The following is a 118953-nucleotide window of genomic DNA, read 5'->3' as shown; positions in this document are numbered from 1 at the left end:
CCAGTAGCTTTGCCTGACAACAGGCTTTGTCGCAGTGCTGGTGTTAGAGGAATTAACCTTCATGGATTTTGCTTATGACAGCGAAGAATAAACACCTCTTGCAGCACAGCGTTCCAGGTGGAGCTTCAGCCAAAGCAGACAGCAAGTGTAGGACAGGCAAGTGGCCATCACTGTGTTACAGCTGCCAGTTTCTTCCAAGAGACGGTTCTTTTTAGGAGGTGAAAGGACTACAAAGGACACCAACCTAAGGCCTGAACTTCTCCAGCTCCACAGCTGGACTGAAATGAAAGAGTTCACACCTTAACCAAAGAGGCATCTTTGATTAGATTAAGAACAAGAAGACAAAATTAGCAAAATAACAGACTCACTTGGCAGCTCATGGAATTAATGCACACTGGTCTCAATACTATTTGCTTTCTACATGCTGTTTGACTTTAAAGGAGTGAAACTGAACTAATGAGCCTGAGCATGCTGAGCAGTAGCAGAGAAAGCTGTGCCAAGACACCCTTGCTGAAGCGCCCGAGGTACTGACCCCTTCTCTTCAGGCTGCTCCAGCCATCGCCTCCTGCTGGGTCTTTTTCTTCGATCACAAAAAGGAGCACGCAGAGCTTACAGTTATCATGTTAACTGTTTTCATGGCTTCTCATGCAAACTTTAGGAGCTAGAGAGCTTTATACAGTGTTAATTTTATTACAGCAATACCTGGATATTCTGTGTGAAATTCGTAACTACTTGAGGTCTGTCAACTCTGTTTTTCCTGTCCCAAACATTGATTTTTTTAAAAAAATATATATAGAGAGAAAGATAAATGTCCCTATAATTAGCATTTTATGAAGTGGCCTGGGAATATGCCCAGTCCAGCTATTTTTATTGCCAGTATCATTTAGACAGATATACAGGGAATACGAGTTGCTTTGATGGCATATAGCTGGGGATATTACTACTCTGTGTATTAAGGAAAGTCATAATTTATTCTGTGAGTATGTATTTTAGTATTGGTTACAATATATAGTTCAGTTAGGAGGCTTTTTGTATTTTACATTGCTTTGCCTTTCAGAACACCTTTGTACAATTTATTTTAAAATAACAAACACAACATTGACCTGAGTTTTACCCATAATTCGGAAACAGAGTTTTTTCCACAGTGCAGGTTGCATGCTGCTTAGTTTTGCAGGGGATCTTAGCCTGAACATCACCCCGCTGTAGTCTTTCCATAGCACTGCAGGGCTATGGCCGCAGCAGTTCCAAAAATGCATTTGCAAAACAAAAAGGCTGAAATAGGTCAGTGTGATGCTCCATTTGCTTTTTTAAATCCTAGATAAAGCAAAAAGGTTTCAATCCAAAACTCGGTAGCGTGAGTCAGAGGCACGAACCAATAGCAACATAAACACGCCACCCCAACAAAGAGGAAGCCTTTCGAATAAGCCTCAGCAGAATTTACAGTCATGCGTCACAAAAGTCTTGCTGCTCTGCCAGCAGCAGGAACTGGGACTTTTAGGCATCTAGAGGCAAAAGCTAAAAGAGTAAAAGCGAAGGGGGGGGGGGGGAGAAAAAAAAAAAGAATCAAGAATCAAAGGGAGCTGACGGACCTAAGGACCAGACAGAGGCAATAAACACATGATGATCAGTATGAAAAAAAAGAGCCCATGAAGAATCAGCTTGACCAGAGTGAGAAAAGGGAAATGTGCTGTAAACAGGGAATGTTTAGGGAAAAATGTGTTGAAGTCCTTTTGCTGTTTTTTTTTTCAACTAGTATTACTTAAAACAGGTCAGAAAGTGAGAAAATAAGGCTACAAATACAGCATTGGTAATGCAACAGAAACATTTGTTGAACAGCTACACTGAAATTCAGTGTGAAACAAATGAAAAGTCTAGAAGAACTGAATCACCACAAAAAGTCCGTTCAGAGAATTTTTTTTTAAGATATCTGTTAGAATTCTAGTTTTGCATCTGTAAGGCTCATAGCTGACAGCTATAAATCACTCACAAGTCAATGAAAGAGTATTTTGAACAGGCTGAAAAACTGAATAAGTAAGGCAGGCTCAGTACTATGAAAAATTGTGCATCAGAGTGTGTAAGGATGTCATCAGCTTCTAAGCCAACAGGAATTTATAATCCTGTTTTGATCAGGACAAAGCAAGACAGTTTAATACAATTTCTTCACAACTACCAGTTCCTGATGCATGGAAGAGACACATTTAAGATGTTTAACTTTAAATCAGATGACTGAACAACATAAAGGGAGCAGAAATCTTGAATGAGTGCAGGACTGCAAAGAACTTGAAAGAAGGCAGAACAACAGGAAGCAGGGACTATAGAGAAAGTATATCCGAAGGCTAATTTTATGCACAAGAGAGTACTTTCCTTAGGCTGCCTCTACAGCCAGAGGAGACAGGCTTCCCCAGAGCAATAGCCTAAACAGATGCTCTGAATCACTGGTCTCCACAACCAGAGGCCTTTAAGGGTGGCCTCTTAGACCACAAGACATCTGAAACAGAATTTATTGATTAACCTCAAGTGCTATTTCTCCATTAGAGCAAAAAAAAGAATGTGGCAGAACATGGTAAACAACACATTTCACATGTTCATAGTAAAGAAACAGAAGATGCAAACGTATGCCTAATCGTGGCTGAAAATAGGACTTCAGCTTCTCCGTAACTCCAGGGAGCATTTCAAGAACATGTAACAGGTCAGTTCCTCAGAAGCACATGGTGAAAATGGTGGGACTACAAAGAAATGATCAAAGTAAGATCACAAAGAAACTTTTATCAGTCTTTACACATCTAATAAGTTTCTGCTAAAGCAGAGGTTTTTGGTAAAAAGGCAGAGGGCTAAATCATTCAAGTTTTCATTTTGGTGTAATAAGACATAGCATTTCTCTTTATTTTTTCCGTCCTGAAGTTTTCAAACAGTTTTTAATAGGCAGCTTAAGCTCCACCATACGTGTCTCAGCAGTAACTATCTCCAGTGTCCCTCTGCACACTTCCTGCCTCTCAGCAACACTTCCTCTCCTTCCATGTCTTCTTTCCATCCCTTTTTTGTTCTGCAGTATATGCTTCTGTGGCCTCACTGTATCTTTTTTTTCTGAGCCAGGACTCCTCCTACTCACTCCACCAGACTGCCTCTTCCACATCATTTGGGATGAAGAAAAAGGATTGTGCAAAGGTAAGTATTATGAACCTTATTGCATTATAATGTGTTCTGCCTCAAAAATGAGCTAAACTCAACCAGACAAATGCATATATACAAATCTTTAGCTTACTCTCTCATCCTTTGCATCATGTCAAAATAAAGTGGGAACTGCAATCGCATCCTCTTTCTGTGAATCATGATTAAATCAAATGCAGCAGAAGACTCTCCTAGGGCACATTAATGAGTAAAAAGGAATGAAACACCACTCTGCTGTAACAACGGGTTACCACCCTCCTTTGTAGCAGGAATGACAGAATCAGTTCAGAGTTTTCCTCAGGACATCCTAATTTGCCTCTTTGTGCCAATGGTTAATTCCACAGCAACTCCACACTCTAAAACCCTGGAACTTGTCAGCCTGTCGTGAAAACTGCACACGCTGCCAGAACCGCTGCCAGCTGGACGCTCTGGCGCCTGTTGTTCAGAGCCCCCCCAGTGTTATCATCCATTTCAAACTTGCTGACTTTAAAGAAATTGCAGGAATCATCCAGGTGACCGTAGTCACCTCCCTGTGCATTAGTTTCCCTTCAAATAAATCACGTAATGGTCTCTACTCCCTTCCATTTGAGTGGAAGCAGCAACCAAACAGGAAATTCCCAATACCTAAACAAACAGCAAACATCCATACACTACACCAAATCGCTCTTCTCTGCCCAGCACTCAGGACTGTGGATTTCAAGACACACACGTGTGCTGTTGGCTCTTCTGCTCAAACTCTGGAGGCTTTCTACTGTGTGATCCCTGGAAGCAACTAGATGTTGTCTAGCAAGTTCTCCCAAGTTGTTTTGCCTTAGAGATGATCATTAAAATCTAATCAAACACCATGGCACCTCCTATAAAGACAGAAACTTTAAACCACAGCAACTGGCAGACCAAACACTCTTAGCTAGCTATAATCAACAATTTACAGTAGGAATACACTGCATCCCAATTAGGGAACACAGCCCGTTCCCTAAACACATTGGTGTGACTTAAAAGAAACTCCAAATAGTTACATAAAACCTCACTCATACTCCACATGGTATTACTAGGTTCAGTATCTGCTGCAATACAATCAACTAAAAATGGAAACCCATTTCAGATCATTTAGTAAAGTAATATTTTTATAAATGTTTGCTTTCTTCTGGGACATGAGAAGTTACATGAAGGCAAAACAAAACAAAACAAAGCAGTCAGACACATAAATACAGCTTCCTCTCAATTTGTTTTATTTGGCAAAGTAGCAATCCAGACAGTTCATACAGCATTTATTCAAGCTCTTCAAATCTGCATTTCAACTTGTCCTTCTCTCCAAGAAGCTTTTACCTCAGAACCATTGATCCATTATGAAGGGGTCTTCATTTTCCAGTTCCTAAATGCTATTCCTGGATACTCTTTTCTGTCTCAGTAACTTGATCATCATCAACCCCTTCTACACAATGGGCACACTAAGCCCAATAGCCTTGGTCCCTGAAGTCTTACACCTCCTGAAGTGGTTCTCTCTAAAAAAGTTGTTGCCAGGTCTCAGCTTTATCACCTCTTTGAGTTAGGCTAGTTTGTTACACTGTGTCCAAAGACAAGAATTTGGATACAGTTAGCTCTTGCCTTTCATTTAACTGATTAAATTAGTGAGAAGATGTAAATAAAGATGAACTCAAATTGAATGGTAACAGTGACCAAAAGGTTGAACGTCAGCATGCATCATTTAAGATATTTCACTTCAACACCACGAACTAGATTCACAGTTGATTGTGGGTTAGTAAAAATTTGCCAGACGCAAGTGGGTTTTTCTGAACTGTGTTTTCTAGAACACGTGATATATTACTTCCTTTATAAGACTGATCCTTGTGTATGTGCTCCCAGGCTGCAGTCAAATTAGGAGGTGGTGTATTATCTTCCAAAACATCTAAATAAAGTGATAAATAGCTTTTACACAAGAATAAGACAGGACTGACCTTCAAAAGGAAGGTTATTTAAAATGTTCCTCTTCCGTGTTCAGAGGCCTTTGACTTTACGCTTTCAGTGATTAATCCTATCACAAAGATATTGCTGTTCTGCCATAAGCAGTCAGATTCATTTTGCAGTGATCACTATGGGTTGTTTTTATGCAGGTTATTTTACGCTATAATCCTTTTTAATGTTAAAAAAGAAAGGAGTATTGTAACATGCAGTTTAATTTCTTGTTACTCAAAACTGAGCAAGAACACACTTCCTCCCTTTCCCAAAGTAGCTCAATTTACTTTCTTTGTTTTCCTGTTGTCATTTTACAGCAGCAAAACACAACTTGAGGCAAAAAAAAGGGTTATACCATTACAGCTTCAAAAATTGAACAATTACATCTCTATTTAAGTGTTCAGGATTTGTTATTGTTCAGTACCTATCAAGTTTTCCTTGTTATACAAGTTGAATTCATCCTCTAAATTAAACTACACCAGAACTTTTCCTTGTTGAAAAATGAGAAAGTTAATACAGCAGATAGTTTTGTCAAAAGCACCTTGCATTTAGAATTAATCTAGAAAGTCATTTTATTGGAATACAGAGATCTGTCTCTGTAGCCTACCACACAGTGATCCTAATACTCCACACAACAAACACACAACCCCCTTTTTGCTTTTAACTTTATTTGGCAAAGCAACACTGCATAAACTGTTCAGTGATTGGGACATAGCTTGTATCATGTTTATGGAGTTAAATCCATGTGTACTGTATCAGCAGTGAGCTATAAAACAATAGAGTTTCAAGACTCTTAATTATTTTAGAAGGGAAAAACATGTTCATTATGTCCAACTTGAACAGCAGAGTTTAATAAGAGCAGCCACACTTCTGATGTCTGTAATATATACAAATGCCTGGTTTTAAGGTAATAAAGCAGCTGATTGTATCTACTACATGCTAGTCTATGACACCATGTCAAAAGCTTTAAAAAGGAAGTTCATCTCCTTTTAGTAGCATCTAGCAGACATTGGAACACAGAAAATCTGATATTACTTACATAGTGTCATAAGGTGCACAGAAGCAGTTTTACCAAGGGACACAGGAGTTGAGAGAAGTGAGTGTTCAAGTACCCTCATCAAAATTAGCGTTCACAAGCTATAGGTCTTTATCTGCTGTTTTGCAGAAATTCATTTCTTTGAACAGATTAAAGTAAAATAAAGGCATGTTAAATGAAATAGTGCCCACATAAAACTTTCCACCATTTCTTTATCAGATTTGCCTTGAGCATCAAAAAAAAAAAAAAAAAAAAAAAAAAAAAAAAACCCAAAAAATCAAAAAAAAAAAAAAAAAAAAAAAAAAACACAAACAAACACCACGCTTTTCCATGCTGATAACAACAGTATAACAAAGTCCAAAACAAGCTGCAATGCTGTTGGTTTTCAAAAAGCTTTTAGAACTGGAGATGAGCAGTCCACTGTAACACTATGTCTGGGTCAAGATGATGTAGCTTTTACAATTCATCCCTGCAGAAAGAAAACACATGCAATTATGATTCTTCTTCCCTGGGAATTTACATTATTTTTTTTTATATATATACTGAATCAGAATACATGTAATGCTCAAACACAGCAGCAAGATTTCAGAAATCTCTCCAAGCATTTTAGCAAAAAGGCAACAGCAATCCCATAACATCTCATACTATTATGTGACATACCGCGAAATATGGGCCCCCTCCTCTGTCTTACACTGACTGGATCATTTGCTTCAATGAACATCCCCTACATCCCAAAACACAGTAGCTTAAAATAGTTACACGGCTACCTGCCATCCAAACACTGCTGCATGGGTGCTGGCAAGAAACCAGGCCAATTTACTAGACAGAGTATTGGCAAAAAGCATTCCCAGGACCTGCCAAAATGGCAGGTTTAACTTCAGCTGCAGTTTCTCAGGAAAGCTAGGAACATAATGCACCAACAGTTTAGAACTTGTAGCACCTATTTTATTTCCCAGAGTAACTATTAGCTCACGAAGGAACTGTATGCAAAGTCAGAACTATGTTAAGGCAAGGAGAGCAGAGGGTTATTTAAAACAAAGGAGACTGATGTAGGAGGAAAAAAGGTACTTCAGAAAGTACCTCTAAATCACTATGAGGACTCTGGAAAATGCAGGCTTTTATTCCTACAGGGCATTTAAAACACCCCGAAACAGAGAACCCATATTCCAACAGTGAAGTTATGATGCATTAGTGATTTATTTAAATATTTCTAAAAACATTAACTTTAGTGCAGTATCCATCAAATATGAAAGCTGTGCACCATTCCATTACTATGACTGCTGGAAAATTCAAATAGAAGTGTTTGCTTTCTTTCCAAGACACAAGCATTCCATAAACTGACAATGACTTTGCTGCAATTTTTCTTTTAGTAGATCATCATCATATTAGTGAAAGCAAATACTGTTTTCATCAAAAAAACTTCACTAATGTGATTGCTGGCCTAATATACAACAGTATTTCCAGCTATCATACAAATTAAGTGCTACATGCACACGAGCAAAAGCTTTAAAATTACAAAGACGTTATCTTTTAGGAGTCATATAGCATGGAATGACAGCATGCAAAGCATTTAAAACAAAAACTGAAAGGCTGTTGAAACTAGTGTTTAAATTACTAGTTTTCTGTCTAGTGCAGCTGAGATGTGAACCTTAAGATTTGTGTTAAATATTTGCATTCTTTGCACTTTGCACTGCCTTCTAATAGTGAGAAATTAAAACTAATTAAAGCTTCAGAGTGTCGCAGTAATTTGAGAAAGTAGAAAACAGCAAAAGGGAGAGAAATGTATCTTGGCAAGGGTAAAGAAAAATCTGTTTATAGCCAAATGTTTGGAAGTTCTCCATATTTACCTGTTTCACAGAGGAGTTATTTACTTCAAATAGGTGAAAATAAAGTAGCATTTGATACTGAGTTTGATATGTGCAGGTAAACTTGGGACAAATACTTCATTCATCCTTAATGCCTCCAGGAGCTGCATCATGTTAATTTTTGCAGCATGAAAAAGCATACGTAAATAATGACTACTGTTATTGTTGTTGAGCCTCATACGCCTACTTGCTGATGTGATCTTCATCCTGAATCTTATCATATCATTTTTAAAAAATTCTCACAGCTTTATAAGAGACTGGCCTTTTACTGTGACAAAGAGTTCTCAATTCTTTAAACCCAGCTACATCCGCAAAAATTTCTAAGCATATGAAAAACTCACACTTGCTCTGAAACGGACAAACATAATTTTACCAGTCCACAAAATCTGGCAAGGTTTTTGCATAATGTGGCTATTGCAATTAACATATTTGAAACATTTCTTTTGCAAAGTAATTTTTGTTCTTAGAATTCAAATGAATATTATTACATCAACATTTTAATTGTTGATGTTGTTTTAAGCAAGCTATTCCTGACAAAATGAATGATATTCCCTGTAAATTCAAGCATATCTTAGTTCAGAAGTCCCTGTCAACATAATGATTTTCATATTCTGCTTATCCAAACATTTACTGTATTAAGGGGATCAGCTTCCATCAAGAGATTTTTCCCTCAGTCTTCCTTAGCTGTTGAATCTAACAGCAGCATGCCAGCCTGTAACAATCCATGATACATGCCTCAAAATTATAAAATTATGCAATATTTATTTCTACCATAATGAGAAACTGATCATGAGATGATCATGTGCTCTATAGCAATACATATATTTGAAAGTTAAAGAAAAGTACTAGATAACCAGAGAGATAACAGTACTCTGCCTGCTACCTAATGTAAACAATTTGCAGACAGTATAGAATCAGTTGGTCTTAACTGAAGTCACATGGATCAGAAGCTGCCAAGCTATGAAATCTATCAGGTTCAAGACTAATCCCAGCGTTACAACAGTACACTAACCTATCCTGCCAGCATTAAAAGGACTTACGCTGCTACAAAACTAACAAGCAGACTCAAAAAAAGCCTGCCTTGTTAGAATATGCTTTTGTCTTCTAGAACCACTGGAAAGATCTACTAACTTGTGTTTTTCTGCCCTTTTCTGGCCAGGACTATTGGCTACGATTCTTGGGCAACACAGGTAATTTCCCTCCACCTTCATATATGTACTCTTTCCAGTTTGCTTACTAGCTCCTACTTGTATATATTTAGGTTTAAGTCATTACAATAGTTCTTCTCAGTACCCTGGAATTCCAGCAAGAGAATCATTCATCTCATATTGTCAATTCAGCCATCAAGACAGCTTTATTTCTATATTTCTAAAGTCACTAGCTCAAATTTGCTATTTTAAAATAACAATAAGCTTGGCTTAATAGTAGGTAACATATATACCAAGAGCATCCCACATTTTTTACAGACAGCATCCAAAAGAAAATTGGGAAAGAGAGTCTCAGAAAATCTGACAAGTAGTATTTCAGGAATACGTCACTGTTAGCTATCTAAAAAGAATGCAAATAACAATAAGAAATAAGAAGTTTGCAACAGAGGTCAGCTGTGAAATTTCTTTTATACAAATCTTCTTGGTAGAAAGTATACAAATTAAATATTTCAACACTATATAAAAATTCATATGTAATTTGCACTTTTGATCCACTCCAGTTTCCTTGTCATTAGGCAACATCTGACTTTCCCTTTTTGATATATTATTTATGAAAATATGCTATCATTACTGATACTATATTTCTAACTCCTAGGATTCAGCCACTCTTTGAATTTGCAGCATTTTCTCAAACAGTGTTTCAGTAGCCAGTTATTTCTCCCTTCAAAATTTTTAAAGGTAAATAAAAATAGATCCATTATTTATACCCAAAATTAAAATCAGAGAGATACTGATTTACACAAGAACTGCCGATAAGGCAGCCAACAAGCTGTGTTCTCAACTGTGAGGCATGGAAGGTCTCACTTCCTCTCTGCCACCAAGAAAAATACTTCATTGGGATGTTTTATGTGAAAGAATAAACATCCTTACCTGCATAATTGTGCAAATGCATAAATGTGTAAACTATTACTGTATCAGAACACAAATACATGTCTTTACTTTGCACCACACCCCAGAGATAAGGTCCCTGTGTACAATCTGCTTCCACATGTCCTACAGAACTGTATTTGAGAAGACTCCCATTCCTATTTGGAGTCTAATCGTACTACTGCAGCTGGATCAAATGCAGAAAAATTCACTAAATTTAAAGAAATGCAAACATATTCACAATATAAGACTCTATATATCACTGCAAAACCCCATTTGAGATCCTTTCATCCAGTTCAAGTTTTCTTTTGCTCTAAGTTCCACTTCTACAAATACAAGAATGATGCAAAGCGTCTGAAGGTAAGTTTAACCTCAGGTACCACTGAAGATTAAATCTCATTTAATAAACCCAATTTTAGAAATAAAGCAAGAGAAAAAGAATTGTTTTAACACTATCTTAAAGTTATAATTCTGTATCTTATTACACTTACTGTGCCAGATTGTGTTTTCATATTGCTTGTGAATAATTAATTTGAAAGTAGTTCTTTTCATCTGGTTGTTTGGAAGATTTTAGGAGAAAGAGTCTGGGAAATATGTAACCTGTCTTAGGCAGGAAAAAAGCCTCAAGAGGATGACTAACAATTTTTCTAACTCCTAGTACTTACTGGCTGGTAACAGTCTCATACATACATGCTGTGCTTATTTATAAAGAGCACCTTGTAGTCCTAATACAGGATACTCCAACATATGCATGGCCAGCAGAAATTCAAGCAGCTTCCTTCTTGCAAACTGGAAAGTCTGCTAGCCTAGGAAAATGCTGGCCTAACAATTTTAAACTGCTTCATGAAGGAAAACCAATTCTTAACATGATGAAACAGTTATCTACATCAGGAATAAGTCATACAACATTATGTTAACTACAAAGAAGACAAGCTAAGCACACAGAATTCTTGAGCTACTCTAAAAAATAATGCTCACATCCAGCTACTGAAATCTAATTATTTTTGCATTTACAGCAACTAGAGAGTCTCATATACTGTAGCCCTTTATTATAGAAAGAAAATAAAACTGAAGATGCTCTTTCAGAGGAGTCACTAAATGATCTTCACTCATAGATCTTCAACAATTCTGAAACTGAAACCAAGAAGCACAGAAGATGCATCCCTTTTACTTCTCACTCTAGCATGGACAGCAAATGCTCATTCATAATTAGCAATTTCCTCATCGTCAGCTCGCTGCCTATACACTTTGGGCTCATCAATAAACAAAAGTGACAAAAGAGACGGAGGTGACTCCTTCTTGTAAGGTACAGAACATATTGGCAGTTATCCTTGAAAACAGATGAAACCCACAGAGGATAATTAAAACACAAAAAAATGTTATAAGAACTATAACGTTTCAGAGCTGTCCTTAAGAGAGAATCCCAACTCTGAAGCAAAATTAAATGTACATAGGAAGAAAAAACATCTATAGCACTGTACCGATTAAAGTATCCCTTCTTGCTATTTATATTTTTCACTCACATTCTCTGGTAGCACCAATATAATTTCTTACTATTAAATAAATAAATAATTCAAGAACTATTTCAAAGAAGAGTAGAAACTCAATCTATGAGAATTGATGGAGGAATAAGAATCTATGGAGGAACGACAATCACAGAATCAGAGAACGTTAAGGTTGGAAGGGACCTCGAGATTATTTAGTCCAACCCCTCTGCTCTAGCAGGGTCATCTAGAGCACATTGAACAGGATCACACCCAGGCGGGGTTTGAGCATCTCCAGAGAAGGAGACTCCACAACCTCTCTGGGCAACCTGTTCCAGGGCTCTGCCACCCTCACAGTGAAGAAGCTCTTCCTCCTAATCGGGTGGAGCTTCCTGTGTTATGGTTTGTGCCTGTTGTCTCTTGCCCTGTTGCTGGGCACCACTGAAAAGAGTCTGGCCCCATTCTCTTGACACCCTCCCTTCAGATATTTCTATGCATTGGTAAGATCTCCTCTCAGCGTTCTCTTCTCCAGGCTAAACAGGCCCAGCTCTCGCAACCTTTCCTCGTAGGAGAGATGCTCCAGTCCCCTAATCATCTCCACAGGCCTACACTGGGGTGTCTCTGGTAGCTCCATGTCTCTCTTGTACTGGGAAGCCCAGAACTGGTCACAGGACTCCAGATGTGGCCTCAGCAGGGCTGAGTAGAGGGGCAGGATCACCTCCCTCGACCTGCTGGCAACACTCTTCCTAATGCACCCCAGGAGACCATTGGCCTTCCTGGCCACAAGAGCGCATTGCTGGCTCACAGTGAGCTTGTTGTCCAGCAGCACTCCCAGCACTCTTCTCCGCAGAGCTGCTTCCCAGCAGGGCAACCCCCAGCCTGTAGCGGCACATGGGGTTATTTCTCCCAAAGTGCAGGACCCTGCACTTGCCCTAGTTGAACTTCATGAGGTTCCTCTCCGCCCAGTTCTCCTGCCTGTCCAGATCTCTCTGAATGAATGGCAGCACAGCCCTCTGGTGTATCGGCCACTCCTCCCAGCTTGGTATCGTCAGCAAACTTGCTGAGGAGGTACTCTGTCCCTTCATCCAGGTCATTGATGAATAAACTGAACAAGACTGGCCCCAGCACTGAGCCCTGGGAGACACTAGCTACAGGCCTCCAACTACACTCTGTGCCACTGATCACAACCCTCTGAGCTCTGCCTTTCAGCCAGTTCTCTATCCACCTCGCTGTCCACTCATCTAACCCAGTCTTCCTGAGCTTGCCTATGAGGATGTTATGGGAGACAGTGGCGAAAGCCTTGCTGAAGTCAAGGCAGACGACATCCACTGCTCTCCCCTCATCTACCCAGCCAGTCGTGCCATCGTAGAACGCTATCGTATTTGTTAAGCAGGATTTCCCCCTGGTGAATCCATGCTGACTACTCCTGATCACCTTCTTTTCCTCCTTCCTGCATGCTTGGAGATGACATGCAGGATGAGCTGTTCCATCCCTTTTCCAAGGATGGAGGTGAGGCTGACTGGCCTGTAGTTTCCTGGGTCCGCCTTCTTGCCCTTTTTGAAGTTTGGAGTGACACTGGCTTTCTCCAGTCCTTGGGCACCTCTCCTGTTCTCCATCAACTTTCAAAGGTGATGGAGAGCAGCCTGGCAGTAACACCCACTAGCTCCCTTAGTACCTGTGGGTGCATCCTTTGAGGCCCATGGATTTGTGGGTGTCAGGTTTGCCTAAAAGGTCTCTAACCCGATCCTCCCCGGCCAAAGGAAAGTCTTCCTTTCTCCAGACCTCCTCCATGGTCTCTGGGCTCTGGGATTCCTGAGGACTGGCCTTAGCAGGAAGAGACTGAAGTAAAGAAGGCATTCGGTAACTCTGCCTTCTCTGTATCTTTCGTCACCAGGGCCCCCACGTTATTCAGCAGCAGGCCCACACTTTCCCTAGTCTTCCTTTTGCTACCGATGTATTTGAAGAAGCCCCTCTTGTTGTCCTTGACATCTCTTGCCAGATTAGTTCCAAATGGGCCTTAGCCTCCCTTGTCACATCCCTGCATATTCCAACAACATTCTTACATTCCTCCCAAGTAGCCTGTCCCCCTCTTCCACTTTCTGTGTACTTTCTTCTGCTGCTGCTGTTGGAGTTTTGCCACGAGCTCCTTGCTCATCCATGCAGGTCTCCTTCCCCCTTTACTGGGCTTCCTTCTCCTTGGGATGCACCACTCTTGAGCTTGGAGGAAGTGATGCTTGAATATTAATCAGCTCTTGGGCCCCCCCCTTCCTTTTAGGGCCCTTATCCATGGGATTCCTCCAAGCAGATCCCTGAAGAGGCCAAAGTTTGCACTCCTGAAGTCCAGGGTTGCCATCCTACTTATTGCCTTGCTTCCTCCACACAGGATCCCAAACTTCACCACCTCATGGTCACTGCAGCCAAGGCTGGCCCCAGCCTTCACATCTCTAACCAGTCCTCCTTTGTTGTTTAGGACAGGGTCCAGCAGGTCACCCCTCGTCGTTGGCTCCTCCACCACCTGTCTCAAGAAGTTATCATCGAAGCTCTGCAGGAGCCTCCTGAACTGTTTGTGCCTGGCTGTGTTGTCCTTCCAGCAGGTATCAGGGCAGTTGGAGTCCCCCATGAGAACCTGGGCCTGTGACTGTGAGGCTACTTTCAGCTGTGTGTGGAAGACCTCACTGACTTCCACTTCCTGATCAGGTGGTCTGCAGTAGACACCCACAACAGTGTCCCCCCCCCCCCCCCCCCCGTGTTAGCCTGCTCTTTAATCCTCACCCATAAGCTCTCAACTCTCTGTGGGTTGAAAGGACCGAAGACAATCTATTAGTTGTTTCTGAGGTGGTAGAAAGAATGGAGTACAAAAATCCATGGGAAAGAGATGCAAAGACCTCACAATCCTAGTTCTAAATACACAATACCACTCTGACGACTACAGAAGGATAAACATGCATGTTCCAGAAACCCTTCAATAAACGCTATTTATAAAAATGGGTGTTGCTGTTTAAAAACAAAAATCGCAACTATAAACAGAACAAGTGGAAATACAAAAAAAGAGAAAAAGTATAAAACCTCTCTGAAAAAAGAAAACCTCAGAAATAATATTATTCTTTTTGAAGTAAGCAGAGAGCGGAATACAAATTTTAATCCCATCCTTCTTGTTTGCCAGAGTAGGAAACTGACCACAAAGCTAAACTTCCAAAGCCTTACACAGAGGCAGGAAGCCCAAGAGAACCACACTGAGGGAATACTGGCAATGTGCTAGGATAAAGCATTAATTTGCATAACAAACTTGAAACATCTGAATAGACAGCATGCCTCACAAGTTTTGAATTAAGCAGCAACTCATTAAAGTTGTTCTCAAACTAATTTGTTCATGGCGACTACACAGTAATCCATCAAACACTGAAGCAGGTTTCAAGTTAGGAGCAGTAATCCAGACTGCTTTATTTGTACTTTTTATGTACATTTTGATAACTCAAACTTTACGTGTTGAAGTGGACAAACCACCAGCAACACTTCAGAATATATGGGGGAAAAATAAATTTTATAGTTTTAAAGCTTGAAAGTTATTTTCAGAGCTCAGTACACATGCACACACTTCATTAATTCAGCTGATACATTCACAAGTGGTTTTTTGTCCAGGAAGCAAAACTGGACTTTGCTTTGTTCATTTGCATACTAATGCCTAGCATGGTTTAAGACGATAGCTGTGCTGTGTCTATGTTATTGGCCATCTAATTCAGCAAATTGGAAGGTTTACTATCTCTAAGACAGCCTTTAGAGTTTGCTGTGTTGAAGAATACAAGTACGTCCCTCTCCACCAGGGACAGGTGATAGACTTTTATTAACCTGTCTGAGAAAAATCTGAGCACTACTCAATAGCATCTGTTCTTTAAGAAGGCAATTAACTTCTCCATATTTTGCTACTTGGAGGCCCAGGGAAAAGTACTTGGGAGATTACCTATATTGCCCCCTTAGGATCTTAGAAAGATTTTTCTTCACTTGTAAAATTAAATTATATACACAAAATGAGCTCTCAATGAGCAAGCACTTACAGGGCAAGACTATTTATTCTGAAGTAGTATTTTATACTTTACCGTAATTACTGGGCTGGCTAGTTTAAAGAGTTCAGGGAAGGGAAGTTTAAATTTAGAAAATATTATGCTCAAACAATAAATGAGAAACTTCAACACAACAAAAGACTATAGAAAACATGAGTCCAAAAGAGACAAAGTGCAACCCATGCAATATTTTTCTTCTGCTTTTAATTTAACTTAAACTTAGCATAACCTCCTTTTGGTGATGTAGGAATGCAGACTGAGTCACTTTTCATGGTATGGAAGAGCAGAAAGCAATGACAGCAGCAAAGGCAGGCCTTGCAGTCTATCTGCTTAAAATTCACACCCTTTCACCTTGCGTGTGTGTGGAAGTAGTAAGTGGAACAGAAAATCACTTCCACCTGGACCACTGCTTCTCTTTATCTGTTAAAGGCACATATATCACTCCCATCAGAGGCTTCATTTTGACACTGCCATCTTCTAGTTTGTCATACTGTTCAAGCATCTGGTTTCCTCCTGCAGGACCGACTGGCAATATCAATCTTCCGCCAGGTTTTAACTGATCTATAAGCTAGAACATAACAGAGAATTTAGTGTAATCAGCCATTGCAGAAAATCTGGATATAAAGTTCATTGTATTAAGTGAAAAGCTTAAGCACATTTTATCTATCTGCTACTATGTAAGACATAAAAAGTTTTTTTTTTAGTTGAAGCAGTTAAATGTACTGAAAACAATAGTATAACAACAACATGGTACAATAATTGGTATTACAGAAAAAAAATCACAATAATTTCATACAATTCCCAAGGATTTAATGACATTTTATTTATCTTTCTAGAATAATTTTAAGTTGTACACTTATGACCGAACAGTCCCTCTTACCCTCTGTGAATGCAGTAGCATTTTATGAAACTAATCTGAAAGGTATAAATACGATTAGCATAAGTGACAATTAACAGAATGTATGATAGAACTGCTTGTAAACCTCTTTTTTTTCCTCTCCTTTCAAAATTAAAGTGGAATGTTAACTACAGAAGTCTCAATGAAAATTCAGTATTCTCCAGAAGCCAGGGGTAGAGAGGTGAAGGAAATATATACCAAAAAAATCACTAATAAAAGTCATCATTAAGAAATCATTCACTAATGTGCTTTAAACAACCACTTCAATTGTCGTTCGTCAACACTTTACTGAAAACATCCCACTTAAAAAAGAGAGCACCAAAAAATCCAACAGTTGACATCTGGAAAAGCGTAGTCTACCTATAGCAACTCAAACCTCCAGTCACTCAGTATTCCTCATTAAAACTCATATTTAAAAGAAACCTAACTGATACTTAGCACATTGAGCTATTTAAGATCACAGTATTTAAATTTACTCTCCTCCTCTCTTGGGGAAAGGAATAGAAAATAAAGCTTAGCTTATCTGTAAGAATGGTAATTTACTTCAGTTATGCACACTCTGAAGTCCCTAGTTACTCTTCAACCTCTCTAGGAAAAACTACATTGTTTTTACTTCAGAAGCTATGAACATAAGGCATTCTCTGTCTTTCCAGTCAAGTATGTTGCTTTTTGTACAGGTCCAATACCTTGGGAAGTGTGAAACAAAGATTTGTATTTTATAATTAAGTGCTGATAAAACCAAATTAATTTATTAAACAGAATATTCAAGTTCATTGTGATATTACAGATGGTGAACAGACCATTTTAAAATACATTTTTTTCTAGGAAAGTTATTAGATCATGCAACTCTTGCAAACCAATAGGAAGCCCAATTGCAATAGAAACAGAAAACCCACACCATACATTAGCATCATCTTACCTACTGGCTCTCTAGCTGTGGGAATCTGTCAAGTGTTTATACATACATATGAAAAAAAATATTCTTTACAGCAAAAAATTTACAGAATCAGACACACAAAGCAAAGGCTTACTGCTTGGGGCACTACTGGTGCTGCAGCTCCTACATGAATTGCATCGTAGGGAGCTTCTTCTGCATATCCCATTCTTCCATCTCCCACTGCAAGAAAACACTTTTTTAACCTTTCAAAGGAGTGGAGAAAACAGCTGATCTGTCATATTTATAGGTAAATAAAAGGCTATATTCAAATTTCAACTAAAATTCTCACCCGTTGAGCTGTAATAACATGATAAAATCATTTTTTAAAAAGTACAATTATGAAATAAATTTAACACAAAACCCCTCATACATATACACACAAATACACAAATCAATAAAATATAAGAAATACTACTGAGACACCTGAAACCAGAAAGCATGAATTTACAATGAAAGTTCTTTGCAATATGTAGGCCATCCAGAAAAGACACCTGAGCATATATGGGCCCTACCACTCCAATGCAAGTGACTTTCCCTTATTATCATTTTTGAAAATAAGCTTTTCCTTGCAAAAACCATTGCTAAATATGACACAAACATAACTCACACCATTTCTAAACATAACACATATCATTAGTCTAAAGCATAAAATCTCAAGGGCACATATCAGAAGGCGTGGAAAGGACGAAGGAAGTTTTCACACACTACACTACTAGTAAATAACCTCTGTGCTGGAATGAAGTCCATCTCTACATTCAAGTCCTACACAATTCCACACTCATCCCCAAACAACGCCCCTTTGCTTGCAAAAGGGTCTCACCATCCTTCCTGCAACAGCAATTGCTGGGATAACACTGATAGCAGGTCAGACCTGTGGCTAAAGCTCTAAACGGTTGCTAGCAATAGATTGGGAGTAGTTAAGTTATTCAGGGGGCCACTGATGCAGCTTTAGCTTTGGTGGAGAACAGAGATGCACCCTACCACAGATAGGTCACACCACTACAACTATGCAAGTGAAATGAGACTTAAAAATAAAAAAAAAAAAAAAAAGGAAAAAAAAATTGCTATCAACTGGACTAGGGCCAATCTGAGAAAGACTCCGAACTCAGGCCCAGAAATTATCCTGATTTAACTGCAGTTGACATTTGAAGATGAAAAAGGGCTGTACCAACAAGAAGCAGAGAATATGGTTTATTTCACTATTCAAATCTGAGTCCCTTCTCTTCCAAGCAAAACAGATATACTCTAATGAGATCCATTCATCACTTACATCTTGAAATGCAGCAAGGTAAGTTTGAAAAAGAGAAGGCAGAAACCTTGTTCTCCTCACTGTTTAGTTTTAGAAACAAAACACAATACAAGTTAAGCAAGTAAAACTGCAGAGATTAATGTCTCCTTGGGTTTTACGTAGGTCACAAACCTCAGGGTCATTAGAAATACATTCACACTGGTCACCCTGACAATGAAAAAAAAAAGCGTGTGCGTGTGTGTGTGTGTGTATAAAAAATACAATACAATATATACTTTATGATATATATCTTATAATATGATACATATAAAAATAAAATCTGTCCTGCTTGAGATCAAAGGTCAGCAAAACTAAAATATTATAATCTCAGTACTTACTGAGTACTGCACAATAGCTTTCAGGAAAATAACCCTGTTTTTCTATTCACAACCTGGTCATCAGCATAGAGGGTACATGGGACATGCATCACTGAGATAAAATTATTTTCAGTACTAAATTCTTAAATATGTAGAACTACTTTAAACAAAAGCAGCCATTCTGAAGATTGAGACGTACAAACGTGCCTAGGCCGTCTAGACAAAGTCGGAGGTAAGAGTGATACCTGAACTTGAATTGAAAAATAAAGGCTGTTCTAAGTACTTGCTATATGAAAAAAGGGGGGGGGGGGGCAGAAAACCACACTAACCTGCTCATTTGTAGCATGTCCTAATTCTCACAGTAAGTCTGCTGCTTGCAGACCCCACAGGAGGTTGACACCAGGACCACTATTGCGTGACAGAATATCAAACTCAATTGGGAAAATCTAATTATACTGCTCAGAACTCAAGAATACGAGATTATCAAGTAACAGTGTTGGCAGTAACTCAGGAGTGAGACAAATGTTAGTACCTGTAGATATGACAGCCATTCACTGAGTATTCTCAAAAGAACTGAATGGAAGAGACCATCTAAAAAAAAAATAAATAATTCAGACTCCAAAGACGCCTAAAATAACTGTAACTTCTAGCAACTCTTGTGGCAAACTTGTCAAAAATGAGGATGGGATTGAACCAGGCAAAAGAAGCGAGCCTAATTCTTTGAAAAATCACCAGTAATATTGGCAAAGATCTCAGCTCTCAGCTTTGTGCTTTTCAACAGCCCAGTTATCACAGAACTGAAAGGAAAATAAAATTGAAATGGAAGTCCTCATCCAGTGACTCTATGTGACAACTAATATGTGACAACAAGAGAGACCAAACACTGAGGCAAGTTGTGAAGGAGGAGGATGTGAATACGGTATCCACAATATTTAGAGCAAGTCACCAGGAAATTCAGAGCAAGTTAGGCACTGAAGCCTAACTGGAGTTTTTTTTATGAATAAAAGTAATAAATGAAGATATATCATCCATAAATTCATACTCAGCACATGTAGGAGTCAGCAACTGGAGAAGAAGAAAATGTATGAAGGCTGATGAACACGTTCTTCTGCTCAGCCAAGTAGTTGCTTGGGGCCTCCTGTCTTTGGACTGAGCTTAAAGATTTCAAAAGAAACCATTATTACCATAGAATAAGTAAAATGCTAAGTGAATTAAAAGAACTTCTGAGCCCCTGCTAAAAGCTGGAACATTGTCAACTTTTTGCCTTTCAACAACTAAAAAGCAGGGAAAATACAAAAGCGACCATTGCAGGTTTCATTTTGTCCTCAGTGACAGGGAGGGCCATCTTGATAGTAATTAGATACCAAAGAGGATGAAAGAGCCTATAGGAAAATTTGGACAGCCCCTTGAAAGGATTAAATGCAGAGATTTTGCTATCCTTGAAACAACATCCTACATCCAAAGCTTAAGGACTATAAAAAGAGAGTATGTTTTCCTAGTAGCACGAGATTCCTTTAAGGTTGAGTGACACATTTCCTCATACAATCAATTCTAACCGACACAGACTCCAACTAGGTCGCAGGTGGAGCTACTAAGAACTACAAATATTTCAGGAGAACACATGCCTACAGATGAACTCCACCAATTTGTTTTTTATAACTGATGCCAGTAACACAGACGAAAGTTCCAGTAATCCCAGGACATAGCCTCTTTGACCCTGCCGAAGTGCATTCTACTGGAATAACCACCTCATTGTAGTCAAGTGCGTCATTTACATATCTGCCCATATTTTAGTAGCACCGTACTGCCTCCTCTAAAAAGGAAGCAGTGATAGATTATTATGTAAAGCCTCCGCTCTATTACAGAAAGCAATGGAGAGAGACATCTTAGGCTCAAATATACAGATACAGCTTTGAATGATGTTAGTTATACAGGAAGACTATTGCTCCCTAAGATTCAGCCGCATGAGGTTGAAGCACTTGTTTCCAGCACTACTACCAAAAGAAGAGACTGCTAAGTTGAAGAGATGGCTGTGGAAGAAATTTCTAAGTAGGTCTCTGAAGAATAAGATATATATTCCAATATTCAGATGCACCTTGTGCCCTGTCCAGAGAAACCTGGGAAGATGACTTCTGCACATGTTATCACTGATGCTGTTAAAAGGACCCAAAAGATCTACACAGATTCAATAGTTCAAACCAGAGTTACTGTGTTTAGAATTGGCACCAAATAATCAGGATCCTTTATATGCGCTCAGTAGATAAGTAGAGCACCCTTCTTTCCTTTTCAACATCCACACACTCTCCAGGCTCAGGTACTCAGCTGTATATCCACCCACAACAACAACATACACTTAGATGATAAGAGGATAATTTGTTTTTAAAGTAAAATTCAATGTGGCACAAAAAATATTCCATTATTCAACAGCCGGGGGGGGGAAAGAAGGTAAAATTTTGAGCTAGTGCTCACATACTGAGTAAATAAGATGGCAACCCTGGACTTCAGGAGTGCAAACTTTGGCCTCTTCAGGGATCTGCTTGGAGGAATCCCATGGATAAGGGCCCTAAAAGGAAGGGGGGGCCCAAGAGCTGATTAATATTCAAGCATCACTTCCTCCAAGCTCAAGAGTGGTGCATCCCAAGGAGAAGGAAGCCCAGTAAAGGGGGAAGGAGACCTGCATGGATGAGCAAGGAGCTCGTGGCAAAACTCCAACAGCAGCAGCAGAAGAAAGTACACAGGAAGTGGAAGAGGGGGACAGGCTACTTGGGAGGAATGTAAGAATGTTGTTGGAATATGCAGGGATGTGACAAGGGAGGCTAAGGCCCATTTGGAACTAATCTGGCAAGAGATGTCAAGGACAACAAGAGGGGCTTCTTCAAATACATCGGTAGCAAAAGGAAGACTAGGGAAAGTGTGGGCCTGCTGCTGAATAACGTGGGGACCCTGGTGACGAAAGATACAGAGAAGGCAGAGTTACCGAATGCCTTCTTTACTTCAGTCTCTTCCTGCTAAGGCCAGTCCTCAGGAATCCCAGAGCCCAGAGACCATGAAGGAGGTCTGGAGAAAGGAAGACTTTCCTTTGGCCGGGGAGGATCGGGTTAGAGACCTTTTAGGCAAACCTGACACCCACAAATCCATGGGCCTCAAAGGATGCACCCACAGGTACTGAGGGAGCTAGTGGGTGTTACTGCCAGGCTGCTCTCCATCACCTTTGAAAGTTGATGGAGAACAGGAGAGGTGCCCAAGGACTGGAGAAAGCCAGTGTCACTCCAAACTTCAAAAAGGGCAAGAAGGCGGACCCAGGAAACTACAGGCCAGTCAGCCTCACCTCCATCCTTGGAAAAGGGATGGAACAGCTCATCCTGCATGTCATCTCCAAGCATGCAGGAAGGAGGAAAAGAAGGTGATCAGGAGTAGTCAGCATGGATTCACCAGGGGGAAATCCTGCTTAACAAATACGATAGCGTTCTACGATGGCACGACTGGCTGGGTAGATGAGGGAAGAGCAGTGGATGTCGTCTGCCTTGACTTCAGCAAGGCTTTCGCCACTGTCTCCCATAACATCCTCATAGGCAAGCTCAGGAAGACTGGGTTAGATGAGTGGACAGCGAGGTGGATAGAGAACTGGCTGAAAGGCAGAGCTCAGAGGGTTGTGATCAGTGGCACAGAGTGTAGTTGGAGGCCTGTAGCTAGTGGTGTCTCCCAGGGCTCAGTGCTGGGGCCAGTCTTGTTCAGTTTATTCATCAATGACCTGGATGAAGGGACAGAGTACCTCCTCAGCAAGTTTGCTGACGATACCAAGCTGGGAGGAGTGGCCGATACACCAGAGGGCTGTGCTGCCATTCATTCAGAGAGATCTGGACAGGCAGGAGAACTGGGCGAGAGGAACCTCATGAAGTTCAACTAGGGCAAGTGCAGGGTCCTGCACTTTGGGAGAAATAACCCCATGTGCCGCTACAGGCTGGGGGTTGCCCTGCTGGGAAGCAGCTCTGCGGAGAAGGACCTGGGAGTGCTGCTGGACAACAAGCTCACTGTGAGCCAGCAATGCGCTCTTGTGGCCAGGAAGGCCAATGGTCTCCTGGGGTGCATTAGGAAGAGTGTTGCCAGCAGGTCGAGGGAGGTGATCCTGCCCCTCTACTCAGCCCTGCTGAGGCCACATCTGGAGTCCTGTGACCAGTTCTGGGCTTCCCAGTACAAGAGAGACATGGAGCTACCAGAGACACCCCAGTGTAGGCCTGTGGAGATGATTAGGGGACTGGAGCATCTCTCCTACGAGGAAAGGTTGCGAGAGCTGGGCCTGTTTAGCCTGGAGAAGAGAACGCTGAGAGGAGATCTTACCAATGCATAGAAATATCTGAAGGGAGGGTGTCAAGAGAATGGGGCCAGACTCTTTTCAGTGGTGCCCAGCAACAGGGCAAGAGACAACAGGCACAAACCATAACACAGGAAGCTCCACCCGATTAGGAGGAAGAGCTTCTTCACTGTGAGGGTGGCAGAGCCCTGAAACAGGTTGCCCAGAGAGGTTGTGGAGTCTCCTTCTCTGGAGATGCTCAAACCCCGCCTGGGTGTGATCCTGTTCAATGTGCTCTAGATGACCCTGCTAGAGCAGAGGGGTTGGACTAGATGATCTCTCAACCATTTTGTGATTCTGTAATCACTAAAACAGAAAACGGAGCTAACAGAGCTTCCTCATGGAAGAGGTTTGTTGCTTGCTTTTAAACCTAGAGCTGATCTGCTGATAATATACTCAAGCTTTCAGTGTCTCTGTGCTAACCTTTCACATAGGGAGTTGTAGCATTAATACAGAAATAGGGAGAAACTACTTTTCTTTGCTAGGTTTATAGTACTCTCATCACTTCTGGCTATGCCCGCATTAGGAAACAGTGCAACACAATAGGAGCAGATCTGTAGGACAAAGCATTTAGTGCTGACAACCATGCAACACATGCATTTCAGCATGTTCGCTCCAGACTAGTCCTAGTCTTTCTGGCTTAACACTCATTAATATTACAAACACATGTGATCGCTTCCCAGAACACACAACACAGTTTAGTTTCATCCAATAGGAAGTTGGTGCTCTCCAAGACTACTCTATGATGTGAGCCAAAGTGTGATAAATGGAAACAGTTGACAGATTCACCTCAAAGGTACCTTCCTGAGCTAAAATAAAAAGCTGCTATGGACATACCCTAAGTACACCTATTTCCTTGTTCTGAAATGCATTTATAGCATATCTGAGGTGCCACAAAGCAACACAGAATATTTCAAACAGGCCTGTCAAAAGCCAGTGACTGACCTGGCCAGCCAAACTCAGTTTCAAGCACCAACCAACCCTGTTCACTATTTTTTTTTTACAGTTTTGTTTAGATTCTAGATCCACAACAAAGGGCTCCCTAGAATCCAGCAGAGTTGAAGCATTCTTCTCTACCCAGTTCACAAACCGGCTACTCCTCCACCTCCACTTTCTTTATGTATCTCACAACAAAACTGTACATAGTCATTCTGCTACATAGTCAAACATAATATAGGTGGTGAGATTCACTTTAAATTCTAGACTCTCAAAAGCGTCAGAGTTTGATTTAGATGTAATTGGAAGCAAATGTCTAAACTGCTCTTGCAAACAGCACCAAGAGAGGGGAGCAGGGAGTATAGTTTCTAACAGTTCTAGTATAATACCTTTTCCAAGAAACTTTAAGCCATACAGTATCCATCACTTGGAACACATTCTATACATGTGTTCAAGTATTTGTGTTGATCGGCTTGTTTCCAAAAGATTTGCAGAGCCCCCCATTCATGAAATAAAGAATCAAGGACCAAAATGGGAAGAAGCTGGGTAACACTCAAACATCACAAACCATAAAATCTTTTCCCAGTATTTTTGTAAGAGCAGCCCCAAAACAATCCATAGCCTTTCAAATTCCTTTTAAACTTAATCAATAGAATGATAATTGTGCAAATGCTTTCATTCTGCCAGCTATATTCAAAATAAATAAATAAATATTATTTAAAACAATTCACTGTTCTTTTTAGCATTATTCCCTATCAGTAACTGATCTAAACTTGGTATCAATAAACCACTTCTGAAATGGAAACGATCATTTTAAAAATAACCGACACCAACTTTAGAAACGCATACTGCCAATCCAGTACTTTCACTTTTGACTTTTTGCATGCAACTTTTTCAATTACTTCATCAGAAGCATAAAGGCTTTGTTAAAATGCTTGAATTTAAATAACACTATATTCGTTCAAGAAAAGTTGTAGGTCCCAACCCAGTTTTACACTGTAAACAATGTGACAGAGCTTCAGCATGAAAAGCTGTGTCACAGAAATACACTTTCATGTTAAATAAGCATCTGTAATAGAATGATTACATGTTCTTTAAAGTTACTGGAAGCCACATACTCAGAAGTGTGCAAAGATGACATTTTTCATAGGCCTAAAGAGGGCTTGGATTTTCAATTGGCTCTTCTTTCCTTGGTTCAACTTCTTAAATTGTAACTTTTAACCATACCTAAATTCCAGACATTTTCAGCCAGTTGCTAGAAAGAATATTAGTTTAACTAATATATCAGAGTATATCAGAGTGTGATGCTCACCAATCAGTTTCACTCTTCCTGACGACAGCAATGTAGGATCATCTTTTTTGACATTATTTATTGAGTCATCTACTAGTTCTTTGATATGATCAATTCCTACAACTTGTCCTTTGGGACCAACCTGGAATAAAAATATACAGTTGAATAATTTCTGCTAGTTTTAGTTTATTTATGGAATCACTATTTTTATCTCCTGAACCCATCTCTCTAGAATAAAAACAAAAACTGTTAAGTGATACTGTGTTTCCCCAATGTTATGAAAGCTACGGCTTAAGATCAGACATTCTGGCTGCTAGAAGCAATGGATATTTAGAGTACATCAGTACAGTTTCATAAATGCTTGTTATAGTTATGAAGTGATTCAATTAAGTTACAGCATTAGTAGAGATTTCCATTCTCAGTTTTTGGAAGGTAAATTATATCATGCATATTTGTATTGCCTGCAATAGGAAGCAAAAACTTCAAGGACAAAGATTACAACTTTCACATTCAGTAAACTTACTTAAAGATTAAGATTTTTCTAGAGTTGACCTTACTTTAGAGACAATATTAAGTCCTGTATTTTGTTCTACATTATCTCAAGGGTCCTATCCTTTAAGAAGAAAATTCAGCAATTAACAGCAAGGGACCAATACCTTTCAGCTCTTGTATTCATGAATCTACATTCAGATTTACAACTCTCTTCCACAAGAAGAATGGAACTTTTTAAAGCTCAAAACTGACAATGGTCACAAGATGGGGGGAGGGGGGAATAGTGGAGAGAGAAGAGAGAAACTGTATCAGAAAGTGCATATACTTTTACAGAAAATCACAGTAACAATACCGTTACAGTGATTCTCCTGGAATTTTCTCTTTACTCCACAAGTCACTTCCGTTTTGGAAAGAGGTGAAAAAAATCTTAATCCTTAAAAATCTGACTATTTTTAACAAGATCCAGTTCAAAGAACACAGTGGCAGAATGTCTCTTGGCTGCCACATGCTATCACACAATCCTGTAGTTGAATGGCCACATTTGAATTTATTGGTTCTGTTTCTGTATCTTACATTTTAACTTTGCAAAAGCACATAAAGCTAATAATTGGTTATCAATATCATGTTTCTTTTTTTCCTGTTTTGCTATTTAACATAGCACAAGATTTATGTTAATAACATCGAAATAGAAGTATTGGCTCTTCTTTTTCAAGTGAAACAAGGCAAGTCTAGCTTTTGAAAAAGAACATGATACAGATTTCAAGTTTTCACTATGACAACCACAGGTTACTATTTGGAGGAATGCCTGCCAGTCAGCTGCATCAGAAGTTGGCAAAAGATCCAGTGTACCCCTGATCTTCAACAAAGGGTAACACAGAATTGGAAATTCAGCAAAATGGGCAAAGCATGAAATAGCCTGATTTAAAGTAACAAAAACTCCTAAAAAAGTCAGCAGCTTGTCACAATCCATTATGCTATTTCTGAATCCTCAGTCTAGACAGTCTTCACCTATTGCCCTGAAACTTCAAAGCATGTGTCATTAAGACAATAACAAAATGGTACAACTTTCAGTGTTTCCATGGTATGTTTAGAACAGAAATATATCACACTCTTTCCATAATTCCTGCACTTACAGAAGGGGGGGGGCTTTCAATTTGCTACCAGTCTTTAAAAGTGAATAAAATTATCTACAAAGCACACAAACTTAAATAAATTTTCTCATATCAGTTTAACAGCAATCTTAAAATCCTTAAAATACTTTCCTAATCTAAGTAGAAATAAGGCTTTCCCAGAAGAACCACAAATAATATTATCCTCATAAAACAGCCATAGCATCCATGTGTACTCAGATACTCATGGCCCAGATCTAAGCTGTTCATTCTAGATCTCTAGCAGACTGAGAAGCAACATTCATGTGATTCAGTAAGCACATCCCCAAGAAGACCTCCAAGATAAAGGCTTTTGCTACCAAAATTCAGTTAACAAAAGCTTGAAAGAAGCACATTATATGGAATGACGGTAATGTTAGAAACAACAGAAGAAGAAAACTGTGACAGAGCAATATATAGTGACTTGTCTATAATTATTCAACTGGATGAAGCCAGGTCCATGCCACAGTAAAATGCTATCAAGCAGAACAAAAGCACTTACTCAACACTTGTCATAAAACACATCTGTTAAGCATTGCACAAAATATACCAAGAAGAAAAATGCAGCAGGATTTAAGAAGATCATTCATATGATGATATAAAAAGTGCACTTAACCTCTGCCAAACTGAAATGAGTTTCCTTTCTATCACATTTCTGACTTCTTTTTTAAAAAAAAACAGTTCTTCAAAGGAAAAGAAGTATAAAACTAGACAGATCACATACCTTATCTGTTTTTTTTTTCCTGGATGTTTTCATTTTTTTAATGAGAAAATAAACATAACTCTGAAAAAAGCATTAACTCTTGCAGAACGGGAATTACAATGCATGCTAGCACCTGATAATTGACTCCAAGGTTACAACAAAAATAATAGGTATAATATTGAAGAAATTACATTTTAGATTTCTGCTAAGCTGCAGTTTAACTCATTTTACTTGCAGTTTTGTTGGGTTTTTTTTTTCTTTAATCTGGTGGTTAACAAAAAGTACATCATCCAGTCCTAAACATCCTTACCTAATCTTAAACCATCCTTACCTAATCTTAAACCATCTTAAACCAAAAGTGATCTCAGACTCAGTGTCTCAGACAGTGCTTGAAAACAATAAAATTTAAATAGAAAAAGATAACATGAGAATTTATTATATTCATCACCACATTCCAAATTAACTTTTCAGACAAAAAAAAATCGACCATCAAGCTGGCAGTTTAATGAAAGTTGCCATTAGCTATAAAGCAATGATAAAAACTTGAAACGGAGAAAGGGAAACTGGTTGGTTATACGCCACTACGTAAATCAATCCAACAATACTGTGGTTACAGCCATCATAAAACAAGTTCTTTCATCTTTTTGTCCTCTTGATACAAGATTGGGTGAAAACACAGAAGGAATTCTTTCTGTGGAGGCTGAACAACCCAGAGATGATGTTACTTTGGAAAGACATAGGAAGAATATAAATTAATATCTAACTTAGAAAAAGTTGGATTTGCATTGTGTTGACCCTCCCATGATGCAGTAACAAGAAAAAAAGTGAAATTTTCAGTTCTAAGATAAATAACTTATATACATTCAATATATATTTAACCTATGGAAACAGGATTCTCCTAAGACTTGCTAAGCTGTCACCCCAGCAGAAAGACAAAGACAGCTGGTCATGTTAAGAACATTCACAGCCACACAAAATAAAGTAAAAATCATGGTTAGTCAGGACAAACACCTCCTTCCTTCAAGGTATAAAGCAGCCATTAAACATATAATCAAGAAAAAGCTTCTCATCTTGGCAGTTTCTTCATCACCACAGAATTTACTAGAGGCTTAAGTAAAAGGGTCCAGTATCAGCTATGATAGATAAGAAATAGATACTAACATCCAGGAGAATACTGTATTTCCTGTGTAATCTACTTCGGTCCACTGTAAGATGCTTGAGGTTTTTTTTTTTAAATCTTTTATTCAGAGTTATACTGCAATTTGAACAGTTCTGATGGTTGAGTAATGACACTAGATTTCTCACCATTCGTGAAAAGCATGCCGTAAGGATTCCACTTCCAGATCCTACATCAAGTGCTTTGGCTCCTTCATGTAACTGATCAGAGAGAAGTTCAAGAGCATATGCGTGCTGAGAGACAAACAGAGAGAGAGAGAGAGAAAGAAAGAAAACTTTGTAATGTTTTGAGTTTGTTTTACCTAACACATATTCATTTCTTCAATGTTTTCAGGCAATACATAGCAGAGGGTTAGTTAAGAAATTTCAGAATTATTTTTGACCGCACACACACACAAAACGAAGTTAACTATACAATACATACTTGCTGTTATTTCACTTACTCCAACTATAATCTTCTAACTGCTCAGGTTTCTAACACACACAACTTAAATGTAATTACTGGGGCAGATGCCATAAAGCAATGACACTTTTCAGGTCTGGTAGTTTTCACTATTCTGGTGGTATAGGGTCCTTAAATAATTTGGCATGTCATTATACCATACGCGTTGGAACATGCTGGCACAGATGCTAGTTATGAAGGAAGTTTGGATGGCCAGAGAAAGGGGCTATCGTAGCTAAGCTTCTTGCATTACCTGTATATTTGCTGAACCAAAGAGTAGGAAAAAGAAGTTGCGTTCTACAAAGACAGATAGGCAACAGGATTCATATACAAAAGTATAGTAGTCTAAAGACACACTTCGATGGCAGTTTTGCTTTCTTATATGCTGGACCACTATACAAACTAAGTTTATGATGCACACTAAACAATTTGTTACTTAATGTTTTACAGAAAGCCGTTCTCAAACCTTTAAGACTTAATCTATCACTGCCAGAACACAAAAATAATTACAGTATTGGTTGTTTAAGCATTTGCTATATAGGATACATTTTCTTTCTTGATTCAACACTTCATATAATACCAATGGTAAGTATAGAATCATTCAGAATATGACTTAGCTTATACGTATTTTATTGCTTAATCACAATTGCAATATTTCTCTTTATATCCTCACATGTAATCACTAACATTTTTATACTTTAAAAAATTAAATACAAATATTTAGGAATATCCTACCTCTACTAGGTAGGGTTTAACTAAAATGTCAAAAGAAGAATGCTTTCACCAACATTTTAAACCATTTCTTACTCTATATGTTTTTCACTTTTGAAACACTGCATGGCCAAAATATATGCTTCCATTCATTCTTCATATCAAATAAGACAACATAAAAATTTATGTCTGCACTACATATAGACCTACACAGGAACCAAAATCTTCCTTAATAATTTAATTAAGGCTCAGCCATGAATGCATTGGTCTCAAATCACTTTGCAAGAAACATGCATTTCAGTATGATATAATTGTGTTCCTGTCTGAAGAATTAAAGACATCACATCAATAATGCGCCACAGAAATTACTGCTATCCACTCCTAAACAATCTTTTTGTAACTTCAATACAAATCTGGGAGGAATAGCTGATACACCAGAGGGCTGTGCTGCCATTCATTCAGAGAGATCTGGACAGGCAGGAGAACTGGGCGGAGAGGAACCTCATGAAGTTCAACTAGGGCAAGTGCAGGGTCCTGCACTTTGGGAGAAATAACCCCATGTGCCGCTACAGGCTGGGGGTTGCCCTGCTGGGAAGCAGCTCTGCGGAGAAGAGTGCTGGGAGTGCTGCTGGACAACAAGCTCACCGTGAGCCAGCAATGCGCTCTTGTGGCCAGGAAGGCCAATGGTCTCCTGGGGTGCATTAGGAAGAGTGTTGCCAGCAGGTCGAGGGAGGTGATCCTGCCCCTCTACTCAGCCCTGCTGAGGCCACATCTGGAGTCCTGTGACCAGTTCTGGGCTTCCCAGTACAAGAGAGACATGGAGCTACCAGAGACACCCCAGTGTAGGCCTGTGGAGATGATTAGGGGACTGGAGCATCTCTCCTACGAGGAAAGGTTGCGAGAGCTGGGCCTGTTTAGCCTGGAGAAGAGAACGCTGAGAGGAGATCTTACCAATGCATAGAAATATCTGAAGGGAGGGTGTCAAGAGAATGGGGCCAGACTCTTTTCAGTGGTGCCCAGCAACAGGGCAAGAGACAACGGGCACAAACCATTACACAGGAAGTTTCACCCGATTAGGAGGAAGAGCTTCTTCACTGTGAGGGTGGCAGAGCCCTGGAACAGGTTGCCCAGAGAGGTTGTGGAGTCTCCTTCTCTGGAGTACAACGTGGTCTAGGTGACCTTGCTTGAGTAGTGGGATTGGACTAGATGATCTCCAGAGGTCCCTTCCAACCTCAACCAGTCTATGATTCTGTATCTTATACAGCCAGGATAATTTAGGTTGGAAGGGACCTGTGAAAACCCTGTGATCCAACCCTTTCTCAAAGCAGCGCCATCCTAAAATAGCTGCTCAAGGCCTTGTCCAGTCAGCTTCTGCATATTCCAAGAATGGAGATTCAACAATCTCTCTGGTAAACTTCTTCCAGCACTTGAGCAGCAGCAATGAAAAACTTTTTCCCTAGTATCTGCTCAGAATTTCCCTTGTTTAGTTTTACAGAAAAAACTCTGGCCCAGTCTTCTCTGTATCCACCCTTTAGGTGGTTCTCATAAGCACCACTATTAACAAATTCATCAATTTTTGGTTAAGATGAATATTTTATTTTAAGAGCATTTGGAATTTTATAAAATCACTTTCAGTAATCATGTAAGTTTAAAGCTTACCATATGGGGAGCACTGATTGTTGCTTGGAAACCTGCAAAACCAGTAAAAGGAAGAACATTGATAAAATTGTGCAGATAGGAACTTTACCATTTTTATTGATCTTGACAGTAAAAAGCAATACCTTAATTGCTGTCCTCATTCAGGATACTATACAAAAAAAGGTATTTGCTCAGTTAGATAAATACTCTACTTCGGAAGTGAGTTGAAGTAAAATTATCTACCAGTTGTACAAGCTGTGTCATGTCAACTCTGAAATGGGGGGGAAAAAGATTCTACCCTTGATCTTAGTTACAAATTCCATTTTGGCACTATACTTCCTTAGCTTTGTCAAGTACATTGGGTTTAAAAGAATAATATTACCCAGAACAATGCATTTCCTTTTTCTGTTAGTCCCTATGTAAAAACCTGGATTTGTTAGTTTCAGTTTGACATATCATGGACTAATAAAACTCCTGCAGACAATGACCTCATCTGTTTTCCAAACAGCATACATACATCTAAGAGAACACATGGAAGAACATTAATCTGTGTTTACTTCTGTGATGATGCAATTCTGCATATGTATCTTAAAAGATTTTTGAACTATCCTATCCAAATAATAAAGCCTCATTACAAATCATAATTGGACAGGGAACAGGAACATTTAATTCATTCTCCTGCCTTGGAAAGATAAAACTAAGGACGCAGGTGGGAAATAACTGCCCTATGAGCAGATCATTCCCATTTAAAAATCTTTAAAATCTATTTTTATATAAAAATCTCACGTAAGAGTTTAAGCATTCCCATACTGACTTCAACTGAGTCATTTTTTAAAGAAAGAGACCATCTCTAAAGTAAACAAACTAAAAGGAAGATTTAAGAATTTAAAAAACACCACACAAATTGCTTATGGTTTAAAGAATAGATACATCTTTATACATATTAATACCAACTAAGGAACATCAAACCACTTGAAATATCTAAGTACATTAACTGCATACCATAACAAATGGAAACTTTGTACTTAAAAGACAATAAATAAAATGATAAAGAACTAAACATGCTCCCAAATTTTAAAAATTAAACTAACATTCTTAACGTACATATGAAAAAGACAGTCACTGGTACGCAAATTAGAGCGAACACAAAGATTTTTATAAGGTGTTCTTACCTATAGACTGAGGAGAATCCATGTAAGGGTTGTATTTTGCATAGTGGCAACGGTCTGTAGCCAACATTACTTCAAATACCTTGTCTGATTTGATTATTCCATTTTCTAAAAATTAATAATAAATAAAACTGAAGACATTGTTTCACTTCTACAATGTAGAGGCATGCAAGATACAGAAATATATTCCTAAAATTATGTTACCTAACCCTTTCTAATCTCTAACCCTCACCATACCAAAATTTAAGATTTGATCTAGATCAAACAGTGCTCGAGACTGTGAACCTGGAACAAGACTTTCCTGGCAGTTACAAATGCTTTTCTGAAACATTAGAGATTGCTTTCAAAGATCAATACCCTAGAAAAAGTGATCTTCATACATTTTATATTCCTGAATACTAATTCAGTAAGACACTGGTATTAAACTAAACAACAAACATGAGGTAGTTCATATTTCTAAGAAACTACTTAAGAGACCAGAAACCGAGAAGTATACAGTGTACAAGTGTGAAGCTACAGCTTCCTTGATCAGTATTTTATTTTCAAGTTTTGCTTCTCTTCTTTTGTTGGCAAAAAAAAGGGAAAGTCCCTTTGTAAAGAAACTCACACTGAATCAAAATTCTTATGCTGGGGCAGACTGAGGGCAAAGAGTATTTGCATCAAACACTTTGAATTTTTGTTCATGTTCCAAAATAAAATGTGAATGCACATGCATGTAAAATGTCAGAAGCACTATGTAATGTAGCCATCTTTTTTTGTAACTTTTATTCATAAGCTATATATAATGACTAAACAAGTTCTGAAGGGACAATTGTAAAGAACAGAAAGCTTTGGAAAACAAACAGGAGAAAATCTAATCATTTGCATTTAAAGGAAAAAATTTAAACAGTTTTAATAATGGAATACTTCATTGAACTACTGATTTTAAGCAAGGAAGATTTCTTTGGAAATTTGTCTTTTTATTATATTTTAATTTGGGTACTTGCAAAATATAGCCCAAAATTTAGTACTATAAAAATCAGTTTGGGGAGTTTTTGTGAGATTGTCTCAACTGAAGTTACATCGGTTTTTGAACATACTACCAACAATAGCTCATGTCGAGGCCTCCGCAGAGGCTTTCTCGTCTGCCTACAATGTGTTCCTAACTACCCTTATCACTTGTGGGTTTTTGTTTGTTTTCCTCCCTACTACCTGGTATCCTAGGTTTTCACTATGCTAGATAACAGAGGCTTGACATTAGAGAGAAAAGTAACCTCAAACAATATTTTGTTTTATGTTCCAGAGACAAAGTATCAAGTAGGACTGTAATAAGAATATACTATCAATTCAAGGGAGAAGAGTGCTACTTTAAAAATATTATTTAAATTATTTATGTATCTGATAATTTCCTAAAAAACATAAACTCCTCTACATCACATTACACATATCCTGTGCTTTGACTTTGTTCAGAACTACATACTAATGTTCAAGTTAAAGGGAACACCTCTCTCTCTCTCTCCCCTTTCCTTCTATCTATACAGACAGACACACACACACACACACAAATAGTTATAGCCACTCACCAAAACACAGGTTCTGATGATATACAATAGTAAGGAAAAAAAAGTTTTTTGCCTCTACTATTTGGAATTACATATTAATTCTGGGAACTAAGCATAGAAATCCCAAATTTTATTTGTTAGCTTCTTATTAGGTGTCACCAAGAAGTACGTCTAGGTACAAGCAGGTAAGAAACATCTTCAGGAAAAATCTAGAACAGTGACTTATTCCCTGATGCTATATTGTGCAAACAGATATGTATATTCTAGACGCTACAGGGAACATCCACGCTTTCCTTTTGGGCCTTGGGGAAAAACAGGCAGAGAATAACCGGCTCAAGCTTCCAGCTGGAAGAGCAACTGCAGAACAGGCCAAGCAAGGCCCTATTGCCAGGCAGAGAATCTCCTCCAGTCTTCAGTGGGCTTCCTCTACTGTGCTGTAACTGGAAGCTTTTTACAGCCCTCTTCTTTCTTTCTCATGGCCCCTTAATCTGTTCTTTAAAAAAAAAAAAAAAAAAAAAAAAAAAACAGCCTTCCATGCCTGCTGCCACCTCTCTCATCTACTACTGTTATCTTTCTGCTTAGGGTGTCACCAAGTAAATTCATCTGTTAGCATTTATAATTTTTTTCCTGCTATTCTGCTTATATACTTTCACCCGTTCTTCCCCCCTACTTTGTTTAATCAGATTAAAAGAGCTCATTGTTTCAGCCACAGTAATTACAACCTTGCCAAATGTGGTGCTTATGCTGATGGATGAACAACCCAAAGAACGGAAAACAGTAGCTGCTAGTACTCTACAAATCCCGAGACCTTCCATTCAGCAATTACTCCTGAGATTTGCTAAATGGTGGACCATCTTTGAATAGTATCATCTTTTTCATCAATAAATAAGAAGTTGAGCAAGTTATCCAAACTCCAAGCCCCAGCAAAACCATGAGGAGAAGCTGGATCTCCTGCCTCAAGTTATGTGCTTCAATTATCCGATAATGATTCCCTCTTCATAAAAACACAGCCTCTCAACAAAGAATGTGGAATTATCTTGTTATTCCCCAGTAAATTAATTGTACTTTTCAAATTTGTTCATTGTACTGAGAACTACTCTACTGAGAAGAGTAGAGTACAAAAACTGAACTTTTAGAACACTAGTGTTATTAAGTCCTAAAGTAACAACAACAGTAAGCTTAAAGGAGGAGGTTAAGAAAAAGCAATCACGTCCTAAATAGTAAAGGCAACACAGGCATTGTAGTAATGTTTTCCAAATTGATAACAAATTGAACTTTCATTAGCCTTTTGGTTGAACAAGAGCAGCTGTAAGGTACTGGAAATCAAACGCAAGACATTTCCTTCCTCCAACAGTCAATCCCAAGATGACCAAGAGCAAATATCTTAATTTTGTCTGTAACAAATATTATCACTTTCTGAACTGCTCAGAAAACAAGTAACCCTCCCTTAAGAAAAAAAAATCCAGTAACAAAAGTTTATATTGTAAAGAAGTTATTCTAATTCCATGCTATCTCTAAATGTCCCCCAAAAAACAAGGCAATTAATAAAATGTCAATGCAAAACAGTTTCTAAATCTTAAAGGAAAGCTAGGTATGGTAGGAAAATTAAATACATTTAGCTTGACTTTTCTATGTGCACAGATCTCTCCTCCTTGGAAGTTAAGATGACTGGTTGGTTTCAAAACCCTAATAATCAGTACTGAAAACAAATCAGATATTGAACGACAAAGTGCTTACAAGCAAAGACCAATACTCAAACCCATTAGTTAGTTCAGAGTTTAAAACCACAATTAAGTTTCATTTATTAGTTATACCAGCACAACTTCTAAGCTTCAATGGGCTGAAGCTGTAAAGAAACTACTTAGAAGTAGGGCATGGCCTGCAGAGTTCAAGGGTTACTCCATACAGAGGTTGCTGCAACAATAACCTAACATAATTGGAGCATGTTTTGAAAACTCATTTTGGTCTACTTCTCTTCCACAAATAACACCTTGCAAACAGGGGGGAAAAGGGAAAGAAAGAAAAAAAAAAAAGAGCTCACATAGACATCCTTGCATTTGAAAGTGTAAACATATCACTATTGAACGTAACCAGGGAAACGGGGCAGTCGACTGTCAGAGTGCAAGAAAAGAGCCAGAACTTTCAAAGACACTATGGACTTGCATTAATCTCTGCCTTTGTTGAGAACTAAATACCGAAATATTTATCTTTCAAGAAACTGCCTACATATCAGTGATGGTATCCTGACTGTTGATCAAATAAGTTTCCAACTAACCATAAAGTGCTAGCAGTCAACTTCTACATTAATACTAGCTTCTAGATCACAAAAAGGATGTCTCATTGATCTAGTATATAATCTAGCATGCAAGCTTACTATACAAACTATAAATGGTCCTGCTGCAATGGCCTGTCACAGCTGAGAAACAGCTGCTGAGACACTTCCTGTTGCAAGCTTCACATGGACAAAATGCTCATACAGACCCAAAATCAATTTACAGTGAGATTATATTATTACCTATGCTATTCAGCTTCTTCACAGATTACTTTCCCCACAACTACTGCAAAGTACTGCATTTATGGAGATGACTTTCAATACAGCAGCAATATTTCAAATCAAAAGAGAAGTCTTAAAGTATGATGGAAAGGACAGCCCAATTTTGCAAAAGATGAAATCAAATTGATTCAAATTACTTAAGCAACTTTTCTTCCCAAATGCCTCTATTTGAATCATACAAAGTCACCAGCAACTTCCAAAAGGAAAACAGGCTGGACTAGGACTAGATACTGATTTTCAAGCAACATGAAGCTAGTTAGTATTAAGCAGCTGATCAACTGATAGATGTTTTGAAGGCTTGGGTCTTTTTGGTGGGGAGAGGAAGAAAAAAAGATGGAAAAGAAATTTATTTAGTTAATAGAATTTTATTTTAGTAATGAGCATGGAAGATTTCATTCCAACCATAAAGACAAAAACACTTTGCAGAAGAAATGATGGATCAGCATCCTGAGATCCAAAAAGGACACTGATTCCCAAATGTACAAGGCTCTTCGCACTAAAGAAAGTGTTTGCAAACTGATATTTTTTAAACTATGCATACATTTAAGTCTCTTGTGCTTTGCTGATGACTTAAGAGTATCTGCCTCAAACATTCAGCTGCAGGTCTGTTTTCACTATAACATGTCTTCTAAATATATAAAGTTCGATCAGAAGGCTGCACACAGCTAACTTCTGGAAGGATGGCTAATCAATTAGGATTCTGTAGTTCAGAGAAAGAAAGACTAGAGGACAAATGGGGAAAGTAAGGGGCCATCAGAACTAATTTTGAGTGTACAAAAAAACCAAAATCTTAGGGAATTCCCGAAGAGGCAGGAACTAAAAATGACCACCACCACCACCCCAAAAAAACAAACAAACAAAACACTATATGCTACTCAAAACAGATACATGTAAAACCATGCGGGAACCAAAAGTTGGGTTCAGTAAAACAAATGAACTAGTATTCTTCCTCAAGATACAGCTAACTACAAACTTGTCTCCTGTAATTTCACTTGCACTTTATGGAAGTATTCCCTGTGTATTTAATACTGATGAACCACACTCAGAAAGAACCTATCCAGTTGATATATCAAATATACAGATAACAGATAACAGCTCTTAATAGATAACAGGTCTATTCATTTTCATGGATCTTTAAATCTGCACATAACTAATTTAGACATATTTAACCATAGCTATATTGTTCCCTTGTATTGTAGGCTAACACTGCAAAGTAGGTATTAACTATTTTTCTCCTGCAGGGATGGGGAGGGGAAAGACATGCTAGCTCTTTGCTTACTGCAATAAAGATGCACACTGCAGGGCTAAAGTAGTCCCTAATACTATCACATTCATTTAAATGGTCGTATCAGTTTAAATTAGATCTGTATCAGTAGCTGAGTGTGCATGAAAAAGTGAAGCGATGCCAAGACCGGGTTCAGCCTGCAATTACACAGACTGCATTTTCCAATAAACTGTAAAGGCCTCAGTAAAGATGAGGAAGACTTTACCTCTGAGCAGTAGCAGCACATCTTGATCACTCTATGTTTGAAGGGAATGAGCTTCACTTATAGATAACATGGGAAGTCGAAACCAAAGAGTTCAATACAAGGTGGTGACAACCATCAATAGTAATAAAATTCTGTTGCAGATGTTAAGATAAACGTATCTGAATAGGATAAATAGATAAAGAACTCTCCTCACAATAGATAAAGAACTCTCCTCACAATAAGGCTTGAGGCAACACTGTTCAGTTATCGTTACGAAACCTTTAAAGAAAGGTAGATGTTCCACATTTTATACCTCACAGAACAGATTCCACGCATCAGTTTTGTCAGTCTGTTTCCAGAAAAAGGCAATACTGTCAAAAACAGTAGCTAGACCACACTGGCTGCCTGTGACGATGAAAGTGGATTCATTAAAACAGGCACTAGTACTATGCAAAAGCTGAGCGATACAGAAGACAGTTATTCTGCTATAGAACAGCAAAAAATGAGCCCAAACTTCAGGGCATCCAAGTATGTTTCTCTAGGCTGAGTCAACTAGTCCCCTAATGAAAAAGTCCCGTCTTAAATTTCCTCTGAAGCTTTGCCTATTGTCCTGTGGCAACTCCATTAGAATGGAGATCCACCAAAGCTGACACTCCTAAAAACCATGAGAGCCAACTCCACTGTTAACATCAATGAGCACTGCTATCTCCAGGAATGTGCCAAGCTAAAAAGATACAATTCTGTAAATATTATTTTGATTTATGAAGTTTTAACAAATGTACAAAATGAGATACAAAACAACATTTAAAGCTGTTGCGCTAGTAGTAATCAGGAAGGACTTTTAAAGTTACCACAGTTCTATAGGATTTTTTTTTTTTTTTTTTTTTTTTTTAGTTCTTGTCGGTACAAACATTTAGATCTATTTTGTGTTCAAGACCAATATTGTAGCATTTGGAATCTGAAGTCTCAAAATATAACTCAAGTCAATCAGTTCAGGAGGGATGTCCTTCCAAAAATTTACTGGCCTCAAGTTCTGAAAAAGTTTGCTGTTTTTGCCAAAATTTGATAATGTTAGTTTTATTCAAATCAAAACAAAAAGCATTACATGAGGTTAATTGTATTAAGCAGTCTAAAGAAAAATTTTTAACTTATAAAAATTAAAAAACACTAACAGACATAACTGATGTATTGTATTTGCAGACACAGCATTCAGAATGACACCAACATTTTGCAGTTTCTTCCCAAGCTTACAAACAGCTCTCAGTAAGCTTTTTATACAACAACAGGGTAAAATAAACAGTAGTATTAAAAGAAAAGCGTGGAGCTATACCGAAACTAAAACATACCATCTTCCCACTTTTTAACATGCTCACAAGCAATGGTAGACATCTGTATGGGGCAGATCTGCAAAATTATTTTCATCCTACCATGGACTGTCAGGCAGCTTCATACTACCAGAAAAATAGCGTTATGCCATTAACCACAACCAGACACAAAAAAAGTTATTTTCAATCAAGTAAAAGAAAGAAACATTTTTAATTAAGATGACTGATTCAAAAAAGTAATATTTTAAGCAGTCAGAAACATATTCCCTTGTTTTGAATAACTGAAACTTTGGACTTCGCTTCACTGAATTTTGGAATTGTTTTAGGAGAAAAATTATTTTTGAGTATGTTTTTATCATTACATTGACATCTTGATAACATTCTGGGAAAAAAATAGGTATGTCAATAACAGAACCAGTTAAGAATATAGTCCTAACTTACATATAGATAAAACACGATACCCTTTTGCAATCTATTTTATATTTTTGTTAACATTTCTTACTTTCTGGAACGTTAAATTGGCTTTATTTACTTGAAGACCATCTTCTTGGAAGGTCAAGTAGAAATTTCTTCAAAACATTTGACTGGTATAGGCATGTCACTAACAAAAAATTAAATCACTAACAAAAAAAGATCTCATGACAACACAAAGTCAATTCTTTGAATTATTTACTAACAAAATCAAAACTATTAATATTCAGAAAATAGCATTATTCTAGGCTTCACATCTATGCTTCATGAGCCATTAACCAATTCTAACAAATCTTAAATATTCCTAGAAGTAATGTATCAGTAAATGTGTTCATTTTTTATTTAAAAAAATGGTTCAATTTTCAATTGTTTCATTATCGTGCCATGAGTTACAATGGTCAGTCACTCAAACCTCAAGACAACATACGTGTTAAAGAAGTCTGTTCACTGAATGCAGGCAACAGGCAGCATCATTGTTTGTACAGTACAAGTATTAAAATTGAATTCTTAAGGTTTTGTTTTGTTTTTCGTTTTCAATTGCTGTTCCTTCTTCATTGTCATCCACATTATATTATTTCCCCTAGAGCACCATTAGTCTGTTGTAGAAGAGAACTGGATAACCCAAGGGAAATGACATGGCAGAAAAAGTATTAAGTTCAGTTCTTGCTGAATCAAGCTTAGGCTCAGTGAGGCCAAACCGAATGCCTTTATGTTCACGGTAGTTAGTAAAAACAGATCTGTCCTCAGCAACTAGAAAACTCAATTCTGCAGCAAATGTGCAGACTCTGTGTTGATAAGTCTTCACTACAATGAAACTTGCCAAGGAATACAATGTGATTTTTAATTATTTATTTTATTATCTGAATAATAAAACCCTCAGAGAAATATCTTTAACATATCTAAGAACATAATTCTCAAATTCTCAAAGCCTGATGATATTTTAATAAATATTTATTCAAAACTCCATTCACACTGAGAAAAAAAGAAACAAAATCTGTCTTTCAAGTGAGCTATTAACTTCTACGGAATTTGAGATACCTTGTAAACGACAGTTTACCAACATTCATGATACAAGCCTATCAGATGGGGTGGGGGGATGGACAGTGGCAGGAAACAAGCCCAAGGATGGCTGACAGCACTAGGCAGCACTTTAGTGGCAATCAAGTTAATTCACTTTCAACCTTGACAATGCGGATTTGAAAGCATATATGCATGGTTATGACACCAGTGGCACAACATGATCAGAGAAACAGGCAAAGAATGATTCTCTTATGGTGGCATATCCTATTGACTGTAGGAGAGAGGTGTGATAATGAAACTTAATTAACTTCGACAGATTGTGAATTGGAAAGGGACCGGTTCTGCAGGTGCGTGGGAAAAAAAAAAAAAAAAAGATTTCTAAGATCAGAATGTGAAGTAACAGAATATGACAAGAGCCCAAATATGAAAGACAGAAAATTAAAATGAACCAATAGTGAATTCAAGACAATAGTGGATATCATCAGCTTAAGAGGGGAGGCACAGAGGAAGTGAGATAGTGAATTAGAATCCAAAGGTCTTCAAACAGCAAGGTAATAGTAAATAAATCACCAATTACTTAGTCTTTTCCTTTTTTCTCAGCATCTCTATATGCTAGGCTCATCACAAAAAGAACTAATACTCACAGTTTTGCATTTAAACACAACTGAATATTTCACTGTCAAGTATTATTTGTAGCCCTCTAGTAACCTGCAGTTAGATAATAGAAAAGAGTTTTCTAGAAATGCTGCCAGCTCAAAGATTTTTGTTTTAATTTTTTAGGGGGGAAAAGGTGCGCAAGCTTGAAGACACATATTTCAAGTATTTTCAGTTAGAAAAAAAGCAATGATTCAAATAATTACTCTACAAAGGTGAAAAATAAAATTTTAAAATTGCTCTAACACTGGAAGAATAGAATATTGAGTAAAAAAAGCAATTTTTTTTAAAGGAGAACTAGTTTCAAAAGATACTGAAAAACAAAGCAGCTGAACATCTTGAGGAAATAGCATGTTTAAGGATAGCATTTTCATTGTGAAGAAAAAAGCGTTAACGTTTAAAGCAACTTTATGTCACAAATTCTACATCTGCGATGCCTCAAACTAATGGTGCAAAAACATGTTTATACAACACTGAGAAGACAGCTTAAAAAACTCAAAATGCCACACTACATTCTTCAGTCTCTTGTTTCTAAGAACGCACTGAAAAATATGCAGGTTTCCAGGGGCTTCTTCATTAGTTTGCACCTTTTAAAGGCATGAAAACAAAGACAAGGCTTGTAAGGAGCAGCTGCCTAAGTCAGCGTGCAAACACACATGAGCAGTTAGCACTGCTCTAACACAGTGACTGTAACCATCACAGGACAAGCTATTTCCACAGTTAACTGCACGTATGCCAATATAACTTCATGAAAGTAGAATACTTTATTGCCACAAGATAGAAGCATTAATAACTGTCACTAACAACTTCTAATAAAAAAAAATAATTTTTACAGTTCTGTACAGCAGTTTTCCATTGATGTTTTTATTTAAAAGCAAAACTAGTTTAAGAAGTTCCCATTTTTCCCAGCCCACTTACGCCTATACCAAAGTTAACTACTTTTCTAACAACACAACTGCTTACTGATTTTGAGAGGTTTAAAGACAAATTTTTTTTTTTTTTTGAATGTAGAGTGAGGAGAAAACAACCCAGTCTTACAACACACCCTCCCTCAAAAGCTCTTCTCTCAGTATAATGAGCAAAGGGACAACTTGTGGCATAAGGACAGGTGCAAGAACCTCTCAGCTAGGCTTCACTATGGAAAAAAACATATTGTGTCACTACATTGTCAGTTGTTTCCTTTATTTATTTCTGAAAGTTACGCAAATTAGTCACACACTAAACCACACACTACGTTACTAAATTACACATTAAAACAACATCAAATTAACCTAACCATACTAGACATAAGAATATCAGTCAAAAAGGCTGTAGAGCTGTTTAGCTCTTTTTAAAGCAACAAGTCAAATGCATTGAAGGATCTATTGAAAACGAACTCTCTAAAGCATTTTAGTCTTTTTGTAGCCAATGATTTTTTTAAGATTGTTAAGAATATATCTCTAAGAGAACCATGTATCAAATAAAATGGTAGTTTCTTCTATTTTTTGCTAACTACAGCAACACGTTATCACTTTACCTGGAAAAGTTTTACATAAAACTTCTGGTCTTAATGCTCCAACTGCTGTGCACCAATAAAGCCCCACACCATCACTGTACTCCCACTTACGTCAACAAAATAGCAATCAGCAACACAATCTTGCTGCAAGACCAAAAGCATCTATGCCTTTAGAATATTTTATTTCCAATTCACCTTCACTGTCACTCAAAATACTTAGGATTATATAGGCAAAATAAGGGGAAAATTTATAGCCTGCAATTTTCCTGGTAATTACCATCACTTAGTATTTTGAGACTGAAATATTTGAACTTCCAGTTTACTTTTCTCCTTAAATACAGGATGCTATTTGCAAACAAGTTTGCAAAGCCCTAAACAGCCTCCATACGTTGAAATGCACTGTCATTGTTTTCTTCAGTAAAGGAATCAGTTTTGCATCCAGGTTCCCAGAGCTGTAAACAATTCTGGGCAACAATCACTTTTCTGGTATATTTTGAAGCTTGAAATTCATTGTTTACATCAGAAAGGTTTCCCCTGCACTGTAAGAAGACTTACGCCAGAGTTTCCATAGAAGAGTATCTCCAGCCCTTAACTAGAAAAATTATCCTTTTCTAAAAAGGTAATTTTGACAGTGAAAGCAAAAATCATTTCAGCATATATTGTTCTGCTGCATGGAAGAGTTATCCATGATGGCAAAACAAAAATACTGGAAAACCTCACAAGATTAGAGGATCTAAGGCAAGCAGACTGGAGAAAACAGCCAAGATGATTTTCCTCTATCTCAGGAATAGTGAGGAGGCCAGACAGGTAAAGGTGTCTGCAGCCTTGCAGCATCAGTAGAATAAGAGATAACTGCTATAACACCATCTCCAAGTCTACATTCTTTTACATCTATGACTGTGGATTTGAGGGAAGAAGAGGAAAGACTCTTCTAGCAGCATTGAAGAAAGGGACACTACATGTGTATCTAATACATACTAATCAGGGACTAACAGGAGAAAATGATAGAACCCCACAAGAGGAAAGAAGTACCTTTATCACCGTGTCCTCTCAGCTTGGATCACATGTAAACAAATGATCCTGCATCCTCCCTTAGACCACAAGTGACTATACAGCCCAGCAGCGAAGAGCAGCCATACAACACCTTCCACGTTCAGCACGGGGACAGCACAAACCTTGGATAAAGGCAAGGGATGCCGAGTCCCAGGCAGTCGCTGGAAAGCTTGGGGACAGCATGCGCCTGCCACTCTCCCTTTCCGGCGGCCCAACTCTTACGAGAGGAGCGACTCGGGACTGGAGCCAGGGCAGTGCTCCACATTTCACGTGCGGACACGCTGTTGTCATCACACACCCCCTTCGCCCCAGCAAAAGGGACTTCTTTGCTTATCAGCCTTCTCGGCGGGCTTCGCAGACCAGGCGAGCCCCCGCTGCCCCTGGCAGGAGCCTGAACGCCCGACGGGCGCCCGCCGCGCCCGCTGATACCACGGAGCCGGCGAGGACGCCGCGGACAGGGAGCCCGGGGCGCGCTCCCGCCGCGGCCCCGCCTCAGCTCGCACACGGCGGTTACGGGCAGGCGGCGGCGGGAACGGGGCGGGGGGAGGCGGCCGGCTGACAACAGCCGCCGCCGCACGGCGCTTCCCCTTCGGGACTGCCGTCGGCGCCGCCCCTCCCGCCGCATCTCCTCCCGCAACAACAGCCCCGGCCGGCGCTGCGCCAGCGGCCGCCGCCCTGCGCCCGCCTGCGGGACGGGACCCGCAGGGACACGCCGGCGCACACACCCCCCGGCCGGGCGCCGCCTTCGCCTCCTCCCCCCGCCGGCGCCGCTCCCTGACAGTTGGCGGCTCGGCTCGCGCCGCGGGAATGCGAACTGCGTGTGCCCGAGCGGCCGGTAACGGTCACGGCGCGGCGGCGGGCGGCGGGGCAAGGAGCCGCGCCCGCCCCCCCCGCCGCCCGCGCCGCGCCGCGCCGCAGACTCACTGCGGAGGTTGTGGATGAGCTCGGAGTGGCTGGCGCCTCCCGACTTCCAGGCCATCGCTAGACACACTCTGCGGAGCAGGTAGAGAGCCGCCTTCAGCGCCGCGACTGCGCACAGCAGCTTCCCCAGGAAGGACACAACCTCCAGCGCCGACACAGGCGCCGCCTCCTCGCCTCCGCCCCCCCCCGCCGCCGCTGCGGCTGCCGCGCGCCCGCCGGAGGGAGGGGCCACGCGCCCACCGCCCCGCGCGCCCGACATTCTCCGGCCAGCGCCAACGCCAGCGCCGCCGGACCGCGCGGCCCCCTCCCGCGCATGCGCGCCCGGGGCGCCCGGGAGGGGGCTCGGGCCGGGGCGGGGGGAGGCGCGCGGGGACGGTTGTTCGGCCCGGCGGGAGCAGCGGCTGCCTGGCGGAGGCCGGCGGCGCTTGGGGCTTTGAACGCAGCCCGCGTGAGGGCCTCCTTCTCTTTCCCTGCGGCCTGTGGGTAGGGACGTCTCTGTGGAGACGGGAGGTGGCGGGGAGCGCTGCGGGCGGGCGGCTCGCCTAGCTGTCAGGCTCGCTCGGGGCCGCTGCTTCGTTGTGAGGTCTACTCCCCCCCCCCCCCCGCCCCCGCATGCTGTTTAAGCACCCAGCGCTTGCGAAGCAAACTGGTCGGAGGGGCCTTGTTTTCCCTTACGGTCCCAGCACCTGATGGTACACGGCCGTACTTAGCTCCGCAGCGCTTTGCGAAGTCATCTGCGCGGCGCTGGGGATGTGGAAGGGCTACGTGACTTGCCCAAGGTCATGGAGTACGCGGGGAGACAAGGCACTCGCTTCCGCAGCATCTCTCCGAACCCTGCTTCCCCATCTGAGGCCTGCTGCCTCCTCACAGTTTTAGACTGCGGTACTAGTTGCGTGGGTTTAGTAGCTACTCTTAGGTGTTTTGGTTGCTTTTATGCTTGAAGTGAGAGTTCGGCTTTTTTTCCTGTGTCTGAAAAACATTCATTGCTGCAGCCCAGGGCGTGCAGGGGCTTAAGAGTAAAAATGAATTTTCAGACGTGTTTGTTAATTAGCTTAAGAGTCCAGCTAACGAGTGCCCGAGCTGTTAAACCGCCTGCCCGCCCCCAGTTTTGCCGCGCTGCGGGCTGGAGGGGACGGGCGCTTGGCACACGCCGCCTTCCGTTGCCACTCGGCCGGGCGGCGGCCGCGCCCCGTTGCCACGGCGCCAGCGGGGCGGGGCTGGCCTCGCGCGGCGCGGCCGTTGCGGCGGAGCCAATGGTGTGCGGCGCGCGGCGCTTCGTTTGCATGGAGCGCGCCTATTGGCCCGGGTGAGCCCGGCGGCGGGCAGCGGTACGTGCTGGGGGCCGCCATTGGCTGGAGCGCAGGGCGGGGCGAGCCGCTCCCCGCCCGCGCTGCCCATCCGGGCCAGCTCGGGAAGCAGGTCACTGCGAAGCGGGTCTGCTGGCGTGTCTCGGGTTCGTTTCTGGGGAATTTTACATTAACTACGGAAATATGCCGACAGGCGGTCTTAATTTTACCCTGTGCTGATGTCACGAGAAGGGTAGAGAGAAAAAAAAACACGTTAAGGAGTCGGTTTCAACTACTCTGGAGCCTCAAAGGGTGACATCCCTTCGTAACTGCACGGTTACTGCCCGGTGTCACAGGAGGGTGGGAGGAAAAGTGCCGGGGTGCCCTGCTTTCTGTGATGGAGTGAGATTATTTTTGCTTCATTCTCATATTCTGAACTTTCAGGGATCCTAATACTTGTCTGAGGATTTCCTTACAGTATTATTGGGGGCTTTTTAAATGCTGTTTACTGATTATACTAAAAAAAGATTTTTTTAATTTTATTTTTAATGTGCCTTTTTAATACAATTGTGCAAAAACGGATAACTGATAGTGACTGCAGGGGGAGAGGGAGATGAAAAGGTTTTTGTAGACTGGTAGAGAAAAGAAGATGTGATTGAAAACCTGGAAAATAACACTGCAAATGAGAAGGGATGGAATGTTATGGGAATTTGCTCCTGCATTTGTGGCTAAATACTATCTTACGTGACTGTTGAAGATCTATTACTAGGTAGTATTGTTATCTACAACAAAGTATAATTTTCATTGGTTTTATTATGTATTGAAATAAGATACTTTTCAGAAATAAGGGAGTTATTTTAAACAGATTTTACTAAAACCTATTGTAGAACAATGTACATTTTCCATTTCTAAAACACATGTTAAAATTCCTTTTTAAAGGAGTCTAGATCATAAGGTCAGTAACTTAGAAATCAATAAATGCTAATCTGACAGTTTCTGTACAGCCTTTACTCCATCCCAATGCGTGCACAAAATGTGATAGTAATCTTAAGGGGAAAAGTAGTACATCTTCATCTTCCTACAAGTTGTATTGCAGAAAAGAATTAATCTCATATAGTCAAGTGAGCATTGCTAAATTCTTTAATGCTTAGTTTTGCCACCAATTTTTATTTTAGCCAATGTGATTTTATTGGTCTTAAGGGAAAGAAGAAAAAATCCGTTGTTACAGACAATTCCAGAGACCCTATTGTCACTGCTGGGACTCCTGCATTAATGCCCCCTTCTGGTCTCTGTGAATGAACTTTCTGAGGCAGTCACACATCTGAGACTGCAATTTTGCAGTGCTTCCTCTCTTAAGCAGATGCAACACTATAGTTGCATCTTCTACCTATTACCAGACAACAGTGTCCCATCTTCCCTTTTGAAACATGGGATTAGTCAGGCATAACTTTAAAACTCTGGCCATATCAATATAGTATGAAACATTAGAGAAAAAATAGTATTTCAAGCTATCTGTATGCACACTTAAGATTCATCTCATAGATTTGGGGAAATTTCCACTCAATTTCTTTCATGATTTTCATACAAGAAAAATCCATTGATACTATCATAGTGAGCCCCAGGCTCTCAGTATTCATTCAGTTTATCTTCCAAATAATGTTTTCCCCGTTCTGTTTCCCCAACTCAAGAAAATTCCGTTTTAGAATCGGTTCCTGTATTCAGTCCCATTACTGTACAGTTACAGCCATAACTGTGATACTTCATGTCTTGGGTAAGATCTTCAGCAAAACTCTAAAACTCTCCTGTAAAATAAGAAATGAGTCAAGGTACCTGCCCAGGCTACCTAAACTCTATCCCCAGTGACTCACAGTAGCCAAAGCAAACTATTTACAGCATTCCAAGCATATGTAGCTGATGCTGAGCATGGACGTTTCAGCTGAAACAGCTTGGTAGAGCTGTAGTAGAGATTTCAAGCAATCTGGGAAGGCAAATGCAAGGCATTTTAAGCATAAAAAAAATCAGCTTCTCCACTTGATACTGGGGTGGAAAAAGGGCAAGGGTATCTTGTAAAATCCGAAATAGCAAATGGCTGAGCTGCACTTGCGTTAAGTTATCTGAGCAGTAAGATACAGGAGTCTTCTTACCAAAGAGACTGTAGGAGGGAGTGAATATCATCTTTAGGAATAATGATAAGCAAAATTCTAGCATACAGATGATATAATGTGCTTATGTTGAATATTACCATCAAATTTTCTGATTTTTTTTGGTTGAATATTGTTTATAGGGGTTAATGAACACCTAGAAAATTATGCAATTAGTGTGCTCTCATGGCCAGATAAAAATAACACAGCTTATATCATTTTAGTGAAGGAGAGTGAAAACAAGATATCCTCTAACAGGTATAAATTCAAAGATTATATCGCTCTTTAAAGATATTCCTGAGGGCTGCTGTAATGCAAATGTCTTCTCTGGTACAAGTCCAACTTTAGGGCAACTGTGGCTTCCTTGGATGTGTCCAAATTATATCATGCTTAGGATGCTCCCTGCAGTACCTATGTCCTTCAGCTCTCAAGAGTCTCTTGGCCCTCTAATGCTCTCTTTGGCCTTACCTCAGCTGCACAGGTACAGCCCTTTCACCTGCCACAAGGCAGATAATGGGTTCCAGGAGTCAATCACAGACAAATGTAGATTTGTCACTAAGGAGGGGAAGCAGCATAATGGTCTCAGCAGGAGCCAGTCAGCCACCTTGTTTGGGGAATCATGGGTCCAGCGTCACAGACAGTAAGAGATATGTCTCAGCCACCCACCGATATATTGAGAGTGTGGCCAGGTTTCTGGAGGTTGCCCTCCTGTTACAGTGGCTTCTGAATACAGCTGTGTACCTAGTAATGGGATTACATCTTTCTCCAGAAGACTAAGAGCTGCTAAATTCAACATTTAAGAACACATGCAGCCTCATATACCACTATAGAAGACACAGATAATATCTTCTGTGTGAGAACCCATCCTGGGAGGTGTGATTCTGTTCCAACTGCTCTCCACACATATGCTTCATCTCATGATTGTTAGTGTCAGTGAAGGGAATAAGGTGGAGGTGGAAATCTGCTTTTCCAGCTCTCCCCCAATCTAGACCAAATATGGCAGCTGTCCCATGCATATACCAGGTCCCATCTACAGGCTTCCCAGACATCTCCCATCTGGTTCTTCTAATCCTGCAGAGAGATGCCCCGTTGCATTCTGTATTCTCCATCCATTTTCTCCCACACACGATTTGGGTTCCACGAGAGGCAACTGGCCCCACCATGTACAGAGGTCTCCCTCTGGGATCCAGGGGGCTAGGAAAGAAGTAAGTCATGGAGTTAAAGGAATTCCCAAAGGGCAGCAAATACAGAGAACAAGCAGACATTGTAAAAACACACACACACAAATACTTCATTGTTTTAAATGCAAAAGGCATTTTCTGTTGCCAGATGCAAGCAAGCTGCATTACTCTCACATAGAGAGGCTGCTGGCAAGAAATGAGTTGGCCCATACTTAAAAGCGTTCCAGGGATACTTACCCCACTGGAAGACCAAAACACAAGAGAAAACATACAAATTGACATACAAATTTACATACAAATTGACTCTTCTTACCAGGTCCAGCTCAAATTAGGATTAAGCTTGTCACAGAGCACAGAGAAGGAAAAACCCACATGTGTTTGCTAAGAACATGCAGAATAGCACAGCAGCTTTCAAACCAAATGTACCATTGGCTGCCTATTGGCTATGTTCTTGGCAGGACTATTCAGAGAAAGGCAAGAACACAAGCATGAGCCTTCCAAAATGAAGTCTGGGGTGTCTTGGATGGTTAACCAGGCACATGTGAAAGAAATGGTGTTTGGCTCTGCAGGTTTCCAGGAGCTTTAGGACAAGTCAATTTGCCTTAAAGGGACCTGAGAAACTGAAGTACAGCAATAGTATCAGGATGCATCCATTTGTGCAGTAAATAAACATGATGGTCACTAGCTCTTTCTGCACTGTAACCCCAAGGCCATGAGTCCAATTTTTAACTTATTAAAAACATGTCCAGTATGATAATGCTCTAAAAGAACACAAAGATTATGTGCTATAATAGAAGACAAACTCAAATTTGAAAAGCTGTTTTCTGGCTATCAGTAGTTCTGTGAAACCTCTCTATCTACTCTTATGCCCAGCATTTCTTGTTCAAGCCGGTCTGAGTGCCTTGGTTCCCGATGCCCACTGCCAATTGCAGGTATTGATTCTTCCGTAAGTACAGCCATCTTCATAGACTCTCCAGCGCTGTGGATGTTGGTCTAAAAGAACTGGTGTGTGGACTGGCCTATAAGGGAAGAGGCATAGGAATGCTAACAGCCAAAGCAGGCAATCACTTAATTGTTTTAATGTGGTGATTCCACTAATTTTAAGCACACAGCAAATCTCATATCTCTTCTTCCATCCATTCACCCACATCTCAATCCCTTAGCTGTATTTATGTATATTTATATATAAAACCCTCCTTGCTACTATTTTGGTTTCGTCCCTCCCTCCCACTATGTGAACCTATTAGAATTTTAAAATTCTTTGAATGTGAAAAGCGTATGAAACACTGGTCATCATTGCCTAATCCCATCTGCTTCTGTACATACATATCAGAAGCAGACATTTCTTCATGCATTAAGCATTTTCACAGTTGTGTCCCAAACCACACACTAATCGTCTTCTACACCTACACTCATTTCTCTCCATGCCTCTGTTCTGTTTTTAACTTAATCACTCCCCTTCATCTTATCTCCTTTCCTACAATCTCAAGCAAGCCTGGTGTGTACCTTCATTTTGTTTCCATTTCATATTACATCTAGGATTTTCTGAACTCTGCATCCCTCTCTCCTCAACTCCAGCAGGGAGGTGAGAAGGACTCAGGCACTTCAGTGTCCCTTGGTGCTTGGGAGCAGCAGGCATGGGGTTGCTTCGTGAGGGAAGAGGAGCCCAGAGCTGAGGATGACAATGCCACACCGCAGGGCGCAGTGCCACAGCATCTGAGCAAGGCAAGCAGAGCAGGGTTGGGGGCAGTCATGGTTCTGCCAGCACACAGACAAGTCAGGCCTGAGGCTCAAATCAAGCCAGTCATCAAGTAACGGACACAGGTGCACAGACCGCTCGGTCCAGAAGCAGGTGCCCCAGCTCAGGTGGGGGTCCCAGGTGGGGCTGGTCAGGGCAAGCCGGGCCATGGATACACTCAGGGCCCTGGCACTCTGCTGTATCTCTGTCCTGCAGTATCCTGCATATCAGCTGTGCTTGCTCAACAGATTGAACTGGGCACAACTCTAGGAGTTGTGACTAGCAATAAATACAGTGTCTCTAAATAGCTTTCTTAAAATATTGCGAAATGATAATTGGAGCAAAGTAGATTAGAAGAAAACAGCATCTTCAGAAGGGGCATAATTAGGTTTATCCTGCCCTTGTACAGACACTAATCTAGTAAGTCCCTTCATTCCCAGGCTCCCTAACCTCTGGCAGAGAGGTATGTTTTTCTCCCTTCTACTCACTCTCGTAATTTAAGCTACATTTAAAGATAACCCTTAGAAGCTCTTTGCTGTTTCAGCTAATATATTTGGATCTAATGCCCAAAGTTAGCTTTGTCTAGATTTCAAATCCCCTTCAAACCTCAGAAATATTTGGTGAGGTACACTTTCTCCTGAGTCTTTGTTTCCTCCTTTTGTTGTTTATTTAGACCTGCTATTACACTGAAACAACAATCAACACAATACTTCTTTCACAATGATCAAACATAGAGAACATGAGATATTTAAAGGCCTTATAGAGCAGTCCTAGATCCATCATAGCTCCCAACTCCATCACATAGCTAGCATGCTGCCAAAATATTCCTTAAAAGATAAGACAGGAAAGAAAACTCATGATTTTCTTGCCCTAATGAAAATGACCTATAGGGCCAACCTGCTGTTCTTCATACTTTCCAAATGCTTTTGATCGGGCAATGCTGTGCAAAAAATGAAACTGCCAAAGAGCATAGCAGAAAAAATACACACGTACAGATTATAAATTCATCTTCTTGCAGAGTAATCATCAAAAATATGTGGCTAATAAAACATTTCCATAAATCCAGAGTCTTGTCCTAGCTCTTCCACTTTTGGTTACCCGTCTGTAGCTGTATTCTTAGGTCACTTACTGACCCTTCTCACATCTGTTATAAGAATTAGTTAAAAATGCTTACCTGGGAGTTGATTGTGACTTGCACAATTGCTGTTAGTGGCTTAACACAGGGTGCCTGAGGGACTGGTTACTGTAGAATAATAATGTTACTGCAGAATGTAACAAAGCTGTTCTGAGGCATATGGCATGGTAGAACACTAACACTCAGCCTCTTGAGTAAGTTCAGTGTTGGATTCTGCAGCACATAACTCTGAAAAAAAATCTTCCTCACAACTGAAGTTCAAATGATGCATAAAGCATATAAAACAATATCATTGATTTAGTATCACATCTAAGGTTTACAACACTGCACAGCAGACTTGATGAGGATCTGACAAATGCTATATAATAAGAACTAACAGAGGACTTGGCCAAACTGTCTTGCCTGTACTGGCAAACTGCAACAGTACAGGTGAAAGTTCAACCACCACACTGCTGCTAACGCTAATAAGGACACCTGACAAAACCTCAGATTGTTGATGGCAGTAGCTTTTGAAAGACGTGGCAGAAAAAGTAGAAAGGCATATGTGAATACGTCCTTTACTGTAGTACAGTGACTGAATGGATAGTCCAATTCTACAAAATGACAATATGTAACAAAGGTAACATGTATGTTACCTTTTACCTCCCTCTACAACTAACCTCTGCTTTTTTTTTTTTTTTTTTTTTTTTTTTTTTCTTGCACAGTCATTCAGGTCTGAAGTGAAATATAATAAAGAAAATAGGACAATACACCTGTGCTCATGTTTATTAAAGCAGTATTGGGGACAAAAAAATATTTTTGCAGTTCACCACCATTAGGAATCTCACAGAGGAAGAAGAATATCACAGGTAGCGATTCAAAAACAAATTCAGAGAAGAGATGATTAGTTCATATGAAAGCCATTGATACTGCTTAGTGCATTTTGAGAAAATAAAAGTTGGAGATCTTGCAAAGGTTTAATATTATGTACTGAAGAAAGGCTGACCGAGCGCACAACATGAATTTGCAAATTCACTTTTCATTTTATTTCTTCTTCCATGCCCAATTCTGCAAATTATATTTGTGCAATATATATTATGTAGCTTTACCTGCTTATTGTCAATTTTCATGACATGTGAGTTTGTAAGAACTGTGAAAGGAAAAACTGTAAGATACTTTTTTTCTGAGCTGGGAACATCATCAATAGATGGGAGGAAATAGCATCTCTGAGACAGTTAATCGACATTACCGCTGCTGTAGCAGGCTCTAGCTAGCTCTTTGCAATCTGGTTTTAGAAAGGTGAAAGAAGCGACACAGCACAGCTGGTGGAAGGGTGAGGGCAGCAAAGCAGTCCTTGCTGATCCAGGCGCCGCAGGAGGGCTGAGCCGGTGACTGGGCTCAGCCAATTGGCATTGGCGGCAGCCAATGAGCAGCAGCGGCGCCAGGCAGGCGGCGGGAGCCGGCGCGCGGCGGCGGCGCGGGCCATGGAGGACGTGTGCGCCAAGTTCGTGTCGCAGAAGATCAGCAAGGCCCGCTGGCGGCCGCTGCCCGCCGGAGCTCTGCAGCTGCCCGACGTCTTCGCCACCGGCTCCTGGGACAATGAGGTACCGGCGGCGCGGCGCGTCCTTGGCGCCGGGGCTCCGCGCCGCGGCCCCGTTTGGAGAGGCGAGCGGGGCCGGGCGGGCTCCGTCGCGGCTGCGAGCGCCGGGAGCGGCGGCGGTAGGGCCGCGTTCCGGGGAAGCCCCGGAGAAGGAGGAGGGAGTGGGGTCTCTGGGGCTGTGAGAGCGCCCAGGCCGGGCGCGGGCTCAGCTCCTGGCCGCTGGGGAGAGGGGCTTGCGTGTTAGGGGAGAGCAGAGCCCGAGGGGCAGGCCTCTCTTCCCCGTTACTGAGGCCCTTACTCCTTTTTTTTTTTTTTTTTTTCTCTTAAAGGGGGTGCGTGCCCCAAGTTTGTAGGCAAAGCTTTCTTGTGTAAGAGTTTCTATGTGTATTTATTTCTGCTTTATTTCATTCGTTAAAACTGGGTAGGCTTATTTATTTATAAATATGTATTTATTCAATGCAGTTAGTGAAGCATTTGCTTCTTTTATGTAGTAACTTCTTGAAGAAACTGTAAATATAACTGTAAATGTAAAGCCTTTTGCTTTCACAGAATGTAGGGAGAAAACTGTGAAATTCAAGCTGGCTGAAATACCCTTCTAAACATTTTTAAGTAAAAGTGATGGTGTTATTTCCCTACAGGATAACAGGATTTCCATTTGGTCTGTTGGAGATCTTGGAAATGTGGGCCTCAATGGAGACTATCAAGGAGAACCTCAGCTATTATGTGACATTAGGCACAATGGTGATGTTATGGACATGCAGGTAAAACAGTTTTGGTTAGTAGGCGTATGCTCTTTTTAAGGGTTTTTCACTCACGAAAACTTAAATGATAATGAGCTGGCAAAATACTGAGATTTAAAAAACAAAGAGGAAAACTAATCAATACAAATTTGTGCCTTTTATTGTGTCTAGCAATATTTTAGCTTACTCTAAATTCAAAATGATCATCTTGGTATTGATGTCAACTCATAAACACATTATCTCTCTTTAGTTTTTGGATCAAGAGAGAATTGTAGTTGCTTCATCAACAGGAAATGTGACTATATTCCGTCATCATCAAAATAATCAGGTAAGGCACTTTGATTTTAGGCTGCCCTTCTGTGTAGTATAGGTCACTTTGACCATAGCATAAAGTTTTCAAACCTAATAGAGTAGGATATGTGTCTATCAAAATCAAATTTTTAAGTCTGTTAGGAAGCACTTCAGTTATATACGTGTAAGGGAGGAGGCATTGTATACACCTATCAAATAAATCAGACTCCAGAGCCAGACAGGCCAGATATGTATATATCTGTAACTAAGTAATCTATTCACTGAAAATAGAATTTAAGAGATCAGGCTAAGTTAGCTATGAAAGAAGACTGAGAGTTGGTGGGGTGGACCATTAATGAATCTGTGCCTGCCTTATTAGAGTTTCGTGCATTCTTGAACTAAAAAAGCTAATTGTCTCTTGTTGAATTCCTTCTTACAAGTGCTGTATGAGGGGAGATGATATTTGAGCTGTTTAGTTCTATTCTTTTGTTCAGAGTATACATCAGTGAAATTTCAGTAATTTCAGTTTATCTACAAAGACGCAACAAAGAATGTCTCTTAATAGTTTGACTTGATACCTAAAATAAACTAATTTTATTGCAGTCAGAATCTGAATCTTTCTTTAGATTTTTGTAAAGGCCTAAGACCTTTTCTCTTGGCCTGGGGAAAGAATGGATAAGTCTTGTGAAAAGCACATCACAGTTCATGAACAGATAGTTCTGGTGCTCTTGCTCTCTTTTAGCTTATTAGGAAAAAGGTGTTTCAGAGAAGGCATAATCAGGAACACTTGCTTCATTGAAGGATTGTGTGCTCAAGAGTAGAGGGGAGCTACAGGTCATCTGATTCCTAGTTATATAACAGATTCTGTAGGGTAGTCTGTCTTTACTGGAACCAGGTGCTAGTGCTGTGAGTATTCTGGATGCTTTACTGTATCACTCGTTACTTACAAGGGGAATGTCATGTCTGGTTACGTCTTAGACTTTGTCTGCCAACCAGCGGTGGGAGAAAGCTCACTATCATGTGGATCGCAATGCATCATGTGGTGGTGCAGCATGTACTGGAGTAATCTGCAGCAATCCAGAAATTGTTACTGTTGGAGAAGATGGTAGAATAAATCTCTTCAGAGCTGACCAAAAGGATGCAGTGAGAACTATAGGTACGCCAAATAAGTGCTTAAACAAGTTTGGTTTGGAGCTTTTTTTTTTTTTTTTCTCAAATGATAATCCCCCTAAATAAGTCAGTTGAGAATTAAGTCAAGTATTTCAAGCTGAATGTTTCTGTCAGATTTCAGATATATTCCTATATTTCTCCAGACTTCAGATATTTGCAGGTTAATGTTTTAATTGGTGGACAAGTTTCAAGCTTAGGACTGGTCAGAGTTGTTTTACATAGAACTGCTAAATGCTATGATGCTAATATATATGAAATACAGTTATATTTCAAAAGGTATCTATTTTTGAATTCTTCATAACTGAGAGTTAAAGACAATGGTCGTTTAGATCTGTTTATGTGTAGGAAGACTAACCTATGTGTGGACTGCATTCAAAACGTCTACTTACTTTCGCCTGTTTAAAAGGATGCTAAAATCTAAGATTAAAAAAACAGAAGACACTCTTTGAAATCTGTTCTACCAGATATCATGGCTTACGGTGATTATTTTTACAGTGGAAAAAAGGTTCCATATTTGCAAGAGTAATTGATGTTTGTGAAATACATTAGCTTAGTTATTTTTCTGCTGTGATGATCTTTTGGAAATAGAATGCAAGTTTGTAGCGACCATTGGAAAAAAAAATCATTTCTGCTTGAAAGTTTATTTGAAGCACAACAGCACGTTGCTTGATAATGATACTATCGCACTGGAACTTTCCCCCCTGAAACTTCTTTAGCACTGCTCTTGTGTTTCTCCTCAGGCAAAATCTTGTCTTTAGCAGATGAAGGAATTTACTGTGATAAGCCAATTAAGAAAGGAAGTGCTTTAGGATTTCTAGAGAGAGTTACTTATTTGTGGGAGCATGGCTGTATACATACACTCACAAGATAAATCCTATTAATTACATCCATCCTTCTCCAGGACACAATGCAAAAGATTTTTATTAACACGTACCCCCTAAAAGCACAGTAGCTCTTCCCATTTTACATGGGAGGGGAGGATGGACTAGCTTAACTATCATAAAGATTTTTCTGATTTTAATTTTCTTATTTATAGGTATATTAATGCAGTGTTCTGGTACAAGTTTAATAGTGTTTTGTTCTCACAAAGAAACAGATATTCACAAAAATCTGTGGTGTTTTGTTTTTTTCTGGACAATTACTGAACTGATTACATTCAGACTTAATAATGTACAGGCTGCAAGTTGTTTTCTTGGTGCTCATTTGATAGCACAGTGTAAAATTGCTATATGGGAAACAATCCTTAGTACAGATTTCTAATGCAATGCCATCTTAACATTCCTCAGAAGCTGAGCTCTCTACATATTTTGGTAGACCTTTTAGCTACAGAAATATTCATAAATGAATGCTTTTTGATTAATGGTTTTAAAAATTTGATATGTTTATAATCAATCCTAGCAGAAAAATCTCTGAAATTAGAGAATGTGAAGATGTTCCAGAGCAATAAATATACTGCATTGCTAAATTTCTTACTATTATTCTGTCATATAACACTTTTTAAATTCATTAGAACTTTAATGGTCAATTTCACCTTTTACCTTTAAAGGTAATTTCCCCCCCCCCGTTTTCATTTTAAAAGTAGGCAGAAAAGATAACACATTCAGATATATGTAGCCCGAAAGCAATATAACTTATCTGCTTCAATAGGAGGAAAAGTTTGCCTCCTGTGCAGGGAAAAAAAAAAATCCACCTGCATTTTCAGTCTGAGTTTGAACAATTAATGGAAAAAATACTTGAGGTGGAAGTAGACTTAATGATTAAGATGAAAGATACATAAATAATAGGAAAATGACATGGATGTTACATTCTTTTTTCATTCTTTCCTAGATTTTCAAATGGGTTACTTCAATGCTCTGAAGTGTTGTTTGACATTTGATTGTAAATTATGCTGATTGGAAGTAGTACTCTTGGAAAAGGACTTGATAAAAAGGCTTTACTATTAGTTATTTATGAAGATAAGCATTCAAAGCAGAATTTTGGTTTTACTTTAAGGGGCAGTCACTAGTGGTATCCCCTAGGGGTTGATACTCGGGCCAGTACTGTTTAACATATACCTTAATGATCTGAATAATGGGACAGAATGCTGATCAGCAAATTCACAGGTGACCTGAAACTGGGAGGAGCAGCTCATACATGAGATTGTAGCACTCCCATTCAGAGGGACCTTGACAGGTTGGAGAAATGGGCAGAGAGTTACCTCATGAAGCTCAGCAAAGGGAAATAGAAAATCCTGCACATGGGAAGGAATAACCCCGTGCGCCAGTACAGGCAGGGCCCAATGACCTCAAGAGCAGCTCTGCAAAGGAGGGTCTGGGGATTCTGGCGGACAAGCCAGCGGTGTGCCCTCATGGCAAAGCTGACAGTGTCCTGGGCTGTATTAGGCAGGCTGTTGCACAGCTTGAGGAATAGAGAAGGAAGGATCACCTCCCTCAGTGCTGGAAACCACATTTGGAGTGCTGTGTCCAAATCTACGTTTCCCAGTGCAATACAGACATGGATTCACCAGAAAAATGTCCAGCAAAGGGCCGTAGGGATGTTTAAGGGAGCATCTCTCATACAAGGAGAGGTAGAGAGAGCTGGGAGTATTCAACCTGTGGAGGAGAAGGGGAGGAGGGGCAGACTGTTATCAGTGTGTATAAATACCTGATCAGAAGGTGTAAAAGATCTGGAGCCAGACTCTTCATTGGTATCCAGTCACAGGACAAGAGGCTATAAACACAAATTGAAACACGGGAAATCTTATTTAAACAGAAAAAGAAACTCTCGGGGTGACTGAGTACAGAAATGGGTTGCCCAGAGACGCAGTTGAGTCTCCATGCTAGGAGATGCTCAAAACTCAACTGGAAATAGTCCTGGGCAACCTGTTCTAGCCAGCCCTGCTTGATCAGTGGGGCTGGACTGGATGACCTCCACAGATCCTTTCTGACCCCTCACCCACAAATACTTTTTTTTTTTTTTTTTTTTTTTTTTTTTTTTGTGTGATTCTATGAATGGCTATCATACTGGTGGTACTACTTGGAAGGTATCTAAAAGTGTGGTTTTAATGATTTAAGGACTTCTGTAGACATCTGCTTAATGCTCTTAGCTAGAGTTACTGCTCTTGTTTTCAAAAGGAGAATTGCATTGTGAGAAGTTTCGTAGCCTGCTTTCTTGTGTCAGTAGATGCAGAGTGTATAAAAGATTGCATCTTATGAAAGCCATGGACTTTAAATGGTTTCTGATCCTAGCAACTGTAGGTAGAAGTCTTACAGAACAGCAGATAGATTTGTAAGTCCTGGAGCTAATTCAATATAGCTTCTTATGAATTTGTGTCTCAGGATGTATGACACAGGAAGCAAGGCTCCTTTCTCACAGGGCTCCCCAGCAACACTTAGTATCAGGTAACAGTGGGCTCTGGCTGCCCCTGGAAAGGTAGACAGGTTGTAACAATGTTTAAGCAGCTGTGGTCTGTTTTAGAAGACAGATATTTCCTGATGATTAAATGGAGGCTAGCATTGAGTATGTTTACCTGGAGTTCTACTTCAGTGGTTTTCTAATCTCTCTTGCAGACAATGCAGACAGCAGCACACTCCATGCAGTGACTTTCCTCCGTACAACTGAGATCTTGACAGTAAACTCAATTGGACAGTTGAAAATATGGGACCTCAGACAGCAAAGAAATGAGCCATCTCAGATATTTTCTTTGTAAGCTTTTTATTTTGACATATTTACCAGGAAGCTCATGCTACTTTAATCTGCTCTAAATCTCTTGATACCTTCTTGACAACAGGGTGATAAATAAAGCTAGTTTTAAGAGGCTTTTAACTTCCTTTCCCTGACTAAATGTACACTACATCTATTTTCCCCACACGCAGTTTGGTATACTTTCTGACACTTAAAAGTTTTTGAAAGATAACTTTGTATCTTAGAAACACAAACACAGAAATGTAGAGCTAGATTCAAATCCGGTTGTCAATGAAACCATTCCCACTGTGTTAACGTGCTGTGGATTAGGTACATGGTTTTGGTAGCGACAAGATTCCCTTTGTTACTCTTAGTATATGTTGAAACTGAAATTAAAACATGAAATTCAGAGTAACATTCTTAGAACACTAAGTATACTTGAGTGATACTTGTATGCAAAGCCCTCTCATTCCTGAAGAGCTGCCAGATAACATATAGATGCCTGTACTATAGGGCACAGAACCCAATGCTTGTTTAGTTGTAGCTTCGTGTTACTGTTATACTTCTATATTTCAGTAGATGTCATTCCAGTCTCTAGTAACCAGTTAGTAACCGTACTTACAGTTAGTATGGTTAGATTGTTGGTCAGAGCTCCTAGGGATTAAGGAGAAAATACATGCTGAATGGAGAATTGATGTTGTTTCTTCCTTCTCCTTTGCAGGACAGGTGACAGAGTTCCACTGCACTGTGTAGACAGGCATCCCAATCAGCAGCACATTGTAGCCACAGGAGGCCAGGATGGGATGCTGAGTATATGGGACATCAGGCAGGGTACAATGCCAGTGTCCCTGCTAAATGCTCATGAAGCAGAAAGTAAGTATCTGGATCTTATAAGACAGCTTCTCCTCAGAAGATCTTCCCAAGTGCTAGGCAAAACTTCAGTATTGTAGGAACAGCAAAGTTTTTTTTTTTCTGTTATAGCTACATAATATGCCTTCGTTCAGCTGAGCTTGGTTTATTCCTTGTCTATATGTGAGATTATTGTTGTATAAAAGCCAATTCTCTTTAAACTTAAATTAATAAGTAATTTAAATGCATCTGGTGACTCACTGAAGATTTAATCAGAATTGATTTGTTCCTAGAACACAGGTGTGTTAATAGTCTCAGCTCATAATTCATGCTGTAGTATTCTGGCATAGTAAAGCAGGAATGCAGCTACTGCCAAGCTTGAAAATGTGAAGTTAAGGAAGGAAGGGGACTGATAATATTACAGTTCCATTTGATGTCTACACAATGCTGAAACAGTTAACTTTCCTGCTAACGTTTTGTGAACAAGAAGATAGCATCTCATTCTGTGCTGGCAATTCATTGATTCAATACCAGGATTATACTTAAAGAGTAAATTGTTTCTTGAGATAAGAAGTTTTACTGACTTAACTATTTTGACAGTTGTGGTATTTAAACCCCAAATAACTTTGTGTCCTGGGAAAGAATGCTTGCTTTGTGCAGATATAAGTTTAATAGTAGGGAAGAAAGCATGAGAAAGCTACTCGCAATGTCTGAATTCAGATAAGATTTTAACTTTCTTACAAATTTCACAGTATTGAAAGTGCAACAGAATGAATGATCTGCCTTTTCAGGGGAGGGAAAATTGCAGTAAATAACTGATGGTAGTTTCCTCCCACCTCCTCACCCTCAAAGAATGCAAGATTTTTGGTGAGGCCTGGATTCCTGTATGGTACAGACATGCACTTACTAGCCACAGTGCACAAACCTAAGTTCTTGATGTTTATGAAATGATTTTGTTCCTCTCCAGAGTCTGAGATCTAGATTATTTTCATTAATCCAAAAAAGTAAGCAAAAATTGTTTCAACTTCAAACAGAAAGCAGTATTCTTTATCTGAAGCTCTTCTCTCTCTTTGGAGCTGATCAGTCTTTCTCTCTTTTCCCTGCTATAGCTGTAGGAGGCACTGGCCGTATAACTCTTTCTGCATTTGGCCAAGGGTTTTTTGTTTCTTTGGGTTTTTTAACATCTGTGGTAGCATTATTTTACTGTTACATGCATGATTCCCTTTTCTGTGTGCATGAATTGTAATTTTAGATTCCATACTTTAGTGCACCTACTGCACTTCTGGATGAGTGTATTTTCAATACCAGGAAGTGGTGATGGCTTTGTGCTCCCCTTCCCTCCCCCATGCATCCCCCACACTCATCTGTGACATCTTGACAACTGTCCACCTTGGGAAAAAAAACCATCTTAGTTTCTACTTGCAAAGTTATCTTTATACTGGCATAATAACACTCAGTATTTTTAAGACTGAAGTAGGCTTATAAAGTTTTATAGTAACTAAGTATATTCTGTTATTAGATTTAATAACTTGTGTAATGGAGGTATCAAACCACTTCTAGTATCCTAGCAATGTAGAAATCATGAGGAGCATGGCTTGCACTCCAATAAGTATCTTTTTCCCCTTGTTATTTTTAGTGTGGGAAGTTCACTTCCATCCCTCCAACCCAGATCACTTATTTACATGTTCTGAAGATGGATCTCTTTGGCACTGGGATACTTCCACAAGTGTGTCTGAGAAACCATCTTTTCTTCATCAAGGTAAGGATGTTTGAAGTCAACTTGCATTGAATTTGTCAGCTGGCAACTTAGCTAAAGTACTTGATCTCATAGGTTCCGACTACTAACACAATACAGAAAATAAATATCCAGATTCTTTTCTTAGACACTGGTAGGTGCTCTAGGAAAATCAAGTACTTATAGGGGTAAAGTGTTTTTTATCTAGCCTCACTGTGCTCTCTCTAGTGTGTTGAGGGCCACATAATTTCAAGGATAAATTGAGTCCCTTAAATCACATCTTGTAGACCAGTCATGAAAGGCCTGAATGACACATTACTACCTGAATCTGAGGGAGATCTAAACTGTACTGGTGTTACAGAACTTTGTGTAAGTTAACAAGATAATAGAATTATGAATTTACTCTTTGGCTAATATTTTAAAGTCATACATGGAAGACTGTCAGTGAATGAAACTGTTTCCCTTCGTGTCATGGTAGGATTTTAAAGACATGAAACTGATATTAAAAAATGCCTTTTTTTTAAAATTCTTGTATTTTTGTATTCTTGGAATGCTTAATTACTTGCATCTTCAGAGAATAAATAGCAGGGAAACTTTCAAATGCCTTCTGCCTTTGGCCTCAAAGCTACCATTCAAAGTTGAGTTCTGTATGAGGAGTAATAGTATAACTGATAATCAAATTGTGCTCTGCATGTTCTCATGTATACTAAATAACCCTGTAAGCACACCACTTTAAACATTTGTAAACTTTATGCTGAGTGATAGTTCTCAAACTACAGAACTTCAGTTTGGATTTGGATTTTTTTTTATTATTTATTTATTGTGGAAAAAACTTGAAGTCAAATTCAGGTGTATCACTTTCTCCAGATTAAGTAGGGAGAAGGTACAGCAGGGAGTAAATATTATTAAAGCAAATGTGATGCCTCAAATATGGCAAGACCATTGTATGAGCAGACTCTTGTTCATAGGTCCATGCTTCTTTTAGTCTTCAGCTAGAAAAATTGTAGTTACTCATGTTACTTGTTCAGTGAGATGAGTTCTTAGTTTTACTGACCTATTTGGTGTTTGGACTGAGGAGAGCGCTGGTGGCAGGCTTCTGTAAATATTCAAATTCTTGGCTTTTAACTATCTTTTGTTTACCAGGAAGACTATTCCATCAGTTAACTGATCTGAAAACTGATTTTTAAATGCTATTCCCATTGTGTCTGTCCTGTACTTGTTATGTTTCTCCAAATCCTGAAACTATTTAAACTAAATTGGAACTGATTTATTTTTTTCTTCTTTCCTTCCCTTTTAGGAGGAAGAAGTACTACATATTTTTCCCACAGTACAATTAACCAGTCCGTAGTAAGTGCGTGGCTAAGCAATGACCCTACTAAAGACCGCATGGAGATTACCAACTTAATTCCAAATCAGACTTTGTCTGTGAACAGTTTAGATATTTTAGGACCATGTCTCGTATATGGTACTGATGCAGAGGCTATTTATGTTAACCGACACCTTTTTGCGTGAAACTGCTCAAGTATCCCTTTGAACTTGAAGCGTCACCTTGAGCTACTGGGAAATGCATCAGGTTCACCCAGGTTTTGAACTAACGCCTTGTTATCAGCATGGGGGAGAGGTCTACAGCTTGGTTCTGCTATTGCAAAAGGAATGCAAGTTACCTTGGATTCTTAAAGTTGTCCCTTATTATTGATGCTCTACCATGGGTAATTAAACCAGCTTTCATTTAAGTTTGATCTCGCTTCTCCCCCATTGTCTGTTTGGTTTTGGCAAGCAGGAAGCTAGTGACGGGGGCAAGAAGCCTGGTTTTAGCTGCTGTCCATGATATTCAAGGTGAAGAAAAGGTAACCCCATGATTATTCATGTAGATGTGGAGATACTTTCACGTATTAAGGGCAAAACATAAGGTTCTTTGACATTCATTTTGTCACCTGAGAGATGGCTTTTAATTTCAGATTTTATATATTTTGGAAACAAAACTTTTTATGCTGGTGCATGAGAATTTGAAAGGAAAACTAAAAGCTGTGGAATGTGAAAGGTTCTGTAAGAATCTGAACGTTTTAGCAGCATTGTTTTGGTTTGCTACAACTTCATCGTGGATACAGCATGTTAAAACTTGATAATGTGCCTGTAACTCTCTCATTGGAAAAGTGTTTTTATAGCTCGGTGGTCATAAGGGATGGATGCGTTGGCTGTGTTTTAAAATACGCGGTGGAGACTCTGAGTCAGACACGGTCTTTATCACAATCAGTTTTGCATCTAGTCTGTCTTGCAATGTTTGGAAAGTTGATTTTGATTACTGTCATACCTACATTTTGTCGCAGAGAACCCTTTCTTTCTCTTTTTAATAAAATATCTTGCACAAGAATACTAGTCTGACTTGCTAGTTTGACAGATGTGCTTTGGGTTACTGTTGCAGGAGGGTAAACGACCGGGACAGCCGGGTTTACTCGCCGGCGCGGGGGGGGCGCTCGCGGCCGGGCCGGGCCGGGCCGGGCCGGGCCGCGCCGCCCGCCGCATTCTGTGCGGGGGGGGGGGCGCGAGGCGCGCAAGGGAGGCCGGGAGCTGCCCATATCCGGGAAACCCTCCGCGGCGGAGCCACCGACAAAATGGCGGCGCCGAACTGAGGGAGCCGTGGCGGCGGCGGGCGGGGGGGCGCTGGCGGAGCGACCGAGGAGCCGCTGCCGGCGGCGCTGAGGGCCGCGGCGGTCGTTGCTGGCGGCGCGCGGGCGTGGCCGGGCGCCGTACGCGCGCGCCCGGGCGCGGGGCGCTCTCGCCGCAGGTAGGTCCGGTGCGGCGCCGCGGCGGGGAGCGGGAGCTGAGGGGCGAGAGGCCGCGGGCCGGCCCGGCCCGGCCCGGCCCGGCCGGGGTGCGGGGGCAGTAGGAGGCTCGCCCCGGCCCCGGGAGCGGGCGGGGCGCGGCCGGGGGAGGCGGCGCTGCCTCCCGCCGCCCGGGCTGGGCGCTGCGTGGCCGAAGGCGCCTTGGCGGTCGCCGAGGGTTGGCTGCTGCGCGGAGGCGGCGGGGCCGGGCCCGGTCCGGCCCGGACTGGGCGAGGCGAGGCGGTGGCTGCACCGCCTGGGCCCTGCGGCAGTGACTCGTGTGGTGGCGGCGTGCCGGCGGCTGCCGGTTGGGCCGCGGTGCCGCCGCCCCCGTGGTGCTGTTTGGCCGTGTTAGCCCCACGCGCCTCGCCTGGACAATACTGCAGGTACCCAGGAGAGGCATGGTTCAGCGGACCAAATCCAAACGCCTCATACGTATAGATGTATGCTCTGATACGTGCACGTATGCTTTACCTCAGGTCACAATTTGGTGCTTGTTGTGCAACAAAATTCAATGCCTTAACACTGTGGATAAATTTGAGGTACTCATGGTTGTTGTACATTGAAAATTCTCATTCTAGTGTTGTACTTCTTAGTCTGGATGGTCCTTGACATGTTGGATCCTTTTGTACTAATAGAAGTATCTTAGTACCTGTCTGTGCCAACACTACTTGCACTTTAATCTTCAACAGTTGCCCTCCTGGTAGCAATGGAGATCACTCTTGCATGCTAAAAAATAACTAATAAGAAGAACTGAGAATACTTTTGTACATAAGAGGAGCTATATCCTGTTAAAAGGAGGTAAAGTGTAAGAATGGAAAGGAGCATTGCAAGCATAGCACTCCTCATGTTCAGCTAGCCTCCAGTTATTTTCAGCTCAGTCTCGCTCAGATGTACGTAGTCATAATTATTTACAAATTTTCTGTGCCCAGATTCCTCCCCATTCTATGTAAAAACTTCAGTGCTAAAAACATCCTTTGTCAAAGAGCTTTGCAGCTCGAGCACCTGTTACCTGAAGAGCTACTTCCTTTGGTTCAAGCCAAGCCCCTACAAACTTAATTTGATGCCTCCTAAATTCTTATTTTAATCTTTTTCTAGTAAGAAAGTGTTGATTGAGATTATATGTAAAATGAGATATTAGAATAGGAATATGGGAGAGGAAACCAAAATAGATTACTTTCATTTTCAGCTGAATATTGAGCACTATGTAGTATTTAAATGCATGTTCAAAATTTTTGTGGTATTAAATGTTACAAAGCTGTGTATTTTCTTTCCCAGATAAGTTGAAAGATGTTGAGAAAACAGTTGCATGTTACTGTCAGCATCTGCAACCACTTAGTTGGTTCAAACACCTATTCTTTATGGTCCAGTCTTTTGTGATATACTGTAAATAGACTGGTATTGTTTTTCCTTACAGTTTGACCTGTAGAAGAAAATAGTTTATCCTTATATTTTGAAAAAGAATGAAAAGTGATTTAGCTGCTTCATCAAGTAGAGAATTTCATCAGTGGAAATATTTGCATTAAAAAAACAGATGTATCAGGGGCATTTAATCATACAGAACTGCAAGGGGAGTATGCAGCAGTTCCCTCAGGTAAAGTTAGTTTGCTAATTAGATGTACATGATTGAGAAGAGTTACTTACTGATGAGTCAAAACTTACTGTTTTGAAATGTGTGTAAGTGCCTGAAAGAGGAGGTGACTTGGTGGTCCCTGAATTTTGAGGTTCTCCAAAGCAAGGTGAACTGTAGTCAGTGATAATGCTTGCTTCTTCATACTTCGTTGAAGTAGATGACTGTTTTAATTGGGTTTCGGAGCAAAGAAGACTGTAGTTTCACATACCCGTGAAACTGTTAACCAGTACTGCTGCCAAAAGAAACAACTCACCAGGAATAAAAAATTACTTTTTATCTGGATAAGTTCCCTGGGTTGATTCACTTTGTGTGGCCTTACTTAATGCTGGCACAGAGTAAGTGGACTGGCTGCTTTACACTGGTATAAACCACTACTTCTGCTAAAAACTTAGGTGAAAGTGTGACTTTATTTTCTGAGATTGCTTAATCCATATACTAGGTGCTGTAGTTACCAACAAAATAATAGTTATCAAATGCTTGGAGCATCCCTTGTATTAAAGTTCTCAAAGCGTTTTAAAAAGAAATAATAATTACCTCTTTTTTTTAATGCATTAAGAAGTCAGCGTACAGGGTGATCCCCCCCCAGCATATGATTGAATAAATGGCAGACTCTAGTAGACTCTAGGTCTCTTGATCTGCAGATCAGGTGTCATCTTAATTTAACCTGGAGTTCTCCTAAGGGTGTTACATTTGTTTATCTCAGTTGCATGCAGAGTGAATATGGAAACACCAAATAAAATTATGGGGCAAAACAGGTGTTTTCTCTTGAATGCCAAGCCTTTGGAACATGTTAAAGGAAAATCTGGACATTTTTTTTGCTTCTCTCATTTGATACTTGTCTGACACAGGATGGATCCCAACTGTTTTATCTAGATTACCTGCTAGTGGTGAGCTAGTAATTACTCCTAATTTTGACTGAATTGGAACAAATAATCTGAATTACTAAGCCTCTAAGGGTATTCAGCTTTGTTATATGCTATGGGATGAACTTATGATAGAAGTTTCACATCTCTGGAGGTGCTAATTTCAGTGTTGCTATGTATCCTCGCACACTTTTGTGTACCAGCACATGTTTTTCAAAACAAATGTCTTGAAAAGAAAGGAAAATTCCCCAGCAAAGCTAAGTTATAGCAAAATGGTCTAAAAGTTTTTTCCTCACTTTTCTTTGTAGGAAAAAAAATATTTTTAACTGAGTATTTTTTTGTGTGGTCTTAATTTTTGCATGTTTTCAAGTGGTCTTGAAAGTGGCCAACATTAAATGAATTGCATTTTAATTTCTCTCATGGCATACTTTCTGGAGTATCTAGATTAGTTAGTACTTTGAGCAAAACTTAACTGTTTATTAGTAAATCTCACTTAGATGCCCGATGGTCTTTTCCTTGTTCAGTGAACACTGAAGCAATGTGTTACTAGACTACAGAAAAAGTCCTAATATCACTATCAAATGACATTCCTTTAAAGTTTCAAGCTTAGCACAGGTCAAAGAAAGCTTAGGGGCACAGTCACAGCACTTCAGATTTAGGGAATTCCATTAGAGAAACTAAATTATTTCTTAAGAGAAGGGGGTTATGTTGCTATCCCTTATGTTCCTTTTTCTCCATCCTTATTTATATACTACCCTTCTAAGCTTTCAGGTTTCATTCATATATGGATACTTTTCATTCATACTTTGTACTTTTCAGTACTTTTCATATATATAATTTGCATGTGGATTAGAGGGTTCTTTTTCCTGTTATTTTTTTGTCATATTCTTCCTCAATCACTGAATCAGTAGTAGGTTTGTGACACTGCAGTTATCATAAAAGGGAAACTTGGATGGAGGGAGAATGGATTTTGTGTAGACCATTTAAAACTACTTAGGCACCAGTTTAATTCAAATGTCTGATATGGGAAGTACTTTTGTCTACACATTACTTCTTTAAGAGAGAAGTGATGCTTGCAAACATCCGAGTCCTCAAAAAGAATCTTTCAGAAAACTAGAAATGCAAGATTTTAACACTTTGAAAAACAGAAATGAGAAAAAAAAACATTTTTTTATTGTTACTTATTATAGTAAAGGAACAGTATAAATTAAGTTCTACTATGCTTTAGTTGCCTTTGAAAAGGAGAAGGTGTAAAATATTTAATTTTTGTATCTTGCACTGCCTTTAGTATATGTTCTTCCTCTATAGAGATGCAAAAAGTTTTATTAAAAGAGTATAAGGCTCTATAACTTCTATAGTGTTTCGCCTTGGTTGCTATATCCTTTGTCATACCAATTACAGTACAAAGCTAACAGCACAGCACAAATGCAAAGGTTTTACTTTGCTGCGGAGCACAGGGTTCTCCCTAATGAGTCAGCCCCTTCGAAACACAAACGTTATTTATTTGTTTTTGGCAGAATGTTCTGTTTCCCTTACCAAATGTCACAGTTGTGCTCTCAGTGAATTTGATGCTTGAACTGTTAAACAGTTTTGCACTGGTAAAGTTTAAGATTCATTTTTTAAGTTTTCTTTTTTCCTTCCTCCACCCATCTCCCCTTATGTGAAAAATGACTGAATTACAGATGACAGCTCTATCGAGAAGGCTTGAGCCGAGAGACTGAGCCTTAGGAAGCTGAGCCCTTAAACAGATTTAAATGGAAGATGTTACAGAAAATTATAAACTTGCATAAACTTGTCCATTGTGTTTTTTTTTTCCTAGTATATCACTAGTATCAGTGGATGAAATTCTTGCAAATATGTATGCTCTCACTGGTGTACTTTGTATTTCTAACTTCAACAGTTCTGCCATTAAGCTGCACAAACAGGTGGAAGTTAGAAATACAAAGTACACCAGTTGAAGATGTTGACTCCTCTCTTGATGGACCCAATAGGTAGGATATCGACTTATGCAAGTTTATAATTTTCTGTAACATCTTCCATTTAAATCTGTTTAAGGGCTCTGCTTTCTAAGGCTCAGTCTCTCGGCTCAAGCCTTCTCGGTAGAGCTGTCATCAGTAATTCAGTCCATCAAGAGAGGAGTCAACATCTTCAACTTTAGAGAGCAGACAGAGAGAAGGGGGTGACAGGAGGGAAGCAGCAACCAGCAGAGAGGGAAGGGGAAGAAGTAGTGATGGAGGAACTGGGGGAAGCATGTACAGTGTTTCCTATCTGCTCTCGAAAGCTTTGTCCACCACCCTGAGTTCCTCTGTAATCCTTTGTAATTTGTAATCCTTTGTAATTTAAGACTGTTCAGACTTGGGGCATCTAAAATGCTGCTTATTCATGGAATGTTAGAAGGCCACTGCAGTTTGTTTGTAATTTAGGTTGACTAGAGGCTGCCTGAAGTTGCATAGAATGTGCTCAGCACTGCAGAGGTAATGCAACATGTGAACATTTCACTACCACCAGTGCTATATTGTGAATTTTTTCATTCCTTTATGTGTAACAGGAATTCTTTTGTTTTGTTTCGTTCCAGAATAGCTATTTTGGGTTGTGAGAAAATTCAGCACTACAGGAACAGCAGCTCAACAGTGAATAATAGGCACTATTTTCACAAGTTCTGAAACTATCAGCTGGTTTTTTTTTTTTGGTTTGTGTTTTTTTTTTTTTTTTTTTTGAATTTTGTGTGCGCAAGTCCTTGGTGAAGGTTGCATATATACATGTTTTCATGAAGAGAAGTGAGAAGCCAGAAGGTTATAGACAAATGAGGCCTAAGACTTTTCCTGCCAGTAACTACACTGGCAGTAGCCAGCAGATGTTACAGGAAATACGAGAGAGCCTCAGGAATTTACCTAAACCCTCTGATGCTGCTAAAGCTGATCACAGCATGGGCAAAATGTCATCTGAAGATCCTAGACAAGGCCGAAATCCCCCCAAATTTGTAACATACCATAAAGTTTTGCAGGAGATACGAAACTCACTTCTGCCTTTTGCAAATGAAACCAGCTCTGCAGTCAAAGGAACATTAGAAGTTAATCGACAAATGCTGCAAGATTTACAAGCTGCTGGCTTTGATGAGGTAAAATATTTTATTTTCAAGATTTGTTGTTCTGCTAACTATAAAGTGTTAGTACATGTTTGGAGTGGGGGACTGATCATAAACTGTTTGAACAGCTTATGGTAATCAGAATATTTCCTTGAAAATCTGATAGGTTTCTAAGTGGATCTAATAAAACTGATAATATTGGGGAATGAAGGAGAGGAACAAAAGAATTTAGAGAGGTTTGGCCTTTTTAGCATCTCATGTGGTTGGAGTAGGCTATTTTAATTATTTATATCATTTTTAGATGGATAGAAATGGACTCTTCAGAACGTGGATTTTGCCTCATATATTCAACAGAATCTTTAATTGTGCTCCATTAAAATATTTTGATAAAATACGGCCATTCTGAATTGAAAAGCAGCACCAAATGTTTCAGAAATGAATTTTAGTGCACTTTTCACATTATAATTTTGTCTATCCTTATATTATGTACTTTGTCAGATACAGATAAAATAACAGGATACGTAACAAAAACAGATCTGGGGCATCTTCTCTGAATTACATCCTCAACAGAAAAACATAGATTGTATCTCATGGAAATTTGGATATATGTGAGTGCTCTGGTATAGTTGTCATTACAAGAATGGGAAACTAGATAATTGTACAGTCTTGTGTTTTGAAATTATTGGCTAAGCTTACTTCCATTCATTCACTTTAATAAGAATCTGAGTTGTATTGATGGACAGCCTGGTTTCCAGGAATAAGAAGTTAATATAATTGTTGTGTTTCTTTTGGGATGTGCACATCAAACTAAATTACTCCCATTTCATGTATTTTCTGTAAACCTGAGTACAAAAACAGATTAAAGGAAAGCTAGCAAACCACTCATCTTTCAAAGGAAAATGGCACCATACTGCAACAGGGACTGCACTGATCTCAGTAAAGACCAGCTCAAAAGTTCTGCCTGGTGTGATGCCTCAGGGTTCTGCCTCTAACAGGACTGAACTTTTCCAAAGCTATAAGCTGGCATTTCCTGTATCACACCCCTTTATCAGGTGCTTATAGTGTCTTCTCATGGCTTACTCAAATACATGATCCAGACTGCGTTTTCATTAAGAATGAAAAGGATTTTGTAATGATAAATGATTTTATAATGATTTGTTGTTGCTGTATGGTTTGTTACTGAGGGTTTTTTATACTAGATCAGTTCTCAGATCCATTTTTATAGAATGAGCCCGCAGTCATCTGCACAAAATCAAGAGGGGTATGTAGCCAGAGAATAAACTAGAAAAGTGTCTTAAGTTAGTAGTTTTGTTGGACGCTTTGTATCTTGAAATCTTCTACGGTTTGTTCTTGGATGCAACTGAAATTTCCCTGGACACTCTTTCCACAATTATATGGACTTTTTTTTTTCTTTTTTTCCAAGCACAATGTCAGGGTAAGTAGTTTCTGTCATCTGTTAACTCAGAATTGTGTTTCCACGGTTGTCCATATTGGACTGGCCTGTAAACATGCATGGAACAGGTACAGCTGCAACAGGAAAGCATCTTTCTTGGAGGGCTGAGACAGCAAGTAGGAATGAAATGGGAGTATATTTTGAGCTGTGATTGTTTCTTGAACAGGATCATAGCTGAGGTGCACGTTAGCTACTTACAGTTAGCCAGACTGTGCTGTTTCCCGCATCCATTGAGTGTTTTCATGATTTAACAGATTTCATGTAGTAATTTTACTTTCATGATCTCTGGTGTATTGCTTGCTTTCTGTAGAGATTAGTATGATACCTAGTAGGTTCCAAGTCAATTATTTGTTTTAATTTTTTCTGATCCGGATGTACCAATATGAGCAATGTTTCTTCATCTCAGCTTTACATGAGAGTTCACTGAGATACTGATAACGGGTTTAAGATAGTTCATATAAATTTATTTTAAGCTAGAGAAAGGTCTCACTTTGCATATTCTGTAGTCATTGTTGGTGACCCAGTCAGCACCTGGCATTTGGAACATAATGATTTTTTTCCCTCATATTTTTTCTGTATATAGAATATTTCAGAATGTTGCTTTTTTCCCTCCCCTCCCCCTTTCTGACAATAGGTAGTATTCAAGTTTAAAGGTGAGCTGATATATGTAGTAATACAACTACAAGAGAATGCAGTTCATTTTTTTCTTTTTTCTTTTTTTTAAAGACATCTTAAATAGCTCACAGGAACTCTCTCACCTGTTAAGACTCAAGTTCAGTCCTCATATACTCTGTGTTAGGTGATACACTTCAAGACATTTAATACCTTGCCACGTAGGTGACCAAGATGGTTTTTGTTCTTCAGCCAGAGGATAAATATATCCTTTGATTCTTCCTCAGGTCTTCTGGTTAATGGAGAGAGAAAATTAAGCATAAATTGCAGTTTTATCTTTAAAACTTTGCTGGTTTTGTGCTTTTAAGATTCTGTGTATCTTTATGGCTTGGTTAAGCGAGTTCATTATTTTGGGTTTATATATTGCAGACTTACTTTGCTGAAAAGCCAATAAATTTGATTTTGAAATGTTGATTAAGAGGTAAATTAAGGTTGGTAAGTGTAAGTGAACGATGAGTCCTAAAAAAGCACATTCAGGGTGGAAATAAAATACTGTGGAAAACGTAAATCTTCTGTTTGCACAATGATCAGGTACCACACTGGTGCTGAAAATGTACTGCTTTATCAGTCTTGCCAATAACAATAGAAGTAATGCAGGCATAAGCATCTGGTGAAGGAGCTGTGTAATGAAAAGCTACATTTGCCTTTTCCAACTGTGACAGCTGGTCTGTAAACCTTACTGCAAGCTTATTCTATATATTCTTGTTTTAAAATCCCTTTTCAAGGTTCTGTTTTGTCCACTAAATTCAGTTATTGTTTTTGAAGGCTGTATGTAATCATGTATGTTTATAATGTCAAAAATGTACATAGGCATGGTGAAGTTACGAATGTGGATTTGAAGTTGAAACTGATACTGGCTACTTCCCTTCTAATTTCTCATTTATTTCCCATTGATTTTGGAAGTAGATAAATCGTGTCTTATATAAGTAACCTGTTCAAACAATGTAAACTGTAGAGATTACTTTGACATGAGAAAATCCTGCTGTAACAGATCACTAAAAGGCAACATGCTTAATTTTCACAGAATCACAAAATCACAGAATGGTTGAGGTTGGAAGGGACCTCTGGAGATCATCTAGTCCAACCCCCTTGCTCAAGCAGGGTCACCTGGAACATGTTGCACAGGGTCACGTCGAGGCGTGTGTTGAGTATCTCCAGAGAAGGAGACTCCACAAACTTCCTGGGCAACCTGTTACGGGGCTCTGTCACCCTCACAGTAAAGTTTTTCCTCATCCTCAGGTGGAACTTCCTGTGTTTCAGTTTGTGCCTGTTACCTCTTGTCCTGTCACTTGCACCACTGGAAAGAGTCCAGCCTGAGCTATATAAAGAATTATGCTGTGGATTTGCTTCAGACTCAGAGTTAACTGCCTAAGTCCCCATTCAATATAAGTGGGAGAGCAGTTTCTGAGTTTTAACCTCCTCTGAAATTTTGCCTCTATTGCTTGACTTTGATCTCATTAAAGTCAGTAGAAAAGAACATTGATCCATAATACTTTCTGTTAACAGAGCTTTTCTTTTAAAAGATAGAGGCCAAATCTACCTCAAAAGTAAAATTTCTGCTAATATCTGCTAATAATCTTCATGCACAAGTCTTTCTCTGGGAGAAAGTAATACAGTATTTGTTGACAGAAGTCATTCTGAGTTAAATGAAAAAGAGGCAAAAACCAAGCTTTTGAATTTCATATTAGGGCATTTGTCATGAAGTAACTTAGTTTGGATGAGACTTCTGGTCATTGTATAAGCAAGCTGTAACCTGAGCTGTGCATATCACTATCAGTATGCCTGTATGAACAAATTTGGCAAGAATGGTGAGATGACACAGAATTTGCATCAAAATATGGTGCTTCAACAAGCTGACTTTTTTCCTGAATATCCAGAGGTTTAAGTGTGTTTGAGGATTTGTTGTGGAGATAGGATTTTTAGATTATTTTTAAATTGAGAGAAATTAGTCACGTACCTTGATAAAATTATGGAGGAATATTTGGCTAAATTCCCATGATTCTTGCTATTATTGCCTTTTTTTGTAACTCTTTTTTTTTTTTGTATATAATTTTCCCTTTAGGATATGGTTGTACAAGCTCTTAGGCAAACTAACAACCGTAGTATAGAAGCAGCAATTGAATTTATTAGTAAAATGAGCTACCAGGATCCTCGTCGGGAACAGATGGTTGCAGCAGCAGCAAGACCTGTTAACGCAGGTATGAAACCACCAGGTAGGTGTATCCAGGGTAATTCAGTAACTCAATGAGTGTTTTCTTGCAGGTGGAAAATGTAAAATAGCGAATTCCTTCTTCATGTGCTTCCAACAGGAGAGAATGAGATGTTGACTTAGTTTTTTTTTCTTTAAAAATAGTATCTAAAGTATGTAATACAGTTCTTCTGAAAGATAGGTGTATTTGGCATGAGTCTCTTATGTGAACATGAACTTTTTCACTGCATGTTTCTTAGCATTGTATCTAAGGAATGGCATTCATCTCTCATTAAATTTCATCTTAGTCTTTTTTGCCCCAGTTGATGTAATGGCCATATTTAACTGTTAAGGTCAACTGCCATGTTGAAGCTAGTGGTGAGCACTGCAGTTCAGACTGGGAGTGCCGTAGGAAGGTTTTTTTTTAAGTGTTTTTTGTCATCCTCTTCATACACTTTCCCATGGAGTAGCACAACATATGTATATGTTGCATATGGCTCCAGTATTTGTATTTTCGGATACCCTATTTCAGGTTCTCCATCTCTGTTTAATTTTCCGTTTGGTTCCAGATTTTGTTTGTATGTTTTCTGATGCTAACTTGATTCTCTTCTGGATTTTAGGGGACAGCAACTGAATCACAAGTTTGGCACTATTAATACTCTCTTAAAACATACAAACACATTTTTAATACATCTTGATGTTTTCTTCCTTGTCAGGTTTTAGTAACATATGCACAGACTATTTTGCAAATGCAGCAGAAATACTGAACTTTTATTCAGCTGATGTCAAGTGCTGACTGTTGGTTCTGTAAAGTTACATTTAAACTGATGTTATAGGCATGAGAAAAGTAATCAAGATTAGCATTAGTTTTTATTCGGCCTGTGAAACAGGGTTAGCTGGTTAGGTAAATACTAAACTACCCTTTCAGCTGTGGTTTTCATTATTATTTGCAAAGTTAGCAACTGACACTTTATTTTGTTGAAGATGCAGTGGCTTTCAGCAGTTGTAGTATTGTATGTATTTACAGGTATCTCAATAATAATACGGTTAAAAGCACAAGAAGACTGCATACACTATCAATTCCTTGCACAGAATTTTGTTTGAGATGTAAAATAAATATATTTTGGAGCTGGTTCAGTAAGTTTTGCTTTCATACAATTTTATTTCTTGCCTCCACACAACCCTTTAACACATAATTGTTAAAATGAAAGTAACTTACTCAAATTTTGCTTATGAAGAAATTAATAAACTTGGATGATCTATACTGTGCATAGGGTTTAAGTGGGCTGTTTGCTTTTTTGAGAATTTCAATTTAGTTAAAGAACAATTCATCTATTTTAAATGTTAAACTGGAAGGAACAGCAAACTGACTAAACTTAATTTTCCATTGTTATTTTTGTGCATTTGTACTGAAGAGCTCATTGGAGTGCTGCTTGCATGCATACTTAAAATACATAGCTTGCCTAATAATTTTGCAAATTATTATTTTTTTCTTGATTAAAAATTACAGGTACATCAGTAATTTAAGCAATATGATGCATCTTCAGAAGAGTGATTTGTAATGTGTGTAAATTTCACGTAACATAGTTCCTTTGCCTTTGTTTCTCATATAATTACCATGCCATGGTGTGTATTACCAGATAAAGATGAATCTTTGATGTAATATATGATGAATTATGCTAACTCTGAAAATTCCCATGATATTGCTGTAGTAATTAATGCAGAAAATAAAATAATTTGTAGTGATATTATTGTTACATTTTTCTCTTTATGAAAGGAGGGACTGTGCAGCAATCAGTTCACCGCAGACAGAGCTGGAAAGGTTCTAAGGAGTCCTTGGTTCCTCAGAGACATGGCCCTTCACTGGGAGATGGCGTAGTTTATCGTTCAGAAAGTCCCAGTTCTCAGCCTGATGTAGGAAGACCATTATCTGGATCTGGCATAGCAGCATTTGCTCAGGCTCATCCTGGCAATGGACAAAGAGTGAATCCACCACCTCTACCACAGATAAGGAGTGTCACTCCACCTCCTCCACCTCCTCGAGGACAGACACCCCCTCCAAGGGGAACAACTCCTCCACCTCCTTCCTGGGAACCAAGCTCTCAAACAAAGCGTTACTCTGGAAGCATGGAGTATATGATCTCTCGCATTTCTCCCGTACCACCAGGAGCATGGCAGGATGGTTATCCACCTCAGCCAATGAATCCTCCACCCATAAATTCTTCTGCACAGGCTCAGAGAGGCATGAGTGCTGTCCCCATTGGCAGGCAACCAATAATCATGCAGAGTTCTGCCAACAGCAAATTTAGCTTTCCCTCAGGAAGAGCTGGAATGCAAAATGGCAATTGCCAGGCAGAATTCATAGTTCATCAGAATGTTGTGTCTGGGAACTCTGTAAGTCGCCAGCCACCCCCATATCCAATGAATCCAACTAATAGGCAAAGTCCTACTGCACTACAGATGCAGGCAGGAGGATCTGCTCCTCCTTCAGCATACACCAATGGAAATCTTCCTCAAACAGTAATGGTGCCAAATAGGAATAGCCACAACATGGAACTCTATAATACAAATGTAGTTGGAATACCTGCACCCTGGTCACAGCCTCCACCTGCACAACCACAGTCATCACCTGGCAATGGGCATGAAATCCCCACATGGCAATCCAGTGTTCCAGTAAGATCAAATTCTTTCAACAACCATCACGGAAATAGGCAGACTCACTCTAGCAGTTCTCAGCCTTCAGCTACAACAGTAACAGCTATAACACCTGCTCCCATTCAGCAACCAGTAAAAAGCATGCGTGTGTTAAAGCCAGAGCTACAGACTGCCTTAGCGCCAACTCACCCTTCCTGGATGCCACAACCAGTGCAAACAGTTCAGACCATTCCATTCTCTGAGAGTCCATCTACAAACATGGCAGTTATGTCACCTGCTACAGAGGCTCCAAATTACCAGGGTCCCCCACCACCTTACCCAAAACACTTGTTGCATCAGAATCCATCTGTCAATCCATATGAGACAGGGCCCAAGCTTAGCAAAGAGGAGCCACCTGTTTTATCTAAGGAGGAAGAGAATGAAAAGAGTTATGAATGTGTTGATTCAACAGATAAAGAAAAGAAGCAAATAACAACATCACCTGTTCCTGTTAGAAAAAACAAGAAAGATGAAGAACGAAGAGAGTCTCGCATTCAAAGCTATTCCCCTCAGGCCTTTAAGTTTTTCATGGAGCAGCATGTGGAAAATATACTCAAGTCACATCAGCAGCGTTTGCATCGGAAAAAACAACTAGAGAATGAAATGATGAGGGTAAAATTTTTCTTCTTTCTAAATCTTTGACTGGAATTGTTCCAGTATTTTAAGAAATGTATGTTAATAGTAGGATATTTAAATAGCACAGATAAACAGAACATTGCAGTATAGCATAGTATTGAAGTTTACTTTTAGGTTTTGTTTGAAATATGGCAAATCCTTCATTGCTTTGTTTAGGTACTTCTTTGTCATCTTAAAAATAAATGTTCTGAAAGTAAGATTTTTGTGTATCTAAATATAAGTCATCTATCTCACTTATGTATGATAAGGTGGATGAAAGAAAATCATTTCTGCATGAACTGAGATTTAACGATACGGCTCATAGATTTGTTATGGATTATATTTAATCCAGATTTTTTAGAGCATTTTTTGCTGTATTTTTAGTAATGATCTTTCAAAACATTGAAGGTACAAATAGCAAAGCAATGACTAGTTGTAGGCTGATCAAAGCCTTTATACAGTCACCTAGTGATGCTTTCTTTAACTTTCAGCAGTTTGTTGCTTTATAGTAGCAGTAGTAGTAGTAGTACTAGTAGTAGTTGTTGCTAGTAGTAGGTTTGTTTGTTTGTTTTAAGAAGTTCACATCCAAAACATCAGTATTAAAAAGTCAGGATTTTTAGAATGAAAGAGACATGGTATCTTTTACTTAAGTATTTTATATCCAGGTTGTAATGGTATCTATTTAAACAAGGTATAATTGTATGAGATAATGAAAAACATATCAACAACAACAGGTAAAATCAACCTGTTCCTGCCCAGTGGTCCATTTTGGGGGGATTTCATGTTCTACTGAATGAAATTGAAAGAGTACGCACTGGAGCTTATGTATACATGTGTCATTTCAAAAGCAGAACCAGTGAGAAGTAGCAAAATTAGGATTTGGAAAAATTGAGATTTAGGGTGTATTTACAAAACTTTTTTTTTAATTGTATTTGAAGACTTGAGAAGTATGATATACCTTTTAACTGCTCTTTAAAAATATGTATTTGGCTTATGCCACTTTCTTGAAATACTGCTTTTTAAATCCATGTTTTTTCTACTCTTTGAAAGCTCTTACTGTAAGCTGTAGTGTTTTACAAGTGTATACTTAATCACAACATATGTAAATGCTAGCAAGATTTCTTCCTGAAACTCTTTCTAGATCTTTATTCTTAGTCTTTCTTTCTTTCCTTTTCACTTCCACTAACAGCTCATTTAAACTATTAAGGTGTGGGAAGCTTTCCTGAACTCTGTAGCCTCCGTCACTGTGTAGGCAAGTAAGATTTTGGAGCAACAATACTTAAGAATAGCATGATCCCTTTTTAAAGGATTTTGCATGCATACCTGTATCAAAATTAAGCATGAATTTATTTTTACTATTTGAATACTTAAATGTAAGACTAATATTGATATGCAAACCTAACTTTTGCTTCTTACTGTGTTGATTGTCTTCTATAGTATCCTAGGCATAAGTATGACTGATAGGCAAACACTGATACAACTTTCCTTGATACCTTCCTTGTGAATTTAAAGCAGCCTAGTAAAATGTTTTTGAAAGAAGAAAACAGATTTATGGTATTCATGCTTGATTTATAGCTGGGGTGTTTGATGACAGGCTGAAGAGTGGAAAATGGAGTATTATGCTGCAGTAGGCTTCTCCTTTTTTATCAGGGTAAAGGATAGACATCCAACAGCAGCAAAGAATATTGCAGATATTCATGAGAAGGAGAAAGGGAAACTAGCTCATTACTTATTTTAAGGAAGTTTAAAGGATTAATCAAATATTGAATCCCCTCATTTTTTCCCCTTGGTAAGAATCTTGAAAGAAAAAAGCTATCAGAATGTGTCCATACTAGTACTTTATATGGCATCAGGTATCCTAGGCTGTAGCCTAGGGGTATCTCAGAAATATGCAATTTGTATTTGTGGATTTGCTTCCATTAATCTGATGTCCAAATATTATACTGGTTAGCTTTGAAAATATCTTTGCCCCCCAAAACAACTAATCATGATGTAAGACACAGCCAGATTAAAAAGAATCGCAGTAAGAACAAATTGTGTGACATTGCATGGCAATTCAATAAGCTCTTTGATCTGGCATTGAATAGAAGTCATTGGAGGCATGAGTGTGAGCATTTATGCAGTTGATAAAGTTGGTTAATTTTTGGTAGATGCTGTAGCTGAGGAGAGTTCTAGGGAAAATACTTCAGAGGAGAGTGATCAGTCTGGGATGAATATTTATGTTTTGATGAACAACAGGAAAAAATGAAGACTGGATTGGGGAGAGACAGCAACAGATCAGGGTACTTCGGTTATTTTTAACAACAAAAAATTGTTAGGGTACGACAGCTGGAATTAAATAGAAGGTAAAGTTACGAGCTTCTTGGGGACTGTATTTACATGACTTTCAGTGATTAATTACTGTACTGAGACTCCAACCTTCCACTGTTTTGTTGCTACTAAGGTCATGTTCTTTCCCAGTTTTCTACTGATCAGTGGGGTTCAGTTTGTGTACAAGTAGGGCTGCACTGAAGCAGACTTCATGGTTCAGGGGGAGATGAGAGCTGACCCGCCATTGCCTAAATTTTAGCAGCATCAGATCTCTTTTTAAAGTTTGCAAAAGTCCCACCTTCTGCTTTGAAATATACCTTAAGCATGTTTATTTACAGGAAACTTGTCATGTCTTCCCCTCTATCTTTGTCCTGAAAGAACTGAGAATTGCTACAGTAGTGTGTTGTGGAAAACATGACTTCATAAATCTGTTCTTCTTGATTTGGACTAGAGAATTGAAACTATTTCCTGTATCCATTCTGAAACTACTACTACCCAATCCTAACTACTGAAATGTTGGTTTGGGCTAGGAATTTTTCTTTGATTTTTGACCAAAAATTTTATCTCAGATTTGAGACAACCTTCTCCATTTAAATCTTATTTAATTGATACGCCTTGTGAAGTTTATTTGGATAGGTAAACATTCTGTAAACATTTTCCTAATTGTATCTCCTTTGGATCCAGTTTTGCTATGATGCCTGTAAGAAACTTCCTGTGATTTTAATAGATTAGGTTTTTTTCTGAATATGTGATATACAGTGTCCTGAAAATATTTAACTTTCTGAATGGCATCTGTATTACTGATCTTTTATTCCTCCTTTTTTCTCAGTCAAGCCTGTTACATTTTGTTTCAAAGTTATATTTTAAGTTATGCAAAGCAGGAGTCATCTATTAACACACGGTTTATACAAGTTTAGACTAGCAGTTACCTAATCCTGATGATGGTCCTGAATACTATGTGTAAATAGTGTCTTAAGTGTTAGCAAGACAGAAGTGGCAAGAGTTAGTACCACAACATTCAATATGATGTGAAAGTAAGAAATAGGAAAACCTCTAGAATAGTGGTTGAATAGAAGTGATGATGTTTGCAGGAATTTCAGGATGTTTGCCCATATGCAACTTTGTGATCAGAATGTCCAACAGAAAATAAAAAGAGAAGGTATAGTATAGGTTAAACTAGGAAATTATTGCTGTAGGATGGTGACTTCAAAGCCAAAAGGCAGATAAAATAATTGAGATGCTATGAAAGGATTATATATAACTTTGAAAATGCTGACAGAAAGAAAGCAAAAGAAAGAATGAACATAAGGCTATGTGGGGGTGATACACACAAAAAAGGACATAAACATTTGAAAGAAGATTCTGTTCACATTAAAACCAAAAAGAAGGGATATTTTGATTTTTGATTCCAGGGCCTGAAACTTTTCCAGAAAGATGGCACTGGAATGCTTTAAATGAATTGGAGCCAGCAAAGGTATACTAGAAGGAATCCAGGTTGGAGTATGACAAAAATGCTCAGAGTGGTTATTGTAGATAAGGGTTGCTGCGCTTTAGCTGATGAGTTACATGTGGCCTATGAGTATTTCAGCTGTCACGATGTTAGTATTGTTGACCAGAACGAACACTAAGGGTGTTCGTTCAAGATAAGGGCACACAGAGATGGAAGTCAAGGACTGATACTGTGTAGAGGAATGAGCCACTTCAAAGAAATTGCCCTGCCCAACTTACTGGAACATAGAGAGGAAAGCAGTGAAGAGAGGGTGACTGAAGTTCTGCTATAAAGAGATGGATTTTGTGATAGAAGGGAAGATCAGGTCTTGGCTTTTGGCAGAAAGTTGAGTGGTAGGAGACGTGCTTGGATTGGGTGAGCAATGGAAGTAGTGTGTGGTAAGATTCTAGACTGTGTAGATGTATGGGTAAGCATGAGAGTTGCATACTCACTCCTTCCTATAATTGAAATTCAGCTGGCGTGTTTAGGTAGTTTAGTGACTTCCACTCTAGCTAGTGGAAATCTTTCCTACTGCAGCTCCTTAGTTAGCTCTCAAAAGCTTATTGCTACGAGGCACTTCCTGGCTTCCTTTTGCTCTCTAAATAATCAGGGAAGTAGTTAATGCAGTCATTGTACCCTCAGCTAAATTTCTGTCGTGACTATGAAATTAGCAAAGTTAGTAAAAAGATGAATTATGTAGCCAAATGTGATCAAAAAGATTTTTGAAGGACTGTGTTCTTTTTACAGCAAAGGAAAGCTTGAAAAGTTTTCTCTCTCTCTCTCTCTCTCCCTCCCACTTTCTCTCAACAGTGATATGTAGGGAGAGTGAAAAGCATTAAATATATTTGCTTCTGCTTTTTAACTTGGTTTTCTTGAGACTTCTTTGTTGTTTGTAAAGTTTGATCATATATCTTTAAGAAGGGTTTGGATTCTTCAACGGAAACTTCCTAAATTCTACTGATTTAAGATGGATAAGCATTGAGCAATTGTACGAATGCAAATTGTTTGACTCCTACCATCTGATTTTTTTTTAATATCCATTTATTAGATGTGCACATGCAGTGTTGTCTTCCAAGATGGATAAGAGTTCGTTTTTAACCAAAAAAAAAAAAAAAAAAAAAAAAAAAAAAAATCAGAAAACTTTTCAGGCTTTCTTTGTTTTTTCCAAGAAGCAGAAAAGGACAGAATCCTCGACAGATCTCTTCAGTTAAGAGAATCAGTGGAAACACTTAAAAAAAAAAAAAAAAAAAAAAAAAAAAAAAAAACTTGCAGAGGAATTATTTTCACATATAGTTATAAAATCTTCAGGCTGATACATTAAAATGTAAAGAATCAGTTTAGCAATGACACTGTTAATCCAGAGCATCTATGAAAAAACAAGCATATAGAACACTTTATGGCCTAATTTAATGAATCCCAAACAAAGACTGCAGACCATTGCAGTCTGAAGTCATAGCAAGTAGTCTTTCAAAATGTGTTAAACTGGAAAATTTATAAACTTCTAAGCTACATGGCTATGCTGGTGATCCTGAATGAAATCTGAGGGTGACTTTGTCCAGAAGTTTGGAAGCCACTTGACTAATGAGTTGAGAATTTAATATGAAAAAGAAGTATCTATGAGGGAGCGAGCGCTAATGGCTTCTGTCCTGCATCAGTCTTGTTACCTAAAGGGAGGGTAGTCTTCTGCTTTTTCACCCTCTTATCTCCTTGAGAGCATATTCCATTCTCAAGTAACTGCAGGTGCATGGCACCTTGTGCATTTTGCTGTTGAAAGTGTCCCTTAGATCACACATTTTGTTTTGCATCACTCCTATGTGTTTTCATAGAATCCTAATACATAAATTTAAATATATATATATATATATATGTTTTTCCACATTTTAGATAGAAGTATTTGGTTTGCTTTGCCTAAGTCTTCTGATTATATGAAGAGCACCAAGAGTTAAGAGTACTATTCACTCATCAGATTTAATTCTATTTGCTGCACAGGTTGGATTGTCCCCAGAAGCCCGAGATCAAATGAGGAAAATGTTGTGCCAGAAAGAGTCTAATTACATTCGTCTAAGAAGAGCTAAAATGGACAAGTCGATGTTTGTAAAAATTAAAACTCTGGGAGTTGGGGCATTTGGAGAAGTCTGCCTAGCAAGAAAAGTGGATACTAATGCTTTATATGCAACAAAAACTCTGAGAAAGAAAGATGTATTGCTTAGGAATCAAGTTGCTCATGTTAAAGCTGAGCGGGATATCCTTGCAGAAGCTGATAATGAATGGGTGGTTCGTCTGTACTATTCATTCCAAGATAAGGACAATTTGTACTTTGTAATGGACTACATTCCAGGCGGTGATATGATGAGTCTTTTAATTAGAATGGGTGTCTTTCCAGAAAATCTGGCACGGTTTTACACAGCAGAACTGACCTGTGCAGTTGAAAGTGTTCATAAAATGGGCTTTATTCACAGAGATATTAAACCTGATAATATTTTGATAGACCGTGATGGTCACATTAAATTAACAGACTTCGGGCTCTGTACAGGTTTTCGATGGACCCACGACTCAAAATACTACCAGAGTGGTAAGAGAAATATAAATCACTTCCTTCTTATTTTGTTGAAGCATCAATTCTTTGCCAGGGCTTAAATAATACATGAGTAGATAAGTGATAGTGACATTTCTTTTCTGATCAACAAAGCATCTAGCAATGTATCTGCACACCATTCACATTGCAGAAAGCAACATTTAGACTTTGCAAATGTAGGCCTTGATTCCTTAAGGGAGAAGAAAAAAAGCTATGTTGCTCTAATGGGACAGACTGTTTAGACAGACTGTCCCATTAGTGGTTTCTGAAAGCTGGAAAGAAAAAATCACAGCTGTAATCAGGTAATTACATAGATACAGCCCTAGTTCAGTTTTGAAGATCTTGCAAAAGTGTCTCCTGTACTTCCTTTCAGTGCAGCCTATTGATTAATGAGAAATGTTTCAGTAGGCTTTTTCAAAGCCTACTGGATGCCTTAAAAAAATGGAAAAAAATCTTGAGCAAAGAAATTTTCAAAGTACTAGGAGTGGTGAGATACAGATTTCATAATAACAGGTTTTCTTCAATTTTGGCAACTGTCACTCAATTGTAGGTGATCACGCACGTCAAGACAGTATGGATTTCAGCAATGAATGGGGTGACCCAGCAAACTGCAGATGCGGAGATCGGCTGAAACCACTCGAACGCAGGGCTGCACGTCAGCATCAGCGCTGTCTGGCCCATTCCCTTGTTGGCACACCTAATTATATTGCACCAGAAGTATTGTTACGAACAGGTAAAGAGTTTTTACTCTAATCTTACTGCAGAGTAACTGATATCTGTTATAGCGCGCTTCAGCTTTCTTACACAAGTATTTTTGCCAACTATACAATGTTTGACAAAAAAAAAATCATCGTTAACATGGAGGTCGTAAGCACTGATTAGTACTGACTAGAATTCTCTAGTAAAACCTTTTTATTTTTATAAATAAAAGATTTAAATTATACAAAGGCTTTGATGACCTAGTTTTGACTTTGTTTCAGGTTACACACAATTGTGTGACTGGTGGAGTGTTGGAGTAATTCTCTTTGAAATGTTAGTGGGGCAGCCTCCTTTCCTGGCACAAACACCCCTGGAAACACAAATGAAGGTAAATTTAAAAATCTCATGTTAACAGTCTGAAAAAGCCAAAAAAGTGCATTTGAAATTAACATAATCTTTCTAATTTGTGATGGAATCAAAAGTGATTTTTAGATAGTGCTAGTGTATACAGGTATATTATAAAGTAACTGGATTACATTACAATGTTATATTACTGTGGTAATACACATATATTTTGTAGAGGATCTTCAAGCATCAAAATCATATCTTTTATGTACTCATGCATTAAATATGCCAACTACTAATTACATGTCAAATCTGAACCATTCTATTCCTGCATCCATTTCCAAGTCCTCACTTTTTTTCTTTCCTTCTTCCAGCATCTGGGTGTTCTTTTCACAATATTTGCCTTCCTCATCTTCCTGCTACCACCTGCAGAAGATTTCCTTTTGGTGGAGTATATGCTGCTGCTCAGTATGCACAGGTGGAGGAACAGTGGATTAGAGTGGCTGCCCAGAGTTACAGTTCCTCAGAACTGTTGGTCCCTACCTTCCTGAGCCTCAGCCATTTAAGAAAATCCACCGGGGAAATCTTCTGCAAGTGCCACTTTTGCAAAGCTGCATTTGGCCTGCAAGATACTAATTGGCCCATATGTAGTGCAATATTGATTTTTAAAGGTATTATCTTTCCAATGCATCAAGTAATTCAAAATCCATTTACCTCTCTCTCTTTTTATGATTGTAAGCTGAGTGCCTTTTTTCAGGTTCCAGACACTGGCCTTTATGATGCCTATGCTGCATTATGGCAGGGGTACTCTGTGTCAGGCTCCAGTTTAGACCCGGAGTTTGAATAAATTTTATCTAGATCTTACGAAATTCACAGACAAAATATTCCCTGCCTTTCTGAAAAAGCAGCTTGAAGTTTTCACTCTATTGTGAAAACATTTACTCTGTCAAATGATGTTTTTTTTTTTATTTTCAGTGTGGGGGGGTTATTTTTATGAAATAATAAATAGAATAACACTTCTTCTTGCTTTCAAGGTTATCAACTGGCAAACTGCTCTTCATATTCCACCTCAAGCTAAACTGACTCCAGAGGCCTCCGACCTTATTATTAAACTCTGCCGAGGGCCAGAAGATCGTTTAGGCAAAAATGGTGCAGATGAAATAAAAGCTCATCCATTTTTTAGAACAATTGATTTTTCAAGCGATCTGCGGCGGCAGTCTGCTTTCTACATTCCCAAAATTGCTCATCCTACAGACACATCAAACTTTGATCCAGTTGATCCAGATAAATTGTGGAGTGATGATGATAAGGAAGGGAACATAAATGATACACTTAACGGATGGTACAAAAATGGAAAACATCCTGAACATGCTTTTTATGAGTTCACATTCCGCAGGTTTTTTGATGACAATGGCTACCCTTACAACAATCCAAAGCCCATTGAATATGAATATGGTAATCCACAAAACTCAGAACAGCAGTCAGATGACGATGACGACAATGAGGATGACGAACAGGCAGGCAGAGGGGTTCAAAATCGTGACTTGGTTTATGTTTAGTAGAGAATAAAAAAACAGATGAGAAACTTATTTGCAGCTGAATGTTTTGAAAAGTCTCTTTTAATAAGAGAATTGACAGAAGATTGCTAGGGTGAATATGTGCACCTTTTTTTACAAAAAAAAAAAAAAAAACACTAAGACAATTATGTCTTCCCCTCTCCCATATATTTTGTTTCCCCAAAATACAGGGAAATCCTTCTCAAACATTAATTTATTCCAACATTATTAATTGTTTAATTTAGAAGAAAGTTGATGTTTGATGAAAAAAATTGACCTGAATTTTATTGTCAGGTCTCTGTACTCTAAGTACTCAAAATAGGAAATAGTGATTTTTTTTTCCCCTAAAGAGATGCCTGGTATCTATTTGTACATATACTAAATAATTCTAAAAAACAAATCTTTGTTCCAGAATTTTTTAATGACAGTTCTTCCTTGCGTTGACCAAACATAAAACCTACTTTACACTAATAAAGCTATGTGATCTGTTTCTGAAAAAAAAGGCTGCTGTACCCTCCCTTTTCACAATATTTAGCCTAGTTATTTAGAGTATTGGAAAAACTGAGCCATTTGTCTGATTAAATATTTGTAGCCACTGCAGTAATGGCATAGTTCTCAGCTTTGGAACAAGAAAGCATCAGTCTTGACTACACTATGGTTGTAAAGTGATAAAGCATTAAAACTAGTGTTCTGTTGAATGGGTGAATTTGAAATTAATAACCCTGTAACACGTGTGGTACTCTTAAAGCACAAGGAGTATTTGCTCATAAATGGCTTGTTCTTCTGTCATCAGTTCTGTTATGGGAGGAAAAGTGTAGGAAATATACTTTTTGAAATCTTCAGTTTAATTTTCTGATTACACCATACTGTAAACTCTGTAAAATTGTACTGTAGTCAGAATTTTTAGTTTGGAAAATAAATTTTAGATTATCTTTCTTTCTTTTACACTTGAGATGGTAATGGGAAAAGATTAAAAATTACGGTTTTTGAGCCTGTTGTTGAGGAGACCAGTTTCACTTACTTGGCTTCAGCAGTTTTCCCCATTGTTGAGAGTGGATAAATACCATGCACAGTCTCTGTGAGCTATCAGTTTCTCTCATTACACTTTGAGTGCTGCCTCCTTCACAGCCCAGTTCAAAACAAAACTAGGAACTGTCTCCTCTGTTCTGCATTACTGCTTTTGTAGTTTTTCACAGGAGGTGAGCAGGCATCCCTTGGTCTCATGGTGGGAGGATGGTGAGCCTCTTGAGGTTATCGGGGGCAGACCTCTACACAACTTCCCTGTTGAAAAGACCGGGAGTGGAATCCTGTGGAAGACAGGATTGCATTTTTCTCCCTGTCTCACTCTCTCTCTCCTGCAGCTAGCAAAGTGATAAAGAAAGTGCACTATTAGTTAAATTTGTATCTTTTTAGACATTCTCTTTCTGGAATTGAATTCCAATGGCTAATCTTAATAATGTACCTGTAAGCATTACTGATTTTAAAAATTATTGTTTTGTGCTGCTGCGCTGGTGTTATAACTATACATCAGGAATTGCTATTCATAGCTGTTCTCATAGCAAGCACCACTTACTAGCTTACTTTTCTCACCAAGCTGGTTTAGGAAATTCACGTGCTCTTCCAACCATTTATTCCCCGTCTGTGTTTCAGTGTCTCTCTCTATTGTGCCAGTGCAGCTGCCTGTGGTTCTGTGCTAAATAATAGACCAATGAAAAAAAATGGTTGGTGTTTAATATTTGGAGTTTTTTTTTCTTGTAGCCTGGCTCATTTGAATGATCTGGTTTCAAATGTAGTTGAAGAAATAGTTTATATTGCATAACTGAGGAGGAAGTGAACTGCAGTAAAGAGAGGAGGGATGGTGGAAATTTAGAGACTTAACACAGGAAAAAAATATTTGAGGTTGTTCACCCTTACACTTTGAAGTGCTTATGATGAAAAGACAATTACTAAAAACTTTTTTTTAATAGGTAGTTACTTTCTACGATCGAAATAGATTGTAGCTTAAAAAATGATTCATGTTTTCTCCGCTTGTCCTACAGTTGTCAAAACTGAATAGCTTTTAAGAATTATTTTATTTAGCTTAAATATTATAAAATGGCTGCAGTATATAGCTATCCATTTTATACATTATGTAAAAAAGGTTGTTTTCAATGTAAATAAACTTTCAAAGATTATCCTCTTTCATAGTAAGTATCCCAGTAAAACTGGTCTACTTTTCCTGGAGTAAAGTGTAATATATTACTGGTTAAAGGTAATTTAATCAAACTTGCCTTACTTGTGACAGTTTGTGAAGTTTGCAGAGAAAATAATGTCCATTCTTCATTAAATTGTCTATTGAAGCTACTTTTTTTTATCCGAATATATTTCTTCTTTTCCTGCAATATATTCCTAACAGTATAACTGATGTCTTAGCCCGTATGTGCTTAAAGGGTGGTGATGGGGAAATCCTCTGAAGGCACCACAGTTCTATGTGAGCTAAAACAATAGTTTTTATTAAAATAAATATTTGAGTCTTTTAAACAAGTGTGCAAATACTGAAAAAATACTGTTCTGTTCTGAAACAAGTACAGAAATAATTCACATCCTTGGAATTCAGTAGACATTTCTGGCATTTTCTGTTGCCTAGCGTTAGAAGTTCCATTGTTCCTTGTTTGAATTTTTCCGTCTATATGATGCCGTTTTATATTTTGGGAGTTTGGGGGTTGGGTGTGCAAAAATGCAGTGTGTTACAGTTCAAGTCCTTCTCTGAGTGGAAAAGTTCCATATAAATAAATGCTTCTCTAACATGCTATGCCTTACCTGTGTTTGGAACTCCATAAGTTTCACATTTCACGTATGTATTCAGAGGGTTCTTAAAATGTGGGTATTTCAGTAGTGATCTGTCATGGGATTGGTTTGAACTGGCAGTTAAGAAGAGATGCTCACAACCGGCAGCTGTGAGATCCTACAGTAAGTTTTGTTTCAGTTTACTTTTACTTTGTAAAGAATGAAAAGAAATTTCTCTTGTATGTGCCCTATGTATACATATAATTTGTATTTATAAAATGTTCTATAATCATGTAACTGTACTGTAAATACTATTCTGATACTCAGTGACATTAAGTCCTAGGGCAGGCCCTCTTGCTGTATCTTTTCTGTCTTCAGTTTGTAGTAGAATATATAGAATGTATGACCAGAGAATCACTTTGAGACTGACATACCTTCTGCTGTTGCAAAGTGCAAAGCTGTGAGTGGGACTGATTTATTTAGACTCCATTTAATATTTAGCTAACAGGCAGTGCAGTGGGTGGGTTCTTAGATGCTGCTGCTGTGACCCAAGATACCATTAGAGCTTGGGTTTCAGATGTCTTTGGTGTTTCAAATGAGACGTCTAATCTGTTTGCTTTAATTCAACCAAAGCAAAGAGAGAATAAAATTGGGTCAATGTCATAGTAATATGTGTGCCTTCAGATGCTCTTAATAAAGGCACTATTCAAGTTTACTCATATATATATATATATATATATATATATATATTCTGTCTGTGTGTGTATGTATATATAATGTTTTTTTTTTTGTATTATAAACATTCTGCTGACAGAACACTACAATTTTATTAAAAATTTACTTTAGATTAAGAGAAAGAATTCCAGCATTTGTGGACAGTATAATTGAATCATCTTTGCATATGCCTGAATTTTATCAGCTACTGGTAATTAGCAACATTCTTTGAGTTTTATGAAACTGTTTCTGTTTTCTCAAAATCAATTTCTTTAGTATAACATCTGCTGGGATAATAAAAAAAAATACAATGGGTCTTTATAATAAATGAAATCAAATTCTTGTTCTGCTAATCAAATATGAAATGTAAATTTTAATTGCCCAAATACATCTGTTTTCTCTCCTTCTCCCTCACCTACCTCTCTCCCAAGTATCCTTTATCCTGCAACAGCTTAGTGGTTAACAAAGAATGGTGTATGTTTAATGGCAGAAATGCTGCTGTAGTTCGTTATCAGCTCATGTTGTTTGTAACCTGTTCTCAAAACTTTACATTTTGGTGTTCAGAAGTTGAATTTATTGTTGCTCTTTCTCTGTCCTCTGCTGCCTCTTGCATCGAAATAATTAAAACTTGTTTATTTATTATGCAAAGATTATGTTTCATGAAGCTATTCCTTCTCTTAGAAACATCAAATCCCAGTGCTCATGTTTATGGTAAGGAGGGGGGATTGTCTTTGAGAAAGTCTCCCTAAGTACACATCTTAAAACTACCAGTGCACATACCGGCATCTTACACAGAGGCTATATAATATCCAAATTCTTCTACCTTTGTTTTGTATTAAAAAAAATAAATAAAAAGGCACTGTGCTTTGTACACTAACAACTGATAAAAAGAAAAAAAGGAATCCCTCCAGCATGTATTGTTCAGGTGCTATTATAAGCACTGAGAATTTTAGAAATACATTGACATAGCTAGAGTCAGGTAGAAATGGTTGCTTTAAATTCAGACAGTCATTAAAAGGATAAGCTAATCAGTTTACAGCTCAAAAATGTTAAGCAGATAAATATCATAGGAATAAAAAGGGGAAAATGGATGGGATAATTAAAAGACTACATAATACTGCAGGTCTTCCAAGTTCACCTTAATGGACTATCATAAACCTGCTGTATCAGACCCAACCTTTATATCCTATTTGTTGCTAAGCAGCTGAGTCTGCTTAGACAAACGATCAGCTACTACTACATCTGGTGCAATCTACCCAAAGGCGGTTTTCTGTGGCACCTTACAAAGTGGCTTACTGAACTTGGTGTCTAGTTTTCCTAAGCCCTGTAGGGCATGATGCATTTCCTTCCCAGATCTTCACCCTCTGTAATAATTTGAAGATTTGGAGATTGTCATGAGGTAGTAAATAAGCAAGCTCTGTGGAAGAAATGTTTACATGCTTTTCACTAGACAAAACTCATCCCTGAAATTTGAGGCAAGTACCTTATTGCAAATTCTCTTCACAGGCTGATCTTACAGTCCACTGTCTGTTGCAGTTCGCGTTGGTAAAATTTGATTCCTTCTCTCCTTGAAGGTATAAACTTACTTTTTGCCCTGTCTGCAGCACTGTGCCATCCTTCCTTCCACCTGCTGCCATTGAGAGTTCTCATGTTTTAACACTTTATTAGGGGAAGTGATTGGAAAAGCTGCAAAATTATTAAGGAAGGCTATCAGTATGGGTCTTGACTGGATAAGTGTTCCTCCAAGTGCAGAATCATACCTTCTGCTTAGACTTTACTATGTGTAGCCTTCAAGCTACATCTGTGGCAACTCAGACTGACTGTCAGCACCTTCTTATGTTAAATATATGTATAAACTAAATGCTATCTCACAGCAATGTTTCCACTATAATTAAAATCCCTAAGATGGTCAAAGTATCTTTGCATTATTGTACTTCTTCTAATGCCTCTATATCCCTACGGAGAAAACCAGCCTGCCTTAAAAATAAGTAAAGTAGAAATGGCATGAACTGGGAAGTTGACAGAGCTTTGTGAACCGTACAGAGCATTGAACCTGCCTGAATCATCCTGGGAATGTTGCTTATGTCTGAAATACTTGGATCAAATTGATTTTTAAGTCAATTCCTGCGTATTAGCAAAATGAAACAAAACTAAGAAGAGAGGACTTCACACCATCAACTACATCAGTTTGTATGTATGTAACTAGTCCACAGGCTTTTGGATGAAGCTAATGGGTTAGAAAAAACCTCTGATAAAATGACTTTGTTACTGCTTTGTACTTGAGCACTGAAGGACAGGAAATCAGGTTACTCATTTGAAATACATTATTTTCCTTCAGGATCTCAGTATGAAACAAGCTTCTTGGTAGAACTGCAGATGGGTGGAGGTCAGTGTGGGAAAGCAGAAACATTGTGCCATGTGCTTATGCCTGAGCCAACCACCTAAAAAGGAGAGAGAAAAAAACTATCATGTATGGTGACTTTTATTACTGTGCTGCAGGTCTATACTTTTTAAACTCCATTTATTTATAAGTTAAGATTTTCTGCAGGCATTTAACAGTTATCACATATGATGTAAAGGGGCACTATCTAATCAAAGCTGATTTCCAAAAGATGCTTCCTCCAATTTGTGTTTCTCTTGACTAAGTAACGCTAACAAGTTTTAAAGGCGACTTTTTACTCTTGGTTCGCTTTTCATACCTTCTCTTTCGGGCGACGTTTTAAAAGTTGTTTTGAAATACGCGTTGGGATGCATTTTCACGCGTCGGCATTTGCACAGTTTCAACATCGAGCACTTCGTACAGATTTGTGGCTGTCCACCTCACCGCGGCTGCTGCCACCCGTGAAGCACTTTGCGCTCCCAACCGCCGCCGCCGCCTTTCCAACGGTCGCGGCGCGGCGCGCCCGCCCCGCCTCGACCGTTGGAAAAGCGGCGCAGGCGCAGTACTCGGCTCGCGAGGGCCAGTGCGGGGAGCTGCGCATGAGTTACAGGGGCAGAACACACTTCCCGCGCCGGCATTGGTGGTTCAGTGGTAGAATTCTCGCCTGCCACGCGGGAGGCCCGGGTTCGATTCCCGGCCAATGCAACAGTTCATTTTTCCATCCAACTTTCCACCCCCCCCCCCCACCTCTCTCTCTGTCTCTGTCTGTCTCTCTCTCTCTCTTTTTTCTTTAAGACGATCTCACCGACGTCCATATTAATAACAGCTAAATCAGAAAAAAAAAAAACGCCTCGGGCGCCAGCGTTTCATCAGCGCACCTGGCCCGCCATAGCCCTCCCCCCCCACCCCCCCACGGCCGCCCCCGCGGTGCCTGTCTGGAAGTGACGCAGCCGGATTTGCCTTCAAACCGGCGGCGGCAGGAGGCGGGCAGAGCGGGGGCGGGGCGGGCCTGGGGCCGGAGCTCCGCCGGAGGAGGAGGAAGGTGGCGGCGGGAGCTGCCGCCGCGGCGGGGCCGAGCTCCAGAGGCGAGTGAGCGAGAGCCGCGGCGCTCTCTCCCGGCAGCCGTTGCCCTCTCCATCCGTTAGCGCGGGTCTCGCGCTGCCCCAGCCGTCCCCGTCGCGCTGGGGGCGGTTGGGGGGTGCGGGGGCTCCTCTCTCTTGCCGCCGCCTGCAGCGCGCCTGTGCCCGGCCCGGCCCGGCTCGGCTTACCGGCGGCGGCGAGGGGAGCGGAGCGGAGCCTGCCTCGTCGGCCTGGCTCCGGCGCCGGGACGGGGCGAGGGGGAGGCGGCGCGGAGCGAGCCGAGCAGAGGCGCGGCCGGGCTCCGGCTGCGCGGTCTCGGCGGGGCGTTTGAAGCGCTGCTGTTTTCTCCCGGCAGGTCTCTGGCGCCCGCCCGCGCTTCTCGAGGTCTCGGCCGGCGCTGGGCGGCGGGATGAGCCTGGCTTCTGTGTCCCACGGCCCAGAGATCGGACGCTGCTTTGGAGAATGTGAGTTGCCGTGGCTGTTGCTGTCGTGACATCTGCGAGCCGTTAGGCTGTAGTCGTCGCTCGTATGTCATGACTTAAACTTCCACGTGCGCAGAGTCGCACAGAGTATCATCGTGTTCTCCTTAAAGCATTTGAAACGTGGCTGTGCGTAGGTGCACAGCTGCTAGTCACTGCAACACTAGGAAGTGAAACTAGGTGTGCTGATGTGTTGAGAAGCTAGCATCTCTTATATTTTATTTAGTGTTCTTCATTTCTCCCTCCTTCCCCAACCCTTTTTAAGGCCAAGTAAGCTTTGTTGGAAACTATGCCAGCGACTTTTCCCCTGACAGAGGGAAGCAGTAGGCATCGATTTTAAAAGTCTGTTCTGCTGCATACGCTTCTAAACTTACTAAACAAGAAGCTCTGTATGTTCATATCTGACTCTGAAAAATGCCAGCCGCTGTTAAGTGGGGAATAAATAATATGATTTTTAAGAGCCTTTTTGAAAGGTCTAGTGTAGAAAGTATAAAAGAGAAACACTGTTGGCAGACAACCTAATGAATTTTTTCTTCTGTATAAGCAGAAAACTGAGTATGCTCGTGTTCGTGGTTGCTGATGTTTTTCTTTTGCTATCATTAATGTTAAAGGTAATGAGAAAGGTGATATTAATTGCAAGACTTACTGGATATTAAACAACCTAAGTAATTGACACAATTGCCTGCTGATACCAAATATTGCTAGGAGTATTTTGAAGCAGGGTGTTAAAGCTGAAAGGGACCTCATAGGTCATCCACTCCAGTCACAGACCACTGTGTCATGAGCAAAACCTGATTCCTAAAAGCTATTATTTTTTTAAGTATCTTCTGATTTGCTAAACTTTCTGAATTTTTGTGGTTGCTTTCAGTCTGATATGCAGGCTTTGTTGTCAAATAATGGAAGTGCGTACACTGCCAGAAGTTAGGCTCTGGCATAGTTCAAACATCCAGGTTGTATGCTGAAGCAGTCCTTTGTAATACTTTCTCTTACTATTCATACTCTTCTCTAAATGAGCAGAATAGCTGACACAGTAACTGGTAGGCCCCAACTTTAATCTTCTCTCCCAACATCTGAGTATCAGTCCTATATGTTGTGTGGGGTTTATTTGTGAAACAGGATTGAGATCATGCTCAGTTTTAACAAAGACTTTAAAAAATCTCACTGAGTGAATGTGAACAAGTTTTAGATATTTGATAATTCCTTAAAGACATTGTGAGTCTCTTATCTTTAAAATACAGTACAAAAAAAAAAAAATCCAAAACTTGATTTTCAAAAGATGTAGGTACTTTGAACTTTGTTAGATTTTGACTCATGTTGTTCTTGCCTGTTCCGTGCTCTAGAAGTATTCCAGGTGCTTGGAGCAAATAATAAAATGCATTCTGCTACTAGCGATGGGTTTTTGAAATGGGAAATTTGATGAATTTGTATTGCATTTATCTCTGGGAACTATAAATGTTCATAGTCACTGTATTGAACAAGTATTCTTGTTGCAAAGTCTTTAGTTTGTGTGGGGGAGTATGTCTATGTATATACAGTGTAGAATTAAATTTACAAGACAAAACATCTGGGTTATTTGTGTTCTGTTTGGTGTAAACTTTACAAGCTCTTTACTATTTTAGTTGCTGTTAGAACATAGATAACTTAACTGGGTATGATTCATGGAATGGTCATAATTGATAAGGGCTGCCTTGCTGTTTTGTCATCCTGTTACGTGGTAGTTCTAGGTATTTATAAATACTTTAAAGTAACTCTGAACCACTTAACATTTTTTAGATTATTTCAGTATTGCTCTTCAAATTCATTCAGGTCTGGTTTAACATCAGATGCCTCTTGCCTCATGCAAACATCCCTTCCAGGCTATTCTAACTCCATACTTCCTGTCTTGGAGGTGCTTCAGCATCTTCAGTCACATGTGCAGTAAGCCTGTTGCCTAGCATTAGTGTATCAGTTCCTGCCACCTGTATACAAGTGGTAGGAGCAGTGGCATGTCCAGACACAAGCAAAGGCAGCAGCTTAATTCTGCCCCACTTGTGTAGAAGAGGCTTGTACTTGGAAGCCACTATAAGCTCTCCTGCTGCGACTGAATGGGAAGCAACAAATTAAATTGTTCTGCTAGTTTGCACTAAACTCTCTACCCCAGTCCACTGATGAAATTGATAGACTCCTTTTTTCCTCTATTTTTTCCCCTCAATTATTACTTTGGTTACATTAGAAGCATTAGAAATGTAAGTGAGGAATTTTTCTTTTCTTCCTTGTGTAAGCTTAGCTCACTTTTCTTCTGTGTTTGTTCTTTCTTTCCATCCCTCCTGTCTTGAGTTTTCTTAGGTAGAAAAAAAAATAATGGAATATCATGATTTCCAAGCTTTCTTGTCTTTCTGATTTGGCTTCTTTTCATATCTACTATTTTTTTCCTTTACAAAAGAAAATTACTTGTATAATCTTTTTTTCATCTGGATGTTTGAACAGGATTGGTTTTCTGCTTGGGTTGCTCAATAGCATTTAGTGTAAAAAGCTATATACAACTTCTCACTGTGTTTGAAAGTCTAGTTTGGCTTTAGTAACTTGCTACTACTTGATCTTTAAAATGTTTATTAACTTGTTGTTCAACTTGTGATTTCAACAGTGTTAGTCATCAGTTAGAATTCTCAAGATGGGAAAACAGGTGTATCTGGTAGGATGGGCCTGAGTGGAAAAGCTTGCTCCTAAAAATAGCAGTAAAAACCTATAGTAATATCTGTGTGATGATGCACATAGGTTGACAGACATCTTAAGGCACTTTTTCCTGAGTTAAAAACAACAAAGTTCCAAAGTCAAATTACATCTCCAAAGCCTGATTAAGCTGGGATATGGCAGTCATTGTAACTGCTGCACAGTTCTGCACATTACTGTATCAACTAGCAGGCATTGTTTGTAGCTCAGTGAATCCCTGGTCTGATTGAGATTTTACAGGGCAGTTTCTTATGATAGCAAGACTCAACTCCACAGATCCATTCTGTGTATCAGTGAATGTGGGAGGGATGTGAGCTGTCAGAGTGCACCAAGACTGACTGGAAAGCAGTATGAAGTGCTTTTTGCTACCTGTGCGTGTGTGTGATCCTAGCTGCAGTTGTAGCACTTTTGTTACAAGTGAAATGTTGTTGCTGCAGTAAACAGGGTGGGGAAAAAATTATGTCTATATGAAAATTATGATGTGACATGGCTGGAATTACTTTATAAAATAAAGAGGCAGGCAAAGAATGTGATTATAGCCACAGCTGATGATATTGGTATTCCAATTTCTCTTTCATGACCTCTTAATAAGGCCTCTCTCCAGCTGTGCTATTGCCAAAGTTCTGCCATTTGGACTGAAATTTTTTATGGTAGCTGTCTGCTTCAGAGTAGCTTTGGGGAATGAAGAGGAAGGAAGGAAAAATAAGAGGATATTGGCTCAAGAATGGATCAGTTGTGTATCCAGAAATAAACTGCCTGGGGAGGGAGGGAAAAGAACAAAAAAAGAAAGGATGCAATGTTTGATTTGTACTTAGCAGTTCCTCTTTACAACAAGGCCTTAACATTTAGCAATGGATCATCTGGTGTGCAAAGTGTGATTTCTGAAACCTCTGATAATGTGTCCAAATTTGACCATGACCTGGTCTTGAAATGTTTTCAGTCTTAAACTCACGTGCGCAGTAAAGACTTAGTACCTCTTACATTCTTTAAATAGTTGATCTGTATCAAGTATACTTCATCCTAGGGCTTAGCAGTAATTGCTTGTCTGCAATTTTTTCTTACTGGTACTGGGTGCAGGTACTAAAATGAGAGCAAGATGACCTTCTTGCAGGCTTATTATTTTAATATGTTGGGGGGGAGTGTTTGGTTCTATAAAGCTTGGAGTAAAGCAGGGAAGTTGGTGTGTAAGAGAAGCTGAAGTAGAAATGGCACAGATATACCTCCCCATCCCATTCTGCTCTAATAAGTAATGGATAAGGGCAGAGGAACACTCCTATTTGTACAGTGGTTGGACCATAAAGAATAAGTCTGCTGCTCCTACTTATTACTATATTTGTATAAGTAATAATTCTGTGCTATTCTAATGTAAAAGTCTGGATTCCACTAATGCTGCAAAATGGATGTGATGTGTGGACATCTGGTGGTGTCTGCTCCCCAAAAAAACACTTTGTGGGAGAAATGCCATAATTTGAGCAATGTGTTAAATAAAGTATGTAGCCATGTGGTAAACATTTTTTTTCTGTCTTCCCCTTCCTTTTCAGTGATGTTTTAGCAAATTCAGTATTTTTCATGTTTCTTTTTAAATTTAATAATGAAGGTGATGGGAAAAGATAAGCAGGGTAGGGAAGATGCATATTTAATGTGTTTCAAAGAAACATTAAATAAAAATGAAAATTTGTAAAATCAAACCAATGGAGAATTAGTGTTTTCCACAATGCAAAGTCAGACTATAAAACTCATATCTGTAATGGTAGGGCAACAAATTTAACAAAGCTTAATGCATCTGGTGGAAGGATACTCTTTTTTTTTTCTTTAAAAAAAAGACTGTTATATAATATGGAGAATGTTGTGCTAACACCGAAATATCTACTCAAATAGAATAAAGAATGGTAGAGAGTTTGCAGTTGTGGCTCAAGAGTTTTGTAAATCCGTATGTCTTGCATGTGCTTTCCAACAAAAACTTCATTGCACAAAAAACCCTTATGGAGTGACCAGTTTCATCTGTAGTAATAGGAAAGCCCAGTTACCTTTCTAGAAAAAACGTGATCAATATAGAAACTTTCTAACCAATTTACTTCCTGCTTCTGTATTTTGATAGGCCTGGTGAGGTGATGATCATATAAAAATAGTTATTAAAAAATCTGTTTCTGAGTTGTGGGATTTTTCTTAATATAAATATTCCTTATCTTTTTTTCAGCTTCATGTTGAACATGAGCCTTGTTATGATTAGTGAGAATGTAAAGCTGGCCCGTGAATATGCTTTACTGGGCAATTATGACTCTGCAATGGTCTATTACCAGGGAGTTCTTGACCAAATGAATAAATACCTCTACTCTGTCAGAGATACATATCTGCAGCAGAAATGGCAGCAGGTAAAATAATCATCTTCTGGGACATTTTGAGGGGAATATACTAAACTCAAAATTTGCTTAGTTTGTGGTGAACAGTATAGCTGTTTACACAGTTCTCTGATTAAAACTATAGCATTGTTGTATAGACTTATTCAAGTCTTTGTTATGATTTCTTGCTCTGACACTGGCAAAATAGGCAATGGAACACAGCCGTGGGGGGTCAGTGTGCTGTCTGGCTTTTCAGTTTCTCACTAGAGTACCCCTGTTATGCTAACAGCAGCCTAAAACCTTACCTTGAATAATCTTACTACTCTCTCAATATTTCAATAATGTGATTTGTAGATCCTTAACAGAAGCTGAGTTATGGCTACCATGTTAATTTAACCATAATGCAAAACTGCATTTTTTTGCTGCTCTTTGATCTATTAGATTGTACTTGTTTAATAAGCAAAATGTGCCCAAGGTCTCTGTGTCTTTAGTACTAAGACCAAAATCTGTTTGCTCTTTGAATGTGCTGAGGAAGACAGAAAAACGTTCTTAATACCCTATGTGCGTTATTTTTGTGTAGTACATTAGATTGGGCTAGCTTGTGAAACACTGTGGAATCCACGTAGAAATTGCATGGACTTTGGGAAGACTGTTACACACTTGTTTGCAGTGTGCTTGATCTGCTGTATATTTTTTTTTATCAGGTTTGGCAGGAGATAAGTGTGGAAGCTAAGCATGTGAAAGATATAATGAAAACACTAGAGAGTTTTAAGCTAGACAGTACTCCGTTGAAAGCTTCACAACAAGAATTACCAGCTCATGATGCAGAAGTCTGGTCTTTGCCAGTACCTGCAGAACGTAGGTAAGAGAAGACTTGCTTGAAAACTTAAATTTATGTTTATTGGGGCAGTATTCTTTGACTTCAGTTTACTACTCTGTAATTTTGGTTCTAGATTACTTAAACACCAGCAATTTGCTACTCATTTACTGTGAAAGAGATACCCTTTTGAAACATCTTGGATTTTTTCTAACTTTTGTAGGCTTGACCAATGTTACACTTCATTTTGTGCTCTGACTTAAAATAACTTGTTATATAGAAGCTCAACTTTATTTCTCTTCTAATCAACTTTACAATGAGTCTGCATTCAGCTGATGTGAAGAGGATGAAGAAGAGCTATCGAATATTAGAAATTTTACTATGTTTGGTTGCTTTTGTGTAGCAAGTTCTGATCTTCAGAAACTGGTCAGTTATTGTAGCATAAACCAAAGGGCGGGAGCAAGCAGCTCCCTCAGCAAGCCGCTGCAGGCCAGCCTTCCTTTTTTGGAGGCAGCTTTGAATTATGCTGGGTTAGTGTCTGTGAAATCAGGGGCCTGGAGTGTGATTTGACAGTATAGGTGCAACTGAATAGAATAGTCCTGCTCTTCTCAGTTACCCAAGTGTTTTGCAGGCCTGGGTTTGTGAGGCTTTTTTGGTTGGTTGGTTTTTTTCTTCCCCCTTCTCCTCCCCCCTCCCCCCCCCCAAAAAAAAAAAAAGAGAGAGAGAGGAAAGAAAGAAAGAAAAGAAAAGTTGGCTGCCTGAACTGGTTAAGTGGGGGAATCTAACAGAATCTAACAAATGCCAGTGTAGCACAAGGTAGGAAACAGGAGTGTATGCAAGGCAGGCATGGAATTATGCCTTTTGGCAGAAAGTAATTATTAGATCCGCTTAGCTGTACTTTCAAGCTGCTTCTTGAGCCTTTGACAGTTTGTTTCTCACAGACTAATAACTTCAGTCTCTAATGACGGTGTTTTGGGGGTTGGGAGTTTTTTGGTTTTTTTTTGGGGGGGGGAGGGTGTTGCTCGTTTCTGAAAGAAATGAGCCCTGCTCAATCACACTGTTTCTCCATCTATCTCATCTAATAACTTTTGAACGCTGATGGCCAATTTTAGTAAAACCTAGTAGAAAAATAAGGTCTGGAATGTAGGAATTTTTTAATTTTCTGTAACTTTTTAGAGAAGAAACAAATTAATATTCATAAAAAGGGGAAGACTGGAGTGACAGGACCATTTGTCCTGTTTATTTACTACCTGGTTAAGTATTGTACTGTGGTAATATGAAAAGCCATGGTGAAAACTCTGACTGTGTGGTATTGGAATAATCTATGTAAATTTCTGTGTTGAGAAAGCAGAACTCACTAATCTAGGAAGGAATTGAGTGTTGAAACAGATTGTTCCTATACATTGAGTTTAGGAGTGAAATTCAGAGATGACTAAATACTGATGACTAGTTAATTATTAATGTATTGGTTGACAGAAATTCTATTTGGAGATTAAAAAGATTTTAACGTGAAAAGATTAAGAACATTAATTGAAGAGTAACAGATTATATGGGAGAAGAAACTGAGTTCTTAAAATGGAAATCTGCAATACCAACTGTGGTACTGGCTTATTCATATGTTACATGTTTCTGAAGTTTGAATCTTGGAGCAATCTAGTAATTGTAATAGACTGTCCAAGTATAAATTTTACATGACTTTCTTTTGTGTGAAGGGGCTTTTAAAAATGGAAATCCTGAGAAGAGAATTTGGGGGCCATGAAACAAATAGTATGTGGTTCCCCCCCCCCCCCTCGCCTTGGGGGATCTTGGTAAAAGATCTGGATTGGTGTTCACAAATACTTTTATAAGTAATTTTGTGTGCTTCTTCATTTCACTGTAAAACAAAAATAATTTGTCTTGGAAACTAAAAATGTAACTCAGACTTTCAGATTCAAATGAGCTATTCTTTTGGTAGCTTTGAGCTACTCCAACAATAAAATGATAGGCAACAATGGGAGAGACCAGATCTTCTCTATTCCCCTTCCCCTCCGTTTTTCTTTGAAGGAAGTAAAATAAACCTGGTATTTATGAGAAATCTTTTTAATCCGTTTGGATGGAAGAGTGAAGACAATTGTGGTAAAGAGAAAATCTGTTTTTTTTCCTTTTGTTTTCTAAGCTCCTTTGTACCAGGATTATTTTTATTTATATAATATGCAAAACTAGGAGCTTGTTTTAAGCAAATGAGACCAGAGCTGGTGTCAAAGGGAGAATGAACTTATAGTGGCTTTCTGAAAATAAGTCTCTTATTTCTGACCAACATAATTCTGTATGGTAACTTGTAGTATTGGTGGCACTTTTAATTTCAGTGAGTGAAATATATTAATATATACAGATATCTATAGATTATCTTGAGCAAAATGACTTTTACAATTTATAACCAATTTATATGGTTATGTAGTGCTCTCCAGTGACTTCACACTGAGGCTTTTTGCATATGTTATGACTAACTAGACCTTCGCCAGGACCCCGAAAACGTCAGTCTGCTCAGTGCAGTGATTGTAGAGGTCACAATAATCGTATAAGTGCAGCAGTCAGAGGCCCTCACCGTCCATCCTCTCGAAATCCTAACGAAAAAGGGAAGGCAGTTCGTGGCCGGGAAAAGAAAGATCAGCAAATTAAAGGAAAGGAGGAAAAGGTAAGTTCGCAAATAGTTTGAATGAATTTTGGAGACTTGGAGTCTTGCTTTTCTAATTGAGCATCTGACAAAATGATGCCTATAAAATGTTTCTTTTGTCATAAGTTTGTGCAGCTTTGAATCTTGCTTTGTAAGGTATCTTTGCTTTATGGACAGTATTGATGAGTGAAGGTATAAAATGAATTAATTGAAGAAGCTAGTTAAAAAATGATCTGGTAGAATTACTGAAGAGTGGAAGTCAGTTGTCCCTTTTTGTAGATATGGACTCTTGTACTACAGCTTGGAAGTAGTTGCTTAAAATTATAGTAGTGATTTGCTGAAAAAAAGCCAGATGAAGTGAGCTTGTTGTGGGTTCTTGTATTGCTTTTGCATGTTTTAGTCTGAGACTGACTCACCTGTTCCAGAACATATGCAAGGAAACATGTTTTCAGGAATTTAGTTTTAAAGGGAGTGGGTTTTGTGCATGGGTTTATTTAAATCTGGTAATAGCTCCAGTTTCTTTTCAGTTTAAAACAAAAACATAATACATTTCATGAGGGAGAACAATCTATGATGTAGTCTTTGTAATCAGTAGTGAGTGTTTTAATTCTTATCTGTGCAGTTGCCTTCATAAATTTAGTTATGACCAGAAAAAGAGATCATACTAAAGATACTAAATTCTATGTCATAGCTCTCCAAACAGTTTTGAGGGTTTTTTCAGTCTTCTCAGCTATGGGGCTTCCTTGTTTTCAGTCTACTGCAGAGCTACTGCTCTGCAGTTTCAGTCTGTGCTTCTCCATCATTTTTTTATTAGTCTTTTATGGTCTTTCCACAGATCATCTATTCTCATCCTACAAATGGAAGCCTTTTTTTCTATTTCTCTTTGTATATTGGACCAAAAAAAAGTGTATTGGTGACTTAGTCTGATACCTAATCCAGTTTTCTACAGAATGTTCCCTACCCAGCTGGTCATGTTGGGTAGTCCTCGACTTCTCTGGAAGCTGAGGAGAAAATAAATGGGACCGGCATGGTATAGAAGTACAGTGAACTCCACAGCTACTGCAATGCAACAGTAATACAGATGTCTCATAACTTTGAAATTGCTTTCTTCTAGAAACATGATTCTGTTGTGGACTTGATACAAAAATCTATCAGTAACATAGCTGATACGCTGCTGTATCTCTTTTCTGTAGAACAAATCCACATCTGAGATTTCAGAATCTGAACCAAAGAGATTTGATGGTACTGGGTATGATAAAGATTTAGTAGAAGCTTTGGAAAGAGATATAATTTCTCAAAATCCCAACATTCGATGGTAAGTTTGAATACTGTTGGGTGTGTGTGGGGGGGGTTGAGTTGTTCCTTTTTCCTCTTACAGTTGATAAGAATTAAATTTTTGATGCATGCCTACATATAAATATGTCTATAGTTTCTACTTTACTCATTAAATAGGCAACTAAAGTTGTGTAGTTGAATTGTTTTAGAACTTTTTTCCTTCTATCCCAGCCATATAAAGTTTATCATATTTTTCCAAGAGAATTCTGAAAGCTTATGAGATGCTATTTTGCTGAGAATAAGGCTATTGTCTGCCAGAGTCTCTTAGGTTTTTTTTTTTTTTTTTTTTTTTTATGTTTTGCTACCCATCAACACACAAGGATCAAAAATTAATAGAGAAGTTGTGTCAATATAGGATCCCTTTGAATTGGTTCAGGACATGCTATGACTTCCAGTATAAGATATAACCACACGTTAGTGCCTTTACATAAATGTGTTAAATATTAAACTTTACACAAAGGTGGTTTTGTGCTCAGAATTTACTGAGCTTAGGTGGTTTTATGGGGATTAAATGAGCAAAAAAAAAAAAAAATCTCTGGGAAATAAAGAAGGCTTTATAAAACTGAGTTTTTATGTGTAGGACAACTGACATGTATTTCAGTTTCATGTGTAAATATGCTGTTCAGTTTTTACACTGAATTTTAAATTACAACTTCAGACTTGAAACTAATTCTTTAGCTAGGTGCCTTTTGTAACTGAAATATTATTTGGACATGTGCTCGTAAGTGGGATGTCTTATGAGTTGCCCTCAAAATGAGACCAGCATATGGAATCTCTAAGATTTAATAAACTTACAGCTTTGTTTCATATTGAACTGAGTTGTGAACTGATTCTTTTGCAGCCTGTTTTAATCAGTTAAACCACTTTTCTTCTTTTCTTACCAGGGATGATATTGCTGATTTAGTAGAAGCCAAAAAGCTACTCAAAGAAGCTGTAGTTTTACCAATGTGGATGCCAGAATTTTTTAAGGGAATTAGAAGACCGTGGAAGGTATGAAAATCTGATCCTGTGATCATAAGTAGGATTCTGAGATTGGGTCTTGTAGGAACAAGAAATTACAAGTGTTCTATAGATCATGTAAACTTTTTCCACTTTTACCATTAAAAATTCACGGCAGGTTATAGTAACAAAATAAAGTTATTAGCTAAAATAAATACACTCTTCAACTATGTTGTTGGTATTGCTTCTAGAGAGAAATAGTACTTATTTACTTAGCTTTGAGCAACTTTTTAACGAAAGTTTACATCTAGTATTCTAATAGTATGCTATAAACAAATTGTGAAGTTGTCTGATTCCTGTCCTAAAAGTGGAGGTCTCTTCTTTTAACAGGGTGTGCTGATGGTTGGTCCTCCTGGTACTGGAAAGACCCTCCTGGCAAAAGCTGTAGCTACTGAATGCAAGACTACTTTTTTCAATGTTTCTTCTTCCACACTTACCTCAAAATACAGAGGCGAATCTGAGAAACTTGTTCGTCTACTGTTTGAAATGGTGATAGAACTTTCTCAACTAAATAGTGTAATAAATGAAGCAGAATTACTTCTGGAATAGTGAAACCTTGAAAAATTTGGGATCTATAACAAACATGAAGGAGATTTCCAGGCTGCAAACACTTCAGGATTTGTGATCTGTCCATGTACATGAAGATCTGTTCTATTAGTGAATAGCTTTTTTAAACAACTGAAAAAGGGGTCATCTTTATTTTTGGAGTTAGTTTGTTATATTACAGGTGGCTTGCTATAAGCTGATGAGTGCTATAAAACATACTTACAGGCAAATCCTTATGTAGGAATCTTGCCTAGAAAATGACTAGATCCTACTTAGGTTGTGCGTATCATATAAACAGACTTCCAGATTGTATCAAGTACTTAGTTGGCTTCAGATCACGTAACATTTGAAATTGGCTCAGAGATTTGTCATGTGTTACTGGGTACACATGCAGTATTTGCTAGGCTGTCCAGTGCTGAAAAAGGGATGGGGCAGTAGAGCTGCAATTACAGTAGTCAGAAAAGTTAGGAAATTCAGGATCAGTTTTTACAACATGGTTTGACCACATTAAATGAATTTAGAATGCATGATGAATATCGTGCCTATCAATGAAAACTGCATGTACACAAGGGAGTGTATCACAGTTGCCTTGGACAGTAACTATATTTATAGCAGACCTTTTTCTCTTTGACCTCCTTCATGTTTTGGAAGGATTAGGATTATTTTGCAGTGGACTCGTTTCTTGAAAAGTTACTTCAGAAATTGATAGTGATACATATTGTAGTACATGTCCTTCAGTTGCATGTATCCTAGCTTAGTATTAGTCCTAATTTTAACCAAGTTCTTACTCGAGCATTCTGTGATGGCTTTCAGACAATCATAAATGTAAAGGCAGCTGTACAGAGTAGAAATAACCTTATTAAATATTTGCCATAGCCCTAGTGATTATAGGACTCTGCCAAAACACTGTTCTGCTCAAATGTTATTAATGAATTTAAGCTGCTCTATATTTGTGTAAAATGGTCAAAGATGGGGAAGGTTAGGTTATTGTATAGGTTATTGCTTTGTACTTACGGGCTGATTCATTGGGATAAATGTGTCATTAGTTAGCTCAGAATATGCTGTTATTTCTTAAGTGCAACTAGCCTGCCATTTCTGTTTCTGCTTTTTCTTCTGCTTTCTCTAGGCTCGATTTTATGCCCCAACAACTATATTTATTGATGAGATAGACTCTATCTGTAGTCGCCGGGGAACTTCGGAGGAGCATGAAGCTAGCAGGCGTGTGAAAGCAGAACTGCTTGTTCAAATGGATGGTAAGTAACCTGAAAACTGGGGAGTTCTGGATTGGAGGAAACTTGAGGGAGGAAGAAAAGATCCAAATTTCATTCCTTAGATGCAGTTCCTTTCAAAACTTTAAGTTGAGGTAAAAACATAAAATGCACTATTTTAAATGCCAGGAGATAAAAAAGATACCGATTACTTAAGCATCTCTTGGCATAACTGTATTTATTCACCTGGAGTAATGAAGATTCAGTGCAGAACACAAGATTTCAAAACTACAGGAGACAAGTATTATTTGCCCATGTACAACTGTAGCAGTAAAGATAGCTTCTTCCTTTTCTCCTCCCCCTGAAATTTTTCTTACCATATCACCTATTTTTCACTTGATTTTTGGAAAAGTAATTCAAAACAACTGTCACCTGTACCAATTTAAACTCAGAAGATCCTGGAGAAGTTAAGCACAGTGATTACTATTTTATTTATATATGTAGATGGAAAAAAAAAAGGCAAAGACTTTTATAGAAGAGGCTATAGGAGTTTTCTCTCTAAAATACTGAGTGAACTTATAACAATTTGCTTAATATCTAGCAGAACAACAAAGTTTAAAAGCAGGCAACACTGTGCACTGATAAAACCAGTAGTCTTATAGAGGAATCTTATATATATGTGTGTACACACACACATAACATAGTATTCCATAAGTCAGAGGGTTTGTGTATTTTGTGTTCTCTGGTGTTGCTGCCCTTTTGTGTTTGACTTTGAATGGCAGCAGAGCCATAATAACTGTATAAATACCATATTCTCATAACTCAAGAATATGCATAAGCTAGTTTTATTAGTAACAACTATTTGAAGTCCTTTTACTTGAATGTTCTTAAGTGGTATTTTACTTGTAAATTTTGGGACAGATTAGATATAAAGGGTTATCCACCATCCAGTCCTGTGACTGTAAGCAAAAACAGTAAGTGCAGAGGCTAGCAAGTTTACTGAAATGTAACCCTCTTATACAGCAGCAGTTTCACAGTGCTTTAGAGATTGAGGTGTGTTTTCTGCCCGTAACAAATTGCGATTCAATGCATCAAATCTGAACAGTCACTTCAGCAGCAGTTTGTAAGAATCTATATGAGTATGCGAAATGTTTGGCCTGAATTCAGAAGTAAAGAAACTTTTTTTGAGTAGTGCTGTTATGGCATGGCTGTTAGTAAAAACTGTGTTTGGTGGGGGGGAGGTTGTTGTTTGATCTGCTACATCCTTCTTCCTTCCCCTTGCCCCATGCTGTTACAGGACATTAGTGTGAAAATTTAAGTGTTGTAACAGAAATGTAAACAGCTCGGCAATTAAAGTGTTCCAGCTGTGAGAGAGAACAACTTCTTCATCTTGTGCATCCTATGCAAATGCCCCTAATCAAATTGATTCTCACTTCTTGCTAGTTGCCAGATGTAGGAAGAACAAAACTAAAATCCTAGTGCAACAGAGTAGCTACTTTAATACAGTGGAACTGTGGATATTGTTCTCTCTGTGCATAAAATTTCACAAAACATAAGTTTTATTTCCTCTTGTCTCCAACACAGGTGTTGGAGGGGCTACTGAAAATGATGATCCTTCTAAGATGGTTATGGTACTTGCTGCTACTAATTTTCCTTGGGATATTGATGAAGCCCTGAGGAGGAGACTAGAAAAGAGAATTTACATTCCTTTACCATCAGGTATAAACATTTGCGGGGAGGAGGGGTTGGAAAGACTAAAATAAAAACTGTAAATATTTGTTCAGTTTTTGGTTACTTGATTTCAGAATTTTCCTGATAATGTGTGCAAACTTATGTAATGAATTCAGGATCGTGTTAAATCTAAACTTTAAACGTTGTCTTTGTAACAAGTACAAAATCCTTTTCTCCCTCTTCCTTCTTCTCCTCTTCAATTTATTTATTTATCTTTAGAAAACAGGTTGTATAGATTAATTTTTTGTTCTTTGATTAGCAAAAGGTAGAGAGGAGCTCCTGAGAATAAATCTGCGAGAGCTGGAATTGGCTGATGATGTCGACCTTGCAAATATAGCTGAGAAAATGGAGGGCTATTCAGGTGCAGACATTACCAATGTATGCAGGTAAGTTAATATTGCATCATTTGTGGTACTACTATAAACTCTTAAGAAAACTATTTTTAAAGTAATAGAGATTAAAGTTGTTGGTTGAGAATAGACTGACATTTACATACAGGTGGAATATTGTGTTAATGTTGACCTAGATTTCTATCTGATATTTTCATATAATGAAGAGCAGTTGCAGCATAGTAATCTAATCAAACCATAATATAGATTAAAACTCCACATTCCTTCATATAAACTAAATCGCTTGGATAAGCAGTACCTATAGGCTGGGAGAGTTTAACCTGTAGAGTTGCTGCAGTCATTCCACTGCCGTTATACATATGGATGTTCTGATAAAGTAGTAGGAGGTGATAGTGGCAGAGGCCAGAATAACCAAGCAGAAATGTAGGGTGCTCCTCCTTCGTTATGAAGAAAAGGTATATCATACTGTGTGACAGTATGAGAGCTGTGCCATGACATTTTTTTTGAAGTACAATTACTTAACATATTGGCTTTAGTGATAAGACTGACTTGAAATATTCTTTTATCTCCTCCCTCTCCCCTTCCCCTAAGGGGAAGACTGTTCTTATACAGTCATTTGTGGGGCTAGTCTATAACCAGACTAAAAATACCATCTGGCCCTCTCCTTGTCCCCATTTTCCTTCTGTTTCTAGTTTTTGAATTGTTTTTTTAACAAACTAATATCAGTTATCCTGTTTATATCTAAAAAACTGCATTGCCACCACTGCAGAGGGGGCAAATTATGGAACTGGCAGCAAATGACAAAAATTCGAATTTATTATGTTGCTGTTGTAGCTACATGGATACATATTATATGACGTTTTCAGGTATTAGGTGTAGCCTTAAAGGGTGGTAATGCAAGGCTGGAGCTCTGAGTTTTGCCAACCCAACTGTTGCGGGTCTGTGCTTTGAACTGGGCAAGAGAGTTGTTCTGGATTTAAAAACATCCCTCCATCGCTTTTCTCAAACCCATCTATGTCTTGCCTCGATTCACAGTACAGTCCTGCAAACACTTCCCAGCATAATGGAGAGGACAGTATGCTGTATGGTAGCATGCCAACAGGATTTGAATAACCTATAGCCAGAATTGCCACCAAAGGCTCCTCTATCAGCAGGGTCACTTAAGGCTGAACTAAGAGCTTGGAGGCTCACTACTATTTCCCAAACAAACCCTACTCTTCATCTTTCCAAGCTCTATTTTAGCACACCACAGTTTCACAGTGCTTAGGAAAAGTGATATGATAATTGATCAAATACAGATAGAACAAATCTGTACAGCACTGTAGATTTATAGGATGAATTTGTGATGGTGGTTTGCTTAGCCTTTGCTTAGGTGTTTGTTGTGCTTTGAAAGGACTCTGTGGTAAAAGTTTCATATTTAATTGGCCTGTTACTTTGTGCATTTTAGCTGCAGTTTGTCTCCTCCGGTCTGTTTGCTTTTCCAGATAAAAACGTTAGTTATTTGTAATTATTGCTACACTGGATACCAATACACTTGTTTAGAAGTCAGAATACTTGTAACATTTTTGTGTGAATTTCATTTGTATGTACATTGTTGGGTTTTATTTTTTTAGTCAAAGCCTATTTGGAAAAATAATATATGTATATTTTAAATGGATCTTTCAATTGTGGCAGTCTTAAATGACTGAGGTGGCAGCAACTAGAAATCCAGACAAACTGGGACCTGGATGTGCATGACTTTTAGCAAATAAAAGTACTCAAATAGCGTGTATATTTACATTATGTTAATGATATCAGGGAAAGTGGATTTTATACAAGACTTTGGTTTATATTGAGACAAAAAGATATATGGCTGATCTAAAAGTATTCCTGTATAATTCAGCATTATAATAGACGGACTTCACAGTATTTGTAGAACAAATTTGAAGAATATAACAGTACTTGCTAGTTACATTAGCAGAAGTTGGGAAAAAGTGAGCCAAGAGCCCTGATTTGCTCAAATTATTCTGTTACCTTGAAGAATTTGAGGTGAAATGTTAAATTTGCTGTGCTAGAGTAAAAATCAGTCAGAGCTAACAATGTGGTTACTACAGTTAGCATATAAACATGAAAGATGACAGTGAAACTTAGGAAAAAAAAAGAAAAAAACTCAGGAAATATTAAAATTGCATATTAAATGTTAGTGTTAACTGGCCTTTGAGTCATTGTTTTAAACAGAATGTGAAGGTTGAAAGGGCTTTGGAACGGAACTGGCTTTCACTGTGTATTCCAGTGGATATTTTCCTATTTCTGAGTATAGTTTTGGTACTTCTCCAAGCACAAATGGTGCATTCTAGAGAGCGCTAACAGTTGATGTTGCAATGACTGTCAGCAACATGACTTCAATGAAGAAAGTGGCAGCTGTGCTTCATTTTGGTAAATGATGACTTGAGACAAATTAGTTGCATGGACTTTTTTCTTGCAGATTGTATAATACCAGCTTTTAGTTGACAAATGCTGATATAACAGCAAAGCATAGCATCATTTGGCTAAGACAGTTTAACAAAGCAATTTATTTTATATTGTTCTGAAGTGTCTACTTCTAGTTATTGTATTCTGCTTTTTAATTGCCAAAGATTATTTGGTAAATTCATGATAAAATCTGTCAGTTGCATCGTCACTTGAGAATACCTGAAAAGGAACATGCTGAAATGGTCTTTGTGAATCTTCCTAGAAGAAGTATAAGGTATTCACACAACTCTTCCTGAAGACATGGATGGGAGAGAGTGAGAAAAGTTCCTTTATCAGGAAAATAAACTGCAAGTTCTTCCTGTAGAAAGGCATGTTGGGAAAAACTTTACTTTGTCTTGTTCCAGTTTAAGAATGCCAAATACAGCAGCTGCATCATAGGCATGGAGTGATCTTAGATAAATCAGTTAATCTTTACCTCATTTGCCCTGCTTCTGTATTTAGTATGATAGCTATTCAAAGAGCCAATGAGTATAAGTTAATGTTAGAAAAATATAGATAGCATGTTAATGTGGGCTGTAAATGCATCAAGGAGATCCTCCTGCGAAAGGTTACAATTTTGTATTGTATCTTGTGGAATACAACAGCTTAACTGGAATATTATGTTGAACCCCTTAAACAACTGAACCACCATCTTTTACTGAACAACTTTCTTGCATTTCTATTAGAGATGCATCGTTGATGGCTATGAGAAGGCGTATTGAAGGCTTGACACCAGAAGAAATAAGAAATCTTTCCCGAGATGAAATGCACATGCCGACAACTATGGAAGACTTTGAAATAGCTTTAAAAAAGGTTTCTAAATCTGTATCTGCTGCGGACATTGAGAAATATGAAAAATGGATAGTTGAATTCGGATCATGCTGAGTTGTCTTATCTTGAAGAAACCACCTTACGTCTTAAAACAGCTTCACAAGTAATAAGTAGTGTGTCAGTGCACTGAGTGCTCTTTTTAACTTTTGTAATTAAATTTAAGAGCAACAGATAGCTAAATAAATTTTTTTAAATGCAAATTCTCTCTAGCTCTTTTTGAACTAGCTTAGAAGTTTTTTTTAATCTCTTTCTTAAATGTTGAAATTATTGATAGAATCTGCTTTGATCCTCAGAGTTTGACTTAAATTTAGAACTTTCACTAAGTTTTGTGTCAGAGTTTTGGTATTATAACTACATCTTAACAGCAAAGAAACTAGCAGTGCTAAGTGACTGATGGATGCTAAGAACCGGAAAATAGTAGGAACAAGATGCAGTTGTGAAGATTTGCTAGTTGATCCTAGAGAATTCTAGCCTTAAACTCTTTCTAATGCATTACTAAAGAATCTGTACAAAGGCTCAGAGTTAGAACAGCAGTCCTTGCACCACTCAGCTACTAGCATTAACTTAAGTTTAAGCAAGGTGTAATCTTATCACAGGAAAATGATATCTATTAAGTAGTATTAAAATGTCCAATCAGAGTAGACTAATTGCTTGCAGCTAGCAGTGGTGCCGTCACGTGCTAGCGGTGTAGTCTACTCGTAATGCCAAGCAAACTTCCATTTTCTCTCAGAATTACTTCTGATTTTTTTTTCTCTTCCTTGTATTGTACTGTAAACATTAGTCCCCTACCTACCAGTCTACAGTTCTGGTTTACACTATGTATTTTTACTGTCAAGACTATACTGATAAAAGCAATGTGCCTACTATGTTTGTGTTCAGTTGAGGCCTACTGATAATTGTAAAACCTGTAAATCATGAACTGACTTACAGTTCAAACCCTCTTTTTGCATTATTTTACAAGTGGAATATAGAAACAGTTCTCTTAAACAACTTGACAGTGACCATAAGTCATAATTTTAGATTTTGCAGGTCATAGTAACTGAGACCTCTGTCACTTCTGCCCATTTCCTTTAAAATGCCTGTTGCGTTTCAAAAACATTTCTTCCTACTACGTCACCCCAGAGCCAGGTGGCTGTAGTTCTGTTTACAGCTAAATTCGTGAAACTTTGTGAACGAGGTATGTCTAGACTTGTTTCAGCTGATAGATAGATGCAGTACAGAAGTGTGGCTGCTGAGTTCATGCTAAAGTGTCTCTTTAAATGCTGCAAGGCCGCTGAAAAGGACAAATGAGAATGAAAAGAAAAACTGGCAGTCTGAATAGAAGGCAAATGGGTATCAGCGCGCAGGTCTGCGCACGTCACTGTTACAAAGGTCTTGTTACTGTTCTTAGACTTCACCCCTATGTCTTGAGTAGCTGGACACATTGAAAGAGGAATTTCAGCATTGGTATGGTGACAGGACATTCTAGTGATGTTCTGGGGGTGCAGATACTGTTGAGAGCTTCTGAATACCATGGTGGACCTGATGGGGTGAACCTAGGGAGGAAGGAACTTCAGGTAAGTGTGCAAGTGTAGAGGCTTTGATCTCCAAGAGAAAAAAATGAACTTCTCCTTTCAAAAGGACAGAGTTAAGTGCCAGAGGTTTTTTTTTTTTTTTTTTTTTTTTTTAATATATATATATATATATATATATATATATATACATATATATAAAAAAACAACCTTCTCATAATTAAGTGCAAGCAAACAAAATACTGAATACTGAATCAGATGCCTGGCTAAAAGGGGAAAGTACACAAGACTTAGTCCTTGGAAGCAATCCGGTAAGGGGCCACGTAAGATTGTGACTTACTTTGTGAGCTTGTAAGGTCAACATGATAAAGAAGTATTTTGTTTTTCCAGCTCAACCAGCCATGTTCACTCTGAATTAACTAAATGAATACCTGTCTATTTAATACTTATTTTGATAGAGGAAAAAAAGTAGATGCTGAATTCATAGTTTAGGGATTCATTTTGTTTTGGCGAGCAGAACATGATGATACCTACCCCGCCTTCAGTAAGTGCCCCTGCAGAGAAGTGAGAGCCAGTATTGCTTCACTTGGCCTGTTGAAAGGGTGCAGAGGCGCTGAGGGTGAGACGGAGGAGGAGAGCCGCAGCATGAACGAGGGTTTATGAGGACGGGATGTACAGATGTCTTTCCTGACAACCTACTGCCACCTGACAGAATGATTGCTTAGCTGGCACCCCTATGTAGCCTTGCCAGCTTGTGTACCTGGAGAACAGGAGCTACTGCGACTGGCATGGAGGAGCAGTTGCCTCTTCCTATTGCATTACTTCTGATAAGGTGTTTTAAAAACCATTTTACAAAATGGTTCAGCCTTGCAGCTCAGAGTTGTCCCTGCTCAAGCTAGCACTCCTCTGAGAGGTGTGAGATTTCTATGACTCAGGGAATACCATACGCACGCACAGCGCTGGTGTTCTGCTTTAGCGCACGTGTGTGTGTGTGTGTGTGTAAGACTTCAGTCTAGCTCCACAGTGCAGCAATGTTCTATCTGATAAATACTGTGATCCTGATCAAAAAAAATTTTTTTAACATATGTGGTTTACTGAATTTTTAAAGCTGATAGTAGTATTTCTTGTGCTTTGTGATTTTTGTAGAAAACAATACAGGAATAAGAGGAGGGTTATTTAACTCATTGAAATCAGACAAATTGTGAAATAGTACCAATACTTTTTCAGGCTTATAGCTCCATTCAGAACAGCTGCAACATTAATAAATGAGGAGTTAGGTCTCGCTGTGCAGCTGACTGGTTTATAGTTTCATAAGTAGGAATGCAAAGAACATATGCTAGCAGCTGCTGAATTTCTGTTGCAGTTTCTATTATGTCTGTGTAGTAAGCAAGAAGTGTGTGTCTGTTCCCCCTTCTTTTCTTCTAAAAACTTAAATTTCTCTCTTAAACACTGCTTCTATTTGAACAATGCTAATGAAGCAGCTAGGGTTATATTCAGGAAGTAGAAGAACTAACTCATTTTCATGTACTAGCAGAGGAATTGCTCTACAGCTGTTGTAAACCATTGTACATACAGCATACGGTTGTAAAGCAAGTCTTGCTTTAACTCTTCCTCTTACCTGGGTGGTCTTGCATGTCCATCCCTATGCAGTCTTCATGGTTTCCAGTTCAGCTATGGATGACAACTACCTCTTTCATGTGTTTTCTTTCTCTCAATTTAATTTTTAATGCAAATGCCTCCATAGTTTTAGCATCACTTATTTCTTAAATTGTTATGTGATCATTTTGGTAGTGCTCTCCTGGTAGAATCCTGAGAAATAGTGTGAGTGTTCAGGAATGTCGGTCACTGCCAGTCATTCCAAATCAGTTTTGAAGTTGTTTCACTCTCCATGGTGTCCTGAAGCACCCAAACATTTGGGATGCACTACCTGCCCGCTCCACTTGCTTATCCTGCTTGCACTCAGCTGAAGAAAGGCACAGAATACAAAGTACAAATCCACATGGTACTAGAGGAAGGGAGGGGAAAGGAAGGAAAAAAAAAAAAAAAAAAAGCTGGAGGTTTAAGGTAGGGTCTCTATTGTTTTCTGTGTCTGTACACCACAGTGCTCTGCTTTGCTTGCTTGCTTGCAAGGCAGAGGTTCAGAGAAAGCAGCAGCACAGTTCAATGTCTTGCTGATGCAGTATCTGAAGATGTAGAATGGCAGAAGATAAAAATGTTTCCCAGCTTTCCTGGATCAACTCTCAGTAAATGCAGCCTTACAACTGTTCTGTGACATTCAGATACTTCTTTCTATCTTAGGAAAAGATTAATTCATGTTTAATGAGGTTTCTAAGGAGAAATGAAGGGGGCAAAAAAAAAAAAAAAATCACAGCTTTTCCCCCTCACCTTAACAACTTGAGCAAATAGGGCTAGTCTGATCACTGAAGTGTCAGCTGTACTTGGTCAAATCCTAAGTAGTCAGGTTTTCTTCTATTTTTATTATAGTCATTCTTCTGACAAACAATTTTTGGTGAAGAAGAGCAAAAGCTAAAGACCAGAAATAGCGGTTCACAGAATGTGTTAGATGCATGGTGCTGTTCTTGGTACACAAATGTAGATGCACATGTGAACACAGTCTAATAAACAATTCAAACATTTATTTGAAAACTGTTAACAATACAAATCAGTATGGGAAAACTGAGCCTACTCAGTAATAGTAAGCCAGTACTTTTGCAGAAATTCTTTTGGTTTTGAGACTTTACATAGTACTGCTGTCATGGATTAAAAAAAAAAAAAAAAAAAGCACATCATAAGCATGCCAATTACAAGTTTACAAGTGCTAACAATTTTCATGAGAGTAAGGGTTCATAAAAGAAAGTTCTAGTATAAAGTGCTTGAAATATAAAACTGAATTTTAAGCTTTGTTTTGCATATATATGTCAAACTTTTTAGCAACACAGATGTTTAGTAGTGATGATTTTCCTTGCAAGGCACACTCAACCCTGCTAGACCTGAAACCAGGTTGGGCAGCTTTGTTTGGGCTTGCAGGCACATGTAATGTCTGTGCTACTCCTCTGTCCTTTTCTGCAGAATGTTATTTCAGGGCTTCATGACGCCCTGAATTTCATTACTTTCATTACTTAAGATAGCTGAATTAGTTTGTCTATGGGTGCAAAGGCAGCCAGCATCCTGTCCAAGCTGCTGAGAAGTGACTTCACAGAAGTTAAAACAAATGGTAGCCCTCAGGGTGGAAAGCTATTTTATTTCGAGCCCTCTGAAAAGGCTGTATGTTTATGTAGAGGCACAAGGAAGTCAGCTTTAAGCCTCAGCCTCACTCTCCTTTTACCAATTTATTAACTGACTTAGTTTTCTTAGTAGGAAGCAAACACGGTATTCAATTCGAGTGCCAAATTTCAGGTCAAATAAAAATTCATAAAAAAAAAAAATACTCCAAAGTAACAGAGCATTAAGTGCATGCTTTCTCATCTAAATTATTTTTCCTGTCTGGAACATCTGAAGGCAAGCTGATGGTAATCACAGGTATAAAGCTGATTTGATCCAGGAGAAGGATGCCTCTGAAAAGTAAGATTAGATAGATAAGAAAATGTACCAAACTATTCTTTGTTCCCAAAAAAAAAATTTTTGTTCTTAAAATCTCCCCAAACTTACTTATCTGACATGTTGATTTAAAGTATTATCTCTACTGACACTTATTTCTTGAAAACCTGATGGAAAGCTGGTTCTAACACATCTGTGGCTTCAGGCAGTTCCTTTGATATATTTTCTACATTTTAAAATACCAGTAGTGTTGGCTCTATGCTCAATTTCATAGTAGTCTAAAATTTTCTTCCATCAGAACTTCTTTGACAAGCCCTTATACCTATTTTCTA

General features: G+C 38.9%; 5 protein-coding genes and 1 non-coding gene across 13 annotated transcripts in view; 4 read left to right on the top strand and 2 right to left on the bottom strand.

The window, feature by feature from the left end:
- Positions 1-4374: 4374 nt before the first annotated feature.
- Positions 4375-45917, bottom strand: PCMT1 (protein-L-isoaspartate (D-aspartate) O-methyltransferase). 3 transcript variants are annotated; one of them, XR_009957931.1, is made up of 8 exons: positions 45643-45913; positions 33140-33244; positions 31989-32020; positions 29306-29410; positions 25679-25799; positions 17569-17654; positions 15869-16207; positions 4375-6626 (listed from the first exon to the last, which is right to left on the bottom strand). XR_009957931.1 is itself a non-coding variant. In XM_062572376.1 (8 exons), exons 1-7 carry the CDS (start codon positions 45896-45898, stop codon positions 16028-16030), a joined length of 885 nt encoding a protein of 294 aa, XP_062428360.1. In that variant the 5' UTR covers positions 45899-45917; the 3' UTR covers positions 4375-6626; positions 15991-16027. The 3 variants fall into 3 exon arrangements, 2 of the variants coding, with proteins under 2 accessions (XP_062428360.1, XP_062428359.1); XM_062572376.1 differs by having other exon boundaries at positions 15991-16207; positions 45643-45917; XM_062572375.1 differs by having other exon boundaries at positions 16038-16207.
- Positions 45918-53826: 7909 nt separating this feature from the next.
- NUP43 (nucleoporin 43) lies at positions 53827-65518 on the top strand. 2 transcript variants are annotated; one of them, XM_062572374.1, is made up of 9 exons: positions 53827-53968; positions 54395-54703; positions 55338-55460; positions 55690-55767; positions 56709-56886; positions 60449-60584; positions 61285-61436; positions 63049-63171; positions 64445-65518. In XM_062572374.1, the coding sequence occupies exons 2-9, from the start codon at positions 54584-54586 to the stop codon at positions 64657-64659; spliced, it is 1125 nt and encodes a 374-aa protein (XP_062428358.1). In that variant the 5' UTR covers positions 53827-53968; positions 54395-54583; the 3' UTR covers positions 64660-65518. The 2 variants fall into 2 exon arrangements, with proteins under 2 accessions (XP_062428358.1, XP_062428357.1); XM_062572373.1 differs by having other exon boundaries at positions 53827-54703.
- A 2025-nt stretch (positions 65519-67543) lies between these two features.
- LATS1 (large tumor suppressor kinase 1) lies at positions 67544-90932 on the top strand. Of its 4 annotated transcripts, none has more exons than XM_062572372.1 (7): positions 67544-67563; positions 75738-75888; positions 77641-79169; positions 84961-85543; positions 86097-86279; positions 86527-86633; positions 87625-90932. In XM_062572372.1, exons 1-7 carry the CDS (start codon positions 67546-67548, stop codon positions 88147-88149), a joined length of 3096 nt encoding a protein of 1031 aa, XP_062428356.1. In that variant the 5' UTR covers positions 67544-67545; the 3' UTR covers positions 88150-90932. The 4 variants fall into 4 exon arrangements, 3 of the variants coding, with proteins under 3 accessions (XP_062428356.1, XP_062428355.1, XP_062428354.1); XM_062572371.1 differs by lacking the exon at positions 67544-67563 and adding an exon at positions 71050-71583 and having other exon boundaries at positions 75738-75873; XM_062572370.1 differs by lacking the exon at positions 67544-67563 and adding an exon at positions 71050-71583.
- A 3708-nt stretch (positions 90933-94640) lies between these two features.
- Positions 94641-94711, top strand: TRNAG-GCC (transfer RNA glycine (anticodon GCC)). The gene has a single exon. It is a non-coding gene; the product is annotated as a tRNA-Gly (tRNA).
- A 296-nt stretch (positions 94712-95007) lies between these two features.
- KATNA1 (katanin catalytic subunit A1) lies at positions 95008-113773 on the top strand. 2 transcript variants are annotated; one of them, XM_062573724.1, is made up of 12 exons: positions 95008-95091; positions 95442-95550; positions 100472-100646; positions 101318-101475; positions 103921-104104; positions 105277-105398; positions 106303-106408; positions 106748-106906; positions 108090-108216; positions 109756-109890; positions 110162-110288; positions 113429-113773. In XM_062573724.1, the coding sequence occupies exons 3-12, from the start codon at positions 100476-100478 to the stop codon at positions 113625-113627; spliced, it is 1488 nt and encodes a 495-aa protein (XP_062429708.1). In that variant the 5' UTR covers positions 95008-95091; positions 95442-95550; positions 100472-100475; the 3' UTR covers positions 113628-113773. The 2 variants fall into 2 exon arrangements, with proteins under 2 accessions (XP_062429708.1, XP_062429707.1); XM_062573723.1 differs by lacking the exons at positions 95008-95091; positions 100472-100646 and having other exon boundaries at positions 95446-95550.
- Positions 113774-117700: 3927 nt separating this feature from the next.
- The window catches only part of GINM1 (glycosylated integral membrane protein 1), a 20347-nt gene continuing 19094 nt past the window's right edge, over positions 117701-118953 (bottom strand). The window contains exon 8 of the mRNA XM_062573722.1: positions 117701-118638. Coding sequence (XP_062429706.1) covers positions 118530-118638 — 109 coding nt within the window. The 3' untranslated portion in view covers positions 117701-118529. The remainder of the gene's footprint in view (positions 118639-118953) is intronic.

Source organism: Rhea pennata, chromosome 3 (assembly GCF_028389875.1).
Source record: "Rhea pennata isolate bPtePen1 chromosome 3, bPtePen1.pri, whole genome shotgun sequence".
Lineage (NCBI taxonomy): Eukaryota > Metazoa > Chordata > Aves > Rheiformes > Rheidae > Rhea > Rhea pennata.
Note: the sequence above shows the minus strand (reverse complement) of the source record. Positions and strands in the feature narration are given on the sequence as shown.

Coding starts and splice junctions, on each gene's coding strand:
- NUP43 (XM_062572374.1), top strand. CDS start 54,584: ATGGAGGACGTGTGCGCCAAGTTCGTGTCGCAGAAGATCAGCAAGGCC. Junction 55,768..56,708: donor GTCATCATCAAAATAATCAG/GTAAGGCACTTT, acceptor GTTACGTCTTAG/ACTTTGTCTGCCAACCAGCG. Junction 63,172..64,444: donor ACCATCTTTTCTTCATCAAG/GTAAGGATGTTT, acceptor CTTCCCTTTTAG/GAGGAAGAAGTACTACATAT.
- PCMT1 (XM_062572375.1), bottom strand. CDS start 45,898: ATGTCGGGCGCGCGGGGCGGTGGGCGCGTGGCCCCTCCCTCCGGCGGG. Junction 33,245..45,642: donor GCTCATCCACAACCTCCGCA/GTGAGTCTGCGG, acceptor ATTAATTTTTAG/AAAATGGAATAATCAAATCA. Junction 29,411..31,988: donor CAATCAGTGCTCCCCATATG/GTAAGCTTTAAA, acceptor TTTGTCTCTCAG/CACGCATATGCTCTTGAACT.
- KATNA1 (XM_062573724.1), top strand. CDS start 100,476: ATGTTGAACATGAGCCTTGTTATGATTAGTGAGAATGTAAAGCTGGCC. Junction 101,476..103,920: donor CCAGTACCTGCAGAACGTAG/GTAAGAGAAGAC, acceptor ATGACTAACTAG/ACCTTCGCCAGGACCCCGAA. Junction 106,409..106,747: donor GAATTAGAAGACCGTGGAAG/GTATGAAAATCT, acceptor TTCTTTTAACAG/GGTGTGCTGATGGTTGGTCC.
- LATS1 (XM_062572370.1), top strand. CDS start 71,233: ATGAAGAGAAGTGAGAAGCCAGAAGGTTATAGACAAATGAGGCCTAAG. Junction 71,584..75,737: donor AAGCTGCTGGCTTTGATGAG/GTAAAATATTTT, acceptor TTTTCCCTTTAG/GATATGGTTGTACAAGCTCT. Junction 75,889..77,640: donor CGCAGGTATGAAACCACCAG/GTAGGTGTATCC, acceptor TCTTTATGAAAG/GAGGGACTGTGCAGCAATCA.